The sequence below is a fragment of the Trachemys scripta genome, chromosome 13 (genome assembly GCF_013100865.1).
Source record: "Trachemys scripta elegans isolate TJP31775 chromosome 13, CAS_Tse_1.0, whole genome shotgun sequence".
Taxonomy (NCBI): domain Eukaryota; kingdom Metazoa; phylum Chordata; order Testudines; family Emydidae; genus Trachemys; species Trachemys scripta.
In genome coordinates, this window is record NC_048310.1 from 28,916,049 (window position 1) to 29,060,227 (window position 144,179).

The 144,179-nt window shown below is 40.7% G+C and overlaps 2 protein-coding genes across 3 annotated transcripts; one reads left to right on the top strand and one right to left on the bottom strand.

The window, feature by feature from the left end:
- Positions 1-23,306: 23,306 nt before the first annotated feature.
- On the bottom strand, positions 23,307-35,791 carry SNX20 (sorting nexin 20). The gene is made up of 4 exons (XM_034788467.1): positions 35,671-35,791; positions 30,868-31,040; positions 28,789-28,940; positions 23,307-24,380 (listed from the first exon to the last, which is right to left on the bottom strand). The coding sequence occupies exons 2-4, from the start codon at positions 31,031-31,033 to the stop codon at positions 23,712-23,714; spliced, it is 987 nt and encodes a 328-aa protein (XP_034644358.1). The 5' UTR covers positions 31,034-31,040; positions 35,671-35,791; the 3' UTR covers positions 23,307-23,711.
- A 7,819-nt stretch (positions 35,792-43,610) lies between these two features.
- Positions 43,611-85,885, top strand: CYLD (CYLD lysine 63 deubiquitinase). Of its 2 annotated transcripts, none has more exons than XM_034788511.1 (17): positions 43,611-43,794; positions 53,815-54,468; positions 54,929-55,231; positions 57,147-57,252; positions 60,316-60,408; positions 61,616-61,732; positions 64,378-64,757; positions 66,849-67,014; positions 68,283-68,424; positions 68,903-69,025; positions 70,600-70,691; positions 71,668-71,734; positions 74,157-74,289; positions 74,975-75,083; positions 81,472-81,590; positions 82,751-82,967; positions 84,313-85,885. In XM_034788511.1, exons 2-17 carry the CDS (start codon positions 53,971-53,973, stop codon positions 84,495-84,497), a joined length of 2,850 nt encoding a protein of 949 aa, XP_034644402.1. In that variant the 5' UTR covers positions 43,611-43,794; positions 53,815-53,970; the 3' UTR covers positions 84,498-85,885. The 2 variants fall into 2 exon arrangements, with proteins under 2 accessions (XP_034644402.1, XP_034644403.1); XM_034788512.1 differs by having other exon boundaries at positions 54,929-55,096.
- The last annotated feature ends 58,294 nt before the right edge of the window (positions 85,886-144,179 follow it).

Genomic DNA, 144,179 nt, shown 5'->3' on the forward strand with positions numbered 1-144,179 from the left:
TAGCATTTCAATTGTAGACAAGCTCTAAGCTGACTAAGGTAAAATGTAACTGACTCACTGAGGATATGTCTACACTACAATAAAATACCCATGGCTGGCCTGTGTCAGCTGACTCGAGCTCGGGCTGTAGGGCTATAAAATTGCAGTGTAGACGTTTTGGTTTGGGGCCCTACAATTCGAGTCCTGCAAGCCTGACTCAGCTGACACAGGCCAGCCATGTAGGGTGGCCAGATGTCCTGATTTTATAGGGACAGTCCTGAGTTTTGGGTCTTTTTCTTATATAGGATCCTATTACTCACCACCCCCTGTCCCGATTTTTCACATTTGTTGTCTGGTCACCCTACAGCCATGGGTGTTTTATTGCAGTATAGACATACAGTAGAAACATACACAATGCATAGAAGCATCAAGAGGACCATTCCAGGTCCCACGTGGAAATTCACATTCATTGAGACCTTTTATTATTTATTTTTCTAGCTGCTTCCTGCCTTTTTCTAATTTTCCTTGTTTGTTTTGGTTCTTTCTAGACTTTATTCCCTATTTTTTCCAATGCACTTTTCCCTTTTACACTCTATTTCATTAACTTCTAATTCTCTGACCCTGTTTCATTATTCTCTTCTTTCTTTTAATTTTTGTACTTTGCTTCCTCCTGTGCAATTCCAAATCTGTTATTTCTTACCTTTTATAACTATCTTAGGGTCACTTTTTAGTGCCTTCTTTATCTCTTAGTTTCTTCTCTATACCCCAACTGACTTGCTATCACTTCTCCTTTAATCTATTTTTTGCCTGAGTTTCCTTCTTTGTCTCCTCCCTGCACCTTCCCATATTCTTTTCTTTTCGCTGGATGCTGCTGTACTGGGAGAACAGCTGTGCCCTTGATATTTTCATGATAAAACTGCTGAGGACGGAAAATGCTGATGGATTGAATAGGGAATATCAAAAAGCCAGGGTATACTTTTAAATCTGAATCCACTAATCCACAAGAGTTCTGAGATTCTAATTCCAAAGCAGCTATCTCAGCATCACTATTAGCAGGCATTAAATGTTGGGTTTGTTTTCTTTTTGCAAAATGAGCTAGTTCCAAGTTTTGTTTAGCGTTGCAATCTGTAAACAATAGAATCACTGAATTGTGCAGAGGCAAGAATTCAGGGGAATAATATGAGGTCAGCCTGTCAACATCCAAAAACACTTAGCTGTCTATTTGATTGCATGATAGGCTTAACATGCTTAGCAAGCCAATCCAGTAGTCAGCCTCCTCACATTCTCCTGAGAATGATATTATTGCCATTGCTCTGCCCCTGGTTCATTTTCAGCTCCTGTTCTCTCTGGATCTACTGTGGTCAGTTTTGCTCTGTAGGTATGGAAATTAAGCACATGTTTTTCATGAAACAGAGTCAGTGTCCTCCTGACATGCCCGGCAATATTTTGTTGAATCAAGCTAAGTTGTATTTCAAACTAAGTTAGGTGTTTAAACTTCTGTCTATTAGAGACAGGTGCAAAACAAGACCCTTATTTTGTCTGCAAAAGTGGAATGGAAAAGATATGAGAACAGTCAGTTGCGTAGTAGTTTAGGGTTTTTGAAATGCTGGATAGGACCCAAAAATACATAGGATCACAGATCTCAAAGTGATGAATAGTTCTTAAAAAAATAGCTGTGTGGTTTTTGGGTTTTTTTTTTTAACCTCAAAGGTTTGGTTCCAGTTCAAACTGGTTTGCTTATCCGTGATAGAGCCCAATCCTGAAGTCTTAGCACCTCTTGTCAGCTAGCTACTAATGCCCTCAATCCTCGTTGACTTTACTGAGATTTGTAGAATTGGACCCAAAGGTTCTGTCACACTGTTGTCTTGTTTCCAGCGTCCATCCCCACTGTTTACTAGAATTGCATGAAATAGTCAATCCAGAATTCAAAACACTAAATATCTGCCCAGTTTTGAGCCTGTGATGATGTGTTCTTTTGCAAGTTTTTTGTACCAGTGAAAGTTTTGTTGAAATTGTGCATGGGATTTTCTTGCTCCATCTCAGGATGTCAATACAACTCTCATCGTGCATCTTTGAAATTCAATGGGTTAGCTGAGCTGTATTGCATGGTATTTTTTCTGGTTCACTGATTGGCTAAACTTACTGCATGTGGTGGCAGACGCCATGCTTCTGTTCTTCAGGGAGGAAGAGTTGCTGTCTGATCCCGCCAAGAAAAACCTGTGTGTATCTGTTATTTATGCTTTTAATGAAGTCTCACAGTTATTATCTGTGTAACCATTTTACAAGGAGAACATACCCTTGAGAATTTGTTCAGTTGTGGCCTCAGAGGCATGGGCTAATGGTGTTAATTGGTGCTTCTGCCCAGTGAAGCTAAGGGCCATAGACATTGCCTCCGCTGTCTGTCTGTTCATGGAGAGCTACACTCCCCTAGCCTACTTGCCCAGTTTAATACCTTCTCTCAACCTGCCTGGAAAAATCAATGAGTTTCCAGTATTTGAGATTCTGTAGAAGCTTCCTCTCTATAATTAGTATAAAGGAGAAATAGCCCCAGGAGAAAGATTAGCTTCTTTTGTTCAGGCATCAGCGTTACTCTCCCCTTAATGAAGAGAGTCAGGAGCAGCAGCAGCAAAGGCATTTCTTCAAGATGAGTCCCACATTACCACAGAGTCATATCTCCTTCTGCAGTGGCCACCCCTCAGCCAGGCTGTTCTGCTGGCAGACTTAAGAGAGCTGTTGCTGAAAAATGTAGTCAATGCGGATGACCGTGAGCAGGGCCGCCCAGAGGATTCAGGCGGCCTGGGGCAAAGCGGGGGAGCTGTGGCACTTGTACTCACCCGGCAGCGGTCTGGGTCTTCGGCGGCATTTCGGTGGTGGGGGGCCCTTCAGTCGCTCTGCGGCTTCAGCAGCACTGAAGGGCCCCCTGCCGCCGAAATGTCGCTGAAGACTCAGACCGCCGCTGGGCCAGGGCTCGTGGGGCCCCTGCGGGGCCTGGGGCAAATTGCCCCACTTGCCCGCCTTCCTCCCCCCCCCCCCGGGCGGCCCTGTCTGTTTTTTTGTTTTGCTTGTAACCTTTAAGCTGGACCTCAAGAAAACTATTCTTGGTGCTTAATCCTTGTAATTGCTCTTTTAAAATCTAGCAATAGCTGAGTTCCCAAATGCATTGCACTAGGAAGAGCCAGGGGTTGAAGCGCAGGTTGTCCACAGAAAGCATGATGTTGCTACAACCTTTTCAGACATCAATCAATTGCAAAACGAAGTGCATACTGCTATCAAGGGCATTAGTGATGGGAGGAGCAGGAAGGTGGGGATGAGGCGAGGTAACAAAAAGTTCTGTCTAGGAGGAGCTGAACCCACTGTTAGATTTTTTTTTCCAGATTGTCCTTGTCAAGGTTGATTCCCCACTCTGGCACTTTGAGTGCAGAAGGTGGGGGCCTGCAAGGACTCTACCTGCCACTCCAGGCTTGTATTAAACTCCCAAGGTTATAGCTTTTCTCTGACCTTGGATTGGTAGATGCTGCCACCAACCAAGTGCAGAAAGAGACCTTTGAGAAACCAGAAAGGCGCACTTCCTGTGGGGTACCCTCAAGCCCTTTCACCCCCTCCCCTCTGGGGAAGAGCTGACAAAGAAAAAAAAAGAAATCAGCTGTTGCCACCAGCTAATCAAACAACTTATGCACAAACCTCTTAAGACACAAAAATCTAATCCTGTTCTTAAAAAAGGTAAATTTTAGTTAAAAAAAAAAAAGGAAAGAAAATACATTTGGGAACTCAGCTATTGCTAGATTTTAAAAGAGCAATTACAAGGATTAAGCACCAAGAATAGTTTTCTTGAGGTCCAGCTTAAAGGTTACAAGCAAAACAAAAGCACTGGGTTAGCACAGAGGAATCCACAAGCCATAAAGAAATAAAAGGGATAAACCAAATTGCGTCTTGCTAGACATTTCCTGATTACTTACATATCTGGGGTTTCAAATTAGTAGTTTCTAGGTATGATACTGATGATTTTTCATACCTGGTCCCAAGCTTCTTACAGCATCGCTGCTCTGTCCCCCTCTTCCCGGGAGAACAAACAGATAGACAAAGGGGAAGTTTTTTCTCAATTTTAAAAGGTTCTAGGCCTCCCATTGGCTCTTTTGGTGCCTACTCACTTCCTTTTACCTATGCGTAGCAGTGAGACTTTTTACCCCTTTACAGATAAAGCAAATAGAGAATAGCTACTAAGAGGGATTTTATAGCTAACTGGTTGGGTGGGTGTCCATAAAAGGGAGCTCCCCCTCTCCCTCTTCATTTATCACAGTCCTTATGGAGAAAATGTTTGGAGCTAGTCTTGTTCAACTAAAAGTACCTGTTTATGGGACACCAGTTTCATCATTTTTAAAAGGGAAAACACATTATGTAAGTAGGGGACATATATTGGGTGAGACTTCAAGATGAACCAAGGTAACAGCTAGCCCTGGGAGTAGTCTCTAACTAGCATCTGCCACGCTGCCTCCTCCAGCTCAGCATATTATGTCCCTAAACCGTTCCCTTATTTTCATTCAGCTATTGCTTCAGTTAGAGAGAGCGAGAGAGCGAGCGAGAACTAGATATTTCCACCTGATGATGGTGTTATTCTGCAGAATCTCCCTTATAAATCCTCTCCTTTGTGCATAACTACTCTCTTCGAATAGGACTTTGGGGTAAAATGTTGATAACTTTTCAGATGAGCAACCAGGGTTGGCAACCTTTCTTCTTTGCCTTCCCCCATGCTTCTAAGCTGTGTCAAGACCTCAGATTTAATGCAGGGAGCAACCTGGCAAGCAAAAACACAGAGAAGATGGTTGCAAAGCAACCCAGAAACAGCAAACTAGACAAGTCGTTCTTTCAGAAAGCCAGTTGCCCCCCTTAGCCCTGAGATTAAAACCTAGCCATCTATTTAGGAGCTGATCTCAGTACACTCACACCTTTGACTATTTAGACTTGATTGGATTTATCCTTGGCACACCCACCTCATCCCAAGGTGAGTGACCAGGGACACAAAAGCGATTTAGGGCCCAATCCAGGGATGTGTTGATTCTTTAAGTTCAGTTCTTGCAGGTTTGGGGCCTTACTTCTTAAACTAAGAAAGATTTATATTAATGACTTGATCCTGTGGCTTTTATTCATGCAAAATACGCACTAAAGTCAATGACAGTTTACCTTTTGCAGATCCTGAAAAGGTAACATATGGTGTCCAGCTATGCAACAGAGAAGTGCAAAGGTCTAATGCAGGATCTAGGTTCAAGTTTTAGCACTCTGTTTCATACATACTTGGCTAAATATGTTTCAGCATCTGTAACATGGGGTGGGGAGAAACAGAAGGTGAATAATATTACACAAAGCAACGAAACTCTTAACATCTTCCATAGACGGTCTCGCTAGACTGCTATTTGGGAGTTTACCTAGATGCAGTTTCTTGATAGAAGTATTTTCTACTGACTATTATCCTGTTTTTTGTTTCTTTTGTAAAAGTCCCTCCCCCTGCCATTGCCTTTGTGCCTAGTATTTTTCCACACTTTATTTCCTAAAAGACTAGCAGGTTTGACGATGCATTGTGATTTCTTTTCTACGGGGCTTTATGAAGGAAGCTGGAGGCAGTTCTCATTAGTCTCACTGACATCTTTTATCACTTATCAGAGGAACAAGCAAACGGAGAGCAATTCCTTTGATCATGGCAAAAGTAGAAAGAGTATTAAAAACCCTATGAAGATTTGCTAAGTAGAAAGTGGAAAAGGCAGTCTGTGGCATGTTTCAAAGAAGTAACATGATTTAAAGTTGCCAGATTTGCTTGTATGTATTAAAGAATTGTTAATGATGCTACATTCTACATGCATCCTTAGATATATTTTTTTTAAACAGGCAAAGAAGCTCTTAGGTAGAAAGGATGGATTAGATCAATTGGAAAATATCTTTGAAAGGTGAGCTGTGTCGGAGAGGAATTCTGTGAGGCAGTGAAAATTGTTGAAAATAAAAATAAGGTTGTAGCAGTGGCACAATGGATTGGGGGAAAGTGGCTCTCATGGGAGAATGTTCAAGAATCTGTTAGGGAGGCATGTGGTGTTGGTGGTAGTTATTGGATGTTAGTGAAAATTGTTGATAGAAATTTGAAAGCTTGTAGTTTTCCATGTATGGCACCCTGCCCCATTGGCTGCCCATTCTGACCTTAAAGTGCCATTTCTTCTTCCCTGTTTAGGAAGATAAGAGTTGTCTCACTGGATCAGACCACAGGTTCACCTGACATGCTGCCTGCAGAGCTGGCATCTTGTCATATACCTTGCCAAAATGTGCAATACAGACGTGACCCCTGCAAAAGGCAGGAGAATAAAGGGGACATATCTCCTCCTCCACAGCTTTCTGAGCATCCTGTCACCTTCAGTATAGCTGCACACGTCTCCATTTTTAGTCTTGCCCCCCACCTGTGCTTTTGAGTGGCAGCCTCTTTGTGTAGTGCTTACAAAAATCCCTTCCTGGCCAAGGGATCACCTTGCACCCTGAAGCATGAGGTTTCATTCCTTTTATCTCAGTGTGCATAGCTACAAAGGCCATAATTATGCAGGTATTTTCTTACAACGCAGACACCGTGCCAGCCTAATCCCTGCAGTATTCTTTACTACTGTAGCTAATTTTAAACTGTGTTGAATTTGATTCAGCTGCTGTGCAATGAAGTGCATTTCTATAACACCTTTTATGCAAGTATCCCCAGAGCACTTTCTGATCAAGCTAAAATTAGCACTGAACTACAAACAAATTCCTAAAAGAGTCATTTTAAAAAAATGCTAAATATGGGCTATTAATGCATGTGTCTAGTTAGAAGTTACAACAGGCAGAGGGCCAAGTACTGCTCTGTTATGTTGGAATAACCGACAGGAGAGCCTGAGCTGGTTGGCCCTTACTCGAACAGACTTTGAGCTTGAACCTATTGTAATGGCAAGGAGCGGCTATGAATGAATCTAAGACTACTGATATGTAATAATGAGCAAGATGAAGTCAAGTTACAGTACAATTATGGTGGGTTATTGGAATGTCTTGTATGAATGTACTGGGTGACACACTTTACATGTGTAGATCATGTATTCAACTGGCTTCCACAATGCCAGAATGACCCAGTGGATGAGCTACAGTCTCAGCATATTGGGAAGGGCAGAATCATATGTTATCATTGTGACTCTGACAGGCCAGGTGCCAGTTCATGCCAAGGCCCCTAAGCCTCAATGAACACTGACAAATGCATAGCTGAAAACCAGTCTGGCTCACCTATGTGTTCTCATTATTAAAATGGATATTATGTTTATAAGAATGTGCTTAGTGTTTGGATTTTTTGAACTGCTTGTGAGTTGCTGTGTGCATCAATCTCACTTATAATATCTGCACCCCAGGTTATAAGATAATAGCTAAGTGTTTGCTATGAAACTGGATATAGTCAGGAAGTGGGAACTGCTAGTTTACCACAAGAGGTATCATCTCCTGCTCAACAAAAGAAGGCCTATAGACACCAAACCAACCATTGTGGAACATCAGTGGACAAGACTTTGTTGATTGCTGCCCCTACACCTATGAAGCGGGGATGTACACAAACTCTTGACCCATCATAATTTGAACTTTGGGGGAAGGGAATAAAAATCCCTGACCAGAAGGAACTGTATCACTACACTGTTGGGAATTTGGAGAGGGCAATATTTCTAAACATAAGCAAGGGATCCCCAATACATAGAGCTTGCACACATTACAGCAGCTTCTGTTGCTTTTTGGAACCTAAGACTAAACTGATTTGTATGTGTTTACCTGCATTAACTTTGTAAATAACCTATTTCTTTTTCCTAGTTAATAAATTTTCAGTTAGCTTATTGCAGGATTGGCTACAAGTGTTCTCTTTGGTGAGAAAGCTAAGGTACAATTGACTGAAGTAAGTGACTGGTCCTTTGGGACTGGGAGTAACCTGAATATTGTGATTTTTGGTGCAAGGGACCATCTATCACAAAGGCAGGCTTGCCTAGGTGGCAAGATAGCTGGAGCGCCCAAGGAGGCTGTCTGTGACTCCATGTTAAGGCTGTTATAATGCTTGAGGAGTTCACACTGGATACTTGGGTTGGCAAAATCTAATTATAGAACACATAACCAGTTTGGGGTTTGTGCCCTGGTTTGTAACGATCTGCCCTGAGGTTAGCATCCACATTTGTGAACCACTCCAGACAGTGTGACAACTATGTGTAGCCTGAACCACACGTTTATTTATTGTAAGTTTATACAAAACATAAAAATACCTTCTAAGGCTGTAAGTTTTTGTCAAATATTAAAGATACAAATGCAGCAGCTTTCCCAAAAACATAGTGATGTTAGACAGAACAGGCTCGAAGTCCAGAAGATGTAAGTCTGGTCAATACATTTTAGCAGAATTCTTGTTAAAGTTCTTTAGTATGAAGAAAAATGTGAGTAGAACAAGAACAGAACACAGAATACCTTGGCTGTAGCAGTGGGAAAAGTAAACTCTGGCAGAATTGTTTATTATCGTGCAAAAAAAACCCACAAAAAACCTGGCCAACGTAATATATGTGTGTTACGTTACCTGCCAGCTTCTGGGTAGACTTTACTAGGGTCTGATCCAAAGCCTTTTGAGTTCAGTGGAAAGACTCCTATTGACTTCAGTGGACTTTGGATTTGGCCTCTGATAAGCAGTGTTCCGTGCTGCTAGACATAATTACAGGGCATTAATTCTTGCTGATTTATCAAATGAGTGAATGCAGAGAAGAATCAATGTACAGCAGTTATTCCGAGTTGTACAGTAGATATGTGTGGTTTTGCTGGCATGATGGTGGATAATTCTCCCTTTAACATCTAATGTGGATGCTGAGCATTTGAAATGTGATTATTATTGAAGTGACTGGGCCCAAACCAAAAACTTGAAGAAATGGAGAATTACCTGGACCACAGTCTGGTCAACACTTCCTGAAAATCATCAGTGAAAATCAGAGCTGGAAACCCAGTAAGAAATCCAGTAAGATGTAAGTCAAGACGTAAGTTAAGATGCTGCTGTCATGGAACAATGCAACCAGCCTACCTCAGGTGATCATTGCTGGTGCTCACAAATACATTCTCTGCTGTGGCCAAGCCTGGAGCCAGATGAAAACTTTTTTTCAGAGTAAATTTATTTTCCACTGTGGTGCTGCAGCTGTTTTTACCACAACGTTATTGAGCATCTTCAGACGGGGCAGCATTAGGCATCATCTAAATAGACAACTGCCTAAGGGCGCCATCTCTCACCGGAACGGTATTGGCCCTGATCATTCACCACCACCACCATCCTGATCCACTTCTGGGACTGCAGCATTCCAGCATTCCACACCACCTCTTGTGATCTTGTCTCTGCTCACTGGTATTCAGTGGGTGCCTTTGGTTTTAGGTGCTGTCCCAAATCCTCTGTCTCTCCTGCAGCCAGTGCAAAGGTTTCTGGTACACCTTTGGGCATTAAAGGTAACCTGCAGCCCTGGGTGAGTTGTGAGCATTGGGGATCGAAGCAGTACTCTGCATCCTAAAGCATGAGCCTCTATTGCCTGAGCTAAAAGACTCAGCTCTGTTAGATAATGTTCTGGCAGGTTCATGAGCCTGGCCCAGGCACCGCTAAAAGGGAATGGAGCCCCACACTGACTGGGCGTGCATTACATAAAGATACCCTGGCACTGGCAGCAGAAATGGAGTGTCCTTTCAGAGGAAGACTTAACACTGAAGAGAAAGGCTCTGTTCTATTGTGTTATACCTATTGGTTAGGGTGACCATATGTCCCATTTTGGCTGGGACGGTCCCTTTTGTGAGCCCTGTCCCAGCCGTCCCGACTTCTTTGGCAAAAGTGGGCATTTGTCCTGTTTGCTCTTGCTGACTGATCAAGTTGGCAAGAGCACATGAGACAAATGCCCAGTTTTGTCAAAAAAGTGGGGTGCGGTGCAGAACAACATGTGGCGGGCGAGCGGAGATACCAGCCCAGTGCAGGGAGGAGGCTGGGCTGAAGGAGAAGAGTTCTTGTGTGTGTGTGTGTGTGTGTGTGTGTGTGTGTGTGTGTGTGTGGTGGGGGGCGGCAGGGTTCCAGCGACAGCCTCGAACGGGGGGGGCCAGCTGGGTTCGAGTGACCAGTGACAGTCTGGGGGGGGGAGTGCCTTGGGCAAGCAGCTGGGGCCAGCCCTGCAGTGGGGGAGCCTGGGGCCAGCAGCTGGGGTCAGACCCATGGGGAGGGCTCTTGGGCCAGCCTGCTCAGTGTCCTGTTTTCCCTTTAGGAAATATGGTCACCCTACTTTTGGTACACTGGAAATCTAGATTTATTTTAAATGTTTTTTGAGTGACCATTTAAATATACTTCTGCACAACTACACTATTGATTTAGGTTCCGGAAATGTATTGATTTCATAGCTATTTTCAGGACCAGTTCACACAAATTTGGGCCACTCTGTGTATCCACTTAATTGATATGTCCAGTCACAAAGCCTAAGATCCAGTGTGGGAACTGGCCGAAGCGTCAATTCAATTGCTAAGGGGGAAAGAGAAGGGGGCAGAATTTACAAAATAGTGGGTGTAGGAGGTGGATGGGCTTGTGGACTGCGACTCAGGTGATCTGGGTTCAATTCCTACCTTTGCCCCAGACTTTAGGTGACCTTGATCTAGTCACTTAATATCTCAGTTCCCAATCTTCTGCTTATATATGGTATTCATTTCTCCCTCGTCTAATCTCTGCTCTATTTGTATCTTTATCCTCTTAGGATGGAAGATGGAGCTCAGATCCTGCTCAGCCTCTGACTGCAGGTGATGAGTGTTTAAAGGGCTGAGCGGATGACAGAGTGAATTTGAGAGTGCGCTGTCCTCCAAACGTGAGTTGACACTCCTGCTTCTTGTACAATATGATAGATTTTAAATGGCCAATTCAATCAGTTCTGATTTAAATTTCCTTGCAATAAGAACCAATCATGATTTAAAATAAGCGGTGAAGACACAATACAAATCTATATGCTGCTTTTGGTTCCTGAGGAACAGTCAAATGGAAACACAGGATCAAATGAATCTGTGGTTAACTTGGAGCTGAAGTTATTCGGTTAGGTTCACAGTTGTTCAGGAATATATAAATTACACCATTGTTTTATGTTTAGCTACTGCCCCCCTTCCTCCCTTGGCGTAACAAAAATCTAAATAAACAAGGTTTCAATCAGACTCTCTTCTTCCCATCTTTCTCTGGGTTATAGGCTCTTCTCTGAGGGTCTTTACCTGAATGTAAAGAAATGAAAAGGAGCTTGTGTCCACCCTCTCCCAGAAGCTCCTACCTTGGGTCCTGGAAAAGGAAGTAAAGAGCTGGCTTGGCACTTGAGCCTTCTGTTTCCTTGCCCAAAGTGGCTTGTTCACTTTTTCCCAGAGTTCTTTGCTCTCTAGAACTGTGAACACGTCCCCTCCCTTGGGTTTCTTCTCTGACTATCCACTTCCCTTCCCCGAGGTTTCTTCTTTGGCTGTCCACTTTCTGTGTCAAGTATTGGGGCGGGGGGAGGGGGAGAGGGGAAGGGGGTAGCCGTGTTAGTCTGTATCCACAAAAACAACAAGGAGTCCAATGGCACCTTAAAGACTAACAGATTTATTTGGGCATAAGCTTTCGTGGGCAAAAAAACTCACTTCTTCAGATGCATGGAGTGCACGTTACAGATGCAGGCATTATATAATGATACATGAAGAGAAGGGAGTTACCTCACAAGTGGAGAACCAGTGTTGAGAGGGCCAATTCAATCAGGGTGGATGTAGTCCACTCCCAATAATAGATGAGGAGGTGTCAATTCCAGGAGCGGCAAAGCTGCTTCTGTAATGAGCCAGCCAGTCCCAGTCCCTATTCAAGCCCAAATTAATGGTGTAAATTTGCAAATTAATTTTAGTTCTGCAGTTTCTCTTTGAAGTCTGTTTCTGAAGTTTTTTTGTTCAAGAATAGTTACTTTTAAATCTGTTATAGAATGTCCAGGGAGATTGAAGTGTTCACCTACTGGCTTTTGTATGTTACCATTCCTGATGTCCAATTTGTGTCCATTTATTCTTTTACGTAGAGACTGTCCGATTTGGCCAATGTACATGGCAGAGGGGCATTGCTGGCACATGATGGCATATATAACATTAGTAGACATGCAGGTGAATGAGCCCTTGATGGTGTGGCTCATGTGGTTGGGTCCTCTGATGGTGTCGCTAGAGTAGATATGGGGACAGAGTAGGCAGCGAGGTTTGCTATAGGGATTGGTTACTGGGTTGGTGTGTTGTTGCTGTTGAGTATTTGCTTCAGGTTTGGGGGTTGTCTGTAAGCAAGGGCTGGCTGGCCTGCCTCCCAAGGTCTGTGAGAGTGAGGGATCATTTTCCAGAATAGGTTGTAGATCATTGATAATGCGCTGGAGAGGTTTTAGCTGGGGGCTGTACGTGATGGCCAGTGGAGTTCTGTTATTTTCCTTGTTGGGCCTGTCCTGTAGTAGGTGACTTCTGGGTACCCGTCTTGCTCTGTCAATCTGTTTCCTCACTTCCCCAAGTGGGTATTGTAATTTTAAGAATGCTTGATAAATATCTTGTAGGTGTTTGTCTCTGTCTGAGGGATTGGAGCAAATTCGGTTGTATCTTAGGGCTTGGCTGTAGACAATGGATCATGTGATGTGTCCTGGATGGAAGCTGGAGGCATGTAGGTAAGTATAGCGGTCAGTAGGTTTCCAGCATAGGGTGGTGTTTATGTGACCATCACTTATTTGCACTGTAGTGTTCAGGAGGTGGATCTCTTGTGTGGACTGGTCCAGGCTGAGGTTGATGGTGGAGTGGAGATTGTTGAAATCCAGGTGGAATTCTTCAAGGGCCTCCTTCCCGTGGGTCCATATGATGAAGATGTCATCAATGTAGCGCAAGTAGAGGAGGGGCGCTAGGGGAGGAGAGCTGAGGAAGCGTTGTTCTAAGTCAGCCACTTTCTGTGTGTGTCCTTTTTAAGTCATCACAACCAAGTTTCATGGCAGGCTTTCTAATCTCCTGGGCACCAGAGCCCTTTGCCACGGTTCATGCAGACGTAAATCCTGGATTAATCTGGCCTGAGATTTGTAAAGAGCTTTGAACATGTAAGGCCCTATAAAAAGTGCTGTATATGAATTCACAGAAGTCCCTCCTGAGCTGCTGTTCCTGGAGGTGAGGTTCGGTGACAATCACAGTCAAACCTGCCTCCCGTTTTCTGAGATTACATCTGTCTTTTCAGGATTGCAGGAAGAAATTGCATAGGAAGGAGGAGGAGACCCCCTTCAAAGATTTCACCTCCCAAGGGACTTCTTTCAAAGACTCTGGCATCGTCTTCATGCTTTTTTCCCCCTGCTACTGGACTGCCCCGTCTCCTCACGCTGACTCCTAAGCACTTTTGAAAGCTGGCAGCCTCAACTGAAACCTCTCTTTGAAAAAAAAAAAAAAAAGAATCTTGATGCAGGGGGATGCTTTCAAACTTTGTCTGCAGCCAAGACGCAGGGGGGGAAAGGAAGCAGCATCAAAAACTAGGCCATTTCAGCAACTCACTGAAATCACAAGCACAATGCATGAAAAGCTCGGCCCACTGCACCTAAACCTACACAATTTGACATTTTTCAGTGGCTGTGCCAGGAACATCTATGGTGTCTGGTTACTTAAAGCAAGGGAGAAAGAGGTGGGTGGTGAATCTAATCAGTCTTGCCCAGATTTGAGGTCTCTTCCTTTTCAGCATAAGTAACAATGGGAAAAAGCTGAAATTATAGACAGTGCAATCCAAATTCCCTTTACCTGAAAATCCTTGTTATCTGAATCCCCCATGTAGTCCTACGATAGTTAATAGCACTTCCATTTATCTGAAAGTTTCAGATATCCCCCAGGCCATTTGGATAAATGAGAGTGTATTATGTGTGTATAGCTAATTGAATAGAATTTAAAAAAATATTCTATAGTAACTAAAACCAGAACTTGATCAGAACCCAGGGTCAAAACTGAGAATGTTGACTAGCTAAAATGGAACCAATAAATGAACAGTCTTTTCACTTCCCCTAGCACTGTTCAGAATGCATTATGGGTTCATTTTGTTTTACTCCCCTCCCCCCATTATTTGATAGTTCTTTTAACAGTTGCGAGTTTTACTCGGTTCCTTTTGATCAGAAGGAAAAGGTACTGTAGGAACTGAGACACTGCAGTGACTCTGTCTTTGAACTCACCAGGTCTAAAAGCCTGCAAGAATATTTTCTCTTTCAGCTTTCTGCTCTGCTCATATAGCTGCCTGATAAAGAGATGTTAAATTGTCCTTAAGGACAACTAGAAAGGTAGGAACTATGCTCTAAAACTCATGCAATTTATTTTTTTTAAATTTTAAGTGCATTAAACATTTAAATGTTAGACTTTTCTAAGTAGAAATTCTTCTTTTCAAACATTTTAATCCTTTTGTTGTTTAAAAAAGTTTTTCTCATTCATTTTATATGGTGCAAGTTTCCAGGTATGTGTTCTTGCAAATGCTGCAGCTCCATCTAGTGGTATAGTTGCTAGTTGTCAGGGCAAAGACAAACCTCTTTGAAACAGTAATTATTAAGAAAAGGATAAGGATTTAACCTTCTACGTTTTCAGTGAAATCCTTCAGAATTTACTTCAAATAATCAACGCAGTGTGAGCTATTATTGGTCAAAATGCATACACAGTTTTAGGATATAGCAACATTTGATTGGGGGTTTTTTGGTTTTTTTTTTTTTAGAGATACCAGTGTATGAAACACAACCCAAAGTGGGTCCTTGAGTATTTTCATTGTCTAAACAATAGATTTATAGGTACTTGTCTATTTGTAATGTATGAAACTAGTACATTTAAAAATGTGTGTGTATATATATATAAAATAAAAAAAATCTATGTCTATAAAATTTGACACACCTTATAGTTCTTTTCATCTGAGGATCTTAAGGTGCTTAGCAAATATTTATTAAGTTTCATGCTATCTTATACCTACATCTCATATCTATCTACTCTATCTATACATTTTAAAAATAAGTGTCTTGTGCATGTATTTATAGACAAAGTAGGCCAGATTTTACTCTCACACTGTAATTTAATTAATTTCATTTGAGTTACTCCTAATTTACACTAGTATGAGATCTGAATCAGTAATTTGTGTGCAGTATATGTAATAGGATCTTAATTAAACAGGTCTGTCTTTTAGGGTTCTCTCCTCATCCAAACAGGAGCTGAGATCCAGTATTTTACACCATTACAACTGATGTATCATTTTTCAACACATCTTGTCCCTGTCTTTGATCTTATCAGAAAATAAACATTCTTGACTTGATTTGCTGAGCTGCTGCTGGGCCCAAGGTCTTTCTAAATTCCAGCTGATGTCCTGAAATTGAATTTTGTGCTGCCTGTGCAAATCTGTTGAAATTCAGTGAAAGTATATTTAATACTTATTAAGCTACAAGGAAGCAGATATTCTTCTTTAGTGATGCAGCAGATAGCAAGAGTTAATAATAAGTATGTGATAAGGAAGATCACAGGATTTCCTGTAAACAAGATGCTGCGTTGCAGAGGGAGCATCCTGTCTGCATATGTCTCATAAGTATCTAGGCATCCTCATGGGCTTCTCTAGTTATTTTAGTAAGTTGTGTAAACAGTATTATCTACTTAATGCCCTCAGATGATCTAATAATTGATATGGAAATGGGCCAAAGCTCAATAGATTGTATGCAATTCTCCATGGACTTCTGAGGATGGTTTGCCCAGATTTTATTTAAAATTTTCTCTAGTTTGTGTGTATTTGTGCAGTCTGTGGTTTGCTAGACACGCCAGACAGATGTTGGTTGGACGATCTTTTTTTTTTTTTTTTTAATATACGATTTTTAACATGTTCTTGCTCTGTACTTGGCTTGACAGTTTTTATAGGTATGTCAAAGAAAAGAGAGGCGCCGCCAATAACATCAAACAGTGAAAAGAGTAAAATCACACTGGAAGGGTCAAATCCATCAAGCAGCACATACCTGCGTTACATGTTAAGAAAAGCTGTTATTGCGAATAGTCACATTACTCTTCAGTGTTGAACTGATACCTACATGAGTGGTGCAAGGAACACCACCACTCTAACGTGAGTTGTTTAGAGTTTTTTGCAAAGATATTTTGTCTATTTTTTTTGTGCGTGTGGAAAATGTTAGATTTTCTGAAAAGTTTTGACCAGTTGTATTTTTAAATGTGTTTCTGATACTTGACTTTCTCTCTAGTCTATTTGTAATTGGAGGATAGTCATAATAATCCTCCCTAAACAGTTTTCTATTTCTTCGCATTTATTAATTTAAATTTACTCAACTCCCCCCCCCTTTTATAGATTTATAACAAGCAGTTGGCTGCAAGTATTTGATATGAGCAAAATTTGAGCTGTGTTGGTTAGTGTGATTGATCACAAAAGAGGTGTATTTGCAAGCTGGAATAATTAGACCACTCACCATTTGGAAAACATTGATTTGGGGCACCTTGAAAAATACCTAAACATAAGGATGTTTTTGTTGAATGGTGATACTAATAATACATAACTTGTATATGTGGGAGGTAGTGTTGCACAGTGGTTACAGCACTTGATTGTGACTCAAGAAACTTACGTTCTATTCTTGGGCCTTCCTCTGGCCTAGTGGCTGATATTGGGCACATAACTTCACCTCCTCAGTATCCCCATCTGCAAAATGGGGATAATGATACTGATCGCCTTTGTTAAGTGCTTTTGAGATCTATGGATGAAAAGTGCTATATAGATCTCAGATAGGTTTCTGAAGTTGATGGGCAAGGATTCATTGGTAATGATTCATATCAACGCTAGTGACATTGCATCATGGGATAGCTTGCAGATAATAGATGACTTCAGGGAGCTCAGATATGTCTAAGTGCTCTTCTCCGAGATCCTTCCTGTTCCATGAGTGAAGGAAAACAGAAGGGAGAAGATTCTGGAAGAGAATCGCTGGCTAGGTAAGTTGTGTAGGGTTTGGGGGTTTTGGAACATTGGTCCACCTTCTAGGGGAGAGGGGGCTGTATAGTTAGAACCAATTTTCCCCATGCCAGTAGTCAGAAGGATGTTAAGCTAATAACAAGAAGGGAAGGTAAAAAGAGGGAAGTTGTGAACACTCATTTGGCCCCAAATCAAGATGTTGAGAACAAAATTAATTTAGGAGCTAAAGGATATGAAAAGAAGAAATTGCTTAATTGTCTATACCCCAGTGCTAGGAGCCTGGGTAACAAACAAACAGAGCTAGGATTGCTAATTCATGAGCATGAACTCAATCTAGATGGTTTTACTGAAACCCAGTTGGATCATGCTCATGATTGGAATTTTAAAATCAATAGTTATAACCTATCCACAAAGGGCTTCAGTGGGGCAGGGATAGCTCAGTGGTTTGAGCATTGGCCTGCTACACTCAGGCTTGTGAGTTCAATCCTTGAAGAGGCCACTTAGGGATTTGGGGCAAAATCAGTACTTGGTCCTGCTAGTGAAGGCAGGGGGCTGGACTCAATAACCTTTCAGGGTCCTTTCCAGTTCTATGAGATAGGTATATCTCCAGATAAAGACTAAGTGGGCAATTCTCTAAATGGAGAGTGAGTAGCACTCTGTCAAAAATGGTATTACCTTTTCAGAGTCACTGATAACTCAGACAAAAATGATCTTGAATTCTTACGGTGAAACACAAGATGTTAGTTAGTGTCTGCTACAGACCTCCAAATCACACTAGGGAACAGGATGACCAACTCCTTATGCACCAATCTATAATGGGTAGGGAAAAAAGCTGCATAATCACGGGGAACTCTAATTTGAGTGACCTTTGCTGGAGGTCTCATACTTTGGTACTAAAACATCCTTGGAATTTCTAAATATTCTAGATAATTTCCTAATTCAAAAAGTGTTGCATCCAACATGTGGGAATTGTGTCAAGATGAGGTGTAACACAGACAAAGAAGAACTGATCACAAAACTAAAAATTAATGGTAGCTTAGGTACAAATGATTATAACTTTGTTGCACTTTTAAATGCTTATAAATGTGCAAACAGAATAAAGTCCAAATCACATATTTTCACAAAGCTGAAAACAACTATGAACCAAATCAACTGTGAGGAAGAATTTAATCAAAAAAATATTAATGAAAATTGGGAATTGCTTAAGAACACTTTATCAAAAGCCCCAAAAGTCATGATTGGTTTAGAGGAGAAGTAAAGGCAACTATTAAAATTTAAAAAATAATATATAACAAATGGAACAAAGGGGAAGTTTGTAATAATGAATATGAATCAGAAGCTAGGATTGCAGAAAATTGACAAGGGAAGGAAATGGACACAAGAAAGTCTGTGGCCAGTAGAACAGAGGAAAACAAAGTTTTTTTTAAGTATACTAGGAACAAAAAACTTCCTGACAATGTTACTGGTCCATTACCAGATGGAAATGATAGAATTGTCAATACTAATGCAGAACAAGCAGAAGTGTTTCTGTTCTGTAATTTGGAAAAAGACATGATGTAGTTATCATATAACAACACTCTTTCCATTCCACTATCATCTTAGGAGGATGTTAAACAGCTGCTATTAGACAGACATTTTTAAATCAGCAATTCTGGATAACTTTCATCCAAAGAGTTTTAAAAGAGTTGGTGAGGAAATTGCTGGACCATTAATGTTGATTTTTCAATAAGACTTGGAACACTGGGGAAGTTCCACAAGACTGGAAGTAGTTAATTTTAAAAATATTGGCACAAAAGGGTAAACAAGATGACCTAGGTAATCATAGGCCGGTGAGTCTGACGTTGATCCTGAGAAAGATTGGGGGGAGTGGTAAATAATGAAGAAGATAGGCCACTAATACACAGAGATTGTTAAACTGGGCACAAGGAAATAACGTGTTTTAATATGGCTCAATGTAAATGCCTACGTCTAAGGACAAAGAATGTAGGCCATACTTCAGGATGGAGAACTCTATTCTGGGAAGCAGTGACTCTGAAAAAGATTTGGGGGAGAGGGTGAATAATCAGCTGAACATGAGCTCCCAGTGTGACACTGTGGCCAAAAGGACTAATGTGATCATTGGCTGTATAAACAGGGGAATCTTGAGGAGGCAGAGAAGAAGAGAGGTTATTTTACCTCTCTAGTTGGCACTGGTATGACCGTGCTGGAATACAGTCTCCAGTTCTGGTGTCAACAATTGAATAAGGATGTTGATAATTGGAGAGGTTCAGAGAAGAGTCATGAGAATGATTAAAGGATTTGAAAACCTGCCTTATAGTAATAGACTTGAGAAGCTCAATCTATTTAGCTTTACAAAGGAAAGGTAAAGGATGACTTGATTAGTCTGTAAGTATCTACATGAGGGAACAAATATTTGATAACAGGCTCTTCAGACTACCAGAGAACACGATCCAGTGCCTGGAAGTTGAAGCGAAACTAATTCAGACTGGAAATAAGATGTACATTTTTAACAGTGAGGGTAGTTAACTATTGCAACAATTTACCAATATCATGGTGGATTCTCCATCACTGGCAATTTTTAAATCAAATGATTTAAAAAAAAATCTCTTGGATTTCGTTTCAGGGAAGTTCTATGGTCTGTGTTTATACAAAGGGTCAGAACAGATGATCATAGTAGTCCCATCTAGCCTTGGTATCTATGAACCTGGGAGTACATAGCATTGAAATTAGGAAGAGCTTATTTTGTATAGCCCTGATTCAGCATCAGGGAATAACCCCAATCCAATGCCATAAATAAATAGTTTGTAACTTTTGTAAGTGTAGAAACAGAGTAATGTCCAGTTCTAAAATAAGACAGTACTAGTAATAAATTATTAATCATACAATCAACAATAGGCTTCTAGACTGGTGATGTATTGCCTGCAAATATCTTTTTTCCCTGTTTAAGAAAATACTAAAAGAAGTGAAAAAGGCCTGTATAGGTTTCAACTATCTTCTCCTTAATGCTCATTTCTAAATTAAAGGTTGGAGTTATTTTATTGTATATTTTATAAGATTTTGTATAGCATTCATTGCCATAATATCTCTCAACCCATTAATGAGCTTAGCCTCATTTAAAAAAACCTATGAGATGAAATATTATTTTTCCATGTTTTTTAACTGATGTCACAGAGACACAGAGAGGTTTAGTGACTTGTGAAAAATTGCACATAAAGTGTGTAATAGAGCTGGAAATAGAATCCAGGTCTCCTGATTTCCCTCATCCAGTGCCCAAGCCACAATACCGTCCTTTCTTTTTCAAGTATTCCACCTTGAACTTGTTAATAAGCATCTTCTGATGTCCTCAGAGGTCTATAGTCTCAGCATTTCTGGAGAGGAAAGCTATTTGTATTTCTTTAGTTTGTGGGGAGTGTTTGGTTAGTTTGTTTGTGGCTACTGGAGGTGAGATCATAAACTGATCTGAAGCCTTTTATGGGCTCATAACTGACCCTGTGCCATTTGTGCACAGTTGGTTTTGCTGATTCATATGAGAAGCTCCTTGACTGGAAATGTCAAAGAAGCAGAAAATAAAATCAGCGCTTTAAATTAGACAGTTGATACATTCTCTCTGAATAGCACTCAAGATGAATGACTTCTGCTCTAGGGAATGATAAAAGTCCTGGCCAATCAGTTAGCACATAGGCAACATTAAAATGCCTTTCATGTAAAGCAGTTTGCAATGGGAGAACTGCACAATGAACAGATTGCTCTTTCTTCTGCCTATGTCCTGAATTCAGTTAGTAATTAGCGCACAGTTTTTCCATAAGGCAGGGGAACTGCTGTCTTTTTTGTAAGACACTTGATGATGGATGGCCTGAGGCTAGGGCCAGGTCTAGACCAGAAACACTTTGCTCCTACTACAAGTATCAGCAAAGCATTCCTAGTGTGAATGCCTTTTGCCAGTATAGTTTATTCCCTCCTTCTCCCCCCATCCCTTAAGTGCAGGGGCTTCTGCCAGCATAGTTATCTTGGCCAAGGATCACACGCCTGACTGACATTGTTATGCTGGTAAAAGTTTGCAGTGTAGACCTGGCTTCTATCTGCATGATCAGCTGTGCCCTTTCAGAAGACAGAAGCTATGGCATCACAACAGGGGTGTAGACAGAATAGGTGTTAATTGAGGTCTGTTATTTCCTTTCTCCAGCAGGACATTTTTTTTTTTTGTAATGTTCATTAGTATACAACATGTACTCCCACATATAGTCAATTGCGGGATTAGAGCCAGAAGGCTCCATTATGCTATGTAGACACATCCACAAGTTATCTCTGGGGAAGGTCGGGTGAGAGGGGGGTAGAATTCCACCAGACTCTGGAATATTCTAATATGGGTCTCCCTCTGTCTCTCCTGTTGAAGCTGTTCCATTCTATGTACATAATTATGTATTGGGCCAGAGAGCCAGTGAGAGTGATTCTGTAGTCTAGTGGTTAGGGCATTCATCTGAGAGTGAAGGAACCCATCTTAAAATCCTTTCTCCCCATCAGGTAGAGCAGAGAATTGAGTGGGTGTTTCCAGTGTGCTGGGTGAGTTCCCTAATCACTGCCATACAGGTTGTAAGGGGAGAATCCACTTCCCTTTTGTGTGGAGTTAGGTGTGCTCTGATAACACCTGCCACAGCAGACCCAGCAAGGGAACGGCTTGAGGCTGGTGCAGGAGCTTGAGCATCAGATGACACTGAGGCATTGTGTGCATGCCCAGTAGCAGAAACATAGGCGCCTGGAGGACTTTTATTGTGACAATGTAGGCACCTCCAAAGTTAGGTGGCAGCTGAGCATGGGGTTTTGAGGATCTCAGTGGTGCCTATGTTTTTTTAATTTTTAATTTAGGCACCAAAGTGCTTTTGTGGATCTGAGCCTCAGAGTTTAGAACTCAATATTCAGAACTGCTGGGATTTGAACTCTTTATTGCTTGATTCCCCATTGTGTTCAATGCAACAGACCACACCATGCCCACCCAATATTGATCTACCTGCTGTAAACATCCATGAACACAGAGGAACTTCATGTATGCCATGATGATTCACAGAATGGTCACCATGTGGTTAAGGGAGACAGCAAGGATAGAGTTCAGTTCCTTCTGTTCCAAAAGCACAGGTCCCTCCCCAGAAGCTGCTCAAGATAATCTGCTACCCTAGGCAAAACTACAGTGTGCCTCCCACTCCTATCTGCTAGAACAGAGGTTCTCAACTCAGATGGGGGTGCATATCAGACTTTCTGGGGGTGGGAGAGTGCATGGGGAGCCTTCTGATAGTTTGGTGGTTATGACAGAGGGATGGCCAGGCCAAATTTGTGTGAGTGCATTGTGCCCTTGCCACCCTAGACAGAATCTGCTTCCCTAGGTAGCTGCCTAGTTTGCCTATAGGTAGAACAGCCCCTATCCCTCCCAAGAGAATCTGTCAGCAGCATAGGTGCTATGAGACACAGCTGAACAGTTCCGAGTGTGTTCAGTACAGAGCAGTGGTTCACCCCGTTCATCATAACATGAAGACCAATTGTTTACGTAATAAAATAATAGCATTTGTACTGGGAAAATAAAGGAGTAGAGTGGTGGGGGAATGCTCTCCTTTTTACGTTTCCATCTATCCCAACCACTGTGCCACTTTCATTTGAGAAGCTTTCACAGAAATGCCAGGACCAGGGCGAGCTCAATATCTTCACCTGTGTGTAGGGCTCCTGAAAGAATTAGCAATGTCATTTCAATGCCAGCATTGTCATGTCAGTGTTAAGTCGTGACATTTCCCTAGGTCATACCAGGCTCTAAAATAAATGCATTATAACATTAAACAAAATCCTAACCAGGTGTATTGCAGCTAGATCAGAATTAAAGGCTACCATTGTATTAGCCAGATGTTCCCTCTACGGCATTCTTTTTTAGTTCCTTTTCATTAGGTGTATTTTGCATGGGGTATGAATTTTCCTCTCAAGTAAGAGCTCTGTTAAAAATTGCCAATAACAGGAATGTGGTTTCAATGCAAGTCATGAAATCATATCAGCTTTAAAAAGGAAATTAAAAGTAAACCCCATCCCCAGTGAAATGATGACCACTGGTAGCTGCTGCTGCCATTGAAATAAATTGTAAACTATCCATTGACTTCAATGGGAGCATATCCCATGGTATTAAAAGTCAGAAAATGATTGGGAATTTCTGAGCAGTTTTTGACAATGCTTCGATCATAGTTACAGGGGAAAAAATAAGAACTAATTTCTGATACTGTGTCCTTTAAATAATAGGTCCTGAAAAATTCTTTTTAAAACATTTTCTCCTTCCTTCTTTGTTCATAGGGGTTTTTTTCAGTAACAAAGTCCATGATCCTGTAAATATGTAAACACTTGCATAACTTTATTTATATGAGCGGTTCCATTTTAACTGACTATACAGATGAAACCGTGAAACTGGCTATAAACAAAGTACTGTCAAAAATAAACAAACTGAAAAAAGAGGTTTCCCCCCCACAAATTACTTCCCATTTTAGTAAGCATAGGTGTTACTTGTAACTATGCAGTAAGTACACAATTATCTTACAGAAATGGGATAGTGTCCCTTTTATATTTTATCATACTTTTTTAGATTGAAAACTATCAGAATTTTAACTTTTGCTGTCTGTATTTGTAAACTGTATTCTCTATTCAGAATTGCTTTAAAAACATATTTTGAAGTCCATGTTCTTCAATGGGAGCATGATCACATGTTTTTGCTATTCAGTGAAATACGATCAGTGATCTTTTCTTGCACTCATTGTATATACTCTCGAACTGCAAGTTCTTTTAGGGTAAACACTTTTATTTGGTCTCTTTTTGCCTTGCTCTCTTCCAGTTTCTCTTGCAAGGATAGAAAGTCTTTGCCAAGTTCATATGCCAAAGTGATCATTGTCTCTAACAATGGAACATAATACCTATGCCCACCATGCATCTGTAGGCGAAGTAAAGCCTTTTCTCCATATTCATAGGCACTTGCTGGGTTCTCCAGGTCTTTGTGACACACAACTACAGCACAGAGTGTAGGGACTATTAAAACGGGGCTGTGTTTGGTTAATTTTTCCTGCAGAGCGATGACTTGCACAAGGATTTCCAAAGCTTTGGTATATTGGCCTCCCCTCAGACAGCCATAAGCTTCCTCCATCTCTGGTCTTATTAAGAAGTCGATAAATTTTTTTGATCTCCGGACACATTTCATAGAATACAGAAATCCCAGATAGTCCCTGAAGGCTAATTTTCTCTCATTGATCATTTCCTCTGTGAAGTTTCCAGTTAGGCACTTTTTGGGAAAGGTCACATCTTCTATTTCTTCATTAAAGTCCTTCAAAAGATTTTTGTGCAGTTTTTCAAAATCTGAATATCGACGCTCAATTACAGTTTTGTTGCCATCAAAACTGCCTGTCTGGATGATGATGATTTTATACAACTGGCAGGAAGAAAAAAAAGCAAGTAGCAAGAAATAGTCAGTCTTGTTGCATAAAACTGTAGTCTTGCTGAATGTTAACAAACATATTTTAAACTTTGCTTTGGTTTTGTCTGCATTGGGATTTTGCCCTGATAGGACTGACACTGGGGCAGGTGTAAACTTAGACAAGGAAAGCCACAATTTGCACCAATGGAGTTTGTCCCTGCTTGAAAAAGCCTCCCCCTCATGCAAATTGCACCAATTTACATCTAATTGTGCTGATCTGCATTCTAGATGACCGTGTGCAGCACTGGTTCTGCTATATCAGTGACCGGCCATCAGTTGCTAGAATTAGAGCATATTCCCAATATAAACAAGGTCTTTGAGATAGGTGTCCATTGAGTCAGTAATTCCTAACCACTACTGTTTCAGATTGTTGTGACTAATACTTAGTGTTTGCATGTAGTGCTTGCATATAGGGCACCTTAGGAGCTTGATTTCAATAAGAAGGCACTCAGCACCTGGGGTCCTTAATCAGGTAAATTAGCAAATTGCTTGTAAAGGTTTAGAAGGAGTGCTTTAAATAATTTATGGTTCATTCATGTAACTGTATTCCTTAATAACACATATGGTTACTACAAACAATCATCCGTAGCAAACTGAAGGGATTTCCCAGGACTAATATTGAATTTAATATATTTTTCATTGGTTATAACTGTTAGAAATATTTCTATCAGATATTTCTGGGGATTTCTGGGCATTATTAATGCTATGAAGGAGGAGGAGAGAGCTGGAGGGGACATTTGGTATATGCAAAAATGAGATGGAGGAACTTCAGAGAGATTTTTTTCTAAATCATTGTCCTATTATGCAAAACCTACCACTTTATATAAATACTGAAAAAGTGAATGCCACATTTCTAAAACAAACTGTTTGCTATCCAAGATCCTTCAGCAACCTCTAGCAGAAACACTTTTTATACAATAATTTACAATTTAACAGTACTCGAGAATAAATTTCTCTGAATTTTGCACTGACCTTGATAGCAAAATGAATTTAGTAAATATGACACTAAAAAAAAAAAAACCTCTCAGAGCTGCAAAACAGAATTTTGATGCTACATATTCTTCAAATAGATTTCCACCCCGGGCCTAATCCAAAGCCCATTAAAATTGAAGAAGTCTCCCATTAGGCTAGATCGGGGGTCGGCAACGTTTGGCACGCGGCTCGCCAGGGTAAGCACCTTAGCGTGCCGGGCCAGTTTATTTACTTGCTGACGCGGCAGGTTCGGCCAATTGCGGCCCCCACTGGCCGCAGTTTGCCATCCCGGGCCAATGGGGGCGGCGGGAAGCCGCGGCTTGCACATCCCTCGCCCGCGCCGGTTCCCGCTGCCCCCATTGGCCCGGGACGGCGAACCACGGCGAGTGGGGGCCACAATCAGCCGAACCTGCCGTGTCAGCAGGTAAATAAACTGGCCCAGCCGGCCAGGGTGCTTACCCTGGTGAGCCGCGTGCCAAACGTTGCCAACCCCTGGGCTAGATCCTCCGCCTGTATAAATCAATGTACTTCCATTGAAGTCAGTTAGGCTATGTCAATTACACCAGCTGAGGAGATAGCCTGAATGGGTTTTGGATTGGGTCAAGATGTTACTCACAAACAATCTCATCCTGTTCCCAGTGAATTAAATGGATTTAGGCCCACAGTTTGCTTAAGTCAAACTGCTCATTTGTGGAAATGGGCATTAGATGTTACAAGCCAATACTAGCATAAGAAACTCTCTCATTCTGTTGTAAAAAACATTCTCCATCCTTTGATTTTAATCCTGATAAATCATCATTTTAGCAAGCTTCTCTGTAGCTTCCTAAAGCTGAGGTGCCACTGCTCTGATCTCTTTTCATTCATTAACACAGTGACGTTTTCCTATACTCTGCCCTGCTCCCTGCTGATAATAAAGTACCTACTGGTTATGCAAATTCATAACAACATTGCAAGAGAGCAAGAAAATTGCACAGAATGTAAAATGATCATTTAAGAAATCTGACTACCAAAGGCATCTGAGTGAATAATTCACAACAAACAATCTGTTAGATGAATTTATCCCTTATCCCCTCCTTCCCCCTTTCCCTGGTTTGTGGAATGTCCATGAGCAAAAGAGGTGATTTCCTCTAATAAAAACATTATTCAGATTAGCCTAACAATTTTTTTAAGGTGAAATATCTTTAAGTAGTTATTGATATTAGAGCTAAGTTCTACCACCCTCACACACACTACGTGATACCTTTATTCCTTGAGCACTTTTATTGAAATCAATGGGACTATTCAGGAAGTCAGATATTGTTCAATCTGTGCAAGGGTAACAGAATCTAACTGGAACATGTATAGTGTGTGACTCTCCTTTGAAAATATAAGATCATACTAGGCCAGACTCTGAAACCTTTACTCACATGCTAAATAGCACCTTATTCCAAGAGGTGTCCCACTGGGATCAATATACCAGTGAGAGTAATAATAATACATAGTTCTCAGCACTTTTCATCTGTTTACCTCACTTTACAGAGGAGGTAAATAGCATCATTCCAGTTTCACTGCTGCGGAAACTGAGGCACGGAGTAACTTGCCCACTGTTATCCAGCAGGTGAGCGGCAGAGTTGAGAATAGAATCCAGGTCTCCTGAGAGCTCAGCACAGTGAGTAAGGATATCAGAATCTGGCCCATTGTGTTGGTTTTCCCCTCTTGACATTCAAATGTTAGATGAAAGAGCAAATTGTTTACACTAATTGGAAAAATGTGATTAATAAAAACATGGTTTTTTTAGATATGATCAATAGGGGATTTTTTCCCCTTAATGTTGATAAATAGATCTGAAATGTCACAACAGTGGAAATGCATAATCACAATCGCACAGTGTCAGGAAATGTCTTATTCTTTTCACTTACTATTGTCCTGCTCCTCTCATGCTTTTTTTTTTTTTTTTTTTTAAATGACTACTGCAGAACTATGTGTGCAAGAGGATACAGTCCAAAGCTGGTCTAGTTGTAGGATTGGAGCCTTAGGCTTTGTCTGCATATGGAAATGTGTACTTACACCAGTGCAAGCCTCAAATTATAGGTATGTTATACTGCCACAATGTGGGGCTTACACCAGTGTAGCTTTGATGTGCTTGCATCAGTATGAATTTACTACTCTGTGTCTTGTCTTAGTCTTAAATTGTAAACTCTTTGGGGGCAGGAACTGTTTCTGTTTTGTTTGTACAGCGCCTGGCGCAATGGAATCCTGGTCCATTACTAGGGCTGCTGTGTGCTACAATCGGGTACAAATAACAATAATGAAGACAGGGCCTACAAAATTAGCCCTGTTAATGTGTTTTTTTCCCCATTGGTGCAGCCTTTATTATGAACTGCTTGTTGAAGGGCTTTTTTAGGGCAAGATTCTGCCAACCATGCTTGCTTTAAGTACTACCTTACTCTAAGAGTAGGTACTACCCAATGTGAACAAGGGTTGCAAATAGGGTTGCCAACTTTCTAGTCGCACAAATCCGAACACTGTAGCCCTGCCCCCTTCCTCGAGCCACCAACCCTTCCCCACCCCTTCCTTGAGGCCCCACGCCCCACTCACTACATTTCCCCTCCCTCGGTGGCTCGCTCTGCCCCACCCTCACTCACTTTTACTGGGCTGGGGCAGGGGGTTGTGGTGTAGGAGGGGGTGATGGCCTAACTGGGAGTGTGGGTTCTGGGGTAGGGCTGGAGATGAGGGGTTTGGGGTGCAGGAGGGGGCTCCGGGCTGGGGCAGGGAGTTAGGGTGTGGGAGGGGGAGAGGGCTCTGGGCTGGGGGTGCGGGCTCTGGGGTGAGGCCAGGGATGAGGGGTTTTGGGTGCAGGAGGGTGCTCTGGGTTTGCGGGGGGCTCAGGGCTGGGGCAGGGGTTGGGGCTTGGGATTGAGGCTTGGGACTGGGGTGTGGGCTTACCTAGGGCAGCTCCTGGGAAATGATGCAGTGTGGGGGTGAAGGCAGGCTGCCTGCCTGTCAGGCGGCTCCACGCGCTGCTCTCATCCACAGGGAACTGGCCAATGGGAGTGCGGAGCCAGTGCTCAGGGCAGGGGCAGCACGCGGAGCCCCATGGCCCGCCCGCAGCCTCCCTGCCTAGGAGCCGGACCTGCTGGCCAATTCCGGAGTGCAGCATGGTGCCAGGACAGATAGAGACTAGCCTGCCTTAGCGCCGCAGCACCGCTGACTGAATTTTTAACGGCCCAGTTGGCGGTGCTGATCGGAGCCGCCAGGGTCCCTTTTCGACCGGACGTTCCGGTCGAAAGCCGGACACCTGGTCATCCTAGTTGCAAAATCTGGTCCTAAGTGAGGCTTTCAGGTAACAACCCATGATGTGCAGACATCTGCAGAGTGAATGAAATTGTTACATATTCATTTGTTAGCTTACCACATATTTAGATAAGTACTGTTCTACAATTCTGGTTGATGGGATTTCAAAAAGGAGTTTGACTTGTCTACAGCGGCGTTTCTCATTCCTCCAGTAGTCCTGAAGCTGCTTAGTTGTCATTGACGAGCTGGGACTTGCGGAGTTACTGGTACCTAAAACAATATATTTAATATCTCAGGTTGTAGCCAGTGCATCTGGGAAGAAAATCCATGTACATTCACCAGGAAAGTGGAGAATTGAATTTCTGATACTATATTGCATGAATAATGTGTATATCACTACTTTTAAGACTGATAAAATAAGATAGCTCACAGCTAATAGGAACAGCTTTAGGTCATCTAATTGTAAACACTGTGTTACTCTGAAATTTGAAAGAAAATAAACTGATTACACAAAATTAAACTCATCTAGTCTACTGTAAAATATGAAGGCTTGTTAGTAAAGCTTGTTAGTAAAATCCTGATGACAACAACTTTGCCTGAAAAAAACATGGTGAAAAAATATCCTACAAGCATATTGTAGAGCTAGGTTGTGAGTTCACTATAGGTGAACAAGCTGCACTCTCCCAGGAGTAGCCACAGGGAGATCATGACTCACATGTGCCTCTGAGTCACACTGTCCTCCTGTTTACTTTTTGCTGGGGCAGTGGAGGGTCGAGGTGGGGGGGGGGGCGGGAGGCAGGGGAGAAAGGGAAGGGGTAGTATATGGATGGCTCATATCTGCAGCAAATTCTGAAACCCCCTGCACCTGCTCATGTGCTCTGGGTTGATGACTGGGGGGTGGGAGGGGTGAAGCCAAGACTTCATCCATACTCTGCCCCTTCTATTGGCTCAAGGTAGCCAGCACAGGAGCAAAAAGGGAGTTCTTACTGCCCCAATTCCTTTTTTTGTACACATGGTCCAAGCTATAATCTAGACTACAGGTTATAACCAAAGCCAGAATATCATTTGTAAATGTAAAAATGGGATATAATAGGCTGGGAAGTTAACTTACGGGGAAATTGGGACTAGATTTTAGCAATGAAGGACATTTCTGTCTTTGGAATCCAGTCCTGATAATTTTGTTCAGGTGAGCTATGGTACAGCAATGTGGATAATGTGGGACATCACTACAACTGCTCTTTCATATGGGCATATCTGGACTTTCCATCACTGAAATTATTTGTCTAGACAACCTAGATCATGATGAGCAAATTATTCAGCATTGCAAACAACGTAAATGCATGGTCACAAATGGATAAGAAGGAAATCACTAAACACTTCTATTTTTCACATTCAAATTGTAGGTACCCAGAAAGTCCCTTAAATAGTTTAATTTTTTTTAACCTGCTCTTTAGGTTAAAATACCATTAAAATGAGTTTCTCTTCCTCAGGGTTTGACCCAGCCTTTCCTAAATGTATGGTTTTAAGGAAGGTGTGCTGTTCATGACAGCATTACAGAAAGAAACACGAATAGTCAGTTTTCTTTTAAATAAAATCCATACCTTTAAGAAATTACCAATAAATGTATTTGCACAACTGACAGCATTGGAGTTCTTAGTCCATTGTACAAGTTCAGTGCAAACCTTCCCAGACACCATACCATAGCGTGCCTTCACCCTGGCCTGAAGAGACTACTACCATGGAGTGGAAGTGGTCATTCACTTTTCATTCCTGTTCTCTCCTTGGTCTCTGTGCAATGTGTTGGCAGATTTTTATGGTGTATGTGAGAACTAAACTGAGAGCACCAATTTATTTCGTATAGGCCACCTAAGAGGCACCAGATGGTCATGGTAACTAACTGTGTAGTTTAGAATGGAGTAAGTTTTTGAAGAAGACTTTTGAAAGGAAAAGCTTGTGCTTCTCTCTCTCTCTCTCTTTCTCTCTCTCTCTCACACACACACACACACACACACACACACACACACACACAGACTGATTTGCCATTGCATTACTCCTGTGTAGCTCCAAGTTGAGTAGAATTATGACAATGTAAAACTGGAGTAACGCAGGAGTGAATCAAGTGCACTGTTTGTAACTCATGAGACATGTAGCACTGATAGCTCCATGAAAAATAAGTAAATAAATGGTGGGTCCTAACCTGAGAGAGCAGCAGTTTCTGGGTTGTCATTGTTAACTTGAAATGAAATTTCAGCTTCGATTTCATTTTGTTCTTCATCTGACTGAGCGGCTGCAGAACATGTAGTTATGTCAGTTACAGGCTCCCACTGATCTCCTTCTGCTGTGTGGTGCTGGTCTCTGTCCATTGCAAAGCTGTCGCAGAAGGAATACAAAATCATGCACTTCTCATCACCAGACACATTAAGAGCTTTAGAAGTCTCCCAGAGTCTATTCTAGATAATTGTTTGTTTTATTGAGTTAGGGCTTGATCTGACCCCCACTGAGATAAATGAAAAGATTCCCATTGATGTCAGTGGGCTGAAGTTTACAGAGCTGCTAATTCCTCAACACCTATGTGCTTAGACACAAAGTTAAAGAAACAGACATTGTTTACAAATATCCACATGGGATAGCAATAAAGGAATGCTGCAGCTGCCAATAAGAGTGCTGGGACCTATATGGTCATTTTGTCAGGAATTAAGATCAGACAGACAAAAGCAAGAACTTATGCCAAATAATATGTGTATTTAGGGTGAAATCCTGAATCCATCAATGTCAATGGGATGTTTGCTATTGCCTTCAGTGGGGCCAGGATTTCATCTCTTGTATTGTGCCTCAAAGTTTTCTGGACTTGGCCACAGATCAGTTGTTGAGGGGAACAAATTCTGGAAGGCCTTAAGGGAAACAGCCAGACTGCTGGAGAGTTTACCCCCCAAGATTTAACAGTCTAGCTGTGGCGGCATAAGCAGTAGCTCAGGCTAGCTGCCTGAGTACATTCAATCACATCTGAGATCCTAGGTATCTGGGCGGCTAGCCCAAGCCGCTGCCTGTGCCACCACAGCAACACGGCTGGTTTTCAGCACGCTAGCTCAGTCAATCTATGTGAATGTCTACCCAAACTGGAAGTTATGCCTCCTGCTGCATTGGAGATGAACCCCTGAATCTGTCAATGGCTAGGCCGGTGAATTACTAAGTTTTCTATTTATTATGTAACAGCATGTTCCTCCTGTCTCCCTTGCTTGTCTGTTTTAGCTACTTGCTGTGTCTTGTCACAATCTAGATTTGTAAACTCTCTGGGGCGGGACTTGGGGTTTTTTTTGTGTGTGTGCATATGTGTGTTTTAAACTATACGTTTGTAGAGAGCTTATTATAATAGGGCCCTAGCTCCTATATGGCACTACTCCAATACAGCTCCCTAATAGGGACCTATAGGCACTACTATAATATAAATAACTATTTATAATATCATTGTGATGAAAGGGTTTTAAAAACTTATAACAACTTTGTCAGTGATTTGTGTTTGATCAGTTATGTGAGATGAACTTTTTTGCTCACAGGTTGGCTAAAAAAGAAGGAAAGACAAATAATATAGGTTACTTTAAAAAGTCACAGCTCCCATTCCTGCAGTAAAACAAAAGATTAGTGAAAGATGTTATTGAGAGTGAACTGCTGCAGTATGTTTAGGAAGTGGGAGCTAGTCAAGACTGCTTGGTTCTCACTTCTGCATAATTTAAGGATCTTTGTGTACAATCATGCAGTGCTGTACTTAGAGGTGGGGGAATTCCTTCATGGACTCTCTTGCAGTCTATTGCATCAGTAGACATTTACAAGGTTGCAAAAGCACTTACTTTAATCCCTCCCTGTCAGTAAGGTGGAGCAGAATTGAGGAGAATGCAGCTTCCCCCACTCTACTGAAAGTGCTGAGGGAGAGCTGCCCTGGCTTGGGCAAGCAGAATTCCCCAAAACTCCCCCTTTCTCCTTGGCAGGGACCTGATTCAAAGTCCATTGGCTTCAAAAGGTTTTTGGATCAGGCCCCTGATGCAGTGAGAGGTGCAGTCACAAAAGTGAAATACCTGCAAGCTGCATGGAAACTTTTTAAAAAACACCATAATAGAGGCTCAAACTAAATGTATATCCCAATTTAAAAAACATAGTAAGAGGACCAAAAAAGTGCCAGCAGTGCTAAATAACAAAGTATAAAAGAAGTGGTTAGAGGCAAAAAGGCATCTTTTAAAAACTGTAAGTAAAATCCTACTGAGAAAAAAAGAAAGGAGCATAAACTCTGGCAAGTCAAGTGTAAAAGTACAATTAGACAGGTCAAAAGAATTTGAAGAGCAACTAGCCAAAGACTCAAAAACTAACAGCAATTTTTTTAAAGTACATCAGAAGCAGGAAGCCTTCCAAACAATCAGTGGGGCCACTGGATGATTGAAGTGCCAAAGGAGCACCCAAGGAAGATAAGGCCATTGTGGAGAAGCTAAATTAATTCTTTGCATTGGTCTTCACTGCAGAGGGTGTAAGGGATATTCCCACAATGAAGCCATTCTTTTTAAGTGATAAATCTGAGGAACTGTCCCAGATTGAGATGTCAACAGAGGAGACTTTGGAACAAACATATACATTAAACAGTAGTAAGTCACCAGGACCAGATGGTATTCACCCAAGAGTTCTGAAGTTCAAATATGAAATTGCAGAACTACTAACTGTAGTATGTAACCTATCATTTAAATCAGCTTCTGTACCAGATGACTGGAGAATAGCTAATGTGACCAATTTTTTAAAAAGTCTCTAGAGGGGATCCTGGCAATTACAGGTTGGTAAGCCTGACTTCAGCACTGGGCAAACTGTTTGAAAGTACAGTAAAGAACAGAATTATCAGACACATAGATGAACACGATTTGTTGGGGAACAGTCAACACGGCTTTTGTAAAGGGAAATCATGCCTCACCAATCTATTAGAATTCTCTGAGGGGGTCAACAAACATGGACAAGGATGATCAGGGGGATATAGTATACTTGGCTTTTCAGAAAACCTTTGACAAGGTCCCTCACCAAAGGCTGTTAAGCAAAGTAAGCAGATAAGAGCAAAGGTCCTCTCATGGATCAGTAACTGGTTAAAACACAGAAAACAAAGGGTAGGAATAAATGGCCAGTTTTCAGAATGGAGAGAGGTAAATAGTGGTGTTCCCCAGGGTTCTGTATGAGGACCAGTGCTGTTCAACATATTCATAAATGATTTGTAAAAAGGGATAAGCAGTGGGGTGACAAAATCTGCAGATGACACAAAATTACTCAATATAGTTAAGTCCAAAGCAAACTGAGAAGTGTTACAAAGAGATCTCACAAAACTGCGTGACTGGGCAACAAAATGGCAGACGAAATTCAATGTTGATTAATACAAAGTAACGCACATTGGAAAACATAATCCCAACTATACATACAAAATGATGTGGTCTAAATTAGCTATTATAACTCAAGAAAGAGATCTTGGAGTCATTGTGGATAGTACACTGAAAACATCTGCTCAATGTGCAGCAGCAATCAAAAAAGCTAACTGAATGTTAGGAACCAATAGGAAAGGAAAGACAGAAATATTATAATGCCACTACATAAATCCATGGTATGTCCACACCTTGAACACTGCGTGAAGTTCTGGTCACCCCATCTCAAAAAAGATATATAAGAATTGGAAAAGGTACAGAGAAGGGCAACAAATATGATTAAGGGTGTGGAGCAGCTTCCATATGAGGAGAGATTAAAATAACTGGGACTTTTCAGCTTGGAAAAGAGGCGACTAAGAGGGGATATGATAGATGACTATAAAGTCATGAATGGTTTGGGGAAAGTGAATATAGAAAAGTTATTTACCCCTTCACATAATACAAGAACCAGGACTCACCCAATTAAATTAATAGACAGCAGGTTTAAAACAATCAAAAGTAAGTTCTTCTTCATACAATGCACAATCAACCTGTGGAACTCCTTGCCAGGGGATGTTGTGAAAGCCAAAACTATAACAGGGTTCAAAAAATAAATAAATTCATGAAGGATAGGTCCATCAATGGCTATTACCCAAGATGGGCAGGGATGCAACCTCATGCTCTGAGTGTCCCTAGCCTTTGATTGCCAAAAGCTGGGACTGGATGACAGGGGATGGATCACTTGATGACTACGTGTTCTGTTCATTTCTTCTGAAGCACCTGGCATTGGCCACTGTTGGAAGACCGAATATTGGGCTAGGTGGATCAATAGTCTGATCAGTATGGCCATTCTTATGTTTCTATGAATGTTTTCACTGCTCTTTCAGTCTTTGTCAATCACTGCTCATTGCACATTCAAAATAGCCAGTTATTGAATGTTCAGTTAGTCAACCGAGTTTGATTTATTGCATTGAATTCCCAGAGAAACAACTTCATTTTATAGACTATATACTTGAAAAACCTTACTTTTTAAAAATGGGAATGTGACCATAAGAATCTCCAAAAAGCAGATTAAATTATAAAATTTACCTTAAACACCTGTAAACTAAAAATGGTTGACCAAATTTAAACTAGATTTTCCTCCTGAGTTGCAAGTTTATATACAGCAGAGTGATATTTATGTTCAAGATATAAACCTCTGAAAACAAAATTGTATAATGGAAATACTGACGTGCCCATAAATACAATGGTTCTAAAGGTGCCATTATGGTGATGAAATAGGCCCAAACTTCATTGTTCATTGTGTTCAAAAGTATAATACATACATATATATATATATGAAGTAATATTCTGTCATTGTAACATATGAAAATTAATCTAAACTATTTAAACTAATCATTAAACTACTATTTACCTTAACATCTAAAAGCACAATAAAGTGAAATCTGCACTACCATTCACAAAGACAGTCTGTTGCTTTAAACAGGTTGTTTCATGGTAATATTTATACTGAAAAATACCATTCAAAGTTATTTAATTGAATGCTTATTAATATTACAAAATATAACACACAAAATGCTGACCTTTGAGCTTCTGAAGAGTTTTCAAGGGTGATGAGATTGCAATGCAAGCCTTGCTTTTTATTTTCAAAACACAGAAAAACATGTCTGTTGTCTTGTAGCAGACAAGCTCTTTATTTTTACAGAAAGGAAGGAGGAAGTCTTGCTTAAATCTGACTTCCTCATCCAATTAGTTTGTTGTTTTAGTGGGTGGTTACCTCAAAATGAAAGTGGCTATCTGCCCTGAGTCGTTTTTCTTATAGTTTACAAGCAGGATAAACCTAATCCCGTTCCCATAGTTATACTTTTTTTTTTTTTTTTAACAACACTGCAAGTTACAGACAATGCCAACTTTAACTTGGATTATCTTGGTTTCTGTCACAAGTCTAGCTCTTTTAAAGTTAGATGTATGATTTGCTTACATTGCTTACATTGTGAACAGACAATCATGAATGAAATCCTTGACTTCAATGGAGACAGGATTTCACTCATGATGATAATATATAGCTATATGAGAATTTCAAATTTTAAATCTGCCCGTTTATATGTAGCCATATTATTTTATGGTTCTCAAGGGTCTGAATACTCTTTGGTCTTGCTAAAGGAAAGTGGCAAAGAATTTCTTTCAGTGTTTTAAGACCTATATGCTCAGTTATTTTAAAATAAGGAACTCCTAATTAAATACCTGCAGAAATATAAGCACATTGTTATTATCAGCATTGTTCACTGACTATAAAATTAATTTTTCAAACTTTGACTTGATTACTAAAAACCTGTCAAAATGATAATTAGCAATGTCATAAAATTAACAAAATAAGCACATCAATGAAACTCTGAATATCAACACAATAAAAATGTAATAATGTATGTCTCTTTATATCCCCAGTTTCATTTAAATAATCAAATGAAGCATGAAAAATGGATTTAAGAGCATAAAAGTATGTTATGCAGGTTCTGCCTGAATGGGAATTTTTTTTAACGTTCAAGCAAAAAGTTTGGCTGTTTGGGAGTACATGGAGAGTGTGTGTGTGTGGGGGGAACCTTTTCTTATTGTAAAAAAAATATATTCTTGCAACCTGTATTGAACAGTACGTTTGAGAGTTCTGATGAAAAATTGGTTTTGATTTTCACATGCACAACAATAGTGCAATTTTAGTAGTGGTAGCACACATTCTGAGGGAAGAAAAGATTTTCTAAAAGGTTAATTTAGCTGACTACTTAAAAATTATGGAAAGTTAGTAGTGATTGATGCCTGGATCCACATGCACTGGCTCATTCATCATGCATTTTGTATGAAATACTTCCATTCACTTCGTTTGTCTGGCATATACAGATTAGTGCACACTAGTAAAAGATGATACATGTGTACCTAGGGATATAGAAATAATTGTGATGTTATATTGTATTATTGGACAAATGGTATGTTTATAGTTCTATGTCCATATGACTTCAGCACATAAAAATAGCGTCCCTGGGAGATGTCAGGACTACATTGCGCAGGTCAGCTTGCTGGTAGGAATGTGGTATTCATTTTAGGGAGAAAAATTCAATTTTTTGACAATTCCAGTGAGGGAGGCTTGGAGGTATCAGTTGCTATGTTTGCTGCTGTATTCAAGGATGTGCACATCAGAGATCGTGTTAGTCATATATTAATAGATTATAAGGCCCAAAGGACCACTACGGTCATGTAGTCTGACCTCTTGTATAACACAGGCCACAGGACTTCCCTGAACTAATCCTGTTTGAATTAAAGCATATCTTTTAGAAAAAATCTAGTCTTGATTTAAACTTTCCAGTGATGGAGACTCCACCACAACCCTTGGTAAGTTGTTTCAATGGAAAATTGCCCTCTCTGTTAAAAAAAAATCTGTTCCATATTCTGCTATTGTCCACTTGGGATAGTAATAACAAAAATCTTATTTGGCCATCTGACTACATTTGTCCATTCAGATTTCAAACTGATAAAAATATTTAAATATAGAATACACAGTGCAGAGGGTACCAGCCTGTCTAAGATAAGTCTCAAACAAGCAGCTTGTACATTTTGTGAACACACTAGTTTTCTGAAAACCTTATCTTCCTGTAATGAGCATAGCAAGTTAACATTGTGCTAATATTTTGAGGATACTGACCTACTGATTATCCTGTTTACTGGAGCCACGCCCATGTCTCACTCAATTTATGGCTGTGATATTTGTATTACCAAACAGTATTCTATTTCTTTTCTTAGCAAACATGATTTCAAGTGTCCTGATACACCCATTGCTTTTTTCCCTTGTATGGCTCAAACTGTGCAACTAATCCTTGTATATCAACATCATGATTCATTAGACACTGAGTGACAGAAAAATCAAGATGAGGCAGAAATGCCTAACACATTTATCTGATGCCCTTTTTAAATCACATTACTGATATCTAAATAGTGGGGTACTGTCACCTTACATGTTTCCACCAGAAATCTGCCTTTTTTTTTTTTTTTTTTTTAATGCAGCGGGATATCTGACGAAACAGAAAAGTTCAGCTGCTGTACATTGATGAAATTGTGAAAAGTGTGTGTGTCAAACTACAGTGCGAGTCCAGCACAAAAAACTACTTCATATGAATTTGTATAATTTTTAAATGTATAATATTGTTTCATTTGAAACTGAGATTTGTTTTGCCTCAGTTACTATTGTAAAAGAAACAGTGTAGTCTGCTTCCTTTGATCAAGAATGTGATTAATGAAATTTATTTACACACCTTGATGGAAAGTGTTCTTGTGTCAATGTTAAAACAAAGGCAGGGCCTTTACGGTGGGATTAATTTAATAATGTACTCACTTTAAGGCCCATTTACACTGCCATAGCGATATAAAGGGACCTTAATGGTCTGTAAAATAACAATCAGGCACCTTGTTCCTTCTCTGATTTTTTCATAAAAGTATAGCTAAAATTCATTATCTTTAAATCCGTGTGACAGAAGTCATTAAATTTAGCTTGAGTAATGAGGCTATTCTATATACAGAAAGTAGATTTGCTAAATGAAATAATGTAGACATTTTCCTCCCAAAATACCTGAAAGAATCAGTCCATAATGTAGGTGGACTACAAATTTATTTTCAAAATATTCAATTTGTTTTTGAATTACTGAAGTACAGATAGGAAATGCAATCACTCCTAATATTTTAGATGTTTCATTCTTATAACTTTAACAAACTATCCAATTTTATTTTCAAATGTGATTAAGATATTCTCAGATTAAGATTTATATGCCAAATTCCCAGTATAATGTATTTATGGGCAAGTTATAAACCCCATGAAATTTGGGATAATAGGATTTATAATGGACATATTGATGCATTCTATAGCGACACAAAGGGAGCCCTAATAATGAAGGAAAATGCTGCTGCTTTGTATAGATAGCCATCTTGAGCATTAAAAGAGTATAACTTGGTGTTATTATGTGCTTTTACCTTGCAAAATGAAGGAAACGTAGTGCACAAATCTCATTATTTTTTCAGCAGAGTCTATTTTTGATAAAGTAAATATGACTTTAAAATGCAATTTTACTCTAAAAAGTGACTGTGTAAAATGATACTGTGGTGAGATTGCATACCCATTGTGTCTCACTAATTACATAACAAATTTAATCCATTTGTAAGGAAAACATATTTTTCCTTACAAGCAGTCAACCCAACTCACCTTGGATTCTGACATTCAGACTGAATCGAGTCCATCTCACACATCATCGCAATAACAGAGGGTCCTTACTTGTGCCCTCTCTCCATTTTACCGAAACGTGGTCATTTTTCAGTTCATAACTTTTACCACAGTTATATTCTCAAGCCCTGATTCTGGCTGCAGCTGAGCTTTTTGTTGCTTGTTTACTAACTTTGCATCTACTGGGTTCTGGAGACTTCTGGGGACCAGAGTAAAGTACCCAGTGTAAACTAGGACAGCCCTAAGGATTGTTTAAATTAATGCTGTGTTGCAACAATTACTAAATTACATTAAAAAAACATATTAAAGGAACATTAAGGATGCAAAGTCAAGCTCTGAAAAACCGATGTAAGGTTGCCTGTGAAATCTTAATTTGGACTCTTTCTGCATGTGCATTATGATACAGTCTTTAATTACATGATCTCATACTATTTTTTCACAGCTTTCTATGCTTATTGGGAGCTCATTGCTGGAAGCACAAGCTTCAGAGAGGGCAAATGTTTTATATGATTTGAAATAAAACAATTATTTAAGTCACCAGTTAAAAACAGTCTTATATGCCTAAAAGGATGAACCATAAATTTGCCTAAAAATAAATGCCATGGGCCAGAAACCCAAAATAAATAATGAATGAGAGAAAATATTTGCTTATATATATATAAAGAGGGACAGTTAAGCAGCTGCTAAATTTGGATTTTAATACATTCATGTATATGGTAATCTTATTTTATAATACGACTTTGCACTTTCCTAAGACTCTGAAGCATTTTTAAACTGGATATTAAGATTAGAGGAAGTTTAATGTTCACACAAAGATGTGTGTAAGTATCTTTGCCATAAAGTCTTCACTGCTGAGTATCCCATGAAGCACTATTTAAAATAATTATCCTATGAGGTCTGACTGACAATGCTATAGATTGGGGAAAAGTTGATGCAGGAGAGGCTGTGAATTTACTTACTAGAAGAAAAAATTACAAGATATCAAGTGGATTTATTTAACTAATGTACAGGTGCCAAATAATGTATTGACCACACATATGCTGTATTATTAAAGTGTTATCCTGCCAAAATATTTTGTCAGGGCCAATTCAAAGCCCACTGAATTCAACAGGAGTCTTTCCAATGAATTCAATGATCTTCAATTCAGGCCCTTAAGTCCCAGTTATGCTGACTGTAGGCAATCTAGCATACAATATTAATTGGATTCTTCAGAAGAATAACAAATAATTTAACAATACACCCTTAGCTTTTTCCAGCTACATAAAACTCATGTAGCAACTGACATTTTGAGCATTGCAACATAGTGTCTAGTTAATTAATAAAAATAAACTTCCTTCCTCATGTTACTTATCAACATGTAAGAGAACATTTTGCATAAAAATGCGCACCACCCCCAATTTGGATAAATGCAGTCTAACTGGTCTGTGAATGTGCAAATGAGGTAAGTGAATGTCCGATGCAGCAGCATGTATGGATATCAGGTAACCATACAGAAATATATTAGATTTGCACTGTTTCTTTTATGTGGAATTAGATGCTTTCACATTTAAAGAAGTGTGCTAATCAAACTGGGTATTTGCACATCTAACAGTTAGTGATTGTATCTGCATCACTGATTGGGCATATGTGCACTGCACATAAGTTCATTACACATCTAAGATGTGGGGTGTGAGACTTTAGGCATGTTGACTAAATGCACATCTGAGGGAGGGTGAATATATAGGCACGATGGGCTATTCCATATCTAATGGACCATGTTTTGGACAGACATGGCACGTCATTATACATCTAAAGGGAGAGTCTGTACTTGTACAAGAAAGGTCACTGCAGGTTATCTGCACAGCTACAGCTCACTGCATATCTAAGGTGAAGATGTAGCAATTTTATCATAGATCTTGCAATATTTGGTGTTTCTCTTCAATCCTCAGGTTCCTGTAATTTAATGAGAATCTCTGTTTTCATTAAAAAAGTGCGGAAACCAGAAATATAAAAAAATCTCCAAACTATGTTGTGTTTAAAAAAAAATCCAAAACAAAACCGATATTATTGTTAAGCCAATCTCACGATTTTTTAACACTTAGTATTCGCAATGCTGGTGGTATCATATTAAGAAGCCGGGTGCTGGCGTGCTTGGAGGTACATTATGTCATGCATGTCTAAGGGGAGAGTGAGTTTGCGAGTGTCATGTTCGTTTAGGCGTGAATGCAAGAGTACATCAGGTCATTGGATATCTGATGGGGCATCTCAGGTTATTAGCAGTGTGTACAGATGCATGTGGGGTCCTTGTAGAGCTAAGCAGCCCGGTGTAGTGGTTTGTGGGTTTACATGGGGTTACTGCATGTCTCAGGGGCCCAGTGTAGAGGTTGCTGTTGCCAGGGGCACATGGGCTCAGTGTGCACATCTGGGGGTGTTGTGATAATTGGACCTACAAATGTACCTAAATTGTAAGCTCAACTGTGAAAAATGAATGACAATTCATGAAGTGCCACAATATCCTATTAACAATAAATGATGATGGTAAAAGATGCAAAAGGAAGATAGATTGATTAGTACAAACAAAAAGCCCTACTGATAAAATTCAAAGATTGTGCCTGATAAACAAGAAAAATGTAGGACCAAAATTGGTGTATTGGAAATTAGGTCTAAGTAGTGGATAAAGTAAGAGGATTGGCTAGTCTTCCCATCACTCCCTTTTTGGGTCCTTAAAAGAAGAGACTGTGGAAAAAAAGCCAGCATTTTCTATCCTTGCTGTACTTTTCATTCCTCTTTCATGTGTGTTTGTCTTGTTTCGTCTTCTAGGAAATGGAATTGGCCTTTAACAGCAACAACTGCAGCTTCAGCCCATCTCAACTAACTTCTTCTTTTTCCTCCAAAAGGATGGGTTTTACCCATGGGTGGCAGGTACCATAGGCTGGGGGATGCTATGCCTCCCCAAACAGCCAAGTGTGGCCCCACCCAGACCCTCCCCCCCCCTTCCCACTCTGTGTGTGGCTCAAATACCCCTGTGTAGTGGCCCTGTCTCAGGCTGGAGCCATGCCACGCGTCCTCCCTGTGCTCCAGGTAGGGTGACCAGATGTCCCATTTTTATAGGGACAGTCCCGATTTTTGGGTCTTTTTCTTATATAGGCTCCTATTACCCCCCCCACCCCACCCCCTGAACCGATTTTTCACTCTTGCTGTCTGGTCACCCTAGCTCCAGGGCTAGCCTAGGGTGGGGGCTGATGGTTGTGGCTCTGGGCTCCGGTGGGAGGAGGAGAGGCACAGAAGAGGCGGAGCTGGGGACTAGCCTCCCCAAGCTGGTGGTTCACAGGCTGCCCATGGTTTTACCATCTAAAAGGCTGTCCAACAAGGGGATGGGGGGGGGGGGGTTTTTTCATCAAAAAAACAAACAAAAAGAAACCTCTCGAGCTGAAAGGAAAGGGAACAAGGGATGTTAAAATGAAAAATTTTTTTTTACTTTTTATTTTTAAATCTTTTAAAGTCCCCCCCCCCCAGCCCCCATCTTTAATACAAAATGTAAAAGGTTTGCCATGGCACTAAGCTCCCTGAGCCCTCTGTATGCCAAACATTGTTCAAAATTGGGGACAGTTACAGGGTCACATTAAATCCTGGGGGTATTGGGGGCCCATATCTTTTGCCTGAGTGAATGCAACAGGGACAGGTGCAGCTCCAGGGCCTCAGGGCCCAGGGAAGGGAGGTGCTCCTGGGCAGGTGTCAGGGCAGACCCCAGGGCTGGGCTCACTGCATGAGGAGGACTGATGGGTCTGAGCCCCTCCCCACCTACTGCCACTGCTCACTCTACTACCCCCTTAGGACGGGGCTACTGCCTGCTCCTGAGCCCCGCCTTCGCTCCCCACTGCAGCCAATAGCCAGCCGGTTACTGAAAGATTCAGCCAATCAACTTGTCCTACAGCCCACCTAGTTAAACTCTACCAATCGCTAGAGAGCGACTCAGGTGGTTCAACCAATCAAACCGAAGCGTTCCTCTGCTCCTCTTACGGTCCCTCCACCCCCTCTCTGTAGCCAATCTGCGGCCGGCCTGGATTAAAGGCTATAGCCAATCCATCCAATCGGTTTGACTCCTCCCACACGTCTGTTCCCGCCTTCATCTGCGGCTCTGCCAAGTATGGTGGAGTGGAAATCCCCGCGTAGGCGCAGGCTGTGTGTGTCGGCCCAATAGGAGGGCGAGTGGCTGGCTCCGGGCCTTGCGGTTGGCTCCGGCAGCTGGCAGGGGGCGGTGCCGTTTGTGTAGCAGGGTAGGTTTCACGGGCCGGGCCGCCTGGCTCCTGTGCTGACTCTGAGAGAGCGGGTTACGGGCTGCGTCGCGCTGATGAGCCCCGCGGGGGTGTGGGCGGGCTGGGAAAGTCCCCGCGCCGGCGGCTCCGGGCCTGTCAGTCGGGGCTGCCTGGGCAGTAGCAACGCGGTGGCTCGCTGGGCCGAGGATGAAGAGGTGAGTGAGGGGCCCGGGGCGGTCGCGCTGCGCTTCGGGGCTGCCTCCCCCTCCCCTCCCCTGGCCGTGGGGCCGGGCCGGTCCCCCCTTGGAATCGGCGGGGGCTGCGGGCCGTGCCGGTCTGTATGTGCAGCGACAATACGTGCCCTTCCCCCCGCTCCCCGGGGGCCGCGCTCGGAGGGCTACCAACGGACCGGCACAGGGTACGCGCTGCAGCCCCTTTCCGTCCCGGGCGCGTAAAGCACGGGGCGGTTCGTCGGCTCAGCTGGCCTAGGGGGGAGAGAGGTTGGCTATAGAGCAGCGTAGTGAGACTTGGGTTCTAGTTGTGTGTGTGTGTGTGTGTGACACTTCCTCTGTTGGGGCGTCTCACAGCGAGTTGCTTTGTTTCGCCTTTTCCACCAACGTGCAGCCTGAAGGTAGGTAGGCTGTGCTGCATACCTGAGAGAGGCCCTGATCCCGCTGCTGGCTCTGGTAACTCATGCAGAACATTGAAGTCAGTTGGGCAAGAGGTTCACGCTGTCAGATCTGATTGTAGGATTAAGGATTTAGCAATATAGTGATCCCTGCATTTTGTCAGGTGCACACTGAAATAGATATGGGCTGTGCAGGGGGCACTGATTTTGGCTGGTTCAGCTCACAGGTTTAAAGTAATGATCTGGTCACCAGTCATCCCATTTATTTAAAAGTTTCAACTGTTTCTTCCTTTACACACGTGCACAAAAAATAAGAAAAAAGTCTAGGTTAATGTAAAATAAAAATCTGTGTTTAAAAAAAATTAAGCATTTAAAAGCAAGGAAATGTTTAAGCATATTTTATGCTGCTCAGAAAATAAACATTCTCAATGAGTATAGAGAAGTTTATATTAACTCATAAAACAAGAACATTAAATCTGACTGAAAATAGTGTTTTCATCTTTCATCTCAGAATATGAACACAATGCACAACCCCTCTGAATTAGAAACAAATGGCACATACTGACACACAAGTGTCATCCCCAAATCAAGTCCATGTGCATATTGTACCAAACTGCTACAGTGTAGTGCTTTTTGTTTTAAACAAATTATATTACTAAATATTCTTTTTAAAACTGAAAAATATATTTTTCATATTTTATATACGGCTAAAAAAAGTTAAGTAGTAAAATCCAAATAGTAAAAATACATTTAAAAACTCCAATAATCCATTGGTCTGTGTTAAGATGCATGTTTTCACTTAGCAGCTAAGCATTCTTTAAAATGCACATTTTTTATTTTTATTTAGTTTAGTATTGCAAACATGCAGCTTTGGCCTCCCTTGGAGGCTATTACATTTGCCCACTCATCTACTATGGGTTCTTCGACTTAAAAACATTTTTCAGACTGTTTGACAATCTTGGTTGTTTGCCCTGTACATGGGATTATTCAAAACATATTTATACTCGGGAATCTACAAGAGACAGTTTGAAACAGGTTGATCCAGTTTTCCCCACTTGTTCTATAGTCTGAATCAAGGCAATATACTTGTGTATAGTCATGCTGAAACCTGATAGGAGATACAAACCACACTGCTTACTCCAAGTAATGCTATCACAAGGCAGAAACAAAGTTCTCAAATTTCAGAACAAACCTTTTTCTCAGTGAGATGATTCTCTGTAACAGTATATGCTAGTGACTCAAAGGCCGAGATGGGGGGAGAGGAATTTAGGGAACTTCTGACTGGGCTAACTACAGTGGCTTAAGCATGTGCAAAGTTTCACCCTCTTAGCTACACTTACAAAGCTTCAGTCACTTGCTCCTGTTGGGTCTTTACTCCGGTTCAGAAGATGTTTTCTCTCTTACCCCTCAGCCCATTTTGGTACTAAGATAGGCTCAGATATCACAAAGATGGCCATGGCATGAGAACCTAGATGGATAGAAAAAGTTCTTAAGTACGTTACATACTGTCATACAAAGGGCTTAATATTCATCACCACATTGCTGTGCAGTATAGTAAATTACACATGCAAATGCTCATGGGATGTGTGTGGAAGAATGGATGGCAAAAGGGAGAGAGGGGCTTGGGGTGCAAGGAAGGGGAGGATCAATTATGGGGATAGGTAGGTGAGGGGTTAGGTGGGGGTCAGTGATAGGGAGTGGGAGGGGAGAAATGGGACAATGGGAAGGAGCACATGAGAATGAGTTCCAGGCTGGGAGAGAATAGGGGCAGCGGTACCTGTCAGCCCTACATTTCCCTCTCATGTGAATGCTGGCATCTGAGAGAGGCGGCCTATCTTGGGGGAGAGGAGGTCTGAGCCTCTTCCCCTGCCTTTGTGTTTGTGCCAGATCTGAGCACCCCATCCTCGTATACCCCTTCATGTGAGCCAGATATGGGGTACTTGCCCTTCTGGGGGTGTCTGAGTCCCTGCCCCCTGTACATCTGACAGGGTTGGGGGGGCTCCTTGTATGCGTCTATGGGGATCTAATTCCCCCCCACACCATCTGCCCATCCCCATGTGATAGCTGGAGGTTTGTGCCCTTCTGAAAATGCGAGCCCCTCTCCCTACCCTTCTTTATGTGATCTGGGATCTTAGGGGGCCTTGTCTCTGTAGGAGGATCTGAGCCCACCTCCCTATTTTGCTCCCTCCACATGAGCCAAGATTTGGGGAAGCCCTGCCCCTCTGGTTGGAACAGATGCGCTTAGAGCATGCACTGAAAACACACTGCTGAGACTGGGTGAGAATTTGAGAACGGACATACTTGATGCATATTACAGGCTCTCTGGCTTTGGGGAAGGGGGATGAGACACCCACTGACATGAATGGAGCAGTTCACAATGGACTTATTGTTTCAGGCTGTATTTATATCCAGGGGGTATAGTCTTTCAGCTGAGAACATCTCATTGAGATGAATAGGTCACTTCATACCTCCCTAGGCCTGCCGTGCTGTAGATGGATGTGTAGAGTCCTTTTCCTCTGTCCTCCTTCTGACTTCATATAATTATAGTGGTGCATCAGCATGTTTACAGAGATTGTCTTGACATTTGCATTGTCTCATGAGAGTGTAGGACCAGGGTTTGTGATGCAAATACGGGTTAATTTGAGTAAGGGATTCCTGAGATACAGCTCCAACCCTGGAAAAAATCCAGTATTTCATAAAGTTGACAGATTCTAGCAGCTTGTAAGTTTGAAACCCACTGATCCTTCTCAGAAATCTGAGAGTGAGCTGTGTAAACATTGGGGTAAAGCCACCTCTGTCAAGGTGTAGGTAAGGTTTGAGAGAGAAAGGTAATCTGAGTATGGAAGATAATTCAGAGAACACTTCAACTGTGTTTGAAAAGAAAATAAATTATACATGTGAATGCTTACTTTGAGGGGAGGGTGATTGGGGTGGAAGAGTAGATGGGGAGTGGAGGGAGAGGTTTGAATCTACTTTGGAGGATGGGAGTGTTATGGAGAGAGGGATAAATGGCAATGGGTGGTAAGGAAAGGAAGAGAGGGTTGGGGCTCAAGTACGAGGGGGGAAATAAGGATTGGTGGAGTGAGAGGCAAAAGGATGGGAGGGTTTGTATACAAAGTTGGAGGTAGAGGGGTGGGTGGGCGGGCCTGTTAGCCCAAAATTCTACCCTACCATGTGTGTGCTGGGATCTGGGTGGGTCCTACCTGTGCTGTGTGGTCTGGGATCGGGGGACCTTGCTCCCCTTGGTCTGCTGAGCCCCTCTCCTTGCTCTTCCATGTGAGCTGCAAAATGGGGATAACAATGTAAAGTTCTTTGAGCTCTACTGATGAAAAGCACTATATTAAAGCACTAGGTACTTCAGTAGTACATCCGCTGTAAAGCTAGGTGAGAACTACAACTGTCTAAATGACCACAGTCTCCTACCAGCTAACATCTGTCTGTCTGTCTCTCTCTCTCTCTCTCTCTCTCTCTCTCTCAAAATAACCCAAACCAATAAACCAAAACAAACAAACAAAAAAAACCACAGAAGGAAATTAAATGTCAAAAACTTTAACTCAGAGTTAAGGTTGCCCAGAGATAACTCATGACCTTTCAGAATGTTGAGTTCAGCAAAATTCAAGCTCTTGAAAACAGAAATATAGGAAATAGAGTGTTAAGGTAAATGTCTGCTGAGCCTTAACTCTGCCCTCCTCAAGTGATGCCCCAAAACACCCATTCTCAAAATCTGCCTTTTCATTGCAATGCACAGGCACTAATGGCATCTGTCCTACACTTACAACACTGACCGTACTCCCCTGATAGATTAACACTTCTCACAGTTTTATAAACTCTTTTTCTTTGCACACAGGATATCACCTAAACTTGTGCTTTCTCCTGCCTATCATTAAATCTGCAGACTGCTCTCAGTACTGACAATACTCATAGCTAGGGCCCTACCAAATTCACGGCCATGAAAAATGCGTCATGGACTGTGAAATCTGGTCTCTCCCTGCATAAAATCTGGAGGTCACGGAAGTCACAGAATCTGTGATTTCCAGAGATCTCTGTGACATTTTCCACTTCAGTCCCAGCCGCTGTGGCTCCCCCCACCCTCTGTGGTTCCCAGTTGCCGTGGCCAGTGCGGAGGGACTCATGCGCCCCAGCCCCTGGCGCCTCAGCACTCCTCCCTCCCCATTTTGTCAGTTATTTTTAGTAAAAGTCAGGGACAGATCATGGGCTTCTGTGAATTTTTGCTTACCGCCTGTGACCTGTCCTTGACTTTCTACTAAAAATAACTGTGACAAAATCTTAGCCTTACTCATGGCAAGAAACCACCAGTGCCCTGCTGTTGACATAACCTACACAATTCTGTATTGAAATGATGCAGAGTGGAATCTCAGAGTAGCCAGGCACCTCTTTCCTTTGATCACAGGCACTGAGGGACTCAGACTGACATCTCCTCATATCACAGCCAAAGCTGTGATGTTTCTCATATCACAAACAGATCTACCAACCTGTCCCATCTACTGCCTCCATTCCGTATTGATAGACTGAAAACCAGGAGCGCCGCCAGCTTTCCCGCCGCCCCGAAATGCTGCCCCCAACAGAGGCGGCGGAAGGTCCCGCCCCCGAAATACCACCGTGGTCGCTACCTCCCAAATTGTAGCACCCTAGGCGACCGCCTAGGTCGCCTAATGGGTTGCGCCGGCCCTGCCTAAAACACTGAATGCAACTGGAGTGCATGCAGACAAATCCCAGTGGCTCTTGCCAACTCCAGTGGGACTGAGTTAAGGTTGAGTGCGTGTTTAGCTTAACTCTGTATTTCCTGGTTTTCAGAAGTTTGAGATTCGCTGAACTCTGTTCTGGATAGAAACAAGCTATCAGTGGGTAAACTTATTTGAACTAATTAAGTTTTTTGCCATTTAATAATTTAAAAAATTTTTTCTTAGTGTAGTGTGTGTCAGGTTGGATCACAGAAACCCCCTTGGGAGCTGCCACCCGATGTGCAAAGACTACCTCTGCTCCTGTTTTCCCTGCCAGCTCAGGACTCCAGCACCCTGTCTTGCTGAGCCAGACACTCCCATCTGGTTCCAACACAGACCCAGGGTCTGAATCACTTGCCCCAAAGCTGCAAGTTTACCTGAAAACAGCTCCCAGAAATGTGCTTGTCTTTAGCACTCAGATGCCCAACTCCCAATGGGGTCTAAACCCAGATAAATCCGTTTTACCCTGCATAAAGCTTATGCAGGGCAAACTCATAAATTGTTCGCCCTCTATAACAGTGATAGAGAGATATGCACCATTGTTTGCTCCCCCAGGTATTAATACATACTCTGAGTAAATTACTAAATAAAAAGTGATTTTATTAAATACAGACAGTAGGATTTAAGTGGTTCCAAGTAGTAACAGACGGAACAAAGTAAGTCACCAAGCACAATAAAATAAAATGTGCAAATCTATGCCTAATCAAACTAAATACAGATAATCTCACCCTCATAGATGCTTCAGTGAGTTTTTTTTCTCAGACTGGACACCTTCCAGGCCTGGGCACAATTTTTTCCCCTGGTACAGCTTTTGTTGCAGCTCTGGTGATAGCTAGAGGATTCTTCATGATGGCTCCTCTCTCCACTTTTGTTCTCTTCCACCCCTTTATATATCTTTTGCATAAGGCGGGAACCCTTTGTCCCTCTGGGTTTCCACCCCTCCCGCCCCCCCTCCCCCACTGGAAAAGCACCAGGTTAAAGATGGATTCCAGTTCAGGTGACATGATCACATGTCACTGCAAGACTTCATTACTCACTTGCCAGCACACACACATACAGGAAGACTCACAGGTAAACACAGCCATCTGCAGACAATGGGAGTCATCAAGATTCCAAACCATCATTACAGGTTTCAGAGTAGCAGCCGTGTTAGTCTGTATCCGCAAAAAGAACAACAGGAGTACTTGTGGCACTTTAGAGACTAACAAATTTATTAGAGCATAAGCTTTCGTGGACTACAGCCCACTTCTTAATGGCCCACACTTGACATAATTACAATAGGCCCTCAGAGTTGTATCTAAAACTAGAAATATAAAATATAAGAGTGGTACATTTATACAAATCGGATGATCACACTCAGTAGATTATAAGCTTTGTAATGATACCTTACAAGAGACCTTTTTGCATGAAGCATATTCCAGTTACATTATATTCAGTTTTTCCCATATTTTTCTAAACTATCCCAGTTACATTATATTAACTTATTATCATGTTTTTATAAAACCATATAGACTGCACAACGTCACGTAGTGAATAGAACTTTGTAAGGCTTATGTAAATGCTGAGTGACTGATCATAGACTGTATTAAGGATACCATTATATAATCTAATTAAAACTGTTACACACTTCCAGTTGAATTAAATGCTTTTGATTAAATCAGATTATAACATCGCAGAACTGGCCCAGTTAGCAAGCTATAGTTCATGTAATAGTTACAAAGGAACCCTAATTAAATAGAGATTCATTTTTCCTTCTAAACTTTTGTGCAGACTGCTTTATAAATTTCTGTTTACACATTCTTTTTCATGTGTTTTCATATTCAAGTGAAGTATAAGTTTTAGATATATGAGATTTGAAATGGTTAAGGCCCCAATCCTGCAACAACTGATGTTTGTGGTTAACTTTACACATGTGGGTAGCTCATTGACTTCAGTGCAATCACTCAGTATGGAAAGTTAAGCATGTGCATTAGTCTTTGCAGGATCAGGACATAAGATTGAATGATGAAGAACGGGGCTTCTGACTGAGTTGCAAATAAAAGTTTGTGTGGCATCAGTGCATAGAAATGAGTTACGACAATAACTATGAATGCATCAAATTTCAGATTTTAATGTCTGGGGTTACTTGTAATAATTTGTACTTGATCTAATGTGTCATATGTGCAAACTCCTGTCAGTTCTTGATCAGCTTCAATAAAAAAAGTTACTGGTGTTTGGCAAGAAAAACAGCAAACAGACTATGGATTCTTTTTTCCCATTGGCTAATCTCAAAAACAAAAATTGAATAAATAGTGTGTTTCTGTTTTAATTTGAAAACAGATTGACAGCCTCTACCAGACTTCAGCTCAATGAGATCTGAAACTGCCCAGATGTTGTATCTCAACTATGTGACTTATTCTGGAAATGCAAACAGACTTTTAAATGCATTGGTGCTGCCAGTTGCTGCAATGATACAGAATGTTAATGACAGTGATATTCATGTGCCCTATTAATAAAGATTAAACAAATAGTGTATTCAGGAGCTGAATGGCTGTATTATTGTAAAAGAGAATCAGAAGAAGGTATTGTTTTTCAGTGCAGAAATCTGTGAAAGCCTAGTGATTAGAAAATGTTTGGTTGCTTTAGATGTTTCCATTAACCCTCTACTGCTATGTCATAGCATCACTTTTGGTTTGTTCTGAAGCATGAAAAAATGTACCTTTGTGTTGGGGGGGGGGGGGATCAGCATGAGTGTTAGTTACAAATTAATAGCTATCGCCACTTCATTGGCTTCTGGATAGATTCCAAATTTGGGATCAAACTGAGTGACAGGAATATTAATAGATTGGGGGGAGGGCCTGGCTGAATGCAATAGGAGAAAAGATGTGGGTGGGGGGGGGGAAATCACCAGAATAAGAAGGTAGATTAGTAAATCATCAGTGAAACTTTCATCCGCTAATTAAAATCCAGCAAAGTTATAGACATCAAAAGTTTCAACTGGAGAATATACATTTAGCCTATGTGGCCACTTTTACTTTCTGAATATAAATAAGTTGTGATGTATTTCAGATGATTTTTTTTCTTTAAATAAGCTAGGTAGTATAGTACAATTTGTAGATAGCTCTTTTACTTAATCTCCTGATAGATAGTCTGCAGTTAAGTGTTTTGGAACATTACTTATTAAAGTTTAATTTATACATCCTATGGATTCCAGTTTACCACAGCATTTAAATGAGATGACCTCTTCTTTCCAGCCTGTTCTCTCTGGCACTTCTACCTTGTTAAAATATAAGCAAAAAAGTTAAATATTTTGTTACATTTACAACATTTTAAGGATAGCTTTTAAATAGAATGGATAGAATCAGATATCTGTTTAAAAATAAGTATTGCAATGAGTTCTGTCTGATGTGGTGTCTTATTATGGCAGATCCCATTATAAAACATCTCCGTGTTTCTCACATTTCTTTAACTATTCATTAGCGAGCTAGCTCAAATAACATAACTAAACTTTCAGGTTCTTGCTTCTTGGAGAAGACCTGACCTTCCTTCCACTGTCAGTCTTCATTGTTGTAAGACACCTTCTCTTCATTACTCCTACTTCTTTTGCACATCACAGGAAATTGAGTCTTAAACCTTGTGTCTTCAAGACAGATTGAATTTGTTTCCTCCTTCCCAGAAAATTCTTTTTTGTGTGCCTAATGTGGCAGCAAAACAGTTCTTCTAGCAAGCGCACCCCTTCTTATATGGGGGCTGTACTATAGTAAGCTTCCCTAACTATAAGCAAGAAATAAGCCGCTTTCAGAGGATTGCTTTCCATCTAAATCAGTCACAATAAATGGATGAATTTACTCCCATATTGCCCTTCCAACCCCCTGTAGCTGAGAGGGATGCCTCTGTTGTGCTGACATGGAAAATGAGATACTACCAAGGTAAATATTTCATTCTGGATCACTAAACAGCAGTACAGTGCAATTTTGGGCACCAAGATGGCCTTGTCTAGATATTTGTTATGGAAAAGTATGATCTACCTGTTGGTTAGTCCTCATGATCCTCAGATTTGTTGTTCAAATGTTGATCTTGAGAACCCAAAAACATGGTTGTACAATAAAAAGTAAGGTGTGTTTTCTGTAACCTTTCTCTGTAGTCAGTTTCATTCCATCCCATAGGGTGTTGTCTGATATATTTTAAATATAATTAAAAAAAATAAGATGATTCAGGCTGCTGAATACTAACTTGATCTAGTTCATAAACATTAGCTTTGATTAAAAAAAATTGTGTATTAGACATAGTATCCTTCACAAATTGTCCTTTTTCAAATTCTAGTTTTGTTCATTTCATGAAAATACTACTTAGCTTTATGTCTTGGAAATAGCATTTCATAGTAATAAATACTTTACAATTTATAAACATGTGGTAGGTTCAGAAAAAGTTGCATACACATCAGTAGCGTACTCAATATAACACAGAAATACTTCTGCTGTATCAGAAATGGACAGTCACTAAAATGTATGAAGGATCATTTGTTGGGGAGACAGTCCTCTCAGAAGCTCACTCACTATACATTTGGTTTAGCCTTTTTCTGGTCACTTAAAATTAAAGACTCCTTTTCCTTTTAACTTGTATGTGGTTGATGCACGTCATTGAATTTTAATTTTATAGTTCCTTTATTCAAAACACTAGAGAAGGGTAAGTGGAATAGAATCACAAGCGTGTTCTGCAAAAATATTTGTCTGTTTTAAGTTATCTTTAACATCACCCAGCTACTTTTGTTTTACTGTATGTGAAAAATGATGTTTGCATTTTAAAATGAATTCCTATTGTGCTTAATTTTAACTGTGATTCTCTTAAACTTAATCTTACAGCATGTTTGTTTTCGTTTATCCTAGGCTTTCTGTTCTGGATTTACCCCTTGACAACACTGACACAGAATCGTTAAACAAATGTTGGATCCTCTAGGAATTTTCATTTGTAACTGCTGTACAACTATGTCAGCAGATCATCTTTCTTGAATATAACTGCTTATTTATAAAGTTTTAATCACAATGAATTCAGGCTTATGGAGTCAAGAAAAAGCCAGTTGGGAAGAGCGTGTCTTTTATTTGCTTCTCCAGGAATGCAGTGTTTTAGACAAACAAAATCAAAAGCTTTTGAAAGTACCCAAGGGTAGCCTAAGCCAGTTTATTCAAGATCGTTCTTCTGTGGGACACGGCAGAAATATCCCTTCTAAAGGCAAGAAAATGCAGATTTGTTTAAAGGTTCTGGAACAGCCGCATCCAGTCCTGTTTGTGGATGAGAAAGATGTTACAGAAATAAATGAGAAACTAGCTGAGTTGCTTTTGGCTATTACCAACTGTGAGGAAAGATACAGCCTGTTTAAAAGCAAAAGCCGATTAAGTAAAGGCCTGCACATAGATGTTGGCTCACCTGTGAGAGTACAGCTGAGGTCGGGAGATGACAAATTTCCTGGAGTTGTTCGCTTCCGGGGACCCTTGTTACAAGACAGATTATTATCAGGGATATTTTTTGGAGTAGAACTACTGGTAAGTGTTTTTTTGCATGCTTGATACATGAGCTCAAACAAACTTTGTCACATAGTTCAATTTGTAAAAATGGCATCCATCCAGAAGGTCTGGATGCCCTGCAATTATTTAAAATTGAATACAGAATTATACAAAGCATCTATTTTCAGCCTTGCTACTTCTAGTACATTAAAGTCAGCTAGCAGCAAGGACAACTTATGGGTGGTTTTTATTATTTTTATTAAATGAGGCTCCAATTCAGCTAAGTATTTAAGCACATAGCTAACATTTTTTAAGCATATGAATAGTCCTGGATCTTAAGCCAATATGACTGCTCAGGTGCTTTTAGTTACTCACCTGCAAAAATAACTTGCTGAATCAGGTCCTAATTGTTTACTGGAATTTCTCCAAAATGATGCATTATAATCCCTACAAAAATATTAGTATTTTTAATGCTTTGGTTTCTCTTTCCAAAATCCAGGAAGAAGGTCGTGGCCAAGGCTTTACTGATGGACAGTACCAAGGAAAACAGTTTTTCAGATGTGATGAGGATTGTGGAGTTTTTGTTGCCTTGGACAAACTAGAGTTGGTGGAGGATGATGACAATGAACTGGAGAGTGATTATGCAGCTCCAGTTGACACGATGCAGGTAGAACTTCCGCCTTTGGAGATCAACTCCAGGGTTTCTCTGAAGATAGGAGAAGGTATAGAGTATGGGACAGTTATATTCTGTGATGTCTTACCAGGAAACGAAAGTTTAGGATACGTTGTTGGAGTGGACATGGTAAGAAAATCTGATTTTTAATAACTTTTGCATGTGTGTGTTAGTGAAAGTACATGCAATTAGAAGATAAACAGGTATCTACAAGTTACTTCAGTGGAGGTTGATGACATGAAAGTGGGAAATCAACACCGACATACAAAGATGGCATTCAGCGGCTATTTTGGCATGAGGTAACAATATAGTATTTGACTCAACAGTTTTTAGGCATAATAGTCTGATTAAGTTGCCTCCACTGAGTTACTTGCTTATCTAGATATCATGTGAGGCTTGGTATTACTGAACTAATGGTTTGGCTTGAATATGATTTTTACATTTATTTTGCCTTTAGGGGAAATACATTGAATTACTTTTTCCTCTTTGTTTTGGATTTTATTTTGGTATAAATACCATTATGCAGACAAACTGGTTTTTTGTTTTGTTCTGTATTTGCAAGAACACTGAGGTTTTGAAGAACAATACTTTACCTACCTATAAAACACTAAATCTTTTCTCTAAATTTAGTTGTCATGTTCATCTTGGTTTTTAAACTTACTCTTAGTAATTTCTGAAAAATTTACTTAAAATAAACAATACCCATGCTTTTGATAGAACCTGCAAAATGTTTTGGCCTGTGCTTCCTTTCCTGATTGCAGCAGCAGTTTGAACAGCTCCAGTGCTTGTTAGCTAACCTAATTATTAGTACAGAAAGAGAGCTTAGCAGATAGCACGTTCATGCAAACAGCAAATATTTGTGAGGTAGACTGGAAGAGGTAAACTTTTTTTTTTTAAAGCCCATACATGTAATAAATAAGTGGAATATTTTAACTCTTAATAAAAGAAGCATAAGAGTCTTCCATGGTGCAAAAACCTATTGTGCCACTGCACGAAGAATTGCATCAGTTGTGGCATTTCTGTATTGATGACCAGTATTAAATCAAGAATGATAATAAAAAATGTTAAAAAACTATCTTAAGGGCACTTCTGTTCATTTATTACTGATAACATGTCTTTTGCATGTTAAAATATTGTAGCAGAACATTATGTATTGCCAACATTTATGGATTCTGAGAATGGTGTATGTAACGAGGTCCTCCTTTTCGCCCTCGCTCTATGGGACTCCTGCACCCACAAATGAACCAGAGATATCTTCTGGTGCAATCACCAGTGCCTTTATTTACCGTGTCGGCTCCCACCGCCTTCTATCTATAGACCGCTCCAAACTAGCAACCTGGGGGACAGCTAGCTTATCCAGCCAGCAGGGACGCACGGCCCTTGGCTCCTCCCTTTCCTTTCTTCCCCCCCCACCCCCTTCACTTCCTTTCTGCCAGCCCTATATAGGCCCATGGCTAATAAGGCCATCAGGTTCTTCCCTTCTATCAATTAGGCTTTAGCTACACTGGCGCTGTACAGCGCTGCAACTTGCTGCGCTCAGGGGTGTGAAAAAACACACCCCTGAGTGCAGTGAGTACAGCGCTGTAAAGCGCCAGTGTAATCAGTGCCTGCAGCGCTGCAAGCTACTCCCCTAGGAGAGGTGGAGTACATACAGCGCTGCGAGAGCTTTCTCGCAGCCCTGGTGGCGCGACTACACTCGCGCTTCACAGCGCTGCCACGGCAGCACTGTGAAGTCTCAAGTGAAGCCAAGCCCTTAGGCGTGGCATACTCAGCCAGCCCTAATTAATGCTTCTTAATTGGAGCTGGGCTAACGGGCTGGCTCAGGACCTCCTGGCCAGCACCCTGTTACAGTGTACTATGGATTTTTAAAAAAATCTGTACTTGGCAACAAAATTTCAAGAATTTCTTTTTTCAAACCTTGCATTTTTCCACATGTGCCACATATGGCCAAACCTGCATCTAAACCGACAAATGTGTTTGTTTTTTCTTAAAATTTTGTAAATCTTTTGGACGATACTTTGAGATCTTAATTTTTTATTTTTAGGATAATCCTATTGGGAACTGGGATGGAAGATACAATGGAATACAACTCTGCAGTTTTGCAAGTGTAGAAAGTACACTTCTCTTGCATATCAATGATGTTATCCCAGGTATGCTTTGTGGATTTGAAAAACACTTGGCTAGTTAATATGTAAATAGTGCAAAGTATATAATTGCAAAATAAGTGCATTAACATTTTTAAATATAGCCCACTGATTAGCTTTCCTGGTATCTGCAACCACTTCTGTTTATGCACTAAACATTCAAGTGGAGAGGAGTTTTGATAGTATCATGAATACTTGTGGATAAATATTTGAGTACCTGTGGTGGCAGTGCACCCATTCTTGAAAAGATTTTTATTAATCATCCGTCAGATTGTGTTGAGCAATTTGTGAATATCTGGAACAAGAAAGTAATTTCTTGTGTAAATGAAGCTTAGGTCATCCAGTAGAATGCAAATACTGTGTGATTTTTACCAGTATCACGCAAGGCAAATAGCAAATACCCATAGCAATCATTTCTGAAAAAATCCAAGTTAAAACTGTGGAATGCGTGCAGTTGGTTATTCACATCGGTTCAACGAACTGACCTATAATAACTGCAACCTTTTTGTGTGGATGCTTCACAAATGGTGTACTGAACGTCCGTTTTCAAATTGTGGTTTTTCTAGCTCTGGTCAAAATACTGTGCTCTATGTGGTAATCAAAATCCTGAGCTAGAATATGTAACCACCTAACTAAAATTTGTTACCTTTAGTAATATTTATATATATTTATATAAAAAAAAATGTTTTTGGGGAGGTGGGGCCTAGCATAGTTGCGGTTCTACACAGCTGTGGTCTGTAACTACAACCTTCTCCACATACTAACTATTAACCTTTCTTCAAGAGTACATTCATGCTGAGAAGTAGTGTGAAATGGCACATGCACATAATGCCACTCATGGAAGCATTTATGTACATCTCCTACTCATTTGTTTAGTTTGCAGTACATGAGGTGCACTAGATTCTGTTTTGTTTTTCCTCCAGAAAATAGGTTTCTTAATGACTCCCATATTATTGGTAAAGAATGTTTATTGCAGCAATTTTGATAAAAATCACAAGTATTCAAAGTTGCAGGTCTTACTCTAGTTGTTTCCACTAGTGACATACATATTTATTCTTTTGAATAGGAATTTTAATATAGCAAAATCTGAACTCAGTGAATCTAGTTTTTCTGCTTTTAAAATGTAGACTTCAAAGTACAGCAATAATTTGTGTTTTTTTACTTAATAAATACAACTGAGTATACCTTTTAGTCATCCTAAAATTAGGTTTTGTGCTGCTCAGTTTTGCTAAGTTGCCATGTAATGCCCAAATACAGCAATGTATTTAAGCATATGACTGCCTATCTTTAAGCAGGTGTATAGTCTAGTTTATTTTAATGGAGTTGCTTGCTTGCTTAAAGTTTAAGCATATGTTTAAATGCCTTGCTGAGTTGGGGGGTCTAACAGTTCAAAAGGAATGACTATAGGCTTTTTATATTTTAAATACAGTTTTGTTGTCAACCTGTGTCATGGTAAGCTGATGGAACTTAAGAGGCACTATGCACTTTATCATGTTAAAATGGTAAACTTTCCCCAAAAAATCCCAAGTATCTTCAGGGGATGTTGTTTTGGATGGCTGGGCAAAGATAAGCTAATGTACTCCAGCAGAAGTCACTGAAGTGTGTTAAATGTACTACTCCTAAGGGGTTATGGTGCTAAAATGTAAATGAACCACTATACTCATTCAGAAACATGAGGATTTTTTCATTTAAACTCTTTAAAAGATATGTTGCATGTTCCAAATCTTCTGATGTTATGCAGAAGAAATGATGATTTTCTGCTTGCATGATAACTTGCTGTTTTCAAAGAAGTACGTTTAGCTTATTATGCATAAAATAGGAGGAAATGCAACCAACATTATATTTAAATTGTTGCATGACCTGTTTTTAAATTCTCTTCATTTTTGTCAATTCTTTCTGTAAAGTGCGGGGAAAAAGATCATCTTATACGTGGGGGTGAGGGAAGGAAGAGTTCTTCATTGGCTTAAAATTAATAATTCTTCTTTTGACCACATGCAGAATATGAGACAAATTAATACAAAGCACAGCCTAACAAATGTATAATTGATATAACTTCAGGGAAAAATTGGGGCAGCTAGATTGTGGCATAGGTTCATTTAAAGTTATGCCTGTTTTGCGGTCTTGTGTCTTCTATATTCAGTTTCATTTTGCAGTGTAAATCGTAGATTTTTCCAGTAGCAGTGAACTATTTCTTAAAATCTCATGGATAGTTCTGAAATACATTTTGGTTCTTCATGCTTCAACTTCTTGCAGTAAAAATAAAATTGGCATGTCACAAAATGCAAGTGTTTTTTTTTATCTTGTTGCTTGACTGAAATGTTGATGTCTCATGGAACAGTACATAAAATATAGCTAATGAAATTAAGAAAAAAACTTGCAATGAAATTAGTGTTTCTTACACCTTCATCATAACATCAGACTTATTCCAAGATGTCATTATGAAAGGCCTGATATTAAAACAAATATTGTAGGTCTGCTTCCTCAAGAATCTATTTATGTGGAACATTTGTAAATGCCCTTTTTGAAAAGGTACCATTGACTCGAAATCTGGTCCACTTCAAAAACTAAGTGGGGAATATTTGCAGGTACCCACCTCAAAATCCCTTCCAATTTTTCTGAGAACAGATAGGCCAAAACTTTCAAATCTGGGTGCCCAAGCTTAGGCTACAAAAGCCATACTTAAGTAACTCATCATGAGAACAGTCTGATTTCCTCTCTCCCAACCCCCCTCCCCTTCTATAAGGCGATGGTCACCCATAGATATCATTTAAATCAGTGGGAGCTACATGTACTCAGTATTCTCAAAAATCGGGCCACTGTTAAGACTCTGACCTTGTATACTCAGGCTTGAAATCTTTGGGCTTAGTTTTTTAATAAGAGAAATGTTGATGTAACATTTTATTTTACTGATTCTTTGTAGTGGTAGTAGAGGAACATTATTGTGCTTTATTGTACTTCGATTTTAACGTTTTTATGCTTATTTTTTGCCTTAGAAGCATAGTTTTATAACCTCTATTATGCTTGCACCTATGTGAAAAAACTAAAATTCTACTTCTCTGCCTATTCTAGAGACACAGGACAGGAGAGTTCCCAAACTTACCTTTGCCTCAAGAGGTGGTGGTGACAAAAGCTTATTCAATCATAGTAAGCAAAAGATCACAGGTACTTGAGAGTAATTTTACTTCTTAAAAACATAGTCCATCTTACTTTATTTTTAGGCATGCTTGTATGAAAAGGGAGCTTTTTATTTTATTTATTGTTCATCTGCTCTTCCTTGACACCTGAAGTCAATCTTTTCTGAAATCATAATAAAGACTTCAGGTGAGGAATAGCAGCAAATCTGTTTCCATGAAAATGTCCATAGGAAAAAACACTTGCAGGAAAATGCAAAAAATATATTGCATGGAAGCAGAATACAAAGCTGAATGTGTGTTTTCAGTTTTCCTTGAGGTTCAATTGGTTGGTTGTAAATAAGTTTGGAAAGTTTAGACTTTTTGATAAATGTTGGTAAATGACAATTTCTCATCTTCTTCCGCCCCCCAACAAAAAACAGACCTTCTATTGATGATTGGAGATTGCAGATAGGCAAAGTAAGAAAAATGCTACTTGAGAACTTATTAATTTGGTTAAGAATATTTACTATGTATATTTTGACACATTATATTATAATTTGTGTTTTAACAATGTTAAAGCTTTAACATTGTTAAAACACGCCTGCCTTCATTAAATAATTCTGAACCACCTCCATAATTTTGCACAACTGTAAAAATTTAAATTAAAATGCTTAAAAATAAACTTTTATAGTAGCTGTCAAAATTATAGTAATTTTTTTTAATAGAATCAGTTTTTTTGCCAAGCCTTGTTGTAAATTACCATCTGCAAAGTGAATATTTTGCAAAAAATATCCCCACCCCCACTCTCTGGCTCCAGTCCTACATGAAGTGGATGTCCATTGAGGTCAGTGTAACTCTGTGTGGGCACAGGGATCTACCTGCATGGAGTTCAGTGTGGAATTGGACCTTCGTTTCCTCTTCTGTTCTGAACTAGTTAATTGAATAGCTTTTATTTAAAGGGTAACCAGTTAAATAATATAATATAATATATATAATATTATATTATTTAACTGGTTTTTTATATATATATATATAATATAAAAAAACTTCAGCTTGGACAATTAAAATAGTTTTAGGAGCTATGTTACCTCAGTGCAGGCTTTGAACTATGTTGTCTTTGCTGCAGGAGTACTCGCTACCCCTGGAAAGCGGGAGGCAGGATTGCCCTTGTACAAGATGTGTAATGAAATGAGCACAAAGCAGGATTTTTATTAATAAAATTCTGTATTTTTAATAAAACATGCTGTTTTTTCTAGGATCTACCTCCGAGCCTGGAAATAGAAACAGATCTGAATTTTTTTATACATTAAATGGCTCTTCAATTGATTCTCAACCACAAACTAAATCAAAAAACACATGGTATATTGATGAAGGTAATGAGGGATAAGTTACCCTTTTATACAAATGCATGCTGTTTCATATAAGTCTATACTTAAATATGATCATTAGCACAGTGGAAAGTGAGCGTTACTTGGGGAGGGCGGGGGGGGGGGGAGTCAAAATGTTTGAAATAGATGTTCTGTGTTTAATGAGTGTGTTGATCATGCCAAACATTGGTGAGTGCCCCTTTTAAACAGTGATGGAAAACCTGCGGCCCCGTCAGGGTAATCCGCTGGTAGGCTGCAAAACAGTTTAACGTTGACCATCCACAGGCACAGCTGCCCATAGCTCCCAGTGGCCGCAGTTTCCCATTCCCAGCCAATGGGAGCTGCGGGAAGCGGCAGCCAGCATATCCCTGTGGCCCACGGTGCTTCCTGCAGCTCCTATTGGCCGGGAACAGCAAACCGCGGCCACTGGGAGCTGTGGGCAGCCGTGCAAATGTAAACAAACTGTATGGTGGCCCACCAGCAGATTACCCTGACAAGCCACAGGTTGCCCACTGCTGCCTTAGAGGTATTATATACACTTAATCTTAACTTTAAGATTTGTAGCTTTTCAGCTCTGTTTGTAGGTAGGTCTGTAACAAACTCATTGTATGTAAGTGGGAACAGATTGTACACATAATATTGTTGAGGCACTTCACTGACTGTGGATGATACCTTCAAACCTCCTCCTGGTACATAAAGGAATTTTATCTGACTTCTCCTTCTGAAGTTAATTTAACTCTCCAGTTTTAAGTGGATCATAATATTTTGTCATATTCAGAACACCAGTTATTCAGAGTTACAACAAAATCAGCTAGTTATGTTTGATAAAACAATAAATGATACTTGCATTTGTGTATCTTTAAAGTTTATTCCTGAAACTGCACACTTGATTTTAAGGAAATACCTAAAGCATGTAGAATCAGTAAATCTTGATTGTTTTTGTTCTTAGCTAACAGAAGACAGAGAGGTTTATACTATCCCCAGAAATTGCTTCTAGGGTCATAACAGGTGTGTTTCATCTGGCAAGGCAGTTCATCTGGCTGAAACTGGGGAGGGGGACTGCTAAAAACATGGGTTTACAACGAAAGCACATATAGCAGTAACAGGCACTGAAGACAATAAACTGTTAAAAATGAAACTGAGTTAAGATCATTCCTGGCTGCCTAGCAAATAATAAATGCATTACTTCAGTGTAAAACTGGTTTATTTGAGAGATGATTCCTCTGATTTAAAGTGAATAAGAACTTACTTTCCAGGGAATGATGATAAGCATGAAGGAGTTAGTTTTGTTTTTTGGAATTTTTAAATATTGTCACATAACAATTAGGCTGACAAGAAAAGGATAAGTTGCTACTTGCTCTATAAATACCAGCTGTGCATTCTAGACCAGCTAGGAAGTTGAGGCAAGATGTAAGATGCTTATAAATAGTATCGTACTAGTACATCTGCTTGTGACCTCATTTATCTAGCACTGAATTGCTCATGATTTATTTACGTTTCTTCAGGTAGCAAGTCAGTTACTTTATCCTGTATGAGCACTAGATGACAGATCCTGTTTCTGCGTAAACCAAAATGTATTCTTATGATATGCCCAGGGGATAAATGATGTCCTAAAGCGGATATTTATAACCTATAGTTAATCACAAGCAAATGGGAAACATACTACACTAGTTACTAACTGCCAGCTATCAAGTCATTCCATGATTCCTGTTGACATGTATATTAAGACAACTGTTTTTTTGGCTTTGGACATTTCCCCATAGCATATTTCTTTAAATTTGTGACACCTGGACACAACTATAAAGATTGGCAGTGTAAGAAAATTATATTCTATATTTATCTTCAGGCTAAGCCTTCCTATAGTTGCCTGCTAACGTTCCCTACCCTGACCTAGAAAATCTGTGCTCTTTGCTGCACCATGCTGTGGAATCTCCTCAGCAAATACTGCAAATATGCCTAATTTAGGGTGATAACTTTGTGAAATGGATTATTGTCCGTTAGGGAGAGATGTGAGGTTATAAACTATTTACTTCAGCAAATTTGACTGTAAATACAGGAAAAATCTAGGGGCAAAAGGAACAATGTTTTGCGATATCAGAAAATGTTGCGCCACAGGCCTAATAGCATATTAGCTGCCCTTTCCATTTTAAATGAAATACTTTAGGCCTTCAGCAAAGTTATGTAATTTTGAATACTAGCTTATACAGGAGGAAGGGGGATAGACACTCTTCCCCAGCAGAAGACATGCATCCGGGGGTCACAATTCTTGGAGCTTTTTGGCATACTGGGGAAACGTGCTTAAAGCAACATATACAGTAGTACAACATGGCATGTTCCCTTCTCTATACCCAGCCAGTTGTGTTGGCTGCTGTGGAAGTGGGCACAGGTCTAGCCCTACCTACTCACCTGGATGTCTCATACTTCCAGTAGTGTTTGAAGGCAACGATTCCTGGTATATCTACAATTTGTGACTAGTTTCTGCTTGCAGTGATAGGGAAGACCTTCTGGTGCACCTGCACAGGGACCAGTCATAACTGGGCTCAACATTTCCCATTCACAGCTATATTAAGACATTGTTTTTGACCTACAGAGCCTTTCTTTGGGAAGCAAGAGTGGGCTACTTAATTTGCTCCTTGTTTTTTTCTTAACAGTTGCTGAAGACTCTGCAAAATCACTTGCCGACTCATCTTCTGGATTCGGTCATTCTTCACCACCACTACAGCCGCCTCCAACAAACTGTTTATCTAACGAAAATAGATTTCACTCTCTACCTTTTAGCCTGACAAAAACGTCGAATACTAATGGTACTATTGGACATAGTCCCCTCTCTCTGTCTGTTCAATCAGTTATTGGGGATTTGAACACTGCTGCCACTCAGGAATGTCCATCAATAGTAATGCCTGTCAATAACTGGCATGGTCTTGAAGCAGGTTCACTGGCTGAAGTTAAAGAGAATCCTCCTTTCTATGGTGTAATCCGCTGGATTGGTCAGCCACCAGGCGTAAATGAAGTATTGGCTGGATTGGAACTGGTAAATAATACAAACTGCATGATCTTATTGTTTACAGTTTTATTTTCTGTCTATCTTACCATTTAAATAATAGTTTTGTAGCTGAGCACCAGAATTCATGTACTCTACAAAAGTAATTTTGGCTTGGCTGAAATATAGTTGTCACATGATTTTAATACAGTATAGTTTCAAATTGTGAATAGGACTTAATCATTTTATAACTTCATTAAAGCCTTGTTTCATCACCAAGTTATGAGATGGTTGGGGCCTGTTCTGTACTACAGATAAAACGGTTGTAGCCTGCTCAGTGAGCAACCACTGTGTTCTTTTTAGTTAGACATTTTTGTAGTGTAGAAGAGCCTTGAATTCCTTTTATTTGTTTCTTAGTTTATATAAGCTGCTCCATCAGAACTTGTGAATTACTGGGCATCCATCATTTTCTGTTTAAAAAGACAGGGAATACATTAAATATTGTCTGTAATAGTCTTCGGAATGTGAAGGCTGTTGTCAGATGGTAGAATATTAGCAGAATGATTGCCACCATAGTTCCATGGTAACTAATAGTTCTATTCAGATACTTGAATTTAGCAGTGAATTTAAGTCATACGTGCAGGTAGAGCAGAGCAGGAAATGGCTTTCCAAGTTCTGTTCTGCACTGGAACAAAACTGAGACTTTTCAAATATTTTTCTTGGGGGGAGGGAGTGGGGAGGAAGGGAGAGAAAAGAGAGAGACACCCACCCAAGAATAGTCCTAACCACTAGGTACTGGCATTCACCTGGTATATGGGACACCCAGGATCAAATCCTTGCTCTGCCAGATGAAGAGTGCACTAACCACAGGCAACTAGCTATTTTGGGGTGGGTTTTTCTCTCTCCCCGCTCTGTTGGAGGGGCTTCACTTCATATGAATAATATTTATTGGGCTAGAGAGAGACAGACACTATAGCTAAGTGATTAGAGCATTTGTTGGGATGTGGGAGCCCAGGTTCCAGTCCATGAGAATTTCACGTCCCATTTGAGTGTCCCAAGAAATCTTTCCTGACAAAAGTTCCTGAGAAAAGTGTTTTTGTTTTGTCTCCCCCCCCGGCCTCGTTTCAGTTTTGCTGAATCAGCATTGTCATTGACAAACTATTTTGCCAGAAAATTCCCAACCGGTTCCACTTAAAAGGCCAATTACACAAATTTCAAATAAAGCCATAGTTGCAGCAAAATTATGCAGATTTGTGTTATGTTTTTTGATATTTTTATGGTAGTCATAAACCTGGTTGTGACTGTGCAGCAACTAAATTATTTTCTGTGCATGTAATATGATGCCTCTTAAGAATAACTTTCTATTGAATTTTACACAAGTATCCATCAAAGTCATAGCAGTATACATATGGTAAACATCTTTTCTCTCTTAAAGAAGTGGCAGATGAGTACATGGGTGCATTTTGAGTTGTCACCAAAAAAACCACTGCAGCTGATTAGCTTTGTCCTTTATCCTATATTTTCCAGTCACAGATGATCTGCAGGCTGTGTTTTATGACTCCATGGGCTAAACTTGGCCCTTGGACTTGCACATAGTACACTTCTGCAATAGGTCTAACATCTGTTTAATATCCATTAATATTTGGATATTTGACAGCATCCTTGAAATAGCTATCTTCCAGTCTTAATCATTTTGTTCCCTGTTACAATTATACTGCAAACATTCAGACTTCCTTCATGCTCACACTGTTACAGAGGCTGCACTGGTATATTTCCTCCCAGCCTACAATGAAAAAATTCAAATGATGATAATTATTTATGGTGGAGAAAAATACCGCCTAGAGAATACCATAAACTTATCTGATTGCAGAGAGGTTAAAGGTCAGAGAAGTGTGGCTTTGCTGCTCTTATCACTAAACTAAAAATAAATCATGAACTGAAGCCATATATACCACCTTGTAGCCCTAAATCAATCTTGCATCGCAGAGTGCAAAACTTGAATTGAGGTGTCTTTATCATAGATACCTTGTCAAACACCTAAATCACCAGAGTCCTAGGAATTGGAGTTGTAGGACAGTAGTTCTGCATGCACTTTCTTCAATATTTAAAAAAAGTAGTAAATCCCCTCTGTTTCATTTTCAGGAAGATGAATGCGCAAGCTGTACAGATGGAACATTTAAAGGAACTAGATACTTCACCTGTGCCCCAAAAAAGGCTCTCTTCGTTAAACTCAAGAGCTGCAGGCCAGATTCTAGGTTTGCATCACTGCAGCCTGTTCCCAACCAGATTGAACGCTGCAACTCTCTAGGTATTGAACGTGTCCTTCTCAATTATTTACTAATGTGGAAGTAACATTGTTTCTGATTTTGGTTCTTCATGGAGTAGTCAGCTAGAAATACGTAGCATTTAAAAGGCTGTACAAGCATTACTTAATCTGATTAGTCAATGGTGAGAGAACTGTGCACAGAACACAATTTAACATTTTTCTGTGAATTATTCTATCAATGACTTTAAAGCAAGAAAATGTTCTACCACTACTTTTAAGAAAGTTGAAGTTTTTTCTTGTATATCATGTGACAAAGATCAGTGTGTAAATGTGAAATGTATTGGAAATTGAAGTTTTTAATTACACTTGGCATTTCTCACTTTACTGATGGCGGCAGCAGCAATCTTGCTAAGAGTTTTATAGAAATGTAGAGTTGGAAGGGACGTCAAGAGGTTTAGTCCAGTCCCCTGTGCTGAGGCAGGACACCCTGACAAGTGTTTGTCTAATCTGTTCTTAAAAACCTTCAATTATGGGGATTCCATAACCTCCGTTGGAAGCCTGTTTCGGTGCTTAACTATCTCAATAGCTAGAATGTTTTTCCTAAATCTTCCTTTGTGCAGGTTAAGCCAATTACATTTGCAACTCCAGCAATATATGATCTCCATTTCAGATACTGCAAGCCCACTTCCATTCTCCTTCGATATGGATCATTTTGAGAGGGAAAAAAAATCAGCATGGAAATACTAACAATTTATTAAAATGGAAAAGAGTGCCTGTTTACATGATGGAGGCATATTTTCTGGATACAAAATATTCAAACTGTCTTGATCTTGTGCTAGATGTGTTTTGGCAAAGAGAAAGAGTTTCTAAACATTCATACCTTTAAGATGGTTTAAATAAAACATGTAAAAATTTAAGGAGAAATTCATTTATGCTCACTAGGTGAAACACTATTCCAGTGTAGTGGGCCCAACCCAAGTGTGGTAATGAGACATCAGTGGGGCTTTAAGGACTTGAACACCATCGCTGCAGAATGTGTTTCACTCACTGAGAGTAAATAGTACAATAAATGCCACGCTGCTTCCTCCCAGACCTGAAGAGCAGCTCTATGTTGCTCAAAAGCTTTTACCTTCCACCAACACAAATTGGTCCAATAGAATGTTACATCACCAACCTTGTCTCCCTTTCTAGTATAGGGAAAGAATGGTTTCAAAGTAAGCAATATGTTGTTTTCAAAACGCTTATAGGAAAATCTTGATGGAGGTGAAATTTTGAAGCTTTTAAGTGACTTTTAAAAAAAATATTTTCAGCCTTTGGAGGATACTTAAGTGAAGTGGTAGAAGAAAACACTCCTCCAAAAACAGAAAAAGAAGGTTTAGAAACCATGATTGGAAAGAAGAAAGGTATCCAGGGTCACTACAATTCCTGTTACTTAGACTCCACCTTATTCTGGTAAGTGTGTGTGTGTGTGTTTGTTTTTGTTTTAATTTGTGCAACTGAATCCAGAGATGTGGGTGAGAGGGCGAAATGTTACAAATGTAAGAGAGTAGCTGAGTACTAATCTGTATTGAAGGTTTTGCATTATTGCTGTGCAACTAACAGTGACATATTGTGCATTTAATGCCTACTGTGGCATAACATTATTTTCAATTGAATTGGTCCACCAGGACTGGATTGGCTCCTGAGTGTGCATTCTTGATATTCACTGAGCGGGTTAAATAACTTCCTAACATGAAATGTTTAATTTGAACTGTTGACTGGTATCCAGTCATTACTCTTGTCTTCTACCTTTATTTTCTTTGGTGTGCGGTAATTTATTTTTGCTTGATTTGTTCTTTACTTCCTCCTCTGGCCTTCATTGGTTTGTCTTGAGACTTAGTTATGTTCCTCAGCATTTTACAGAATGAAAATAATTTTTTTTCTCTTTCAGCCTGTTTTCTTTTAGCTCTGTTTTGGACACTGTTTTACTTAGACCTAAAGAAAAGAATGATGTAGAATATTATAGTGAAACTCAAGAGCTGCTAAGGACAGAGATTGTAAACCCTCTGCGGATGTAAGTAGATGCGTAAAAAACATTGGACTAGAACTAGCCAATGAGTCTCCAGTCTAGTATAAATTTTATCAATACCTAGCCACCTGTGCAATACTATGTCACGGGAATGAAAAGTTCCTTCCTGAGGACTGCTATTGTAAGGCCGTGAGGACAAACAGCTCTGGTGATTTTAATCTATTTGGTGTAACTGCAGATGATGTTACAAAAAATATAAGAAGGCATAGTCATAGTCATATCGGCATTTCCATTTCCTAGAACTGGAAACAAATATGTCTCTAGCTTTAGATAAACCATGTGTGTTGGCACAAACATAAGTGGTAGTAAGCACCAGTGGTGACTTGGACAGACATGGGTAGTTAGAACAACCTAACATCTGGATACTTATGGCATGAAAAACAGTTGTTGTGCCTCAGTTTCTTTTCTGTTTAGGATTGTGTGATTCAGACTGACTCTTCTCTTCCTTATTAGTCATTAGTAACAATCACAACTGCTTTTAAAAAGTTTCAGAAAATTCTGCTTTGTGGGCATATCATACACTGAAATCACTTAGCAAATTATATTAAGAGAAATTCAAAGGAATGATGAGTAGAGATGAGAAGTTTGAGGCTCAGAACAAAGGAAATGTTACAGTATGACATGTAGCAATATGCAGTGGGGACTATAAATTATTCCTCTTTAGTTCAAAAAAAGACCACTTGGCTCTATGAAAACATAATTAATTAATAATGGTTATAGTTCTAAAGCTATACTTTGGTTTTACCATTAATAGCTTATTTGTAAAGATTTTAGCTTTCTTCCTTTGAAGAAAAATGCTGGATTTTGAACCTCTTAGAAGTGAGGACATGCACACCACTGGTGTATTCTATGATTCCATGGCCACAGAATGGATTGCAGAATCTATCTCCAGCCAAAGAAATCTCAAATGATTGCTGGGACAGCAAATTAAAAGCTTTTTGTTTGTTTTTGTTTTGTCTTCCCCCTACCCCCAACCTTTCAAGGCTTTTCGCTACACCTTCCCACAATATAGAAAGAGGAGACCCATCTCCTCTCTAATTCACAAAACTTCAGCCACCTCCATGTGTCAAATGCAGTTTTTAGCATTCAGGAAAAAGTAAAATACTTTTAATTGGAACAATTTCTGCAATGCTGTTTGCATACTGTCATTTATAAAATTTGGTGGCACACTGAAAACTGAATATGATGGGATAGTGCAAGTTAAATTGACAACTATTCCAAAACTGAAATTTGTGTAACCTTTAGTATTCAGATAATTAACACAAGGAGGATTGGTTCATGTTTAATAAAACTCTGAAATTACTTGAAGCTATCACAGAAATGTCAATGCACCTCAGAATTCAGCAGCGCTCTGTCACAGAAAACTGAACCATGACCAAGAACTTGGTCCATTGTGCTGCAGAATACAAGAGGTCTGGCATTTAGGTTTATGGGGGGAATGCCAGATACTATAAAAAATCAGTAAAGGAAATAAAGCCTCTGGTTATTAAGTCTCTCTCCTCTACTGACTTGATGAAAAGATTTAGCTAATAGTTTATTAAACCAATTTCTTAATGTAGTTTCGGATATGTGTGCGCCACGAAAATAATGAAATTGAGGAAAATACTTGAAAAAGTTGAAGCTGCATCAGGATTCACTTCTGAGGAAAAAGGTAATTGTAGAGGTTTTTTGCTTCTAGATTATGTAGTCGTTGCTATAAGAAGGGACTGAAAAAAACATATATTCATTACATAGTATACGTTAAGATATACAAATATTTTTCTGTAGCACCCATCTCTATAGTATCAAAGCTTTGATTAGGGATGGGGATTGAAGAATTTACCTTCCTCATGGATTGACTTTGAGCTCATCCATAAGGCCCTTCCCCTTTCCACGTTCAGATCTTTCCTGAAGACTCACCTCTGTTGTGATGCTAATGGAGAAACTAGCTGACTTTTACTCACAGGTTTGAGACTAATTAGGTTTGTGGTTTCTTAATATATTTTATAGTCAATCTTTTATTACCAAGATGTGACCAGTCGCTGCTCAACTACTCAGCTAATTTCCTTCTTTTCTGTTGGGAAAGTAGCATGCACTTTGCAGATACTGCTAGAAGCAATTAATAATCCCTTCAATTAGGAGTGAGAAGAAAACACCGCCACTCTTTTTGATATTGAGATCTGGATAGCAGGTGTCTGTCCGTCTGATCAATATTAAATTGGAGGCTGTGACCCTCTAACAAAGTAAAAATGGTTACCACTGTAGATATTTCTTGTATCGATTAGCAGATACTGTAATTACTTTTCTATTTCGTGTGCTGGTGGTAGCTTTTTTTCCCCTTCTTCTCAGGATAAAATTTCACAGGGTCAAATAATTCCCTTTGGAGTAGGATATCTTTGTTATCTGTAAGCCTTGTTATCTCTAGTTTAGCCTTCATCTGTTTATGGTTCTGTTTGGTGCTTAGTAGAGAAAGTTTAGGATTGTGTGCTCCCAAATACGGCAGTTGATAAATTGACATAACTACTCTGCTACTAAAATTGGAATGGTTTTTTGTTCCAATTAGAATAAAGATGCTTAATTTTATTTAAAAACAGTCTTGGAGATTATATGTGCTTTAACATGCTACTATTACTTTTATTTTTGTCCAGATCCAGAAGAATTCTTGAATATTTTATTTCATCATATTTTAAGAGTAGAGCCACTGTTAAAAATAAGGTAAAATGCTCTTTTGACTAAGCAATAAAAATGTATGTGTTGAACTCTTACAGCCAGATTTATCCCGGCAATGATGCTAGGGTCAGTGCAGGAGCTGAAGAAAGGTCTTCCACCCTTAGAGGCGGTCTAAGTTATGCCTCTTGCTAACATAGCCTCAAGCCTCATTGGGGATGTGACAGGGTGCTGAGTAAGGAGGGCTTAATCAGCCCTTGCCACTCCAGCCCCAAACAAGGGGGATGGATTGGGACTGGTTGAAGAGCCCCGTGCCTGCCTGGCAACGAGAAACAGCTGCCAGCCTAATTAGCCAGGGGCTATAAAAGCTGGCAGGAAGGAAGCCAGGGGAAGAGAAAGGCCTGGCACAGCACAGCACGGGTGGGGCCGGGCCCTCTGGTCTGCTGCTGGCAAAGTTTGGCTGTGGAAAAACCTGTACATGGATAGTAAGGTGGTGGTGCGAAACAGCTGTAAATAAAGAGCACTGGTGCTTGCATCAACCTAAAGCGTTCCTGGCTGATTGGCGAGGGAAGCAGGGGCAGAAACCAGAAGGCCCAGCTTACGTCTCACTACAAGGGGGGCATCGGCAAAACATATTACTGCTTTGGCTGTGCCTACTGCTGCCTCTGGCTTGCTCCTAAAAGCCCTTTGTGTCAAGGTTTTTGCTTCCCTGGGAATGGTGTAAAGGTCTCCTCCCCCTGTTTCTTGTACGTGTTGGCCTTATGTGCCTGACTTTTATGGCCCCTCTGTACCAGCATAGCTAACTCACAGGGCCCATAGAGCAATTCTGAATCTAGCCCTCAGTGTGTAGCAAGTTACTTTTGGAACAACTTTTTGAAGCAATCTTAAGCAGTAGAATCTGACATAAAATATTTTGGCTTTTCAGGAAAAATATTATAATTTGCTTTGGAGGAAGCATAAAAATTTTGATTTCTTATTTCTTTTAAAGTTAAACACATGCAGTCCTCATTAAAAATAATTCTTTATAAAATTGTAAGGCCTCATTCTCCCCTATGCAAGTTACTCGTTCTAAGGCAGGAGGAAAGGACTCTGCAAAACTAATTCATGGAGTTTTATATTCATTCTTTGGGAATAGGATGTTGGGGTTTATTCACCTCCATGCCCACATAGGATTGGTAGAGATTTAGCCCCCTAAATCTGCACGTCTTTGGGCTTGCAATGGAAGTAAGGTCTATTACATGGAGGGCCTACTGCTTCCATGCTGTTGCCTAGCCCTTGCCTTTCTGTGGCCCCTTGACCATACATCTCTTGCAGCAGCCTTGTTGCCTGGAATTTCCCAAGGGCTTCTTTCACTGGGAGCCTTGCTCCCCATAGGCTCTGCAGTAAACTTCTCTGAATTGCCCTGCAGATTTGAGTTGAGATTACTAAACCTATTGTGATCAGCTCCTAGCCCTCTCCTTTGGAGCTTCTTCAGTGAAGCTTCTGTAAGTTGTGGGAAAAGATAGAGGAAGCATGCTGGGGAGCTGGCACACTCTACTTTCTTCCTCTTTCTACCCTAGCCCAGGGGTGATTCTCAGAGCACAAAACTCAAAGTTGCTGCTATCCAGCCTTGCCCTACCCATTATACAAACTGCCTCAGTGTCCCATCTTTATGGAACAGGGAGAAAAGGCATCTGTGAGGTGCTGCAGAAAAGATAGGTAAGAAGCAGGCATAAAGCAGAGGAGCTCTTCCTCACTTTCATTTAATTCTCCAGCCCACCCATCTGCTTGTGTGTGTGGGGAAAATACTGAGCTCCAGATTATTAAAATGCAATACATGCTCAAGTCTGTCACGAAGAACTCTGATAAAGAGTATCTCCTTTGAAAGTATGATTTTTGTCTCTTCACTTTAAGAAGGCATAGCATTGGGAATCCTTGAGCTTAAAGCATTCTTTACATTTTGTTCAACTATAAAACTATACTACATCTATTTTAATTTGAATATCCAAAATTCCCAAACTGTTACATCTGGAACATCCACAATTTCTAGAGATTGATTAGGCAAATTATCACAGTTTCACAATGCTGAAATACTGCAGTATAGTGGGCCAGGATGTTGCAAGTTATATTCTGAAAATATTCTCTATATGGACTCAGTTTTTCCTTATTTTTTGAGAGAGGAGGGAGACAAAAGCCCATGAATCTGGGCTAGGGTAGAAAGAGGAGGAAAGTAGAGTGTGCCAGCTCCCCAGCATGCTTCCTCTATCTTTTCCCACAACCTCCATGCAGTTCCTTCTGACTCTCTGCCAAGGGGCAGTCAGAACAACTTCTATATTCCTTGCTTAATCTTAGATAATTTTTTACTTTGTGTTTACTGTAGCTTTTTTTATAGTTATTTGTGTTTCCTTTAGCCTACTGGCTACTGTAAGTATGTTAACCATTGTTAAAAAATTCCATTTATTTTGAAGATCCATTTTATATGTATTTTTAGATCAGCAGGTCAAAAGGTACAAGACTGTTACTTCTACCAAATTTTTATGGAGAAAAATGAGAAAGTTGGAGTCCCGACAATTCAGCAGTTACTGGAATGGTCTTTTATCAATAGCAGCCTGAAGTTTGCAGAGGTTGGTGACAGTTTGTTTATACAGATTTGACCTTTTACACAGTGGAAGATATTCTGTTTATAAAAAAGGAGAAATGTATATTTTGTGGTATCTTAATCACTGGGTGAACATTCAGTATTTGAGAAGAGTGGTCTACTAGTAGTGGTTGAAAAAATGCTTGATATTACCTTTTCTAAAATCTCTTTGAGATGGTATGTCTCTGTCATTTGACCAAAGTGATTGGAAATAAGGCTAATGTTTTGGTATATTTAAAAACAAAGTTTGACATTTAAAAAAGTTAATTTTCTTTTGTTAATAATTTAATTTTACAGAGGAATAAGATTTGTGATCTCTGCATATGTTAAAATTGTGCAGAGACTGGCTGTTCAGGGGAGGGAAATTAGTATATGTTTTTAATATACCATTTAAACATGGCTGGTACCTACTGCACATGAAGAATTAGGTTAGAGTCCTTTCTTATGTTTTTAGAATTTTTATGAGATTATAGAGATATATTTGTAAACATTAAATTATTTTTGTTTCATTTGTTATTTTGGTTAATGATATATAGGCATGTGGCCTATTAGCTTTAAAACATTAATATGATTTAGCAACTATAAACCAATATAATATTTAATGAAAATTATAAAACAGATGTGTATATTTTGAACATCTAAATTGCTTTCTATTTTGGGATTTTTGGTAGGCACCCTCATGTCTGATTATTCAGATGCCTCGATTTGGAAAAGACTTCAAAATGTTCAACAAAATATTTCCATCTCTGGAATTAAATATAACAGACTTACTTGAAGACAGTAAGTATAAACTGTGTTGCTAGGTATAGTAAAAGTAAGTAGCCTGGTAGCCATATGCAAGACTATATGAAAAATGTAGAAGTCTGCAAAATAGACTGAGCTTGGAATGAACTTTTGATCATTTCATACTTAGGGAAACTTTCATAACCAGTAAACTTTTTTTTTTTCTTTGAGTGGTGTGACCACACCCCACCTTTAAGTCGGGGAACTATTGTCTGGCTTGCCGAGGGAAAGGGAACAGTGCTTTACAGGTAGGGTGCGGGACAAGAGGTCAGAAGCTGCTGCAAAAGAAGGTGTGGATCAATGTTGTGGTGATGACTCCACCCCTGGGACCAGAAGGGTGGAGAGGGGTGAAAGAGAGCAAGCTCTTTTTCTGCAGAGGAGGCAAGGTCGCACCCACCCTCCCTCCTCTTGAGGTGGCAAAATATCAAGCTTGGTCAGGACCTGCTGTGGGTAACATGCTAGCCACTCCTTTAGGGGGCTTGGGGGGGGAGGGGGAGGGGTTCCCTCACCACCAAATTGGCTGGGGGGAGGGGGTCTAGAGGAGGGGAGAAGGGGTTCGCTTTCCCCACAACAGTTTCAAGGAGGGCTTGTTATGGTGTGGACTGAAAGGAGTTAAGCTATATATTGCAACTTATTATGTAAGTGTGGCTCAGATGTCCAGTGCAGGTAGTTCATAGGGAAGGTGTACAGTGACTGAATAAATGGCCTAGTAAAAGGAAGTTTTAGTTAATGGAACAGAACACGGGGATGGGTTTGGGGCTCCTATGAATGGCTTGGCAGGGAGCCAACCCCCCCCCCCCCTTTTTATAGCCCACCTTACGAAGGAGGGGTTGGATGGTAAGGACCCAGCAGTGGGTTGGCTGCGGGATCTGGCTAGGAAAAGAGGGGGGAGGCCTTGCAGAAGCCCCCGGAGTAAGTCATTGATTGAACATAGTTACCTGCACTGTATGCTTTTATCTGCCGGGTACTCCCAGACATCTGATGAGAAAGTTGTGGCCTGATTAAATCCATATCAGGTGTTTCCTGTCCGACTTTTGGTATAGTCGGACCCTGTGGGTGCTCCACTTCAGGTGTGTCTGTGCCTTTTGAGTGGAGATTTTTGGTAGCAGTGCCCATTTGGCCCACTCATGTGCCCTATGAATTATCGTGCCCTGCACTGGAGTTATAGGGAGCTGCATGGGTGAAATATCTTCAGTTTCTTCTCAACCACCTTTGGCCAGAGATTCTACTGTGTGCCTGTTTTCTATAGTATTCTTTAGTTAGCATATAGTTAGTTACCTTATAATGTGCATAGCTGTTGGAACAGTTTCCTTTTTTCTCTTTGTAAAAATAATTTAAAAAAAAATGCATTACTATATAGATGGCAGTTAAGAGTGCCAGACTCTCCAGGATTCAAAAGGTGCCTCCTCTGTGAGGCGATTTCCCTTCTGTGGTTGACATTCCCAGAGCCTCTGCTGTTTGGGAGAAACAGATCCTTCAAGGGCAGATACCGAAAAAATAGGGAAATCAAGGTCAAACTTCTGATGATGGATAGAGCTTTATGACCAGCTTCAGATCAAGGGGCTGAGGAGTCCCCTGTACATAGACCTTCCAGTACCGCTAGTGCCCTGTGCACATCAAGATATTGGTCACAGGAGACCGGTAGAGAGGTAGACTACCTTGGTACCAAGCACAACTAGGGTAGCAAAGTCCTCTATAGAGGTAGCCTCAACATCTGCCTGTAAGCAAAAGGAGGTGGGAGTAAATCTCCAAGAAAATCTCAGGCTATGTCTACACTACCACGATAAGTTGACCTACGCTACGCAACTCCAGCTACCTGAATAATGTGGCTGGAGTCGACGTACCTTAGGTCAAGTTACCTCGGGGTCTGTGCTGCTGGGGGTCGACGGGAGAAAATCTCCCGTCGACTTACCTTACTCTTCTTGTTGGGGGTAGAGTAGAGGGATTGTCTGGAGAGTGATCTGCAGTCAATTTGGCAGATCTTTACTAGATCTGCTAAATCGACTGCCGGTGGATCAATCTCAGAGCGTCAATCCGTGCTGTAGGATAGACTTGCCCTTAGTCACCAACACAGAAATTGACAGAGACCTCAAGTCCCATGAAGGCTCTGAGTGATGCTGGTACTGAAAAGGTGAAGAGGAGTCAGTCTTCTCAGGCAGACTCAATACTGGGTTTAGGTACGCATACCCAGAATGGCAGAGACACTGGTGAAAGTTCTAAGGCTGTCCCTGGCTACTGGTAGCATGAAAGTCAACAGTACCAAATATCGTTGTCCAGCTATGGTACCAATGGAATTGAAGTCAACTCCTATGCCAAATGTTTGGTACCAGCTGCATTGGTACTGAAGCCAGCTTCCACAAGTTTTTGCTCGATCCCTTCTTTGATACTTAAATTCTTGTGATATCAATGTTATCCTAAGGACTTGCTATTATCTTCGGAACCAGAGTCTCCTCTGTTAACAAGTTGGGGGGGGTGTCAGCATCAAGACTTGGTCACTGACTCTTCTGTTATCTACAGTTTCATACCTTCCTATACTTGAACAAGCTGAACAACTATTCCCTCTTCCCCCACTCCTGCCTTTGAAGTATATGGAAGAGGATTCTTCAGATTCTCAAATATCCGTGCAGGGTTCCCCTGTTTATTGTGGGACATATTGCCATCTCTCCTACACTGACATAATACAGGAGGATGGACCTCAAGTGACACCCACATGACTGGAACACAGATGTATGCCTATGCTATTTTGTCCCCCTTGGTCACCTTTCTTGGACTTGTATGCATTCTATTGTCAACAATTTACAATGAGATTGTCACACCACAGGAAGGAGCAGAAAAGGGCCCATTTTCCAAAACCACCTATGTTAGGAAGAGCAGGAAGCTAGGGCAGATAAGGTGACTCCTCTCACTAAAATTTCTGCCTCATTACCTGATACAGCCGTGATGTTTCCACCACCTCCTATGGCATATGACTTCAGGCAGTTCCAAGAATTGCTGAAACGAATCAGACACACTTTGGATTCGCTTAGAGATGCAGGAGCTCCATCATAAACTCCTAGATATTTTGAATACTTTGACATCTATAAGGATTGCCATTCTGGTCAATGAAACTGTTATAGAGCCCACTAATACTGTTTGGCAAATCCTAGCTTCCACACCACCTACCTGTAAGAGAGCAGATAAAATATTAGGTCCCTGCAAAGGAATCAGAGTTTCTATTTTCTCACCTGGCTCTGAATTCCTTAGTAGTGGAGGTTGTTAATGAACAAGGCAGACAGCATAGCTCAAAGTACAGCCTGTACAGTAAGAACTACAAGAAACTAGATCTTTTGTCACAAATTTTATTCTTTAGTGAAATTTCAGAGTAGCAAACCATCAGGCACTCTTGGTCAAATATGACTATTTGAATTATAACAGATTTAATTAGTTTATTGAGCACTTGCCAGGGGAACACCCTTGTACAACAGTCTTAAATTGTTCATGAGGGTCAACTGCTGGCAAAGACATCACTCCAGGTCTCCTTTTGATAGTGCTGATACATCATCATGTTTATATCCACTGTATTGGTTATGGAAGAGCATGTTGGCTACAGCTGTTGAGCTTTCCAAGAGAGAGGACCAAATGACGTTGAAGACTTTCCCTTTGATGGTCACACATTTTTTGCAGACTCGACAGATGCATTTTTCCACGGTTCAAGGGTTGCAGAATGGCTCTCGAGTCCTTTAGAAATGTATGTCCTGTTAAGAAGAGATTTAGTATAGTGCAAGGGTGGGCAAACTATGGGCTGTGTCCGGCCCATTAGACCTTTTGATCTGGCCTTCAAACTCCTGCCGGGGAGCAGGGCTGGGGGCTTGCCCCGCTCTGCACAGCTCCTGGAAGCAGCAGCCGCCTTCTTCCCCCCCCCCCCCCCTCCTCGTAGGCGCAGCCAGGAGCTCTGCACACTGTCCCTGCCCCAAGTGCCGGCTCTGCAGCTCCCATTGCCTGGGCACCACGGCCAATGGGAGGTGCAGAGGGCGGCGCCTGCAGACGAGGCAGCACACATTGTTGCCTGGTCATCCGCTGCACCTCCACATAAGGAGACGGAGGGGTGGCATACCGCTGCTTCCGGGAGCTGCTTGAGGTAAGCGCCGCCTGGACCCTGCACTCCTGACCTCCTCCTGCGTCCCAACCCCCTTCCCCAGCCCTGATTTCCCCTCCCATCCTCCGAATCTCTCGGTCCCAGCCTGGAGCAACCCTCCTGCACTCCAAAACCCTCATCTCCAGCCCCACCCCAGAACCCCCTCCTGCACTCTAAATGCCCCAGCTCAGAGCCCCTTCCCGCACCCCTGAAACCCTGATTTCTGGCTCCACCCTGGAACCCGCACCTCCATCCGAGAGCCCATACCCCCTCCCACACCCCAACCACCTGCCTTTGCCTGGAGCCCCCTCCCATACTCTGAACCCCTCTGCTCCACCTCCTGCACCCTGAACCCATCATCTCTGGCCCCACCCCAGAGCCTGCACCCCCAGCTGGAGCTCTCACCCCTCCCTCACTCCAACCCACAATTTCATGAACATTCATGGCCCGCCATACAATTTCCATACCCAGATGTGGCCCTCAGGCCAAAAAGTTTGTCTAGCCCTGCCATAGTGGGACTTTCCAGTGGAGAAGGAACTGAGGGCAGTTTGCCTGCGCAGCTCCATATAGCCTTGGTGGGGGGCACAAGGATGTGTGGGTCACAAGCACACGAAAAGGGGCATTACTACCAAAATGTCAGATCAAAGGTGCAGGATGCCGGCGTACCTGAAGTGGAACACCCGTGGGGGTCACATCTCAAAGAGCTCCAGTTACTGCACAAGGTGAATAATCGCTCCTCTTCACAATAATTCAAAGCTCCATCTTGAAGATGTTGTAGAATGTAGATTTGTGTCTGGATATACTCCTTTCCCCTCTTTCTCTTTTTTAAATACTTCGGGGATAGAATTAAATCTTAATTCTAGTCATTGTCAGGACATGTGTGAATAGCGTTTCATTAGAATTTGTTTTTCTAGTTCTAAGGAATAATTAGATGTTAGCAGCTGTAAGCGGTGTTACAGCGCAAGTATGATGCGTATCAGAATTGTGAGTGAATAGTGGTCATCTAGAGGCAAGTAATAGCTCTGAGATCAGCTAAGTGAAAGACTTTGAACAACCAATGACAGTCAAGTTTCACCTGCCGGTGCTCCAGCTCCACCAGAGTAGTGACTAAAACACCTAGGGCAGGTCTGCGCTATCGCTCAAGTCTATTTAACTTACATTGCTCAGGGGTATGAAAAAGACCCCGTCCCTCCCGCCAAGCAACGCAAGTTAACAGTGACCTAAGCGCTGTCCACAGTGGTGCTATGTCGGCGGCAGGTGCTCTTCCACCTCTCACGGAGGTGAAGTAATTATGCCAGTTGGAGAGCTCTCTCCCATCAGCATGGAGCATCTTCACCAGACGCACTACAGCTGCATCAGTGCAACTGCACTGATGTAGTGCTTCTAGCGTAGACTAGCCCTCAGTCTTCTCTTTCTGTAGCTTGCCTTGCTGGTGTCTATTCACCAAACTGGACCAAAAATCAGTTCAGTTTTTTATTAGACAAAAGTAAAAATATTCTACTTTTTTTTTTTATGTAATTGAAAAGAGGAAAGGAAAAAAACTCTGAATTTTTAGTATTTTTAGCTGTAATTTGTGATGTAGTGTTTATATTGGAAAGGCTGGGATGACCTTAATTTCTGGAACTGCTACTCACCTCTTGAACAAAAACATATATAATACCTACTTATCTGTTTCAATACAATACCTGTAGGTAAATCTCTAGTTTAAAATTGGTTGAAATTACTTCAAATATCTAACAATAGCTACTTCCAATCTTCTGGAATGTGGCTTTAGATGACCCACCATGGCTTTTCAATTAGTTGAGTTAAGGGTTTGTTTGTGATTCTTTACTTAGGTTCTGATTAAATGCTAAGCTATTTTAATGAGTGCCACACTCACTAGATTAAGAAAATAAGTTTTTAAGAGAGAGCAGGAATAACTTGTGGAGTAACGCTTTAAAAAAAAAAAAAAAAGCATGTGTGCTGTTACATCCAGTAAAGCAGTACTGAAACACTTTCTACATCAGCTGTATTTCTGAGGTTAAGGCTTAGTACTTACGTGTCTGTGTCTCTCTCGCTCTCTTTCCCTCCCCACCCCCCGCTGTAGACTAGTAAATGAGCAAAAGTTAAGCCCACAGAAAATAATGATGGACTTTACTTTTATTTTTGTCTTTTTTATTTGGCAGCAATGATGTTAACTGGCTTAATGTAGGTTATATTTTTGGATCAAAATAGATCTTTTGTACAAAAATATGAGACAAAGCATTTTTATTTTTTTTTACCATAATGTAGCTCCTAGGCAGTGCCGCATATGTGGAGGACTTGCAATGTATGAATGCAGAGAATGTTATGAAGATACTGACATTTCTGCTGGAAAAATCAAGCAGTTTTGTAAAACCTGCAACACACAAGTAAGTAATATTTTTTATTTTATTTTTTTTTTTTTTTTAATTCTTTAACCAGTATGTACTCTCAACTTGGTGTAGTATAATAGTATCGGAAGGCACAGACTGACACATGGAAGCAGGGATATTGGCAATTGGGCACAACATGAAGGGTGCAGTCCTCATTAACAAGATAAGACTCTTGATTTAATTCATTAACACACCCTTGATGACTACATCTATTGAGCAGCATTTTTAGTAGCCTTTGGCAACTACATAGTCCAACATTGTGAACCAATGAGGAGAATGCAGTAATTCCAGTTTACAAGGGCTTGGAATCCTTTAACTTTGGTCAACAGGAGAGCACCCAATAGTAAAAGCAGAAAAGTAATACTTCTCATTTCCTGTGTTGCTGGTTCAAATTCAGTTCCAGGTAGTAGTGACTGAGTACTGTCTGGTTACTGTTTTGACATGTTAAATTATGATGGTGTTGAGCTGGTTCCCAGTGGGCAGATGTCCATTTCTAATAAAGGTATCAATAGTGATGATTATTTTTTTTTTTTAAGTCTGGGGGAGAGGGGACACAAAGACTCCAATAGATTTGGAGGCTGAACTCCTCTGATCTCTAGAGTGGGCTTCTCCGTGGCAGGTTGGAGCTACATTTGGTATAGGGGAACTTGCACTGCTATTGTCCATGTCAGACCTGTCTTTTGGTTAAGTAAGACTTCATTCTCTAGTGCTGTCAGTCTGCCCCTTTAAAAAGAATGCCTCTCCCCCCCCCCACAGTTGCCGACTTTCACGTGGTAAATAAGCACCCTGACACTCACAATAAGCCCAAAATCAAGCTAATCCCATTTCAAAACAAGGCCAAAACAAGCTAATCCCTAAAAACCCCAATACTCTGACTAGATCCCCGCGGTGTGCAGTCTGGGACTGTGGTGGGTCCTCTGTGCACCCCTGACTCTCTCCCTCTCCCCCCACCCCCAGACCCTGCTTGCCGGGAGATGATTTAAAAAAAAAAAAAAAAAAAGCTACAAGCAAGAAGCTACAAGCCAAAAACTAACAAGCAACTCATAAGCCAATTAAGCCAAAAACAAGCCCAATTTCTGCATTGTTTTCGCAGGTCTGCCCCCCAAGTGTGTTGGTGATTTATTTGTTTTCTTTCTGAAATATTGATCTAACTCTAGGTTCACCTACATCCCAAGAGACAGAGTCATAAATTCAATCCAGTGTCACTTCCTAAAGATCTACCAGATTGGGACTGGAGACATGGATGTATCCCTTGCCAGAAGATGGAGTTATTTGCTGTTCTCTGCATAGAAACAAGCCATTATGTAGCTTTTGTTAAATATGGGAAGGATGACTCCGCCTGGCTCTTCTTTGACAGCATGGCAGATCGGGATGGTATATTTTTTACTTAATTTTTTCTGTTAGACTGTCACATTAAACAATGTTAGCTCTTAAATACTGTGACTAAAAGTTTTCCAGTACCAGAACGTGTCATGTCATGAGGCTTGAAAAGTAATTTTATTTTTAAATGCCAAGACACACAAATCTGTTTTTGTTTAGTTTAAGTCCACTGGAATGTAGCTATTTAATAACTATACAGTGTGCAACTGTCACTCACTTCTCCAAAATCTCAGGCTTAAACAATTCAAACGGTAGCTGTCTTTGGCATAATAGAAATAAAATCTCTATATTGCAAAATCAGTGCCCTCTGGTTTGGTAGCAGTGGGAGACCATTATCCTATAAGATTTTGTTTAATTGACATTCTCTGAATTAACACTGGTGAATTGAGGTGGACAGTACATTCCGTACTTGTGGCTAGTGCCTTAGAAAAGCAGATAGTAATAGATACCACAGGCGTTCGACTAAGAGGAACAGTTGTATTTTTTTGTGTGGTTTGCACATTATGATAGTTAATACAGTGCCAACTGCAGAATGTTTATAAGCAGCTCTGATGATGATATGCAAGCCACAGTAGACTCCAGCTCTCTCTCCTATAGCTGTATTGGTTCTGCAGTGCTAGCAGGATTAAAAAGTTGCAAAAGTAAAAGTCCAGTAAAATACACAAATCTGACTGGTGCCCACTGCAGATCTGTTGATGTAATTTTTCTGACTATAACTGCACTTCTCTATTGAATGCTTCAGCACACCTGATAGCACCCCATTAGTTAGCCAAGTAGTTAAGATTGGGGCGATCATGGCTTTGTGTGGTACAGCAATGCTATTTGACTGACACATCATCAAGTCCTCATGCTAGCTATGGGAATTAATTCACTAATCGTGTTTCATTTAAACAGTTAAAACCAAAATAATTTATTTGTTCATGAGATTCCCATAAGCTTACAAATGGTTCCCCTGGGGTTACAAAAGCCTGTTGCGGCAGTTGCAATCATTGGGGGTGTTAATACTTACTACAGAAGTTCACCATGTAGTAGCCCACAGTGACAGCTTCGAATTTGAGATGTTTCCATTTGGGGGGGAGGGATAGCTCACTGGTTTGAGCATTGGCCTGCTAAACCCAGGGTTGTGAGTTCAATCCTTGAGGGAGCCATTTAGGGATCTGGGGTAAAAATCTGTCTGGGGATTGGTCCTGCTTTGAGCAAGGGGTTGGACTAGATGACCTCCTGAGGTCCCTTCCAACCCTGATATTCTGTGATTCAAAGATGTACGCATTAAAGAGGAAGTAGGGATGTTTAAGATGGTAGTCTAATCCTGTTGCTCTCCTTACTTCCCCCACAAAAGGAGGCCAGAATGGCTTTAACATTCCACAAGTTACACCATGCCCTGAAGTTGGAGAGTACCTAAAAATGTCTCTAGAAGAACTACATTCACTGGACTCCAGAAAAATTCAAGGATGTGCACGAAGACTACTTTGTGATGCTTACATGTGCATGTATCAGAGCCCAACCATGAGCTTGTACAAATGAACATTATACTCTGGAGAGGAGAAAAAAACTGTACGCAGATTTCTACTGTTGCATTCACGATACACCTTAGTCAGTTTTGATGCAACCGTTGCCGGCAATGGATGCTATTATAGGGGGAAAGCTGACTGCTAGAGCAAAAAGATGAATGTTTTAAAAACTACATGTAGAGTTCTGTTGTTGAAATATTTAATAAGCATTTTGCACTCTAGGAAGTGTGCGTGTGTGTTTGTTTTATAAACAAAGTCTAAATGAAGTTGCTAAAAACTAAAGCTTTAAGTTAAGTGCATTGATATGTTGATTTTTGAAATGAGAAGCTGAATTGTAACAGGAAAATCCTCCTTAGTCCATTGAAAATGTAAACACACACTGTGTATTTGCTCAGTGTCTTTCTGTGGACCAAGGATGATTTTTTTTTTTTTTTTTTTTGGTCTGTAGCAACAGTTGCCTTCAGGAAGGAATAATTTTGGTTTTAATAAGATTGGTTGATTTTAAACTGATCATTACAATTTACTTATGTGGTCTTGTTAACCCTTAGCAGTCAACTGATATCATGCATGTCTACTTCTATAGAATTCCAGGTCTTCAACACCCATAATCTCAAAACTGCTCTGTTCCTTGAGGTTTTTATTCCTGTTTTATTTGGGAAAGTCAAACATACCTTCCTTTCATATGTGATACTTTTCTTCAGGGACTGGGGCAATACTGTCCAAGCATAACCGTAGATACATAAACTAATAGATGGAAGTGTCTTTAATATATATTTTTTGCGGAACATAAAATTAAATATATACAAATGTTTGGATGGCAAGCTAAACAATGTGGCTTATTGCCTCAGGGAGTGTTAATAAAGTAGAATCTGTAGTCCTTAATAAAATGAAGTTGACACTTTGACTATCCTACAACATACTGAGCTGCTATATGTAATAGGTCTAAATTTTTCATTGGGATCATTAATGTTAAAAATATAAACAGGAATGATAAAATTACAAATGTAAACATTCTACTTGGTACCTGGTACGTAACAAAAAATGAATTACACTAGTTTAAAAAAAAATCACTAAAGTAGTATTGATATTTTGTGACTTGGAAGTTGATTCTTATTTGCAATGGAATTCAATTGCATTAATTGCCTTTCAGCTACGTCTGTCTAAACTATTTTAAAAATGTTTAGAAATGTCATGTGTGTACAGCAAAATTTGGATGTTGTAGAAATAATTATAGGTCCTAAACTGCATTATTGTGGGTTGTAGCACATATTTTCAGATTTTTAAGAGCTGTTTTACATGAGTAACTGCCTCTCTGGGATCTACTCTGTGTAGAAAGGATGAAGAACAGATAAACGCACTATCATTTAAAACAAAACAAATAAAAAAAACCTAATTCCAAAAGACTCTGCCTTCAGAATATTGTAAAAACTTGGTTAATTTTGCACTTTTGTGCCAGAAAATGTAGAATATTTCTCTCTGGCTGTTTGATTGTTAGATACATGCTAGGGCAAGATTTGAGAATTGCATTGGAGTAGCTGGCGGACTAAAAGCTGCCAGCTAAAGGTAGGTACCAAAGTTAGGGGTTGGCTAGGGAAATAGTTGGAGTTAGTGAGATGCAGGGGAAAAATTGGTATTGACTCCAGATCATAGAATCATAGAATATCAGAGTTGGAAGGGACCTCAAGAGGTCATCTAGTCCAACCCCCTGCTCAAAGCAGGACCAATTCCCAGCTAAATCATCCCAGCCAAGGCTTTGTCAAGCCGGGCCTTAAAAACCTCCAAGGAAGGAGACTCCACCACCTCCCTAGGTAACGCATTCCAGTGTTTCACCACCCTCCTAGTGAAATAGTTTTTCCTGATATCCAACCTGGACCTCCCCCACTGCAACTTGAGACCATTGCTCCTTGTTCTGTCATCTGCCACCACTGAGAACAGCCGAGCTCCATCCTCTTTGGAACCCCCCTTCAGGTAGTTGAAGGCTGCTATCAAATCCCCCCTCCATCGCTAATGGGAACATAGGGAGAGAACTTAATCTCCTCATTCTCTAGAACTGCCTGACTGTTGAGGAGGAGAAGAGACTGACACTCCAAGAGCCTCCTGGCTTCTGAGAGATCTGGGGAGGAAACAGGTCTTTGTTTCATAGTCTTTGCTCCCTCAGGTAGGTGGGTGGTCAGGGCCGGCTCTGTTTTTGCTTTGGGCGGCAAAAATCCTAATTTTGGCCACCCCGGTTCTTTAATTACCCCACCCCTGGCCCCACCTCAACTCCGCCCCTTCCCCAAATCCCCGCCCTGCCTCCTCCCCCCAGGCTCTCAAGCCTAGGAGGAAGGGGGAGAAGTGGCGCCGGCGCCACGGCCACTCGGAGTCTTCTCCCCCTCCCCCCCCCCAGGTTTGAGAGCCTGGGAGGGAGGGGGAGCAGCGGCGTGCGAAACAGCCGCTCGGGATCTCCCCCTTCCTTCCAGGCTTGAGAGCGAGCCTGGGAGGGAGGGCGAGTAGCGGCACGCGAATCAGCTGTTTCGCGCGCCTTGGCAGCAGCAGGGGAGGTGATCTAGGGCGGCCGGGGCACATTTTTAGGGGCGGCATTCTGGCGCTGGCCATGCTGCCCCTAAAAATCTGCCGCCCCAAGCACCAGCTTGTTTTGCTGGTGCCTAGAACCGGCCCTGTGGGTGGTTCTTTGTGCAACTCCAGTGCCTGCCTGCCTCCTGATCAGAACTTTGGATGACAGTGAAACTGAGTAACAACTATGAAACTCTTCATTTGTGGTGGCTGCAAAACTACCCGGAGAAAGCGCGCGCACACACGTTATCTTTCTACAGACTAAGAAAGTCAACACTGCATTGACTTAACGTAGTAATGGAACTGAATGTATCTTAAGCACAAAGGCTAGTGACAATTTACTTTAAACAAAAGGTTAAATTTAACAAATTGTTTAGGCCCTCACACTAGCAATGGCTTTCAGCTCAGCAATGATGAGTGGATTTTTCAAGCCATGTGCTAGACTCTTGTGCATTTCTTTCATTTGTTCTGTTTAAGTCTGATATTCAGCCAGCTTCAGGGAAGACATGAGCAGCAAGCTGCCTCCTAACACCTGAGAATCTCAGACTTATTTGAAGTGCATATAGGGGAAAGGCAGGAACATTTGAAGAACAAAAAGGGAAATAGCTAAGTCCACTAACTGTAAAGTTGGTTTTTTTTTGTTTTGTTTTGTTTTTTAAATATTGTTCTTGATTTCCATGGCCCTCATCAGCCACAAATTTTACAATTATGGTGATGCACACATTTGTTTTTCCTTTCCAACAAGAAACAGCCTTAGGGATTTTGGATGGCTTTTTCTGATTCTATGAAAATAAGATTTCTCTTGCAGGGGGAAAACTTGGGTGAAGAGGTGGATGATGTTCCTGCTTTGAGGATACTTTATTCTGTAAGGAAGAGGCAGTTGGGTGTGTTTTTAAGCGCTGACATGGCACTTTCCAGCTGGAGTTATTTTCTGTAGTTTCCACAAAAAATTTTGGTATGAGAAGAATGAAACCTTCAGCATCTCCTTTTCACCTGACATTTTCCCTCCCCCCCCCATCTCAATATCTATTTGTGGGGTTTTTTTTTAATAGACTGATAGAATACCATGTTCTGCTTTGAAAAATTGTAGGAAAAACTAATCTGTTCCCACCTGTCAACAGGCAAGACACTGAAAAGGCTATCTCTAGCTTTTCAAATGACCATCACAGTGGTGGGAAGAGCTAGGGGGAAATTTGCAGTTGAAAAATGCAGATTGGGGTTGACCAAAATATTTTGCAAATATGTATTGAATGTGTGGAATTGTCAGTCAGAAAAAAATCAGTGTTTCAAGAGTTTCAAAACAAAACATCTTGATTTTTTTTCTATTCAAAGTGACTTTTTAAGAAAATTACTTAATTTTTTCCAAACAAAAACAGTGGCCGGCTTGTTGCGGTCATTTTAGCTGAAAGTATTTTAATAAACTGATTTTCTAAGCTCTCTCTCAAACACAGCTGAGTATTTCCACTGACCCTAATGTTTCAGAGATAACAGAAATGCCTACTGACCAATGTGAATTATAAGGGCAAGTAATAAAAGACCTCTTGGCTTTTCCCTCTCATATCACTGAACTTCTTTCCAAAGAGAGTGATTTCACATATAAATACTTTTTTTTCCCACTGTGTTATACTTGGAGAATTTGTATAAAGAATTGAGGGAATGCCAATATGTTACTTTTTACATTTTTGGTGGTTGTCTAATATTGTTTTAATATACAGGTTGTGCAGTATGCATTTCTTTGTTAATTATGAACTACTCACCACTTTGGGGATTGTATGTTAGTGTAGTGGTTCACTATAGTTCATAGTCAAGTCTTGAGGAGTTAAAATAGGTGGGAGAGATGCTTGTAGTAGTTTGGAAACACTTTTGAAGAAAAAATGAACTATTTTTCTAATCTCTATCTCTGTGTTCTTCTATGGCATAGTTTTGCATCAGATTTGAGAAACCAATACATACTCTGACTGTTTGTTTTAAAGAATATGGAAGTTGACCTTTCTGGTTCTCTTTACTGAAAGCATTATGCAAATATATAAAACTGACTTTAATGAGAGGAGAAGTTTGAACTACGAAGAGTAACTTGTAAACAGTGTACATGATATTTACCAGAGTGATGTAAATCCAAGTATTTACCTCATCTTATTTATGAGGAAACTAAAAAATGAAGAGGAATTTGAGATTCTGTAGGGAATAAAAGATGCTTTTTTTTTTTTTTATACCCCATTATTTCCTGGAGAGGGAGCTCACAGAAAGTCAGCATTTTTAAGCAGTTGTCACTATTTTTGTACAACGCCAACAAGCATTTGGGGGAGACTTTTTTTCTTAAGTCATCAAAGGGCAATTAGTTGCCCAACTCCCTGACATTCAGTGGGAATTGGATATCTATCACCCTCTTTATTATTTTGAAAATCTCCCCTTTCAGGCACTTTATTATGATCGTGTATCTTCTCCTAAAGTAATTCTGTTTACTTTAGAGGATAGGATTTTATTATTTAAACTAAGATTTCCCTTCTGCAAGTGTGGTCAAGGAAGGCTTTAAACAACTAAAATTCATGTGAAAATAACATGGTTCACCATTGTGAATCTTAACTTCTAAATACTTTTAAAGTGGATAGATGGCCTGGGAACAGCACATAACACACCTATATATTCAGTTTAGTTCAGTGAATAAATTTGGAAATTAAGTATGAGTCAATGGAAACATGAGCAAGTCACACCAATGGTTATACACTTAGGCTGGGGTTGTGAGGTAGGAGAAAGGTCACTAAAGCAATTGCCTTGCACATAAATCAATGCACAAGCAGCATAGATTTGTGCATTACACACAGCTACTTCTGGTTTTTCAGTTTGGAGGTGATGGAAGAAAAATGTAAGACCTATGTTCAGTTGAAGTCTTTTCAGTGACTTCCTTGTCATTTTCTGTGCAATGAATTTCCAATGTATTTGATGTTTGTTTTGATATTGTGCTCTTAAAAATGTAATTCTGTGTTTTTATTATATGGGGTGAGAATTTTCCTTTTAAGGAACTGTAGCTGTAACTATTATTCATGGTCATAAGCAGTCAGTTACTTCAGTTCAATGCATTTCTTTTTATTATGCACTTTACACTCCTTTGGAATGGATGAGCTTGTCACCTCAGTCCTTGATGATAGTCTGCTTCATAGAAACATTTTGTGGAATGTTTCTGTTTGACTCCTACAGTTGAAAGATTGAGTTGGCAAGAAGGTTGAATTAAGCTTTACCTTTATTAAGGCTGCCTGTTTTAAGTTTTAAGGTTTGAGTCAATTGTTCTGCCATTGTAATGAAGCATGTTTTGCATTTGTCTGCTCTATTTTTGGTATTTTGTTAAATAAACATCCCCAGTTTTTGTGCAAACATAGTTTTTTTAAATTTACAAACACTGTCTCCAAGGGTGGTTAGTCGGGAAAAAAAAAATAGTCATATCAGGATGCCGTGATTTAGCTTTAATACTTTTCAATAACTTTAGAGAAGACTGAATTGCTACTGGAAAGGACTGTACTATATACTATTTCTGTATTAATATTTATTATTAAACTTAACATTCTTATGGCTCTCCTTTCTTCAGAGGCTTATAGGTCATCTGGGTGTATTGAAAATAGAAATGTCGAATTCATGGTGTGAGCTAGTTTATTTTTTATGAACTTTCTACAATCTCTCTTTGAGGGGCCTCCTAACTGAATTTTGCACAGGAAACAGAGGAATTGCTAGATCTGATCACATCAGGGGTTCCTTTCTAGTACGATATTCTGTCTTGGGCAGTGCCTAGTACCCAATGTCACAATAGAAAGCACAAGAAATCTTACAGTAGACGAATGTGGACTTAGCTTCCCCTAGGGAAAACTTCTTCCTAACTTCTATTAGTTACAGATTGGCTTGTCCTTAAGCATGAGGTTTAATATCACTTCCAAAACCGCCTCTTGTGCCTGGAGGGAAGAGCACAAGGATGCTGCTAGGAAGAAATTATTTGACAGCAGGTGGAGGAGTGCATGTGAAACCTGACATTGGGACACGTTAGGAATAACACATCTCAAAAAACAATAGTTAATACAAAGTGAGTAACCTCTCCATATAAGTATAATATTGCTATAATGTAAATTTTGTTAAATTTCTGTTAGCTAAGAGCCACTCTCATTTGCTTAATAACAAAAATTATAGTCTAGGATTTCAATCACCACTGCAAAGGTATTCAAAACAGCCCCCACCCATAGTACCAGAGAACCTCTGCCTACGTTGAACCAAGTAGTTTTGCCAAAAGCTGAGACATACAAAAATGACTGACTACTGGAAACTGGGCTGCATATTTCCGATATCTTGTCACAAGAAGACACTGACTTGTAACAGCTGAAAAACCTGATCCTGAACTATTGTCCCCTGTGGTGTTTGGCAACAGGAGTTTTAACTCTGAAGTGCTTTCGGGTGTTTAAAACTGCACTTGGATTTATAATTTGTAAGTATCTGAAACTGACATGTGTTCTTTAAGATTACTAGGTTTAGCTTATTTACAAAATTCTTGTATTTAAGCAGCAAAGAGTCCTGTGGCACCTTATAGACTAACAGACATACAGGAGCCAATACATCTGTTAGTCTATAAGGTGCCACAGGACTCTTTGCTGCTTTTACAGATCCAGACTAACAGGGCTACCCCTTTTTGATTCTTGTATTTAAGAAGCCTTTCCTTAATTTGTAATCGAGGGAGTTCTATCTGCAAGTATTTGCTGGAGGAAAACACTGAATTTGCTCAATTTGCAGTAGCAAAATCACAGGTTCCAGGGATGAGGAAAAAGATTTAAATCGCTCTAATGACTCCGACCTTCACAGTAGTGTCCTGATTTAAGCACTTAACCACTTGGTCATAGTATCGGTTTAATCCCTAGCTGTAGACTTGAAATCAAGACTGTTACCACAGACAACCCCAATGGTTTGCTAGTAACCGAAACCTCTCGCCCTCTCCATCAGCAGTGCCCTAGTCATCCATGCCAGAAGCACAAAGGGCTGGACTGCTGATGAGAATCTGGTCCAATCACAGCCAATAAACGTACTTTGAATTATTACTCAAACTAATTGCAAGCTACTGTCTAAAGATTAGTGGTAGAATTTACTGGGTAAAAATTACAATATGCTAAGCTACTTGTAGACAAGAAAAAGAAGGGAATTCCCCATTCTATACCTGGCTATAGCTAACTCTATGGTATTTGGTACAATGGTTTTCTAATGGCTTGTCTATCCAACAGAGCTGCTGGCAGAAGGAATTCTGCTGGCATAGCAAAACCACCTCCCCAAACCACATTAGCTAAGTTACCAAAAAACACTCTTGTGGTAGTATATTTTGCAGGCATAGATATGTCAGCCAAGAGGTGTGATCCCTTCTCCCCCACACACTCCTGGCTGACAGCTATGCTGTAAAACTTGCCAGTGCAGACTAAGTGTCCCTCACCCATCCATCCCTTCATAGAATCAGCACTCTCCTTAAGTGACTGAACAAAACGGGGGAGGATTGATTCGCTAGTTGTTTACCTCCCACCACGGTGGGGGTAGGGACACAAAGCAATTGGGTAATTTGCTCAAAGTCTTACAGGAAGTCTGCTGGCATAACCAGGAACTAGGGCTGTCAAGCGATTAAAAAAATTAATCATGATTAATTGTGCAATTAAAAATTGCAATTGTGCTGTTAATAATAGAATGCAATTTATTTAAATATTTTTGGATGTTGTCTACATTTTTGAATTTATTGATTTCACTTACAACACAACAAAGTGTACAGTGCTCCCTTTATATTTATTTTTGATTACAAATGTTTGCACTGTTAAAAACAAATGTTTTTCAATTCACCTAATACAAGTACTGTAGTGCAATCTCTTTATCATGAAAGTTGAACTTACAAATGTAGAATTTTTAGTTTTGAATGAATTTTTTTTAACAATGTTAAACTTTAGAGCCTACAAGTCCACCCAGTCCTACTTCTTGTTCAGCCAATCACTCAGACAAACCAGTTTGTTTATATTTGCAGGAGATAATGCTGCCCGCTTCTTGTTCAAAATGTCACCTGAAAGTGAGAACAGATGTTCGCATGGCACTTTTGTAGCTGGCGTTGCAAGGTATTTACGTGCCAGATGTGCTAAAGATTCATATGTCCCTTCATGCTTCAACCACCATTCCAGAGGACACGCGTCCATGCAGATGATGCTTGTTTTAAGAAAAAATGTGTTAATTAAATTTGTGACTGAACTCCTTAGAGGAGAATTGTGTATCTCCCGCTCCATGGTTGTACCCGCATTCTGCCATATATTTTGTGTTATGGTAGTTTAGGATGACAACCCAGTATATGTTTTGATTTAAGAATATATTCACTGCAGAGCTGACAAAACACAAAGAAGGTTCCAATACCAGATTTCAATTGAAATATACTATTTCTTTTGTTTTTTACAGTGCAAATATTTGTAATCAACTTTGTTTTGAGTGCAGTTATATAAAAAATCTACATTTATAAGTTGCACTTTTGTGATACAGATTGCACTACAGTACTTGTATGAGGTGTATTGAAAAACACTTTCATTAGTTTATCATTTTTACAGTGCAAATATTTGTAATCCAAATATAAAGTGTGTACTGTACACTTTGTATTCAGTGTTGTAACTGAAATCAATATACTTAAATATAGAAAAAGCATCCAAAATATTTAATAAATTTCAATTGGTATTCTATTGTTTAACAATGCAATTAAACCTGTGATTATTTTTTTTTGAATTAATCACATGACTTAGCTGCGATTAATCGACAGCCCTAGCAGGAATTTGAACACACTTCTCAGTCCAGAGTCTTAACTGCACCTGACCATCCTCTTACCTACAAGCCAAAACTAGGCTAATATTTGAGTCTCCACCTTAGTGTCTGGGTTTTGAATTCCCTCAGTTTTCAGAGGTGTGTGGATCTAAATGGTAGATAAACCACCTGTGACATTCAGCAGTAGATTTTGATTCTGTCAGTCTACCCCTTCCTCTCCTCCCCTCCCACAATCAGGGGTATTTGGCTGCAGGGTTGGAGGCAGGGCCGGCTCCAGCTTTTTTGCCTCCACAAGCGGCGAAGAGAGAGAGGGAAAAAAAAAAGCCGCGATCGGCGGCACTTTGGCGGCAGCTCTACTGTGCCGCTTCATTCTTCGGCAGCAAGTCAGTGGCCAGTCCTTCCCTCCGAGAGGGACATGCCGCCCCCTTCCATGGGCTGCCCCAAGCACCAGCTTGCTGTGCTGGTGCCTGGAACTGGCCCTGGTTGGAGGTCAGATTTCTCCTTGAAATCTTTCAAATGTAGCTAAAATTGTTCATTCACCCTGAATAACTCCTTACTACTCCTCAGTCCCAGGCTTTTGCTTTTTCCGTGACTGCATTTGTAAACGTCTCTCCCTGAGTTGATATGTGCAAGGGATCCCAGCATGAACACCACCATCCCCCTTATCCTCTGAAAAGAAAATAGAACTATTGTCAAATGAATTTGGCTCTTGTGTGTACACACACACCCGCACACACCCCTCTCTCTAACCTGCTTAAATTGTACTGTTTGGAGTGGCTCACCCAGTACAACCTTTGCTTTGTAAGATACTATTCCACTGCAGTAATGCTGTCTAGTGTTTACACAAAGAGTTGTTCAGGGTGCCTGTTTCACCAATTCTGGAAAAGGCCAGTTACAGTTTATTTGCATGACCATCTGAATATATGTCTAGGTCTCTAAACAGTTTCTGTATAATAGCCAAGATTCTCACTGGTGTAAAATGATGACACACTACTGCCCCTAAGGGAACTAGACTGATAGTAAATGTAACCCTTCTGCCAGGTGGAGGCAATAGAACCTACTATGAATAAGTTCTAGGGTCCTCTCCATTCCTAAATGTCCAAAGTCATCCTACAGGGCCCTCATGGCCAGGGATCTGTACTCTTTTGGTAGAACTAGTTGCATTTGTTGCTTTTGTAAAGGGCCAGTGGTAATTCGGTGCAGCACTCCTTGAATCAGTTTGTTTGTTCCATTCTCTCAATAATTGTTTACTCTCAGAGTTAGGTGGGATAATTGCAGCAGGGCTTCGCCCATCCCTTTTGAAAAGTAGTGTATCACGAATTTCAATATCTTGCAGCTGGGCTTCTTGTCAGGCAGACGCATTGAGCCTGGGCAACGGAGATTAGTCCAACACAATATAATTCAGTGAGGCAGATGGTACGCGTCCAGGGAGCAGACCCAGAGCTTCTGCAACACACTCATGAAGGCTGTCATGGGCCTCTGGCTCTCGACGACTCACACTGCAAATAGCTCTCACTCCGTCCATAGATTATCACAGGAACTTCCGATGCCTGCGGATGCCAGGGCAATGCATCCGCATCTACATTGCTTCTCCCTGATCGGTACTGAATACTGAACTTCTAGCTCACCAAGGCGGCCACCCATCTCTGCCCTGTAGTATCCAGCCTAGCACTTGTTAACACATAAGTCAGTGGATTGTTGTCTGTCCACACTTGAAACTGAGCACTATACAATTGTCTCAAAACTTCTCAGTGATGGCCCATTTCAAGGCCAAGAACTCCAGCTTGTGGATAGGATAGTGAGTTTCGCTATCAGATAGCCCGTGGTTGGCAAAGGCTGCAGGTTTACAGTTGCCTTCTACTTCCTGGTACAGGACCGCTCCCAGATTCTCCCAACTGGTATCAGTATGCAGGATACACGGCTTGCTTGGGTCAGCAAAGACTAGGACTAGAGCATGAGTTAGGCAATTAATGATTTCCCAAAAAAGCCCTTTCACATCTCTCATCCCACCGTTGTCCAAATGGTTCTAAGGAGCCATTGTGTCTCTGCTCGGGAGGCTTTGGGGACCTCCCCTTATTCTTGGTCTTAGATTTGTTCTTGCTGGACTGGTACTCCCAGGTAAGCTCTTTCAGGGGTTTTACAATGGTAGCATAGCTCTTTACAAATCTGTGGTAGTAGCCACTAAATCCAAGAAAGGTCTTGAGTGCTCTGTAATTACTCGGATGTGGCCATGTAGTGAGGGCATCTATTTTGTCAGGATCAGTACTTGCACCCTCTTGGGACACAATGTGACCCACATACTTCACCAAGGTTCTGCAGAACTGGCATTTGTCAACTGAAAACTTCAACCCATAGGCTTCCAACTGATCTGGAACTTTAAGTCTTTCTTCATGCTCCTCCAAGGGTCTTCCAAACAGAGTCAGGTCATCCAAATAAACTAACACTTGCAATAAATTCATGTCTCCCACAACTTTCTCCGTAAGACGCTGAAAGGTAGCAGGTGCTCCAGAAATCCCTTGGGGCATGTGCTCAGATTGATAAAACCCTAACAGACAGATCAAGGCTGTCTTCTCCTTATTTTTTTTCTCCCAGAAGGATCTAGTAGTATCCACTTCGAAGATCCAACATAGAGAACCACTGGTTCCCCAACAAACAGTCCAAGGCATCTTGTACCTGAGGCATGGTGTATTGGTCAACTACAGTGCACCTGTTTAGGGTGTTGTGGAAGCAGAGAAAGAACGGTCATGCATTGCATCCCCTTCCTGTCAGTTCTTTCTCTGCTTCCACAGTGTGGTAGTCAATACACATCCGGATTTTCCCGCTCTTCTTATGGACCACCACAATGGGAGAGGCATATGGGCTGCGGGACTCTGTAATGATACCATTCGCGATCAGCTCTTGAAGACGATGCCGCACGTCTTCCGTCTCAGAGAGGGCAATCTTCCTAGATCTGTCCCTGAAAGGTCAGGAGTCTTGTATCCAGATATGGTGTTCCACTCCTTTTGCACATCCCATGGTCCCACTCATGCACTGAGAATACCTTGAATCTTTTGCAAAGCTTCTTCCTCAGGTGATCCTTTGGAGACTTGGAGACTCCTCAGACAGCGGTGAGTCTCCACAGTCAAACTTTGCAGGATCTATTGCCAGAACTTCAGCTTCACATGGGGGTCTCATGATGGTTTCAGACTCAGAGGTCTGCTATCTTTTCCCCTTGTCTCACATCCACATCACAGCTGGTTTCATTAGCAATCAGTATAATCACCTTTTCCTGGGCTTCAGCAGGTAGGGTTATGACTCCACTGGGAACCAACACTCCTTCAGGGAGCCCTCCCTCAGCCGGCGGCTCTACGGTTGCTAATGTTCCTTTACTGCTGTTTAGCCTTAGCCTTTTATGGCTGTTAGCTAAGGCTGTAGAGCAGAGTCATTAAGGCTGTAGAGCAGAGTCAGACCACCAAGTGGTCTCGGTGCAGGTAGATGGGACAGAGCAACACACCCAGGAGATGTGTGGATTACATAAAAATCAGGTAAAAGTTTCTGGCCCTCTTTTTTTTTTTTTTTTTTTTTTTTTTTTCCTGTCTTATTCATAGAATTAGAAAGGAAACCTCTGCAAAATTTGATTAAATATTTCCCTGTGATGCAGCCAGAAATCCCCAACTGCTCTCTTCCACATTTCTCACTGAAAGTCTGAACACAAATGTATTTTAATTACGCCTCTTGCTGTATTAAAACAAACGGTTGCTCATCATTGGTTTGAGGATGTTAGCCTTCCTGTGACTGAATGCATAAAGTGCCATCTTGTGGCAAAAAGGCATTGCTGCATTCACCAGAGCCTCGCTAATCTTTTCCCCCCTCTTCAAATAGATTTTGATAATATCAGCATCTCAGCACAATGTATTGATGTAGAATAAGCACAGTTATATACTTTACACTCAATAGCAGGGCCTTACGTCATTGGATTGTTTTAATTTTGAAATACATGTGGAAATGAATTTTTTTTCTGAGAATTTAAAAATAGTTGTTAATTCTAAGCAGGGGAAGCTAGTTTCCACTGCTGCTTTAGTTTTCATTAGGGCTGTCAAGCGATTAAAAAAATGTATTGCAATTAATCACAAGATTTAAAAAAATTGCGATTAATCATGCGATTAATCGCACTGTTAAACACTAATACAATACCATTCATTTAAATATTTGTGGATGTTTTCCACATTTTCAAATATATAGATTTTAATTACAACACAGAATACAAAGTGCACAATGCTCGCTTTATATTTGTTAGCACTGTGCATTTTGTAGTCTATCTTGTAATTGAAATCAACATATTTGAAAATGTAGAAAAACATCCCAAAAAATTTAATCAATTTCAATTGTTACTCTATTACTTAACAGTGCGATTAAAACTGTGATTAATCGCAATTTTTTAATCGTGATTTTTTTTTTTTTAGTTAATCGCATGAGTTTAACTGTGATGAATTGACAGGCCCAGTTTTCACATTTGACTAGTAATAGATTGAGAGGACAGAAGCAAGCGAAGGGGTGGGAGCAATTACTGTGTGTATTTATAAGCTTAAAAAAAAAGATGCTGTCCTAAAGATTTCAGCCAGCAGTTTAGAAGTTTTATATCACACGGCTAAATCCTTGCACAAGCATGACTTTTTTTTGTTTTTTGTTGTAAAGCTGAGATTGTGGGGGGGAGGGAAATAGATTGCTAGATCTGAAAGTTTGATGGCTATTGTAAAATGACCCGCCCCCTCTTTTTTTAAACCTGTCTTTACTAGATTCTCATAACTGACCCTCTACAGAAGAGCAAAAAATCTCTCTACATGTTTTTTTTATTTAAAACATCTTTTCTCCTTTGCTGTCTTTTGTGGATGTGGCCTATACATGTACTTACTATTTTTGCGTTCTAGAGGTATATGTGCTATGTGCATGCTTAAGTGAAGTTAAATGCTATGTAAGGCCTGGTCTACATTGGGGGGAGGGATCGATCTAAGTTAGGCAACTTCAGCTTCGTGAATAACGTAGCTGAAGTCGACCTACTTAGATCTACTCACTGCGGTGTCTTCACTGCATTGAGTCGACTGCTGTCGCTCTCCCGTCAACTCTGCCTCCGCCTCTCGCGGCAGTGGAGTACAGGAGTCGACGGGAGAGTGTTAGGGGGTCGATTAATCGCGTCTAGACTAGACGCGATAAATCGACTCCTGCTGGATCGATTGCTGCCCTCCGATTCGGCGGGTAGTATGAACATACCCTAAGAGTGAATAAGGAAAACAGTTTGGGTTTAAAAACAAAAACAAAAAAAGCCACCATTACGATGAACCAAGTTGGTCAAGAATGTAAAATAATAAAGCATAGCTTCTTAGGCATTTATAATTGGTTTCTAACTTTTTGATTACTTCAAATACATGTACCCCTTTAAAAACTGGCCTACAGAGGCAAGCCGCTGAGCACTCGCTGTGAATTCAGACCAAGCATTGTTTAGCTTTGTCTTATTTCAAGACAAAAAAAAAAAAAAGGCAGGTAGCGATTATATGTTGTGCTTGCTTTAAAAGGAAGTAAAAAATTAAACTGGTGGTTTATAAAAACCCCTCCTTGTCAATGGCGTAGACGGTCATTTTTGCATTTTTCGGTGCCCATATCAATTAGCGCCTGGTGGCTATGAACATGAGAAGTGATTATCACTTCAGTACTGCTTTTTTTTATATATAGTTGTAAGGTAAGCAGGGTCTGACATCTAGTGATGAACTGTGGGAAAAGACTTCAGGGGCAGCCGTATTTGCATGGACACCCTCTACCTACGTATTCATCGGACAGAGCTGTGTTGTCAAAGTCATCAATTTTGCCTGGTTTTGGGTTACAATTCATTGTATTGAATGCAGTGGTAATGGAAACACTGTTATCCTGATTGCATGAGTAACTGGCAGCAGAACTATACTTAGCTGCTCTGATGGAGGAGTGGGGGGCAGTCCTAAACTGGACAGCACTTGGAGGGTAGAGAGGCTAACATCCACTGAAAATGAGAGAGGGTAGAAACGGGGATCCTATCTGATGGTGTAGACTCTGCCTGATGAGTCCTAGACACCATTTGATCCTTCCCCTCTCCAGTGTTTAAAGACTAGCTGGCTGGATTCTACTGAGAGTCTTTGTTTCTGTTCCATGATTACTAGAGCTGAAATCACTGATGAACAGGTCTAGGGACTAATCCTTAGAACTGGTCCGAGGACAGGGTTGCAGTGAAAGAAAATGAAGCAGCAGCAGCAGACGGGTTCCCCACCACATGGTGAACTCACCAACAGCTGGGCTAAGGTGAAACCTCGAAAGGGGGCATCACAGAAGTGGCAATGAATGGCCAGCAGCAGTGAGAATAGTGGCAGAGTACAGTGGTAAGTGGCCGCAGTGACTGCTCTTAAGGGTGGGTAGTGAACCCCTGTAAATGCACCTCTGAACTCTGGGTCTTTGCTGACCAAGGACAACCAACTGCGAGTGAGGTGCAGAAGAAGGAAAGGGGCGTGGCATGTTAAAGGGACGTTTGTTGAACTTTCACACTCCAAAGTGGGAAACTGAGGCAAAAGCCACTGCCCACATACTGTGGTATGGATTTATGGACGCATGCTTTTCAATCATAGTTGTGGTGTTTTCCCAAATTAATGCTAGGGTCCCTTTTCTTAAGTCTTCTATTGTACACAGATTCAGTGCTAGCACATGGGGAAGTACTGCCTCTTAGAGGTGACCAGGGGTGGTGTTTAGTTTTCTCAGTTTAGTGGGTGGGGGCTCAACCTGGTTCTGTTTTGTATTGTTAAATTGAATTCCAGATACTGAATCCAGCCCCAGAAGGGTTACTTAGTCAAAGTGCTGGTTATAGACATCTAATAAAGTAAAGGTGCTTCGCTAATGTGTTAAAGTCCTATCGTTCAAAACTTCACACTTTCCAATAGAGATTCTCCTTTTTTCTAAGATTAATGATGAGAAATGTCTGGTTGAAAGAGAATTTTGGTGGTTTCTTGAAGGGGGGAGCGGACGGAGTTGGTTTGAGAAACTTGGGAAGGTGATTAAAAAATAGTTTCCATTCTAAATGCTCTGTTTTTGCCTTTATTACGAAGTAGAGCTGATCAACATTTTTTCAGCCAAAACATTGTCTCACAGAAAAATGGGGCTTCATTGAAAAACCTAATCAAAACAAACTTTTTAAATTCTGTGTGAATTTTTTTGATTTCATTTCAAAATTTCCTCTGAAAAACCAAACATCTTTCAAAAGAATTTTTTTTTCACAAGGGTAAAAAAAAGGGTTTTGGTTTTTCTTTGTGACTCTATTATGGAGTCCTCATCATGGCTTCCTGCCACAGAAATTACCTCCAAAGTGAGCAGCAGGAGATGAGTAGAGAGATGTCTTTTCAAGGGTTACATGTGAAGTAAAAGTACCTCCCAAAATTAGTTATTGAAAAACCAAACCCTAGATATCAACACATTGTTGAATTTTTAAGGACCTCTCACTTTTAATGCCTAACACAATCTACGCTAGAGTTTCCTGAAAGCAGGAAAGTAATGTTACATTTTAATTCTTCACATCTTAGTGAAAAATACAAAATGTTTAAAAAGATATTCACAAAGAATGATCCTGGACTCTATGTTCAAGGCTGACTCGCAAGACATCAAACGCATTTTTAAAACAAGCCTATTTAAACAATCAGACTGTTCAAAAGCAAAGGGAACTGCTTTTTCTAAATGGTCACTACATCCAGCTGGGGAATTTAAAAAGAGGGAGCGGGGGTGGGGAAAATAACCCCAGAGAGAAGGCACAGTTTGACTTAGAAAATACAACCAAACATCAGACGTTGAGCCAGACAATGATATTTGAAGAGGTCAAAACCAGAACATATTTTGGCCCCCTACCCCTGTGATTGAAGTCCCAATGTCCTGCAGCAATGGGGGAATGCATGCCTTGGTGCTTTGATGTCTGTTAAAAGTACTGTTTAGTTATCCAAGGTGCTCATAATAATCTTGTGCTTTTACAAAAACACACAAACACACACCACTAATGCTCTGTCTCAGTTTTAAATGGCTGCAGATGTAAGATTTTAAGTAAGCGCTGTATAGTCGTTTTCACTGTTAGAAATCACTGAGGTTTATAGCCCTCATTTAATGCCTGTGTCTGATATTAAATTTATTTTGTATAAAATTAAATGTAGGTTGAAATTAAGTAAAATGGACCTATAATTAAACAGATGGAAATTTAATTTGAATAAAACAATGGCTCCTATCATCACCCCTTCCCCCAAACCTTTGAGAACTGAACTCAACCCAAACAAGGTTGGAGGCTTTCTTTTTTTTTGTCGACAAATGGGAACATGATGAAAAAGAGAGAACTTTCAGTGAAAATGTTTAAAACAAAAAAATTTAACTAGCTTTACTTACAAGTTGGGAATGTCTCCAAGAAATGAAAAACAAAGTAGTAACTCCTGTAGCTAACCAGGAAAACAAGAATGATAAATCCCTGGACTAAATCTTGGGGCCCTTTGAAACACAGGCTACTGTGTATATGGGTGAGTTGTTAGTCAACCAATTTCTAATATACCACTGAATGTACATTACCTACAACCCACAAGTTTCTTATACAGAAGACAAGTTTGGAAATCAGAAAGCAAATAGAGGACTATCTGCTTATTACTGGAAGGGAATCTTGCAACCAGTGACCATGAGTGACTTGAATACACCATAGCAAGAAATGGACTCTTAGGGCATCTGAGAGTACATCAGCACAAGGATATGTATTGCAAGAAAGCAAATCTTGGAAATAAGACGTTTATGGAAGAAAGGTAATAAATCATAAAATACAATAGGTCGGATTCTGCCAGTCCAATTCACAATAAGTAGTTGTTTGACTTCAACAGAATTAATAACACCATGTGCCAAGTAAAGTACTATTCAGTATGAACACAGGTATCTAGATTGGGCCCAGTATAAGTAAGGCACAGATTAAAGTTCCTGTTGGAAAAGAAAAATGCAGTGAAGAAGGATTGGCCAATATGGCTTCATGAAGAATGCCTGGGTGATTTTAAAAAGGAATGACTTGAAACAGAAAAAAGAGAAGGTAACCCACTAAGTATCCTTGTCTTAAGCACCAGGATAAAGGCAGCCAAAAGCGGAATCAATTAATACTAGTTAAAAAGAGGGAGGGGGAAGAAAAATATATTACTAAAAACTAATACTATGGAGAAAATAGGTCTATTGTAAAATGAAGACGGGGAATGACATTAAGTCAAAAATAGTCATGATTTTGAAATCTTTCTAAAATGCTCTACAATAAAAATATAGAAAAGAAATTTGACCAATTAGTAAAGGCTGAATACACTAAAATGATGATTTGTAATAGAACAGATGAGAGAATGTTTGGTAAATGTAACATACACACGGGATCTGGATGCTATATCCTAGGGAATGAGGTTAGTGCATTCCTGACAATTACTTGTTAAAAATCATGGATGAAGGGGGTGGTATCGACAAGCAGATGTCGTATTGATTTTCAGGCAATGGACGAAAGACCAATCATAGGCGCTGACTCTGTGGGTGTTCCGGGGCTCAATCACCGACTGGAAAAAAGTAGGGGGTGCTTAGCACCCGCAGGGCCAGATTAATCTTTTGTGGGCAGTGGGGCCCATGGCCTAGCTCCCTGCTCCAGCTGTGCTCTGCCTCGAGGCCCTGCCTCTGCTCGGCCTCTCCCCCACCCCGAGGCTCTGCCCACTGCTCGCATGGTGGGGAGGGGGAGGGGGAGGAGAGGAGCAAGTAGCAGGCAGGGTCTTGGGGGAAAGAGGGCAAGTAGGGGGGCAGGGCCGCAGGGTGGAGTGGGGAGTTGAGGCCATGGTCTGAGCACACTGGCCCCATCTGCATGGAGGCCTGGTGTCACGGCGCCATTGTAAACCCAGTCCTGAGAAACCATGAGCCACTGAGAGTTTCATCCAGATAGCTACAGTGAGTCATCATATTTTTAAACTGGCATGTTAGTGAAGACAGCTTGTAGGTGAGTGCAATGATTGTAATATACTGTCATATACACACACACACTCTCTTCAAAAGCAAATGTCAGCGCCTGTGAGAACAATCCTGGCATGTTAATTTGTATCTTTAGTAAAACAATAGTAAATGAGATTTGGGGAAAGTCACTGGGCAGCTACTGAGTTATAGAAAATGAGTAATAAGTAGTGTGGGTTTGTGTGAAATAAAACTTGCCAGACAAACACAATTACTTATGATGGGGGGAGGGGGGAATCACAAAATTAGGTAACAAGAAGAATAGACTTAATATTATTATTTGTATTCTGGTAGTGCCTAGGGGCCAATGCCTGTTTGTGATTCGCTTGGCTTGTAGTCAAGCAACTGAAATGGTCTCACCCAAAATATTACTTAAAAATGAGTTCATATTGGCTTAAGTAGGGACACTGTCATCATGGACTAAGAAAATGGCCAAAAGCCATAAAGCTACCTTGTGGGATGAATCCTGGCCCTTCTTAGCTGGTTAAAAGCAGTGGCGGCTGTGTGTGCACTATACTTATTAAACTAGCTCTCTGCTTTCCCAATAGAGCTAAGGACTAGGATTAAAGCCAACTGGTCCATCCACATAAGAGAGAAATCATGCTAATTAGTAAAAGAAAGCACTTTGGCAAAAACTAGGTCTGATTCCACAGCTGAGGATGTTTCCCAATTAACAATCAAAGAGAGTTGCCATGGGGAGGTATTACTGGATGCCTCATTTTTTCTGATAGCCACAGGGGCCAGGACCACAGGTAAATTTTACAAAGGGATTTAGGCCCATAAAGTTGCAGATAGAAGCCTAACTTCCATGCATGCTTTTTAAAATTCTATTAGGACCCCAACAACTCCCATTGACTTATCACAATGGGCACCTATCTGCATCTTTAGGCACCTAACTACATTTGTGAATTTGGCCCCAGACTTCTATTTCATCCCCACCTGGGCAAAGGAGTGTGATTGAATGCAGATCTCACCACATTAGCCATGCTTTTGTTCCCTCCAGGCAAGTGTGTTGTTGCTACACGTGGAACTAACCTTGGAGGCTACATCGAAGTGCCTGCTGATGCAGCCCCACTGCTTGCCTTTGAGTAGATAGACAGGTGATATCATACCATACTCGTGCTCTGTTGGTTGCCAGTTCATTTCTGAGTGTGTTCAGCTCCTTTCCTAGGAATCTATGAAGCCTTTAAGAGCTGAGCTGATTATCCAGACTTATTTAGTATCTCTGAGGGCATTCAGATACAAGGAGTCATAGCTAATAAACAAACACACCCCACTAATATAGCCGTGTGGCTTTTTTTCATTTGCAAAGTATAAACAACTTTCTTCCCAAGCAGATCTGAACGACTGAGTGTAATGCATATTGAGTGTCCAGTTAGTTACATTAATTAAATCCTCATTTAATGTACAAAATAATGTAAATTCATAACCAATTATTCTAAAGTTGAAAAGATATTAGTCCACAGTGAAAGGAAAATCATTGTATTGAAATGTTAGTGAAAAACCTGAATATGCATAATTGATTATGAAACAAACAAACAAAAACCCAAAGCAAAGCTCCACTAAGGACACGTTGTCCATTTATTATGAGTCTACTTTGTGCTCATTATAATAGCATTGATCACAGGAAATCATTTGGTAGGCTCTTCATGTAGACATCACTCTGACATTCCATTATAATTCATCATTAATTAAACACAAGTTAGCAGACTCTTTAGGATTGCACTCTCCATCTATGTGCTTACATGTTTATAATTTACCATTCCTCTCCCCGTGGAGCTTCTCTGAGGCAGGACAGGTGCACTGGGCACTTGGTATACAGGAAAAAACAGCTGTCAGCATCCACAGGTCCACTCTACCTCTCTAGAGGCAGTGAGAAGGAAACAAATTTTTGACTTGTTAAGGCCAAAGGACTCATATGACGTGCAGTATTTTCACTCTCTGCTGTTTCATAGGATCATAGAACTAAAGGCTGGAAGCGAGCTCGAGAAGTCAAGTCCAGCCCTCTGTGCAGGATCAAGTAAATTGGTACCATCCCAGACAGGTGACACCTGTTCTTACAAATGATGTCAAATGAAGGGGATTCCACAACCTCCTTGGAAGCCTATTCCAGAACTTAACTATCCTTACAGTTGGAAAGCTGTTCCTAATATCTGACCTAAACCTCCCTTCCTCCAGATTAAGCCCAACCTTCAGGGCACTCGGTGAACAATTGATCACAGTACTCTTTGTAACGGCCCTTAACATATTTGAAGACTGCTATCTGGTCCCCCCCTCAGTCATCTTCTCTCAAGACTAAACAGCACCAGTTTTTAAATCTTTCCTCATTGGTCAGATTTGCTATAACATTAATTCATTTTATTGCTCTCCTCTGGCCTTTCTTCAATTTGTCTTCCCAGAACTGGACACAGTACTCCAACAGTGCCAAGTAGACTGGGACAATTACTTCCTGTGTCTTCCATGCAGCACCCTGGTTAATATACCTTTTTAGCAACTGCATCACATGGTCTACTCCTGTTCAAGTTGTGATCTACTATAACCCGCAGCTTCTTTTCAGCAGCACTGCTCTCTAGCCAGTTATTCCCGATGTTGTAGCTGTACCTTTTGATTTTTCCCTCCTGAGTGAAATACTTTGTACTTATCATTATTGACTCATTGGGCTGATTTCAGGCCAATTCTCCAATTTGTCAAGGTCATTTTGAATTCTAATCCGGTCTTCCAAGGTGCTTGTAACACCGTCCCGCTTCGGTCATGTGCAAAGGTTATAAGTGCACACTCCACTCCATTATCCAAAACATTAATGAAAGTATTAAATGGTACCAGCTCCAGGACTGATCCTTCTGGGACCCCACTAGATCTCCCTTCCCTTCCCCCTCTCCAGTTTCAAATGCATTTAAACATACTTTGGAGCTGAGAAAGAAACCAGAGCCTATCATCATCAGCAGCGATAGGAGAAGCCAGCAGGAATTTAAGCTTCACAAAATCTCTAGCATGTTAAAAGTCAAATTTTGGCAAATGCTTGCGTCAAAAAACATTTTCCCTTCTTCATTTAAGTTGTTGTTTTTCAGGCGAAATGTACTTAAATAAAACAATCAGGTGTAAATGGAAACCTGTGCTATGCAGACAATAAAGATTTGTGTTTGAAATTTACCCATGACATTGGAGTGAGTTTGAATGTTGAAAGCAAATGCGTCAACACCTGTTTCTCTTGTTTAGAGGGGCTGAACTGCTTCCACTGAGCTACCTGCTACTGCCATTGTGCCTCTGGCGATTGACCAGCTATTGTTTCCTTTTAAGTTAATGTATTGTGGTCAGTTCCTCTGTTGCTATATAGACAGTCAGGAAGGATACCCAAGACCACACTTTGAGTCATTTAACAGGACAAGCACGGAGTAAGTTTACTTCAGAAAGGAAACTGAGTTCAAGACACTTAGAACACTGGAAAGGAAGTCTGATGAACTACTCAGCGGGACCAAAGGACCAGCACTGATGTTAGCCAATGCTCCAGAAGAGCCAGATGGAGGGCATAGGCTGATGAAAAGACAGAAGTTTGGTGAACATAAACAGGAGCCTTCAGATCCGAATATATACCTAGATCTTATCTCTATATCACATTCAGACTACTATCTTCTGCCAGGTCTGCTCTGGTTTTGGTTCTGAAAAATATCTTGAGTGACAGGCACCTTTTAATAGTCATCAGCAATATCTTTTTGCATGTGGGTGATCTACACTATTTATGTTCCACATTCCCATCACTTTTTGCCACTTGCCAGGCCCTCAGATATACACAAATGCAGTTCAGTCAATAAATCACACACATTAGTATAGTGGTGGAAAAGAAAATTAAAATGAAAGGGAAATTCAGATTCATTTTTAGTAGCCACTTAATCACAGTTAACTCATGCGATTAACTCAAAAAAATTAATCGCATTTATAATCGCATTGTTAAACAATAGAATACTAACTGAAATTTATTACATATTTTTGGATGTTTTTCAATATTTTCAAATATGTTGATTTCAATTACAGCACAGACTACAAAGTGTACACTGATCACTTTATTATTTTTGATTACAAATATTTGCACTGTAAAAATGATAAACAAAAGACACTTTTTTTCAATTCACCTCATACAAGGACTGTAGTGCCATCTCTTTTTCGTGCAAGTCCAACTTACAAATGGAAATTTTTTTGATACATAACTGCACTCAAAAACAAAACAAGTCCACTCAGTTCTACTTCTCGTTCAGCCAACCACTAAGACATACAAGTTTGTTTACATTTATGGGAGATAATGCTGCCCTCCTCTTATTTATAATGTCATCAGAAAGTGAGAACAGACATTTGCATGGGACTTTTGTAGCTGGCATTGCAAGGAATTTACACGTATTATATGCTAAACATTCCAGAGGACATGCTTCTGTTGTAGGAGCAGCAGTGATCTGTATGCTCTGTATGACTATGCTATGTATAACTTGTATGTTCAAAAGATCTGTTACACTTCCCCTCCCCCCCACCATTTGTCTCCTCTCCCTCTTTGACTACCTGTGAGGTGGCTTTCCCCCTCCCCGTCCCTCCTGGAATGCTTGTGGGATGAATGGGCTGGTTAGCAGCTGGAAGATCAGAAGAGCTCCCAGGTAGACAAGGTGTCTGGGATTCTAATTAGGCAGCACTCACACACCCAATGCATGGACATTGCCCGAGGTGGAGTGTGACCAACCAGATGCGGCCAAGTCATCTAGGATGACGACTCAGCACATGTTGTTCATTTTAAGAACGCTTTCACTGCAGATTTGACAACACACAAAGAAGGTACCAATGTGAGATTTCTAAAGGTAGCTACAGCACTCCACCCAAGGTTTAAGAATCTGAAGTGCCTTCCAAAATCTGAGAGGGATGAGGTGCGGCGCATGCTTTAAGAAGTCTTAGAAGAGCAACATTCTGATGTGGAAACTACAGAACCCGAATCACCAAAAAAGAAAAATCAACTGAAAGAAATTTTTCTGGTGGCATCTGACTCAGATGATGAAAATGCATATGTGTTGGTCTGCACTGCTTTGTTATTGAGCAGAACCCATCATCAGCATGGACGCATGTCCTCTAGAATGGTGCTTGAAGCATGAAGGGACATATGAATCTTTAGCACATCTGGCATGTAAATATCTTGCGACGCTGGCTACAACAGTGCCATGAGAACACCTGTTTTCACTTTCAGGTGACATTTTGAACAAGAAGCGGGCAGCATTATTTCCTGAAAATGTAAACAAAACAAAACAGACTTATTGGCTCTAAAGTTTTACATTGTTTTATTTTTGAATGTAGTTATTTTTTATACATAATAATACATTTGTAAGTTCAACTTTCATGATAAAGAGATTGCACTACAATACTTGTATTAGGTGAACTGAAAAATACTATTTCTGTTGTTTTTTACAGTGCAAATATTTCTAATAAAAAATAAATATAAAGTGAGCCCTATACACTTTGCATTCTGTGTTATAATTGAAATCAATATATTTGAAAATGTAGAAAACATCCAAAATATTTAAATAAATGGTATTCTATGATTGTTTAACAGTGCGATTAATCATGATTAATTTTTTAAAATCGCTTCACAGCCTAGTTTTCAGAGGCATTCATTCAAATTACAAATGACTGTTCAGTTTGACCATCTCTGTTTTCAGTCACTAGCATTTGGTTTTGTTCTCCCATTTGTTTGGGGGAAATGGCTGTTTTTTTCTGAGCATGCTGGACCTGCAGGCAAGCAAGGATGCTCATGTGCAAACAAGAGTTTTGCTATTTGCTAATGATCACCAGCATTCCTTATCTGCAGCCCTTGTCCGAGAAGCAAAGCAGTCTTTTGGGCAATCATTCAGTTACTAACTGATAAAAAAACTGAGGATTCTCCTAGTCTAAATGGCTTACTTAAAGTCATTAACTTGTCAGTGTTTGTGTTTCTCACTGGTTTTCAAGAAAGAGGGATATTGTTGAACCAATATGTTCATTATCCAGCTAAGGGTTGAAATTCCTTGGAGAGCGACAAATGGAAGGGGTAACAGAAGTGCAAATCTATTGCTATTTTCTTTTTAAAGTTTGTCATCAACTCAGGAAGCACAAACAATACCATGTGCCCAGTTCCAGCCCGTGATAAGCAAACAGCTGAACGGAACTGTTCATGAACAGCCACGAAGCTGAAGCTTGTTCATCCAAGCTAGGCCGTGGTTACACACGATTGACTGATGTTGTGCCACAAACCAGGATTAGTTCACAAAAAGAAAAATGGGCTCAAGTTAGGTCATTTATTTGCAGTGCTTAATTAGCCCAGCTCTGTTTCTGAACTGGCCAGTGCCAGGTCTGTTTCTTTTGATAATTCTTTTGCTTGGCAGAAGAATAAACTTTGGGCCTCAGGCTGCTTTTGGAGCCTGTTCAGCAAGTTCCTTCCACCCAAAAGGCACTGGTGAGACCTCATCTGGAAGTTGTGTGTGCAGTTCTGGTCTCCCATGTTTAAGAATACTGAACTCAAACTGGAACAGGTGAAGAGAAGGGGATAATCCGATGAACAGAAAACCTACCTTATGAGAAAATACTCAAAGACTTTGTGGCACCTTTAAGACTAACAGAAGTATTGGGAGCATAAGCTTTCGTGGGTAAGAACTTGCATCTGAAGAAGTGAGGTTCTTACCCACGAAAGCTTATGCTCCCAATACTTCTGTTAGTCTTAAAGGTGCCACAGGACCCTCTGTTGCTTTTTACAGATTCAGACTAACATGGCTACCCCTCTGATACTCAAAGATCTTGGTTTGTTTAGCCTAAGGGGAGAGACATAATTGCTGGCTATAAATACATCAGAGGGATAAATATCAGGGAGGAGGAGTTATTTAAGTTAAGTGCCAATGTGGACACAAGAACAAATGGATTTAAACTGGCCATCAACAAGTTTAGACTTGAAATTAGGCAAATGTTTCTAACCATCGGAGGGGAAAAGTTCTGGAACAGCCTCCCAAGGGCAGCAGTGGGGGGCAAACAAACCCAACTGGCTTCAAGACTGCACTTGATAAGTTTATGGAGGGGATGGTAGGGTGAGACTACCTACATGTAGCAGATCTGTGACTGCTAGCTGCAAATATCTCCGACGGTCAGGAATGGGACACAAGATGGGGAGTCTCTGAGATACTGCAGTGAGTTCTTTCCCAGGTGTCTGGCTGGTGGCTCTTGCTCAGGGTCCAACTGATCACCATATTTGGAATCAGGAAGAAATTTCCTCCTGGGTCAGATTGGCAGAGACCCTGGATTTTTTTGCCTTCCTCTGCAGCATGGGGCACAGTTCACTTGCAGGTGTAAATTAGTGTAAATGGTTGATTCTCTGTAACTTGAAGTCTTTAAACCATGATGTGAGGACTTCAGTAACTCAGCCAGAGGTTAGGGGTCTATTATGGGAGTGGTTGGGTGAGGTTCTGTGGCCTGCAACATGCAGGACGTCAGATTAGATGATCATGATGGTCCCTTCTGGCCTTAAAGTCTATGAGTAAAGGCTGATGGCATCACTTTGACCCTTTAAAAGGTGATGGGTAAAATGCTGGTTCCATTGCCATCAAAAGGAGTTTAGCCATTAAGTTCAATAGGCCAGGATGTAGATGCAAAGTTAGAGACTAGATAAGTCCCTGAAACAGTATGAAAGAAAGGGAGACAGAAGAAAAACAGAACCGTCCTCCAGCTGTCAGCCCTTCTGCCTTACCGCAGCCTATATGTTTAACTCTAGTAGGGCCTTATCTACAATCCACTGAAGTTAATGATGCCTTTACATGGACGTCAATGGGCTTTGGCTCAGGCTGCTACAGCACACACATGCCTATTCAGTCCCAGCTTTACAGAATCGTTTGGTCTGCTTTGCAGCGCAGTGAAGAGTGAGGCAGTATCCCCGTCCAATGTTACATCTGCAAGGTAGTGAAGGCCAGTAAATTATGAATATAAATGCATGTACATGTGAAAGCTGGCTGGAAATGCACTAAGAGAAAGACGGCCCTAACTTACTCAAATGCTTTGCAAACTTCCTACCTGTGTGGTTCTGATGCACAACTCCTACCTTTCTATCACTTCTTTTCAACATTCTGCCCTCCTCCCTATTTCCACAATGAGAAATTGAGGAACAAGAGTATAAAATACCCCTAAATTAGATCATCACAAACACCAGTGGTCCACAAATTGGCAGTTTACATGTCGGAGCTGACACTATAAAACAAGATGCCATGTACTCGATGATAACTTGTGAGCTATACAGATTGCACTTAGCTTCTCCACACTGCATGTTATTTACTCTCCAGGTTTCCCACCTATCAAAGCAATTTGCAAAGATAATTCTATTTGCAGCCAGCTATTGCAATAAATCAATGAATAAATAGGTTATAATGTAGCATTTAAATGTATAATGAGATGGGCAACAGCTATTAATGAATGCAGCGATAGATATTTGCCCAAAGGTGAGTAGACTTCCCACTCTTCTTTTAGACCAGGTGTTGGTCGTTGTATGATGGAGAAACAAGCAGCTGTTAAATATGTAAATGAAGCCAAGAGATATATGGATTCCTTCCATAATACTCCTCTTCAACCTCATTACTATCATCACATTATTAACTCTTCTGCGAGTTTTCCTTGAATATTTAAAGATGAGGAATGTGTAATTATCTTTAAACAAGCATTTGCCCAATGATTGATTCAGTGATCCTGCCTTGGTCTTATCACGTTGGTAACACAACCTACTGTCCATGGACTTCAGTTTTCTATCCAGCTGAGCGAGTTGGAGAACAGAAATTCCGTTCAATGATAAATTCTTACATTTTTAAATTTTGTTTTCATGCTGCATTGGAATGAAAAGCAGAAATTTTGACATTTCTCGCAGAACAGAAATTCTGAAAAATTTTGATTCAGAACTGTCAAAAATGACATGTTTAAATGTCAAAACATAATCTATATTAAATATTACATGCAAATATAACTTTGAAATTAACATTTTAATGTAATATAAATGTCTGAACAAAACATTTCAACATTATCAAAACCAAATGAGAAACATAAAACAATCAATTTGACCTTTTCCCCATCAAAATTAGCATATTCCCATAAAATATTTCCATGTTGACAGAACTGCATTTTCCAATGGAAAACTGTTCCACCAGAAAAAAAATGGTGCAGCTTTATTACTGAGTACAATAAAGTATAGTTAGTCAAACTTGCACATGAGCCCATCCTTATTCGTCCTTAACCCGTTTTAAAGGCTGTCACAAAGGATTCCCTAGGCATGTGTCACCTAGCTTTGGTCCCTTTTTAGAAAACCATCTCTAGTGTTGATGCCTTTAATGATTGCATCACTGTATATATCTCGTATTTCTGTAGCACCACTGAGAACCAATTATTCAGAGACAATTTTTATAACAGAATTAATGAAATACTTACTTTTTTGCATGTTTCAGCATACTCAAGCAATGCCGGCACAGTAGTATGAGAGGTACAGTGCCAGCCTAGAACACTGTTTGGGGTTTGTTTCAAACCCTCTGACTTTCATAAGCTGCTAAATAAAGGTTTGGGGTGTTTTATACAGTAAAAGAAATAAGGCTAGATCATTAGCTGGTATAGACGTCAACCGGAGCAACAGTGATTTATTTAGTGTAATGGATGGCTAGAAACAGAACTATCTTAACAAATTAGTTGGATAGGTGGGACATCTTGGTAAATAACATGCATTGTGGAGGCCTGAAGTGCACACATTAGTGAAGTCAATGGATTTATGTCAATTTACAGCAGTGGAGGATCTGGCCCCACCTCTTTAGGTGACATTTCCAAAAACATGGACATGGACGCTAAGGTGCTACCGCAGATGTCTCTCTCTGAGGCTGTCCTACTTTGTTAGCATTTTCTGCTGAAGTGAGCAATACTAGTGGATTCATGTGCGCTTTTTATACAGTTCAAACATGTAATAGGCAACAGTTTCAGGCAAGGGTTTTCCAGCTTGCACCTTCCATTCAGAGAAGAACACTGAGCTGAACGAATAGGTCTGATGAAAAAATCCACACATAGTTTTCTTGGCTACTTATTGCTGCCTTCAAACTCCAGCAACAGCTGAATCACTTGGGCCTGTTGCAGGCATTCCTGGAACTGTGCCCCATATATATTTCTAGAGGAGCTTTTATTGAGCTAGAGCTAAAACCTATTAAAAAAAAATCCTCTGCAATTGATCCCTGTGACTGTATAAGCCCAGTCCTCCTTCCCTAGAAGTTAATGCAAAACATTTCTATTACTACAAGACACAGCTCTGAATCACATTGTTAACCACTGAAATGCAGCCACCGCTGGGTGGAACATAGCAGCTGTTTAACAGCAGATAGCAAAACCAGCAGGGGTTAAGGCTGGGTATTAAAGAATCCTACTGTTTCCAATTGAAATTACGGGGGAATTTTGTTGGCAAATGTAATTACTTAAATTGGCACTTTTTTTCATGGGTGGGTGGAGGCCAAATGGAAATAAAGGAACTCAAGGAACCACACCCTGTTAAACATCATTCAGCTTCCTCTGGCTGACGCCTGTAACTTGCCTGCAGGATCCTTTCCTGGCTGACTGAATAGTAACAGGTAAAATTCATTTATTTCTAAGGCCCAGTGGTCATAGGATTAGACTGGGCAGAATCATTGATCAGTGAACTCAGAGAATGACTCCAGCATAGACTCCCGATGCAGAAAAGCACATAGGCATGTGGCTTAATGAGTTGGGGCCCAACACAGGTGTAAGTGAGGTCTCAAGCTGGCCCAGAGCTGCTCCACTTGAGAAAGGGAAAGCAATGCCAGGACGCTGGGAAATATACATGAAATATAACAACCTCTGCTTGTAGACATGAGATTTGGAGCACTAACTTCTCTCCTGAGTGTCCACAGGCTCCATGGAGGGGCCCAGCATCCCCCTCTCTTGGAATTTCCAGTTAGTGCCTCAAGGGCCTAGAAACAAAATGATAACATGGCGGGGGGAACCAAACCTTCTTTGCAAGGTAAAAGCTCAGTGATAAATAGATCTGTGCATATTTTCCAGCTTCATTCCTCACTTGCCAAGTCTGATGCTATTTTCATTAGGTCATGTTCCCATATATGTCATTTTATACAAAGGTGCAGTATATCACAACTGGAGGTTGAGGTGCTTGTAGTGAACACAAATGAGCTTGTAATGGTCCATCTGCTTTGATTTTATTTAGTGATCCCTCAAGGGCTGGGAGTTAGAGTGAGAATAACAATGCTTCAACCCATCTGCTATTGTAGTATCAGCTCCAGTTGAATTATCACATGTTCTGAGTGGTTGGCATATGCTGTGACATAAAGCTACAAGGAAGTGTTACTCTCCAGCTGTTGTGTTGACAAATACTTTTCAGCCAGTCATTAACTTCAGCTCAATAACCAGGCGGAAACTGCAGCTAAAGGTTGATTATTATTCTGTTTTATTTTAAGCATTAACAATCACACGTGCAATATATTTTGTGGCAAAAATGTCACTAAAGGCACACACTGTACATGAGATTTAACATAGCAACTTCCTTGTAATGCATGTAGATGTTTGTGTCAGAGACCTAACACTGACAATGTAAAGCTGCTTAAAGAACCAACGGCTAACCAAGTTTCAGAAGCTGCACATATGAGCTCAATTGTGTACGTAAAGACTTGCTGACTGAATAATGCTATAGGCCTTTTCCATGCTTAACTACAGGAGGAGACACTTGGAAATGGACTTGAGATCTGAGGCCACACCGCTTGGCTGGCTATGAGATTGTATCTGAAATGATGCACAGCTGAAGCACAAAGGGGCAGGCACAAAGATTATATACCCACTGGCTGCAATAGCTTCAGAAAATCACCTACATTCATAGGCCTGACTGAGACGTGCTGGGCGCAGGACTGCCACTTCACACTCTCCTCCACTTCTGGAGAGGAAGACAGCTGGGCGCCCCCAGCACAACTCTAGGCTGCTCTAATGTGTTCCTAACTGCAATGACCCCCTCCAAGTCAGATAGGAATCTGTGGCGCTTGGCAGTCATGCCCCGTATGTGTCTCCTCTGCCAGGGCACTGGAAGGTGTGGTGGCTCACATAGGGGAACCTCAGCTGCCACTTCACTGCAAGTTTGCTGGAACAGAGCAAAGTAGAGTTAAGTGGGGCTGAGGAACTGGCCCATAGAGTTAAATAATTAGGATGTTGGGCAAAGAACTACATGGGCTAGGATGGGGCATGGAGGGTAATGGTGGAGACAAAAAAAATGACGACGACAGATTTCTGTGCTTGCAGATCAGATTAATCACGGATCATTTGTTTTCAAAGTATCATCAGAGTCTCTATTCTGTATTTTCTCCCCCCGGTGCTCCTGTTCTGATCTGCACCGCACTGCAGAAGCCCCAAAAATGCATCTTTGAGGCTGTATGTATGTGTTTTAAGCATAGCAGACTGGGTCCTGTGTGTAATGCAGTTATATGACCAGGGAAACAGCTCTTTAACGTACCCGTTTATCAAAGTGCCACATAAATGTGTGTGCTACATGTACCTTTATTAAAGGCATTTTCTGGCTACCCTCCAGCTCCTTGACTTGTTTCGTGGTCCACTGGAGGGCACTGTGGCTGAGTGGACAGCGTGTGAAGAGAGGGGATGCGGCAGCATGAAAGCATAAGCACTGTCTTGGTGGGAGGAGGAGGTGGTTTGGAGAGAGAGAGATGGCTGCCATCCCAGAACTCATGCCGCAGTGAAGCTCCACTTCTGCATGGCTAAAGAGCTCCTAAGTCATGTAGCTGTGGCTTTTTGATACTGCATGGCTTAGAAACCCTCAAGTAGAAGGTTGATCCTACTGCTCCAGACAGTGCTTGATACCCTTCTGGCTTTGCGTGACACCTGCTCTGGTGCCATGCAACTTATCAACAGACTTACTTCGCAATCAATTCATATGACATGTCATAGCTGACATATTGACTGACACCCTGGGGAGTGAACTGGAAGCTGACAGAGCTGAATGCATGAGGCTCTAAGGCTTGAGCTAAAGTTGAGAGAAGTTGAGCAGACACAGCTCCTCTGCATGGGGACCTGTAATACACTGACCAGTTGCTTACATTAAAATTCTATAGAATACCACAGCATTTAGTGCAGCTTTGCTTTAGGAAGCAGGAGCTCTTGCCGCTTAATTCAGGTGCCAGGGATACAACATGTTCATATTCAGAGCACTTTATACACATTAAGTAAACAATCCTCATAACAACCCTCATAAGCAGGGCAGGGTGGCACCTAGATTGGTATATTTATAGGCTCATCACTGTACTATAACAATTTCACAGATGAAAAATGGAGGCAGAAAGATTAAGTGGCTTGTCCCTAGTCACAGAAGGAGTCAGTGTCATAATGCAGTAGTCCCCAATGCTGGGCTCAGATCACTGGGACCTCCTCACAAGTATTCATTGTATTTGACGATTCCTCAGAAATATTTGGGGCTTTTTTCAGGCTTTAAGGCACTTCTATATTCTGAGTGACATTATCTGTTAAACATTTGTTTGGCCTTATTTCTTGCATAACCTATTAATTATATGCTGACATACAAATGTCACGTATAGCAGGGGCTTGACTTGTACCTTACATTCTTATGCGCCACTCGTTCTGTTGAGAAGTGCACCTGGCTAGAGCAAATGCATGTTTGGTACTGTTCTCATCTGAGCAGAAAGCCTTCCCGTGACACTACCCCAACTTAAACTCAGGCTTTTGCTATGTGAAAACTCTCGCTAGAGTTCTCTGGCTAATGCCAATAGGATTTAACACCACAAGTAACCAAGAGTTTTCCTGGAGATCTATAACTGTATCCCAGAGCATATTAAATAGCTGTAATGAATTCTTATAATTGCTACAGTACAATTATAGTAAAGACTCAGGACAGAGTCTATGGAGAGATGGCTCTTGCTGAATTCCCATTAGCTATTGGATTCAGGCTTCAATTCTTAAATATTACTTATGCTTGTATTTGTATTGGAAGACAACAGGGACACTTCATGTTGAAGCATTGCAATTCAAGAGGTTTATATTTCTTATTGTATCCAAAGACTTGTTGTGGGTGCCAGCTGTCACTGGTACCGCCGTTGTATTATGATCCCCCAGCTAACGTATGAATTGCTGATTAGATTGCCTTTTGAATCAGTTGATTGCCATGAATAATAGGGCAAAAAGGCTGTCAGCATTTTGACTTTAACTATAACTGTTACAATTAATTATGGGTTTAATTAGCATACATGTCTGGCTGCAAGAATATAATACTTCTTGGTTAACAGATGACCCTGCAGCTGTAACAAAGTGTGATACAGGTTCAGGATACAGATAGTTATTAATAAATTGCTTCTATTGTTTGAGGTCCTAATTTATACAAATTAGCAGGCACTACATAATCAACTTAAACTGTATAATTTATAATAATTGATTTGGTTTTGACTGACCACCAGTAGGCTACCAAATGCCCTCAGAAGAAAAATAGCCCTATTAGGATAAGTTTAATCCTAAACATAGCTAATGAATCCTATTACTTTAAGGTCATATTTGAAGCTTTTGTTAATTGTCAGAACCATTTTAAATTGATTAGAGTTAAATTAAATCAATGTAATGTTTAGAAAAACAATATTTCTAATGGATGAGGCTGAGCTGACCTCGAATAAACATATTTATCAACCGATTTCAGTGAATGAGAAGGCTAACAGCTGGGCTCATAATTCACAATTGTCTATAATATGGGAAATGTCACTATCTAGGCAATTAATTATGCCAGGTAATAAATCTGTTGTTCACAGCTAACCATTTGCGATTTGGGGTGACAATCTCCATAGCAAATTTACGATGCATGTAGACCCTCCTTCTCCCCTCCCCCCGAAATATACAATAGCAAAGTTAATAACACAATTTTAGAATAAAGATCCTGGGAGCTGCATTGTATTTTCATAACTGGTAATCACCAGAAGGACATGACTAATTGTGATGTTTTAGGCTTGTATAACCAGTAATTTCTATACCTTAGTAGTTCTGAAGGAACCAGTTACTAGCTTGAAAGAAATAGCACAACAGCACTTTCCTGTACAAGCAAGGTCAGCAGCTACTCTGTCTTTCACATCTATTAGCTGATCTAAGAGGGCTGGGACTAGGACCAATATTGTTCAAAATGACCTGGAAGAGGAGGTGAATTGTGAAATTGCAAAATGTTATGATGACGCAAAATGATTGTTTTGATTAAAACTAAGCAGGAATGTGGGCAATTCAGGAATGATTTGACAACTGGATAATACTAACTGAGAAACAGGATGTTTTATTTGATGGCAGATAAAATTTAATGCAGACAGGTCAGGTGTAAAGCATGGGAAGGAGAAATTTAAACTACACATACACTCAGATCAGTCTTAAATTGGCTTCAACAGATCAGGAAAAGATCACTGTGGATACTTCAGTAGAAACAGGGCTGGCTCCAGCTTTTTTGCTGCCCCAAGCGGCGAAGAAAAAAAAAAAAAAGAAAAAGAAAAATCTGATTGAGCTGCCGCGGAAGTGCCACGGAAGAAGAAGAAGGGGAGCTGCCACCGAATTGCCGTCGAAGAGACCTGGACGTGCCGCCCCAATCACGGACAGAGTGCCGCCCCTTTCTATTGGCTGCCCCAGGCACCTGCTTCCTTCGCTGGTGCCAGGAGCCGGTCCTGAATAGGAACATCTGCTGTGGTCAAGAAAGCAAATACAAAGTAAGTTTGCATTAAGAAAGGGTTAGAAAATAACATAGAAAACATAATGACATTATAGAAATTAGTGATAAATTCTCTCCTTGAATACCAGGCCATGTTCAGTTTGGGTCACCTTATCTCAAACAGGTCAGAACAGAAATAGAAGAGATCCAACAAACATGATTAGAGGCAACCAGATGTTTCCATATAAAGACAAATTAAAGGAAAAAGACTAAAGATCTGATCCAAGTCAAAAGACACTGGAATAGGCTTTAAAGACTCACACTTTTATTTGAGGTGCTCTTAAATTTAGACTCATCCACTTTAGGTGTCGATTACTGGGTAAGTTCTATTGTGAATTTGAAATTTGAGAGTATTTGCATCGAAACATACACTGGAATCATTCCTTAAGTATATAAATATGATCCTAATTTAAAATAGCTATGAAATAGGTCGTACTTCATAAATACCAGGTTATGAGTTTATAATCAAAACTGCAGATGAATAAAGACCTTTTATGAAGAATATGTAAAAATAGCACCTATTAATATGGAAAGAGCAAAATACAGGAAAGTATCCAAGGTACTCAATCATGGTAGAACATTCTCAGAATGGGTCCTCTCCTGTAGTACTAGCTTCTTTGGACAGGTCACAAAAGCCCATGGTCCATCTAGTCCAGAGTCCTCTCTGTGACAGTGGCCAATACAGAGTTTCAGAGGAAGGTGAAAGAACTTCATAGTAGCCAGATGTGGGATAATCTGACCTCTTCATGGAATCTAATCCTGATCTCTAATAGTTAGAGATTGGCGGAGAGCCGGAGAATGAGTTTTAAGTTTAACAAGCTTCAGACCAAGATGACTATGGTGCTTTGGCTGAACATATATAAGGCAGAGAAGAGCATTCAGTGACAAATGACAGATTGGGTTGTAATGACAACAATTTAATTTGTTCGTCTCCATGGAAGTTATTTATCACTATTGCAATTATCTGAATTTAGCAATCTGAGGCCCTAGATGCTACGGTGATGGATTTAATGGAAAAATTTGAAAGAAATCTATGAACACCTATAACCCACACTACATTTGAACACCTACAATACATTTGAAAACTGAGTACTCTTATCCTGCAGGTCAATACAAGGTGGACTAACAGCTCCTTAACAGCCCCAGCTGTAGAGGGGAAAAACAACTCACCATTGTGGTGTCAGGTAATATCAAGCCAGTTACAAGAACAAACACTGCATTGCACATATTTAATTTCCGCTTAATTTAAAGGGGAATTAAGTGTCCAAAACTCCCATACAACTTTGACAATATCAGTCATATGTTATTGTCCATGGAGACATTTGCTGGAGAATGTCCCATGAGAACTGTGCAAAAGTTCACAATGAAACTAACTCAAGGGATTTGTGTACTGTCTGACTAAAATACTGGAAACTGGAACCAGGCTTGCTAAAAATCATCTGAGTCCATCTAGGCCCAACTGTGAGCGAACATGGGCCAGGTTACAGTTTGTGTCAAAATCATGGGCAATTTGCGCTTTGTTGACGCTTTCTCATTGAAATCAACATGGAGTTATAGAGCTTTGCTTTGAGGTTTTGGCTTTGTTCAAATGCAAAACTCACAGTGCAATTTAGAGGTTGGACAAGTATACCAAAACCCAAGGAAAGCAGTGCACGCATATTGCTACAACACAAAATTGAAGGGTCTCACACAGCTTATCTCAGTGCCAGTCAGCAAGGTATAGCTGTCACACAGACCAGCAGCTGGGAAAATGCTGAACAATCAGGTTTCTGGCCTTGTGTGTGGAACCAGAGAAAGCCATGCATGCTGCCGTCGTACAAATACTGCAAACATAAAATAAATAAACTAGCAACAAGTTAATTGTGGTTCTAGTTACTGTCCATTGGGAAGAGTCACACAGGAGTTTTGTGTGACATAATATCCCCCAGAGTAGGCTCATCCTCCTTTATTTACCTCTTTTCTTAATTTTATGGAGCTTCAGGTAACCTGGAGGTTACCTGTGGGTAACGAATCGAAGAGATGAGCTTACAGGTACATACATAGAATTTAAGTGCTAATCACCCAGATCCTTCAGGAATTCTACAAGTACTCACAGGTCCACCTCAGTCATGCTTCGTCCCATTGCTTCATTCATTTGCTATCTGAATGTTACGGCTCTATTTGTCATCACTGTAATAATTCAAATGAAGTTATATATTGTTATATAAGGGATCATACTAAGTATTCTAGATTAAGGCTAATAACTGCACGCGCATGGGTATGTTCATCAAGGAAACACACAATAGCAGTCTTGGGGCTGCCCCAAGCACATGGTTGGAACGCTGGTGCCTAACGCCAGCCCTGCTTGGGGGCCAAGTTTTCAAACCGTGTCTATAACAGAGAGGTAGGTTGTACCTTACAGGGCCCTTCCGTTAATCCATCCTGCTGATAGGTGTTAGGATCTTACACAAAGCTGCTGAGCAGAGCTAGCTAGAACATGGTATTCCCATTCCATGGAAAATTCAGGGGGGAGAAATGTTCCAAAGCTAAATGAAAAATGAGATTTTGAAATTTCTTGCAGAATGGAATTCCAAAAATTTCATTTGGAAAAAGTCACAACATTTCATTTCATTTCAACCCCTTTAAAAAAATGTTTCTGAGGCAGCTGGAGCTGCAGTAGCCCGCTGAGTCTAGGAGTCCGAGACTGTGGAAGCCCTGGCCCTGAGCCAGCCCAACTGGTGGGTAGGTGAGCTGGCAGGAACCAGGTGGAACTCATGGCATGTTTTGATTTTGATGAATCAGCATTTTCCAATGGAAAACTTCCAACCAGCCTTAACAATTTGCTGACTCCTGGAGATAGGTGTGGCAGGATGTCAAAATAGGGCACAATCTTCTGATCAGAGGGAACTAGAGACAGCGAGGTCCTGCAGGAAACTTTAGGAACAGTCAGTCTTGGCTTGAAAGCATAGCGTGAGCTTTAAAGTTCTGTTGTTATTTGAGTTACTGAAAAAGCCAAACCCCAGGAAGGAGGTAAATCTGATCTTACACAGTCCATGACGACTTTATTCAGCGCAGGATGAGAATGCCATCTGACCGTATTTGAAGCAGGTGTGAGAGACCCCCACAACGCCCCTGCGTTGTAACTGGCATTACAAGTGGAAAATATAGGTTTTTGCATACACACGTTCGTGTGAAACGTTGGAGAGTTAAGAAACACTTTGGAAATTTGCCATGTTCCATGTTTATATTACAGATATAAAATTACTGTTTCATTTCATGAATAAATCCCACCCGCTACCCCCGGTGAGGAAAATTGCTCTTCTAACCTCTCTTCAAAATGTAATAACTTTACTCACAACCAACCACTGTAGGCCCTGACTGGACTCTGAATTATTACTGTGAGATGAAACATTTCTTTAACAAAACTGAGTCCTTTAATATCCTCCATCTCTGTTATTAGATGGACAAATGAATTTTGCTTTGAACATAACATGCTGCATTGTCTGAAAATTGCTAGTATGAACTGAAGTTGGCAGGTATTTTCTTGCTCTCCTCGTCAGTGATTGCCATTTATTATATGTTGCACCTTTATCTGTCAAATGTTGCAGAGCGCTATATTGATTTGTGTCTGCTGCAAAGCAAAGGTCACTTTGATCAACATACTACAAAACCAGAAAAAGTAGGGTTCTGACATTTCATTACCTGGGGAAAAAAGGACTAAAATAAATAAGAATATGTTTGAGAACAGAGCACTTCAATATCACAGTGTGCAGTAACTGTAATTAACAAAAGAACCGCTCTATTGAGGTTAAAGAGAAAAAAGAGCAGCAGGTTTTCTTACAGGGACCATTCTTTACATGAGTGATGTTGTAACATTACAGCTGTGATCTTACTGAAGGGTTACATTCATTACAAATCAAATACATTGGCTTCTCAGATGCAGGCTTTTAATGATCAATATAACTCTGGAAGCTTTTTAGCAAATCAAGGAAGATTTTATAAAATTAATTATTATTTTATTACAGGAAAATCTAAAGAACACAGATGAGATCAGGGACACATGCTAGACACTGTAGAGACACACAGTCCCTGCTCGCAGGAACTTTCAATCTAAATAAACAAGAAAAAAGATAGCAAAAAGGAAATATGATTGTCCCTATTTTACAGACAGGGAATGGCGGCACAGAGATTAAATGACTTGCCCAAGGTCACACAAGGCGTCTATGGTGGAGACAGGAATTTAAGCCAGATGCCTTGATTCCTAGTACAATGCCTTAATTAAAAACCTCTTTCTCTCTCTCTCAATATTAACACCAAATTTTATACAAAAAGCCCCTTTCCTAGATAATCTTAGTATTCCTTCCAGTCCAATTTCCCTTCCTTGCATCTTCTAGATTCATAGCAGAAAAGAAAAGCTTGCTTCTCGCTAGTCAGTATCCTAGGCCAAACTCTGGAACATTTTGTTACTGTTCTTTGGAGATTGTCTAGGCAGAGGGCAAGAGGATCCATATGAAAGAATGAGAGTAAGGCACCTATTTGGCAATTTAGAGAGATGGAGATTCTGTCCCATGCTTATATGAGCTGGGAGGTGGAGAACTAGGAATCTTATAGTTCTATGTTTCAAGAAAATCTGTGTAAATGCTATGAAAAAATACATTGCTCAAGCCACCATCAACTCTTGCCCTCATAGGCTTCAGTATTTACTGTCTCTTAAGGATTGCACATCACAGTTCATATTATTTGCACAGAGAAAATACAAAAAATGAATGACTAAAGATCAGAAGATCAACCAAACCAACCAACTGATGCACACACAGACAGCAGCACTCGAAGAGCTGGGGAGGAGGGGCAGGGGTATGTTTGCTACAAGAAGTGTAAATTTAGCCTTGCACATCTAAAAGCAGCATGCATTTTTCTAAAATTTACCTTTTGACTTAAATTTTGACTTTGCTGAAGTTCTCAATAAGCAATCCCTGTAATTGGCCTGGCTATTAGGACAATAGAGATATGTTGGAAAGCCCCTTGGATATTTGCATATAGAGATGGTGCAAAAGAAAATAAACTTTGCTTTTTAAAAAATTGCCAGATTTTCACAAAAGTGTTGGTTTGTGGTTGTTTGGTGCTCAATTTTTTTTGTCAGTTGTCAGTATGGAAAGGAAGGCATAACAATCTCAACCTCATTGTGACCCAATGCATCCTTGTATTCACACCCTTTGTATGTCTTGTGAGGTATCATTTGAAAACTAACAATTCACTGGTCAATACTATCATGGCGCAATGTAGGTAGCAACATTATATGTAAAATCAATGACTCTATATGTAAAGTTATGAATTCCCCCATATGATGATGTTCGCACATATTCAAACCCACATAGCCTTGGCATAAGTTATTAAACAGCTCTATCTGAAACAAAGAAATGAGTGTTTACCTCAATTTACATATAAGTAGGAAATGGGGACCTTGGGACAGCAAGTGGAGGTAAACCGGTTCCTCAAAGGCAAAGGACAAGCTGATGGCTATAGCCAGGTGTCGTCAAAGTTGATTTGCAATCACCAGCCAAGTGGGCATTCTTTGGCAATGATGGGGGAGGAGGGCAAGGAACAGATCAATCTGCATTTTAACAAGCAACAATTTTTTACTGGGAGACTCCCTGTCTCACTCCTCACAGCTGCAAGGAACTTTATGTAGGGGTAACCTATAGATAACCTATAACCTGACTAAACTATAAAAGTGAGGGCAAAACCATCCCAGGTTCGTTCTCTCTCTCTCACACCCTCACCTAAGATGACAAATGAACCAGCCCTTGACTTTGCAGGAGTTCCAAACCTCAGAATTTGGTCAGCAATGTTGCCGGGAACATGTGGTAAGGCTTTTGCCTTGAACCATATCTCGTGTGTTAAGTTTTAGCTACCAGAAAGTGCTTTATCTTTATTTCTCTTGTAACAAATTCTGACTTTAAAACCTTATATTTGTACTCACTTAAAAGTACTACTCCCTTTGTAGTTTCTTGTTTTAATCAGTGCTAATCCAGTATTGTGTCTAAACTGAACTTGGGTAACTCCAGTTAAAGTAACATGTTGACCTCCGACACGGGCAACAGAACTCTAGTATCTGAACTGCCCAGGAGAGGCTGGTCGGTGCAGAACACACTTTTGGGGGGAAATTTGGGACTGTGTGTTGGGGTTACCCTGCAAGTAGTAACCGTGGCTGGTGGAAGCCATGTGTGACTAGAGTGCTGCTAACAGGCCGCTGAGTCAGGGCTGTAGCTTAGAGTTGCTAACCCTCCAAGATTGGCCTGGAGTCTCCAGGAATTAAAGATTATTCTTTAATTAGAGATTATGTCATGTGATGAAACCTCCAGGAATATGTCCAACCAAAATTGGCAACCCTACGGTAGCTACACGCGGACACTCAGGGTGTGACTGGCATGCTGTTTGGCTGTTTGCGAGACAGCAGCAAAGCACCGTGAGACACCCAAGATTACAGGGCAAGTGGTGACACAGCCCCTCACTGGTCTGGATGGCACCCCAGAACGTGAAGCACTCTTCAAATCATTTCTAGAGCTACAGAAACGGAGATTTTAAAAAAAATCCCATTCAGGCTTCCAAGGCCAATCATGAGACTTGGTCTTCTCCAAGTACTGCTCTCCCTGATCTCTCTGTTGCAGAGTTACCCCTCTCTAACTAGCTCCTGGTCTCTTTCAGCATCAACCATCTGCCCCTATGTCTCACCCTGCCCTTTGCATGACTTGCACTCCATCAGTGATGATGACTTCTCTTAGGCTCTTCTCCACCTAGCACAATAAGGCCTATGACTGGGGTTCCTAAGCACAACTGCAAGACATGTAAAGAAATAATAATATTTCTTAATTAATTAATTTGGCCCCAGCATGTAGAGCTGATAGTGAATCTTTTCCTTCCTGTTTAAAGAAAAAAAATAAACAAAAATGATTTTTTTCATTTTTCTATAAATGTTTTAGAAAAAAAAAATTTTTTGAGCTAAGCCCCAGACATTTCTTGTTTCAATTCTCTGGACAAAAACATCTAAAATTTTCAACCAGAACAGACATTTTTCACAAAAACTTCCATTTTGTCCATAGAAAAAGAATGTTTTGACAGACAATTTTCAACCTGTTTTCCCAGCAGCTTACCTTTCACATACCATCCTATGCTACTAGCAAGGCTCTGCATGGCCAGCCTCTCCCCTTGGATACTAGACCCATGTAAAGGCTCATTTCAGTCTTTTCTCCTGGTGAAGAGAACTTTATGAGTGCAAACTGATCATTAGCGTTAAAAGGTTTTCACTATGACTATCCTTAAAGATCTCTGTTTACTCATGATCCCTTGCTAAAACTGCCCAATGCTGACCTTTGGACCCTGCTTTTCCTCATTTTTCGGGGACCCCAGAAGCTTGGGCCTCCTGGCTGTATACGGATGTTGTTAAGACCACTACAAATTTCCTAATAGTGGGCTATCTGCAGCTGAAGCAGTTTTGGATATGTGGCACAATGTTTCTCCAGAGACCTTGTGCAATAGCAACAGAAAGGCACATCTCTCATGCTTTCTAACTGAACAGTCCTATCCAGAAATGTCATTCTGCAGATTCATGAATAAAACTTTCACTATTGCCATTGTTGGGTGACAGCATAAAATATAAAATCATATACAGTGCCTATTCCTTAGTCTGGTCAAGTCAATTTTGACTGAAATACAGAAAGAAATGGGTATCTCGTTATACCTGCGATCACCAGAGTGCATGGCACAGCTTGCATGGCATATAGCAGTGCTTATAATAGCAATAGCAAAGGGGAAGAATGAATTTCTTCACTGCAGTTATCTTTTATAAACATCACCACCACCGGTCATTCCTGGACTCTTTATCCTTTAATCTCAAGAAGAATTTTGACTTTCTTTATTAATTAAATAGACAGCCTGATTGAATTTGCCCATAAACTCTGCCTGAAGGGATCAGCATTGATCAAAGTGAAGGCCCTGATCCTGCAAGCCCCCTGGAGTCAATGAGCATTCTGCATGCTGCAGAATCAGGCTCACAGCATGTAAATTGCTGTTTGCCTCTCAACATTTTGATCTGATTATTAAATCTGTTTGAAAATTTCCGCACAGAACATTTTTCCCATCAGAAAATGCGGAATGTGTTGATTTTGACTAATTTAATTAACACCCCCGCCCCCCTCAGAATGAAGCACTTTTTTGTGGAAATGTTCTGTTTCGACACCATCAGAATAGAATGTTTTGACTTTTCAGTTTGAAACACATTTTTTTGTTTCAAATTTACTTTGTTATTTTTCAAATTCATTTTAGTTTTTGAAAATCTTAATTGGAACAACATGCTTTGATTTTATCGAACTGGAACATTACAATCCATCTGAAACCTTTTTTGAAAATTCTGTTTCACAGAAATGTTGAAGGCTTTTGTTCTTATTAGGAAGGAAAACAAATGTCAAAATCTTGGAAATTTTTTACAGACCAGAAATTTCAGTTCTCGCACTGATTCTATGGAGCATCAACTGAATTAGTGGCTGAATTAAACGGAGGGCATTGTACATTTAAAAACAAAACTAACAGATTGGTACTTTATCATTTTTAAGGCTTTGGATCTTTATATTTGTGTTGTCTCCCCTGCATATTGTCTTCTGGTATTTGAGAGGCAGCATAGGCCAGTGGTTCCATTACCAGCTGTGTCCCTGACTTTCTAAGTGACCTGGGATAAAACACTTCTTCCCTCTGTCTTCATTTCTCTTATTTAGACTGAAAGCTCTTTGGGACTCTCTCTTCCTACGTGTTTGTACAGTGCCTAACGCTCTGGGGCCCTGGTCTCAGTGGGATCTCTAGGTACCATTTAATACAAAGAGTAATATTTATAAAGGACTTTTGTTTTCTGTTTGTTCAAGAACTCCAGCTACTCATGGTACAGGACAGGGTGATATAACTATTATTTGTACGGAGACTGGGGCCCATTGTGCTGACACTATACACAAATATAACAAAGAGACACTCCCAGCACCAAAGAGTTTACAGTACAGAGCAATTTAAAATTCTAGAAATAGCCAGCAAATAATGTGGCCCTGTATTGAGAGGGCTGCAAGTCCTGTGAGCGGGCAGCATTCTCAGATTGTAGGAGGGGGACAGGTATTTCTGGAAAAACATCTGGAAAAACTGGGAACTCATTGGTGGGTTGGGCTATATCTAGCTCTCTTTAGGCCCCACCCAAAGCCCACGGAAGTCAAAGGAATGACTTCCAGAGGATTCAATAGACTTTGGCTCAAACCCTCTGTTTCAAGTGATGATATTGAGATCAAAGTATGTGAAACTGGGCTGGAAGCTTTGAGAGCCACTTCGGACTGGTAAAACATGGTTTGAAACAATAGCCAAAATGTAAAAGCCTGAATTTCAGTCAGGTAAGGCAGCAATTGTTTCCCTAATTTACCAAAGTGGTTATATATGTGTTGTACATATCAGTTATGGAATGCATAATTTGCAATAAAGCACAGCTCTCTGTGTATAACCTGCTTTTTAACTAGACAGTAACACATTTAATCATAAATGACTCATCACATGATTTCAATGGGCCTGAGCCTCAGCTCCCCATCCAGCTGCACAGTGCAAAGCAGCGTGGGCAAAGGGAGAATCCCTAGTATAAGTCAGGAGTCGGCAACGTTTGGCACGTGGCTCGCCAGGGAAAGCACCCTAGCGGGCCAGGCCAGTTTATTTACCTGCTGACTTGGCAGGTTTGGCCGATCGCGGCCCCCACTCACCACGGTTCGCCGTCCTGGGCCAATGGGGGTGGCGAGAAGTGGCGCGGGCGAGGGATGTGCTGGCCGCGGCTTCCCGCCGCCCCCATTGGCCCGGGACGGCGAACCGCGTTGAGGGGGGCCCACGATCGGCCGAACCTGCCGTGTCAGCAGGTAAATAAACTGGCCCGGCCCGCCAGGGTGCTTAACATTGCCGACCCCTAGTATAAGGAATTCCCTGGTAGCATAAAGCTAGACCAGCTCTGCACCACTCATTTGCAGTCCCTACACTGGAACATGAGTGTATCAGGGCAGGCCAGGAGGAGTAGGGGGGTGTAGCCAGCACACACACTGTTCTGGTGATTTGGGGATAATGAAGCACCTCATCAGCTAAATCATGCCAGAGCCAAATCAGCCCCTGCCAGCCCCAGGCTCTTGGAGGGGGAGAGATGATATAAGAGCCACCCCAGCCCCCGACCCATGGGTCTTGCACCATGTGCAGCTTGGTCATCCTTGAAGATTTGGGCCAAAGATTTTATTAAATGTGACTATTAATTTGGATATATAGATTCCTCCAATCAATCAGCTCACATAGAACCATGAAAGTGTAGGTTTGGAAGGAACCTCAAAAGCTCATCTAGTCCAATCCCCTGCACTTAAGGCAGGACCATGTAGTAACTAGACTATTCCTGACAGGTGTTTTTTACACTACAACAATAACACATTTTACAAAAAGTCATGCAATAAGAGTTTGATTCTATCTTAAACAGTTAACTCAGCCGGACAATGAATATCCCACTAAATCCTAATGCCCAGGTCCTGCAAATACTGATGCAACTTGCTTAACTTAAATCATATGGCTATATCCATTGAATTCAGTGGTACTACTCACGCACTTACGGTTAAGTATGTACGTAACACTATGCAGGATCAGGGCCTAAATGACATATTGGATATGTATGTAAATCCAATCTGTGCCTGTCATGAGTAATTCTCCATCCTCTCTTCCCCCTTTTCTCAACATGTTTACCCTTTCTTCTACATTGTGCTTCACTGAATAGCAGATCAAACTTCAAAGAAACTTATAGCTTGAACTTTGTTTCTAAGCTCCTAAACTATTCTTTTTCTGACAGCTCTGGATAAGAAATTGTCGCTACCAATGGTGACATGTCATTGGGAGATACAGAAAACAACAGATGGGCAGCAGTAAGATATCAGGAAGTAACTTCTTTGAAAGGCTGTGTTGACATCACAAATTATGAGAGCAGAGGTAGAATGACCCCCAATAGGGAATTCAATCCATTCAGCCTATTCTTGTCCACAGGTGTCTTGGTTTATTTTTTTATTTTACTAGATAATACCTGGATCTAAGATTGTGTGAAGTTTCAGAACAATTATGTTAGAAATGATGGAAGCTATTAATAAATTTCAAAAGAAGAGTGAAGGGACTTAGTCACCGAGTCAGTGTTTTAATGACATAATTGAAAGGATGATGTCTGGACTGCTCATGTAACTGGTTCATCTGAATGCCTTTTCAAAAGTAATCAAAATCCATTAATCTAATGTGATGTCAATGGATTATGACATTTTAATGTCAGACTGATGGACTGGACTTCCTTATGTCAGAACGATTGATTATGCCTTTAAAAAAGTATGGCTTATGATTGGCTTATCAGAGCAAGATCATACATAATACCATTAGGCCATGTCAAAAGTTATTTTGGGTGACCATAATTTTCCTACAAAATTAATTGTCCTGATTATTGCAAGATGACAACACATCACATAAAATAATATATTGCATTGTGGCTACCACGAAATTACCACATGTATTAAAAAACAGTAAACTCCTGATGTCATTTTTCATGTAACCAATGGGTTTATAAGAAGCTGTTGTTCTCTGATGGTATTAAAAAAATAGTTAAAAATAGAAAATTGGTAATCATTCTATTCTTCGTGAAAAATCTATATGCTGCCTTTCAGAAGTGCTTAGCGCGTTGATCTAACTCAGTTTTCAATTGAAACAATAGAAAAATTCTCATTGATTTCAATGGGAGCAGAAATAGGCCTGTGCTTTGAAAATCCCACTCTATTTTCAAGGAAGCCTTGAAAAAAGAAACCACTGTATGCACTTTCATTATTTAAATACCCCTTGCTTAATGACTTATTCATAATGACTTACAATAGTGTCCAAAAATCTTATGTAGGGTTGGAGTCCGGTTGTGCTGGGAGCTGTACAAAAACAGAGATAGATATGGTCACTCTCCTAGAGAATTTACAAAAGGCAAGGGAGTAATGATACATTCAACAATAAAAAGTGAAAATATAAGTCACTAAGCATCCAGTTCAGTAAAGAATTTCGTACAAAATGCTACTTAAAAGAATATTACAGTTGCAAAGTGAAACACTCAAATGTCAGCGAATGCAAAGTAAAGGTTGATTGTGCAGAGTTAAGTTATGGTTGTGTGCCTCCTTCAGAGCCCCAGGGGATAATCTAGGCCAATGTAAGGAAATACATCAGACCAGAAACTGGTGGGAAAATGCTTTTGCTGTTTAGACCCAACAGAGTAAAGTCAAACTAGACAGGAGGAGGTAACTTTATCCCAGGAGGGAAAAGGCAGCAATTTTTGCTTGGCTAACTATGCTAAACTAATAGTTTCTGAATCACTAGGTATAGACAATGCAGGATTTCAAATAGTTCTGGAAAAAAATCCAGCACATTTTACATTATATTAATTTGGCTTGGGGGACATCATATTGTATTGACTTTCTATCTAGTAAGCTGAGACACTAGACAATTACAGGTTCAATAATATCACTAATTCTGCCAAGTCTTGCCAATTATTCTGTGTCTGTTTCTGGGCAAAGACTGGAGAAAAGTTTCAACCTGATAAAATTAGTTTTTACAAAAAATTAAGGGGGAGGGGAGAAATTAATGTGAAAGAATATTCTTATAAACCAGAGAAAGGGGTTCTATTAAAATGTCCCATGGTGCTTCCCCCCCCCACACACTTCTGCTGTAAATATATAATGTATCTGATTGATGCTGTGGATCTGTCCTTATCTTTGATAGTTCCAAAGACCCTAGTCCTGTAACCTGATCTGCAGGAGTCTACCTACATCGATCAAGTTGTATTGGGGCTTTATTCATTTGAGAGTTGAATTTTGTTTGTTTAGGCTGTGACCAATTTTTTTTTTAGGGGTGGTAAGTGTAGGCACATGCTTACCTTCTAATGGCAACCACTGCACAAGAATTTTTCAAAACTCACTCCATTCTGAAATGTTTAAAATCTCTTAAATAGACTGTGATGGCCTGGCTTGCATGGACAACTTCCTTTCTCGGGATGGAATATACCAGACCCACTCATGGGAACAGGGCTGGTTCTGGCTTTTTGGCCGCCCCAAGCAAAAAAAAACCTGTGGCGCGGCCGGAGCGCGGGTGCAGGGGGACCGGCGGGGGCGGGGGGGAGGGAGCGGGCGGGAGAGAGAAAGAAGGGGGCGGCCAAGGCTACAGCGGGAGCGCTGCCACGCGGCCCCTCCCGCTGCGCTGCCACCTGCCGTGAGGGCTCTGCTCTGGTCGGCGAGGAGGGAAGGAAGAGGACTGCCCTGCAGGGCGCTCTGGTTCTCCGCACCGCCGCCCCCTACAGGGTGGCTGGAGCAGAACAACAACAACAACAAAAAAGCGGCCGTGCTGCCCTAGGATTGGGCAGAATGCCGCCTCGAACAAGCTGCCGCCCCAAGCACCAGCTTGCTCAGCTGGTGCCTGGAGCCGGCCCTGCATGGGAGTAGCAGTTCCAATACTTGCTCAGCTTCTTGAACTGCTCCTTTAGGTCAGCGAGTATGGGTCCATGTTTCTGTGTTTTTATGAACTCAGGCTTTACATATATAGGGTTGACTGATAACCATGGGACCTATGGGCCTAATTCTCCATTGCCTTGTGGCCATGGAGTGCAAAGTGGGTAAAAATGCTACAATTCTGACTTGGTAGTATTGTACACACACTCTGTACTGGTATAAATGATTACACAAACCCCAGGACACTGAAGAACAAGGCCCAAAATATGCATCCCTGGAGAACTACCAAAGGCTGGATCTTCATTGGTGCAGTTCAGAGGCAGAGTGTCTAAGGATAACAATTATCTGTTATTTAGCTGGGCCCTTATGGGGTCTTGAAAAATTCGTATTACATTCTTCTGGGTACATTTTAGGTAATTTTTCATCACAACTCAAACTACTAATTGAAATTGGTCATGGGAGATTTAGCTTAGACATTAGGAAAACTTCCAGACTGTCAGGGTAGTTAAGCACTGGAACAAATTAACTAGGGAGATTGTGGAATCTCCATTATTGGAGATTTTTACGAACAGGTTAGACAACTACTGGTCAGGGATGGAGATAATACCTAGTCCTGCCTCAGTCCAGGGCACTGGACTGGAATGCATATCAAGGTCCCTTGCAGTCCTACATTTCTATGAATCACTGAATTTAAGGCTGCCCTTTCCTCCCCGTTTGATCGAAAGGTCCTATAGAATTGAATGAGGATCCTACAGCAGTTTAATAGGGATCTAGAAAAATTGCTTCAAACACCTACAGAATTCAATTTAGAATGATATGTCTTCCATAGGTTTTTTGAACCATTCTAAAGCAGGGATATTGTTTCTACAGAATAGTTAAAAACAGGAATGTCTTTCCTTGCTGATAATAATAGGCATCCCTGAGTCATTCCTGCACCAACGATGAGTCCAGTGCAGGGACTGAGCAGAAGCTGATTGTCTCCCACCTGGGTCTGGTTTGTTCCCCATTGCAGGTTAGGGCTGCCCTAATGGCACCCTTGCTGCTATAGCCTCTTGGGCCTTGCAGCATCTGGCCAGCCAGGATGTGGGAACACCTCAGCCATACCTCCTCCACCCTCAGCCAGCTCTCGGATCTGGGGGCTCCTGCTGGTTGCCAACCGCACACCTGACAGGAAGGTTCCCCTGCTCAAGAGAAATTTCTGGGGCAGAGTTACAATTGCATTGTGTGCCCTGTACACAAAGGAGCCAAAAGGCAGTGAGGAAATCCCCCCAGTGACTGGACTTGATTGATATAATCTCCTCCCTTCTGATTGTTTTACTTTATCGGTAACATGGTTTTGGTTTGAATATTTTTGGGGGGCAGGGAGTGTTTGGGGTTGTGGTGGCAGGGGCTTTCTTTCGGCTGTAAAGTGCCATGAAAATTACAAGTAACGTAAAAAAATATATATTTTGGTCAGAAAGTAGAAATGTCAACAGTAGGTGAAAATAGCTTAAATTGTGTAAAAATGCTATTAAAAATGTGCATTTTAAACTCTTTTCTACACAAAAATTAACTTTCCTGACATTTAATTATTGGTGAGACATTTTGGGAACAATTGGATCTTTTTGACGATATATTTTTAGTATATTATCTGTAATTAAATACAAATCAAAAAAAGCCATGAACTACCAAGCTTCTTTGCATACTGTATCAAACTCTTCATAGCAAGTATTTTCAAAATTACATTTGGGTTTAATTGTTTCACAAAGCAATATTTTATGCCAGGATCCTGCAGGTGGATCCATGGCAGCACATTTCTGCAGGATCTAGTTGCAGGATCAACCGCTAAATTTGTGAAGAATGAAAATCACATATCCATGCTCAATACAATATTTTAAATTCTCTTTATTCCTGAATTTTGTATTCAATATTTCTGAAATTGGGCCTGATCCTACTTCCCCTCCTGAAATTTCTTTCCTTTTACTAGTAGTCCCATGGAAACAGGGCTCTGAAACAGCCAGTACTTTGATGGAAAGGTCCTACAGAATGTAATGGGGATTCTACCAAAATTTAATAGGGTTCTATAAAAATTGCTTTGAACACTATGGAATTCAATATGCCATTATATCTCTTCCATAGGTATTTCTGAACCATTCTGAGTTCATTCTATGCTATGTCATTCCCCAGATTCTCAATTTTAAAAAAAAGTCTCTAGCTCTTATACTTCCAAAGAAAACTTCAAAAATGTGAAGTGAGTGTAACTGATGCAGACACGTCTGTATGCATTTGCAGAGAACCTGGAGCAATAGCTCTGAGGTGTGGATGGCTCCATTCATTTCACTGAGAGGTTAACTCAGGTGTCCAAGGAAGGTAATTTAGATGTTAACATTGTTATTGCAGAGGGAGGGTCACAGACCTGCATGATTTGTTGAGAGTGACATTTTGCTGCCACAAGTTGGCGATATTTGGGAGATACCACCTCTTTTCCCTCCCAATCAAGGAGCTAAGCCCATGGCCATGTGGAAGCCCCACTGAAGGAGCCCAGTGGAGCAGCGTGATCATATTTTGATCATCTGCACAATCTGTGAGCGGTATCTCATCTTGACAACTTCCATGGGCAGTACTTATTTTGTGGGAAGGACTTAAAAGAGAACCACTACCTTTTCCCTATCCCAATCTGATGCCCACAGTCAAGTCAAAGGAGCCAGTTCTTAATCACTACAATGCCAACTTCACAATGAAGAAATGATAAACAAACAAACAGAAAGGAAAGACACATATAGAGCAGCCATTATGCACGATGTGGAATTCTGGCCCCACTGAATTCAATGGCAGAACTCCCACTCATGCCAGTGGGACCAGGATTTTACCCAGTAAGTCAAAAGAAGTACTTACAGGCATAATGTCAAGCATGTGTGAAAGTCTTTGCAGAAATGGGGGTCAATTTCAATTTTAGGTCACCATTATATCTTTTGCTCCCTGAAGTTTTCTAAGTGGCACAGTCAGCTCTAGGCGTTTGCTTATAGCCATTGTTCAGCCTGATAAAGGATCAAATAAAGGATATATAGATAATTATTCAAACCATGACCAAAGTGTTTCCAGGCTATAACTTATAGATGTGATTTTTTTTCTCCCCCCAACAGAAAACTTGTGATTTTATGTGCTTTTCTATGCATGTATTAAACAAATGGCACAGCTGAATAGCTTTTCTTAAAAACTGGACATTCACCAAAAAGAAGTTTGCCAGCATAGACAATTAGGCTTTCTTCTTTAACAATAGATTGACTGACTGGCACATTTGAAATGCAAGCGTATTTTTTATTCTTCTGTTCACCCTTTGAGCTGATAAACATGAACAATGGGAAACAGCTGGGACAGGAAAACATTTTAGTTTGTATTTTCAAAGCAAGTGAGAAATAAACCCGTCCGTGGAAGCCAGATCACATCTCCTGCCTTAGGGGTAGTCAGCAATTGGGGGGAAAATACTATCCATATTTTTAATCAAACATTACATATTTATTAATGTGCAGCTGGCCCATTGTGTGCATGATTTTTTTTCTTTAATGCTGTGCTACGTCCGTCAGCTTGACATTGTTCTGTAACTGACATTACTCTATAAGAATCTGGAAATGCACAGATTTAATAGAAATCATCGAGACAATTGCTTTCTGTATTATTAGGTCTGTGTGACGTAGGTACCATCTGAAATTCAATTTCAGAAGAAAAATAAGGTATTGTTCTGTTAAGACAATTTTGTGCACCTGTTATAGTAGGAATATAAAGACTCCCCTCCAGCTTGGTGGACATCAAATGATACATGCCACTCTTTTGTTAAAATGTTTGGGCAAATTTATTTTGATCCTTATTGAGATTAAACTTTCAGTACATTTCACTGGTAGCAAAGGTTGGGCTGTTCATTAGTTGGGGGTTTGGCCTTGTCAATTTCCATTGACTGTTGGCTAAAAGGATCACTTTATCATCATTTGTCTGCTACCGAGACAGTCTTTATTCAGCCTTGATTCCTCTTGGGTCACAGCTGTCATAACTTCATTGGCTTTATAGTGCAGAGTCTAGTTTCACGGTCCCCTTAGGTAATTGTCTAATAGATCTAGTTTACCTTAATATTGGTAATATGTTACATCTAAAATAGTACATTGGAAAGGAAGAAACAAAATTGGTTAAAACACTGAAAATCTATCCCACCAACTTACTCCTTGTTATCAATCTTTGGAAAATGGTGTTAAGCCAGATAAGTATAAAATTTCCCTTTTGAGTTTACAATGAGATCTGAGACTTCCTCATTCTCTAATCTTTCAACTGAAAATCTCTGCACAGTATCCTAAGGGCCAGATCCTCAGCTTGTGCAAATCAACATAGTTCCATGGACTTCATTGGAGCTATGGCACTTTATAGCAGCCGAGGATCTGGCCCATAGCGAATATGCGGGCACCTCATTCAGGGCCAGCATTTAAAAGAGCTTGCGTTGTTTTTCTTGGCTTAATTTGTTATGACACTGGGGAGGTAGGGGCAAAGAGTGGGAGAAGTGACACTGGGAGCTACATCACAATCATCATTTTTAATATTTCAATTCTGTTTTCTTTTTATGAGCTGCTTGCAATAGGTTTTAAATACGGGGTTTCCTCAAAAATGTTCCACCTCAGTGGGTGATGCATGTGATGTTTTCTGGGTAGCTTTCAACAGCAATTGACAAGAACAATGAAATACTTCACAGAAAGTAACATGCACTCACCAGCCTGGAGGCCTCTGCCATGTCACCCAGTCCTCAAGCAGTCCACCACACTGCCTGTCCTCCCAGCACTTGCTATATGCAACTTTCCTCAGCTTCTGGAGCTGCCAGCCGTATTTTTCAGCAGCAGCTGGGGTTGTCTTGTAGCTTTTGCTGGCACCAGCTCCCATTCCTCCGGGTGCCACTAGTGTGCAGAAGCTGGTCTACTCATGTGAGGTTCCTCTTGTAAAAGCTCTGGCAGCCCTCATGAGTAGGTGAACTAGTGGCTCCTTTGCCCCAACCCCACAGGGGGAAAAAAACAATTTGAGGCCTGGAAACTTCAACCAGGGGCTTGTGTGAGACCCCCAGAGGCCCTCTCCAGCTCAATCAAGTGTTGCTCAGATTTTATAAATGTCAGCCTGCCGCGGCTCTTATACCAGTCAAGGGAGCTTTGCCATTGGCTTCAATAGCCGCACAATCGGACCTGGTATGTTTTGTAAGCAGTTACCAAATGTCAACTTGATTCTTCACTGAAAAATTGAGCGTATTGTATATGAGAGAGAATTTGGGAGCAAACATTAATTTCATATTAATTAGGAATTCCCTGACCCTTGTTATAAAACCCTGGGGCCATATCCGCAGATAGCAGAACTTGACATAGTTTCACGGGGCTTAATGGAACTATGCTGATTAACACCAGGAGAGGATCCAGCCCCTTGGGTATTTGATCTTCCTTAAAGTTCCTATGAAAGAACAAGGAAGAGTAAGAGTTTCAGTTGCACATTGATATTACCTCATAGAATCATAGAATATCAGGGCTGGAAGGGACCTAACGAGGTCATCTAGTCCAACCCCCTGCTTAAAGCAGGACCAATCCCCAACTAAATCATCCCAGCCAGGGCTTTGTCAAGCCTGACCTTAAAAACCTCTAAGGAAGGAGATTCCACCACCTCCCTAGGTAACCCATTCCAGTGCTTCACTACCCTCCTAGTGAAAAAGTTTTTCCTAATATCCAACCTAAACTTCCCCCACTTCAGCTTAGACCATTACTCCTTGTTCTGTCATCCGGTACCACTGAGAACAGTCTCAATCTATCCTCTTTGGAATCCCCTTTCAGGTAGTTGAAAGCAGCTATCAAATCCCCCCTCACTCTTCTCTTCTGCAGACTAAACAATCCCAGTTCCCTCAGCCTCTCCTCATAAGTCATGTGCTCCAGCCCCCTAATCATTTTTGTTGCCCTCTGCTGGACTCTTTCCAATTTTTCCACATCCTTCTTGTAGTGTGGGGCCCAAAACTGGACACAGTACTCTAGATGAGGCCTCACCAATGTCGAATAGAGGGGAATGATCACATCCCTCGATCTGCTGGCAATGCCCCTACTTATACAGCCCAAAATGCCGTTAGCCTTCTTGGCAACAAGGGCACATTGTTGACTCATATCCAACTTCTCGTCTACTGAAACCCCTAGGTCCTTTTCTGCAGAACTGCGGCCTAGACATTTGGTCCCTAGTCTGTAGCAGTGCATGGGATTCTTCCGTCCTAAGTGCAGGACTCTGCACTTGTCCTTGCTGAACCTCATCAGATTTCTTTTGGCCCAGTCCTCTAATTTGTCTAGGTCCCTCCTTATCCTAGCCCTATCCTCCAGCGTATCTACCACTTCTCCCAGTTTAGTGTCATCTGCAAACTTGCAGTCCATGCCATCCTCCAGATCGTTAATGAAGATATTGAACAAAACCGGCCCCAGGACCGACCCTTGGGGCACTCCGCTTGATATCGGCTGCCAACTAAACATGGAGCCATTGATCACTACCCGTTGAGCCCCACAATCTAACCAGCTTTCTATTCATCCAGCCCATACTTCTTTAACTTGCCGGCAAGAATACTGTGGGAGACCGTATCAAAAGTTTTGCTAAAGTCAAGGAATAACTCATCCACTGCTTTCCCCCATCCACAGTTATCTCATCATAGAAGGCAATTAGGTTAGTCAGGCATGACATGCTGACTGTTCCTGATCACTTTCCTCTCCTCTAAGTGCTTCAAAATTGATTCCTTGAGGACCTGCTCCATGATTGTTCCAGGGACTGAGGTGAGGCTGACTGGAACTGTAGTTCTCCGGATCCCTTCTTCCCTTTTTTAAGATTGGGACTACATTAGCCTTTTTCCAGTCATTCTGGACCTCCCCCGATCACCATGAGTTTTCAAAGATAACGGCCAATGTCTCTGCAATCACATCTGCCAACTCCTTTAGCACCCTCGGATACAGCGCATCCGGCTCCATGGACTGGTGCTTGTCCAGCTTTTCTAAATAGTTCTGAACCACTTCTTTCTCCACAGAGGGCTGGTCACTCCCTCCCCATGCTGTGCTGCCCAGTGCAGCAATCTGGGAGCTGATCTTGTTCATGAAGACAGAGGCAAAAAAAGCATTGAGTACATTAGCTTTTTCCACATCCTCTGTCACGAGGTTGCCTCCCTCATTCAGTAAGGGGCCCACACTTTCCTTGACTTTCTTCTTGTTGCTAACATACCTGAAGAAACCCTTCTTGTTACTTTTAACATCTCTTGCTAGCTGCAACTCCAAGTGTGATTTGGCCTTCCTGATTTCACTTCTGCATGCCTAAGCAATATTTTTATACTCCTCCCTGGTCATTTGTCCAAGCTTCCACTTCTTGTAAGCTTCTTTTTTGTGTTTAAGATCAGCAAGGATTTCACTGTTAAGCCAAGCTGGTCGCCTGCCATATTTACTATTCTTTCTACACATCGGGATGGTTTGTTCCTGCAACCTCAATAAGGATTCTTTAAAATACAACCAGGAACAGAATACAACAGAATAAGAATTCTTTAAAATATCTCGCTTGTAAATCATTTGTAAGATTTGCTGCAGCATCAGTTACCATAAACAAGATTAACACATTCCTCCGAAGCCATATTTACAGCCTTTAAGGATGATACGAAAGCAATTGCAGGCTTCATACAATGCAGTCCGCATGCTACGTTTTTAGTGGCCATACCAAGGAAGCCTCAGTTTGTATCATTTTTGTTTTCATTATAATATGCTTTAGCTGAAATATGTATAACTAGAGACAGCTCTGAATGGAAAGCCGTATGTTATATTGATCTTCACAGAATCCTCTTTTCAGGGAACTACTTGAAAGGAAACATTTTTACAGACAGATGATCTGTTATAAAAATTCTCCATTAAAATAAGATTGGGGTCTAAGGAAAACCTACAATAAAAAGAGAATAACCTGTGATGGGAGCCTGGTCTTGAAGAAGGGATATTGTCAGGGAGAAGGGGTGGTCTGGGGGGAAGGAGAGGAGAGTATCACAACATTGTAGCCTAAGTTATATTGCTGACAGTCACACAGGTACAAAAATATTAACTAAAGAATTACTGCACATGAAAAGGGAAAGGCTCCTAAAGGACTGCAACTATTCAAATGAAAAGCATAGCCGCCTGCAATCTGTACTTTTGTTTTGGGGTCTTGTTGATTTTTTCCCCACATTTCCATGTGAACTTAAAAATGAGCCCATTTCCATGAAAAGAATTGCTAGGGTAAACTACTGAGGCATTGAGAAGATATGTTCTATTTGGGGCAGAAATGGCTGAACAATGGAAATGTTGAAATGCAGCTTTTTTTTATTATTATTTGCATGCTTTTGACATGAACATAGCCATTTTGTTGGAAATTTCAAAGAGAGTGACATTTGGAGGATGTGAAAACAGCAACAGTTTTTACATCCTCATCCTGTGAAAGGATTGGAATTGCTGGAATTAGTGAGAGCTGTGTCCTTTATCTACCTGGACTAGTAAGTGCATGCTGGGAGGCTGAAATGAGCTTCATTTGCATAAAGCCCAGGAATGGAATGGGGGTTCATTTTCCATTGCATAACCTGTTTTTAGACAGGTGAAATGAGGGGGTTAGACTAAATCCACCCCCCCCCCCCCGTTTGAGGCAAGGGCATGGAGCACTGTACCATAGTCTACCCCTTATCCACTACAGGCTGGAATTAAAGCCCTCCCCTCCACCTCTAGCACAGGACATGAGAAACACTGGATCTGTGTAAAGGCAGATCCTGTGGCTCCCCCACAGGCCCACTCCCAGCCTTCCCCTCCTCATCCCACTTCGGATGTAAAGTCAGTGCATGGCCTCCCTCCACTGCATGCAGGAGATGCATGATTTTGGTTCCTCCCTGTACAGCCTCAACATGGGACAAGAGGACTGAGGGAGTTCTTGATCATAAATAGAGTTAGAAGTCTATTGTATTATGATCTGCAGTGTGACAAAGCAAATCAGGAGGGGCTTTTGGCTCTGTGCAACTATGTACTCAAAAGAGTAGTGTTTTGGAATGTTTGAGAAATATTTTCCTGTACCTTTTTGCCTTTGGTTAAAGCAACGGTCTGTAATCCCACGACAGTGTGAGCTTGTTTGTATCATGTAACACCTCAAAATATTTGTCATTAATTGTAGAATGGACTGATTTGAGAAGTTTTTCTGTCTGCTATTTTATTTGATGAATATTGGCTACTTTCCAATGATTCCTGCACCAACAACTGATGTTCATGCATTATACACCATGATGAAATATTTTCAGGATAGGAGACAGACAAACTTTCCTCAGATCCCAATGCCAAACCACTTTAATACTGACTGAAAGACAATAACCATGCTTATACACTCTACTTCACTCAGGAAGAAAGAGAGGAGGAGCAGGTTAAGTGACAGAGGCTGCCTACTGAATCTGTATGCTCTGAACAGTGGTTGCATGCTTCTGTTTGCTTTCAATGGGAAGTCAGCCAACTGAACTGAGAGAGTACATTGTTTGCAGTGTCTTTCACATTCTTTTAAAAACAAAACACCTTGTTACCATGATACAAAACTTAACAAAAGACACATTTTGGAGCTACTGTATTACCCATAAGAATGATCCCCTTAGAAAAATTAGTTAGGGAACATAATTTAAGGTGGACTCTAGTATAGTTAAACGACAACGGACTTAGAAAAAGTAAAATGGTAATGTTTCTAGCTAAATTTTGAAAAAACGCACTTCCCAGCTTCTAGTCATACAGAATAATATGGCTAAAAAGCCAGAAACACTCAGACTGAAAAGCTAATCACAACATTTGAAATTATTACATCCTTTAAGCTCATTTTGTTTCTTTTTCTCTGTCTTATATATATTTATTTATTTGTGGGAGATAAAACTTATGACTACACTTCAGCTGTCGCTGGCTTTCAAGGTTATACAGATAGGAATGAGACATATATACCTAATCTGCATACCAATGCATTGAGAATGCAAAGGCAGTCTTTATGCCATTGACTAGATGATGATAAGGTCTTAAGTCTGTTGAATTTCTTGTGTTGTACTTGTATTATCATATGATTTCTTAAGCCAAAGATGAATATGTAAATTTCTTGCCACTGACTTGTTCCAAAATAATGGACATTACACTTGCTCAGTGGCAATTCAGAGTGTAAAATTGATTAATATTTGTTTTCAAAATGACATGTAGTGATGTATGGATCCTTTTACAACTTAAATTAATACTTTAAAGAGATGAATGGTCTCTACAGAGGATGTTAAAGTTCAAGCTGAAAAATTTGCATATTTATATTACAACCAACTGATAATAATTGTTGAAACAGAATATAATGTGGTTCGTTTTTCATTTTAATCTGGTTGTACTCAAACACAGGACCTCATTAACTTCCAGCAACTAATACAGCACTATCAGTCCCAGTAAAACAGGCTTGCCTTGAATTTATGAATTTCAAAGACTTTTCCCAGTGGTGAATCACTGTTAAACACTGGGTCAGTCACTAGCACGTGCACTCCATGTCATGTGTCACAGTAGCATGAATGTTACTGGGCTAAATCATCTGAGAATCCCGTGGCCAGATAGTTAAAAACCTATTGCTGAGACGTCTCCTATTAGGAGAAGTCTAGTTAAAAGTAAATATGTTAAAAGCTATGTTACCTTTTGGCAACTCATCCAGAGACACACAATCTAGCCCTGTATAGCAGTATTTGAATGGTATCAAGTTGGCCAACTGCTAAGTTAAAATAACATACTCCAAGAATATATGACAAGCTCTTAGTCATTTACATTAAGAACTGTGTTGAGTAATAGGAAAATACAGCTGGCGAACATCAAGTGAACCCACAGAGCCTTGTTGAAGGAAAAGTTTCCATATTTTGGAGCCCAAGTTGCTATTAGAAATAAGCACTTGAATAAAGGAAAAGAAACAGTCTGAATAGCAATGTCAAAAGCAAGACACTTATTATGCTTTTCTAGTTCAGATAAGTGGAATGAGTATGTTACTGCCA

Excerpts from the sequence above, each read along its gene's own strand:
- SNX20 (XM_034788467.1), bottom strand. The coding sequence starts at position 31,033 with ATGGACAGAGACCAGCACCACACAGCAGAAGGAGATCAGTGGGAGCCT. Across the intron at positions 28,941-30,867 it reads AGAAACTGCTGCTCTCTCAG|GTACCAGTAACTCCGCAAGT; the intron begins GTTAGGACCCAC and ends ATATTGTTTTAG. Across the intron at positions 24,381-28,788 it reads AGTACTTATCTAAATATGTG|TTGTATAAAATCATCATCAT; the intron begins GTAAGCTAACAA and ends TCTTCCTGCCAG.
- CYLD (XM_034788511.1), top strand. The coding sequence starts at position 53,971 with ATGAATTCAGGCTTATGGAGTCAAGAAAAAGCCAGTTGGGAAGAGCGT. Across the intron at positions 57,253-60,315 it reads TATCAATGATGTTATCCCAG|AGACACAGGACAGGAGAGTT; the intron begins GTATGCTTTGTG and ends TGCCTATTCTAG. Across the intron at positions 74,290-74,974 it reads GCAGCCTGAAGTTTGCAGAG|GCACCCTCATGTCTGATTAT; the intron begins GTTGGTGACAGT and ends GATTTTTGGTAG.